The following is a 121,896-nucleotide window of genomic DNA, read 5'->3' on the forward strand; positions in this document are numbered from 1 at the left end:
GAAGTGGAACTTCCAGTACAGTAACAATAATAGCAAAAACATGATTTTTCCAAAGGCTTACTAAAGTGATTTAGTGTCAACAGTGGTTGTTCTGAAATAAATAAATATTTGCTGTAATAAATACTGCTTCATTTTTGTTAAATCAATGAGCTGAAATTTTTTAATCATATTTTCTGTAATGCTCAGTACCTGCTGCTATGTTCATGGTACTAATATTATGACAAAGTTAAATATGTCTCTCACAACATGCTGTCCACTGTCTAAATGCATCGGGGATGTGATTCTTTTAGTATTAATTTATCATTAATTCTTAATACAAAACTTGACATTTACCAAACTGAAGAGCTGGCAACTTGAGTCATGGATAATTTTATAGATATAATTCCCATATTTTAGAGGGATTAGTTTGTAAAATGAGAATTTCAGCAACTCCACAAACTAGAAATGTATCTTTTTATACTGATATAAAGCTAATAAAGTTAGCTATATATGCCCGTGTATGTTATCTAAAGTAATGTCATCAATTTGAACTCTCCAGTAGAGGCTAGAGAAATAATAATAATATTATCCACTTTGAGGTGAAGCAGTCTAAGTTTATGTAGTTTGGTATTAAAATTGCTTTAATAGTCACGTTTAGCATCTCGTTTCTATGCAAAGTCCCATTTAGATAGAACGGAGCGGATGTTGCGCCCATATTCATGGAAGGGTAGGAATAAGCTGGAAAGCCTACCTCAGGGGACTCTGAACACAGATATGAATATGACTCTGAACACAGATATGAATATGACTCTGAACACAGACATGAATGTGACTCTGAACACAGATATGAATGTGACTGAACACAGATATGAATGTGACTGAACACAGATATGAATGTGACTGAACACAGATATGAATGTGACTCTGAACACAGATATGAATGTGACTCTGAACACAGATATGAATGTGACTCTGAACACAGATATGAATGTGACTCTGAACACAGATATGAATATGACTCTGAAGGGGAAAAATCCTTCACCTTAGGTCGCTCTGAAGCATCAGTGCTGCGGCGGGACTCTCACTTTTTGGCTAGGGGACATCACGGTCCTCACGGTCACTCCCACCTCATCTGGAAAACTCCGTCCTTTTTCTTACCCTCTTCCCAGTGTTCCCAGTATCCAACCGCCCATTTTTTGTGCATTTTTCAAAAGTCTGAAGTGGGCGGAGTTAGCTCTGAGCTTGGGGTTCACTTATGGTCCCCAACACAGCAAGTGTTAAACGTTCTCCACGCTGAAATGACAGAAAAAAATACAAATCAAACAGCAATGTTGGCTGGTCTAGAACTGAAACAAAATGCCTCCTGACCCATTTAACTTCTACCTATAAACACGTGGTGTTACTGAATGAAAAGAACTCAAGAAATATTTGACACTACGACAAAAGAAGCTCTACATGCCTTACCAATAGCTCGTAGGCTGATGCTCCGGGTGACGTCGAATTAATACACGCCAATGTCCTGCTTTGTATTCCATCTTCGTTTGCAGCCCGTTCTACGAGCAGACAGCAACTCTATGAAATAGAGTCCACAGAACGAGACCACAGAAGACACGAAAGCGCTGTAGTGTACCAGGCAGCCGTTGGCGGTTTGATTTTCCAACGAACCACACACGCATGCGTATAAGGTCCTTCTTTCCCCGCGCCTGCGCGAAGCCGTATTCGCGCATGGCAATTGACTGCAACCACAGTGCGCAAACGTATTTCGAGAAAGCAGCACTGTTAGTGTACATGGAGGGAGGTGACTGAAAACTGTTCACTCTGTAGCTCGTTTCCTAATTGTTCCATTTTAAACACCCAAATCGCTGTTCTAGTACAGACAGAATAGAAAACGTTCCTGTGTAGACAGGGTTGAATGGCGACGGGAAACAGTTTTTCAAAATTATTTTTATATATTTATTTTTTATATTGATACAACTTTATTGAACAGATTCCAATAGTTAATACAGCATTGGCACATGAAACAAAACGTATTTTCTTGACATAAATAACCCCACATACAGGTAAAGAGAAGTTTAGATTAAATTACATAAGGTATGAGAAGTAAATTAAAATTTCAGAAACTAAACCATGGTTTCATATTGTTTTTTTTTAAAGAATTTTTTTCCCCTTAGAAATCAATTTGATAGACTATATGTACAGTTCACATTCATTTTTAAAACTGATTATGGAGGGTTTCTTGTCATTCTATTTGCATTCATGTTTAAGTTGTTTAACCAGTAAAAATAACTATTGTATTTATATAATGTATATACTATATATTCAACTGTATTATATACATATTATATATACAGTATGTATCTCTCTCTCTCTCTCTCTCTCTCTCTATGTATATATAAAATAGTTCTTTCCAATTACCTTGTTATATTTCCTATCAGTAATATGTGTCATCCAATTTTAGTTCTGGAAGATTGACTGAAACATTAAAGTACATCAATGTATTTTGTGTTAGATGCATTAAAGGAAGTGGAATGGCTTTACAAATGCAATGGCATTCTTTGTGAGAGCAATTAACATCATTCTTTTCCAATAAATCAGTTAAACTAAAATAATTGACCACTTTCATCCATCAAATTAAGAACAAACAAAATGATTTTTGGTACCATTCTTGTTTCAATAAGGTTTTCATATTAACTGTAACTGTCCGCTTATTTCACAAGGCAGCATCATGTGGTGTAGCACTGAGAAACAAATGTGAACATAACAACAAATTGGTGCTTGTTCACAGGTTTTGCAGGTTGACAGGTTTTTACTGTATTTTCTACAGAACTTTCCTGATCATGCAGTTTTTTTAACCTCTTGTCCCTGCTAAAATTACGGTATGTGATTGCAATTTTTTTCACAGATTTTTACTGTGAATTTAAATGTACATGAGAGAAAAGTCTGTAATTTTAACAAAATACTACTGTAATTTTTAGAGTAATTGCCCGTCTTGAAGATTACAGTATTTTTCCTTTATTTTCACAATCTTCTTTCGTTTAAACGGTACAATTTTGTAATTATTACGTACTTTAATTGTAAATATTTATGTTTCATACCGTTGCTTGATTTACAGCAATTCTGTGTATTTTATACAGTAATATATGTTTATTTGTTTTACGGTCTTTTACTGTTGCTATTTGACAGTCTTTTGCCGTATTTTCTACGGACATTTTTTACAGTGTAGAATAGCGGTAGTTTCATAAGAACTTGACTACTTTTTCTTTATACAAGTACTAAGAGTTACTCTGAAAGCTTGTCTTGGCAGAGAAGACATTTATGCACATCTCCTGACCATCCTTGGGATCAGTTTTGTTCATGGAGAATCTCCTCCATTTTTTCTCCCCCATTTTTGTCACTTTTCACCCAGTGTTTGGTCTTTTATGGTGATTTTGCCCCTTTTCAAAAGGGTGGGGTGGGGGGGTGGCCCAATTTTTGAAAAATGCGCTGAAGTGCCCTCTTGGGAGCCAAAACACATGCTAAAGTGCCGTCTGGTTGGCAAAACACACTAAACTGCCCCCTTGGCTGGTTCAAACATGATAAACTGCCCACTTGGGTGGCAACAAGGCATGTTTAAGTACCCTCCTCATTGGTAAAACACACTAAACTGCCCTCTTGGGTGAAAAAAAAACATTTAATTGCCCTCTTGGCTGGTTAAACCATGATAAACTGCCCTCTTGGGTGGTAAAAACGCATGCTAAAGTGCCTTCCCGGTTGGCAAAACACTACAGTTGCAATGACTTTTATGTTGGGCCCTTTTTTGATTTATATTGAGCCAGAACTATATCTCACAGAACCAGTTTGGATTATCTGGTGCTAATATGGTGTTAAAGTGCACTAGAATACAGGAAATGGCATCTACTTAATTGAAAATGTTCTGGGGGAAGACCCCCAGACCCCCTAGGGATTTATTTATTCATTTTGTGTGTTCTTCACAGTCCAACGTTGAATCTACACAGTTCTTGTGGATGCTGATCCTAACTACAAACTAACTTCAGTAGTCGTCTAGTTAGTCTGTTTCAAGGCTATATAATGTGCCATTTGTATAACATATAAACATGTCTAAAGTGCCCTCGACACACACAAATCTTATTGCCCTCTTCAGTGGTGAGAACGCGCTGTATGTGCCCTTTTTTTTCTTTTCGCCCCTGCCCTTGAAAAAATCTGTGCACGCCACTGACTTTGACCTAATTTTGCCACTTTAGATTGTTGCTTTTGCAAAAGTATTTTTCAATAATTTGGGTCTTTGAGCAGGGTTGAGTAATGCTGATCTATTTGATACAAATTTCAGTCTGTTGACCAATTCACTTTTGATTCAGTAATGACACTAAATGCTATGAAAAGTAAATAAAAATCACAATTTTCATTGTGGGCTTCTCTAGGGCCCCTTCCTACCGTGGGCCTGGGTAATAAGTACCCGTTTTCCCCCCGTGCTACAGCCCTGGTCCCAGACAGACCTTAAGAAAAGTCCTGCTCTTCCCAAACACTTTCCCAGATGATTGTGAAATTAAGTAATGCTGTAGACACATGTAACCATCTAACTGGCCTGTCAGATTAAAGTGTGGTCCTGAGCTGTCATGTTTCCAAACCAAACCAGAAGGCTCCCTGTGAGAATGCTCTCAATTGTTGATTTGTAGAAATTTATAAGAATTCTTTTAGACGTGCCATTTTTCCAGAGATACCTACGCACCATTTGTGGTAGCAGCCAGATAGTCCGTGATGAAGTCTGGGAGCAATGTAAGATGGCAGATATAACCATCAGAATTTGTTTTTCAAGACCAGTAAGCATGCACACTATGTGCTACCTCAGCCTCTCCATCACTTTAGTGCGACTGATTTGACTGTCAGACTACATGCTGCAGACTAGAATCAAGCTCAGTCCAGGCTTTTACCTCACATTCCTCTGGAGTAGCTTTAATTGTCTGTAACACTGCCATGCTTTGTTCCAGTATTTATCTGCCGGTTGTTTTTAAGACTGGCTGTCGTCTTGTGCTTAATGCGAGTTTTGCTGCTTGTATAGGTAGGCTCTTCTCTCTCTCTGTCTCTCTTCCCCCTCTCACACTCATGTACTCAGTGATCATGTATGTGCACATGGGAACCTAGAAGATAAGCATTAATAACATTTTCCCCAGTGTAGATGCTACTAACACCTTTTGTTATAATTCTTACTTGAAGATGTTGACATGGCCGCCATGATGTTTGGAGGTTTGATTCTTCCTTAAACAACGTCTGTAGTGACACTTACCTCTGACAGGACCACAAAGGTGTAGGCGTAGAACGGTCTGGAGTAGACAAACACGGGCAGCGTGAAGTCCGTCCTGGCGATGGATGCGATCCTCATGGCTTCTTTGACCCGATAGTGGACGAACCTGACCGTGTTGGGGGACGACTTGAGCTCATAGTCCAGGTAGATCGAGGGATAGAGGGCCGTGCTCTCCCTCCAAAGCCACATCAGGTGGTCGTTACGTACGTGCTCAATGTTGGGGCATTCCCCGGTGTACCGCTGCGGGTGCTGCTTGTACCCGTAGTTGTAGCAGTCAGGGAACAGGTAAAACCCCCACAATCCATCCGGCCTGCGTCCTTCAGCTAACGCCAACGTCAGATTCATGAACGCAAGCCCAGCCCTCTCGAAGCTTTCCTTCGCTTCGTTTTCGACTTTGCTCTCCGGCCAGTTCGGGTGAAGTTTCCGGATCTGTTCCTTGGATTTGTTGCGATAAATGTCCTTGGATCCCCAGTTTCGGACCCACTGAGGCCTCCAGTGCTCCCAGTCGATGACGCCCAAACCTCTGAAATCCTTATGGGGGATCAGCTTGTCGATGTCGGCTCGGGCTTTGCTCAGATGTTTGGAGACGCTCTGGTTCTGAGGTAGTCCTCCGTTGATAGGATCCCCTGTATTGGAGTAGTACGGGTAGTATCCCAAGTGGCTGTGGTAGAAAATGGTGACATTCGGTCCACTTAGGGTTTCATTTAGGTTAGCGACGATGTCAAAAACACTAAGGTCCAAGTCCACTTTGAACCGAAGGCGGCAGGACTCAGTGGGAGCGTTCCACACTACGACAAAAGGCCGGTGAGGGAGCAGAGGCGCCCGAGCTGGCTTCATCTGGTCACCCCGAACTTGGACCTCCAGTCCCACGCAAACCCACAAGGCCAGAGCCAGGAGGAGACGGAGCTCCATCACAGCCATGGCCCCCGCTTCCTCATGGAGCAATTAGTGGTCCTGCAGAGGCCAAGAGGAGAATCAACATGTAGGGAGAGAAAACAAACACGTTACGAGGATGAATGAGCAGAGATAATGTCAGGAGAGATGACTGATGAAGTGGACGCTCCAAATTCCACAACACAACAAAACACAAAGCTCCCCTGTTCTCGAACGGAGCTGGACTCAATGAAGAGGATTCCCAGTCCTGTCCTAGAGAAGCAGTGAAGGTCTGGACCAGGAGGATAAACTCTACTCTCTCAGAGGTTTAATAAAACCTATTTCAACTGTAACCAATGATTTTATTTAGTTCAAACACAGGAAAACACAGTTCTTAATACTGCATTTTTTACATGGTGGCAATGAAGGTTTCACCTGCAAGGATCAACAAGATGCTGTATGACAAATAAATATGCTTCTGAATAAAATAATACTTAATGTCTTACTGGCATCAGTCTGAGGAAGCTCCTTAGAGCTTAAGGGTGCAAGAGTACCTGGATGCATCCGCGGACCTCCACTTCATGGAAGAAGTCAGAAAATCGCCGCCATATCTTGTCTATATCAGAAGTCACTTGCAGTCATTCCAGGGACTGCAGGTGGAAACTAGCATTTTTGCTAAAACCTAGCACATAACATATTATCATTGTATGTGATTAATGTTTTTTTTGTGCATTGTCCCTGATCAAATAAATAAATTCAATTTAATTCAACTGAACAGCTTCCTTCTTCTTTTCTTTGTGCATCGCCGCCATATTGATATAAGCAAGTTCGTCATATGAGGAAATATAAGTAGATGAAAAATGTGCTAGTTTCAGGTTAACAAGCACAGTGATAACATTTACATTTATTTTAATGAATCGTTTTATGATCCAAATTTACGTATCACTGAGCCCAGACATAATATGCGACAGGAGACTGGCTGGGTGGCCAGACGTCACCGCCATGTTGCCAGAAGCAAGTCTACTGCGTCATTCAATACAGTAGACCAGGACTGTGCATGTTTTCAGAATAAAAAGCTCAAACAACGAGATTACATGGATTTTAATGAACCGTTGATTACAAATGATCCATGTCAAAAAAAATAACTGAAAGTGAAACATAAAAGCAGAATCTGCTTTCTTGTATTTTCTCAGTTAAATGAAAAGATGTACTCCATGATTTAAAATAAAATAATTTCATATAAAATACAGTTTCATATATGTTTAGATATTTTTTATTCCGAATTGATATTTACAAATTTATATATTAATCTGATCATTTGACCTATTTTTTCCAATAACTTGCACAACAGGGCCTTTTTCACGCGTATACGAAGTACTTCCTGTTTAGCATTTATTGTGCCGGGCCACTTCTGCCAAAATGGATCGTCTGCACAAAAAAACGATTTACGACTTATTTATATATACAGTGCTTAAAAAATTTATTAGACCACCTGTCATATTTGTCTCAGAGACCATCCAGCATCATCAAGTGCTTTAATGCGGACTCTTTCATTTTCTGTGAGCTCTCCACGTTTTACCATTTCGAACAGGAATGAGGAATTTCAAACTGAATTCACCCAAATTTGAGCTGGCTCACTGGGCTTCTTTGAGAAGTCAGAAATGAATCAAGCATAACATTCAATCATTAAAACTCATTTTTCTGTTCAAGAATGCAAGTAAATAACTATAATTTGACATATTAATCAAGAAATAATAATGTGCTTTACTATTTTTTCATTTTTTTTTTTTTTTGTAAATCAGTCAATTTGAAAATTCATGGATAACAATAATAATGATATTTTAGCATTAAAAATATCATTTGGGTTAAAGAGCTTCTACATATTGGTGTATTAACCATTGCAGAAACATAAGAAATGATTTTGGTAATTACCAGTGCTGTTAATTTAGGGCAGCTGTGTCATAAACCTTACTTTGGGTGGTGGTCTAATAAATTTGTTAAGCACTGTACTTGTATTTCACTATCAGTTATTATTTTTACTATGCATCGATTATTAAATGATTCTTTAAAATCCATGTAATCTCGTTGTTTGAGCTTTTTATTCCAAAAACGTGCACAGTCCTTATCTACTGTATTGAATGACGTAGTGGACTTACCTCGGACAACATGGCGGCGATGTCAGTGTCTGGCCAGCCAAACTCCTGTCGCATATTTTATCTGTGCTCAGTGATACATGAATTTGGATAATAATTCGATTAAATAAAATTAATGTGATGTAATTGCTGTTCTTGTTAGTCTGAAAACTAGCGTATTTTTTGTGTACTTGTATTTCCTTATGCGACGAACTTGTCTATATTCTTTTGCCGGCGATGCACGAAGAAAACATGAAGAAGCCGTTCAGTTCAAGTGACTTCCGTCATTGAGATATGCCGACGCCTACAGTGTTCTCATACATTAAGATGGACTAATTCATCAGTTAGATATTTTTATTTGACTGCAAGTTTACTGCAGACTGGCCTGAATTAGGTTCATAGATGCACTATATTTCCAAAAGTATTTGCCCACCTGCCTTGACTCGCATATGAAATTAAGTCACGTCCCATTCTTAATCCATAGGGTTTAATAGACGTCGGTCCACCCTTTGCAGCTAAAACAGCTTCAACTCTTCTGGGAAAGCTTTCCACAAGGTTTAGGAGTGTGTTTATGGAGATTTTTGACCATTCCTCCAGAAGCGCATTTGTGAGGTCACACACTGATGTTGGACGAGAAGGCCTGGCTCTCAGTCTCTGCTCTAGTTCATCCCAAAGGTGTTTTATGGGGTTGAGGTCAGGACTCTGTGCAGGCCAGTCAAGTGCATCCACACCAAACTCTCTCATCCATGTCTTTATGGACCTTGCTTTGTGCACTGGTGCACAGTCATGTTGGAGCAGGAAGGGGCCATCCCCAAACTGTTCCCACAAAGTTGGGAGCATGGAATTGTCCAAAATCTCTTGGTATGCTGAAGCATTCAGAGTTCCTTTCACTGGAACTAAGGGGCCAAGCCCAGCTCCTGAAAAACAAGCCCACACCATAATCCCCCTCCACCAAACTTTACACTTGGCACAATACAGTCAAGTACCGTTCTCCTGGCAACCACTAAACCCAGACTTGTCCATCAGATTGCCAGATGGAGAAGCACGATTCATGACTCCACAGAACGCATCTCCACTGCTCTAGAGTCCAGTGTGCTTTACACCACTGCATACGACACTTTGCCTACCACTTCATGGCTGAGTTGCTGTCGTTCCCAATCGCTTCCACTTTGTTATAATACCACTGACAGTTGACTGTGGAATATTTAGGAGCAAGGAAATTTCACTACTGGACTTGTTGCACAGGTGGCATCCTATCACAGTACCACGTTGGAATTCCCTGAGCTCCTGAGAGCGACCCATTCTTTTACAAATGTTTGTAGAAACAGTCATGCATGCCTAGGTGCTTGATTTTATACACCTGTGGACATGGAAGTGATTCGACCACCTGATTTCAATTATTTGGATGGGTGAGTGAATACTTTTGGCAATATAGTGTATTTTGAAGCTGCTTTTGAGTATTTGAATTTTGCAATGTAAAAAACAGTATTTAATTGGACATATTTGTATGAATAATTTCAGAATCATGTATTGGGTCTCAGAAAAATTTCAGCTCCATTTAAAAGGCTTTGGGCTTATATTGATTGAGTTATAAAATCAGGACATTTTCAGTCTCTTTGTAGCTCCAGCTTTTTATTTTCTTCCAACATTCCTCTGAAACTGCTCCCTCCAGCTCTTTATGTAAGAGCTCCCCAGATAATTGCCCTTGGCGCCCCCTCACATGCAACTAATTCATAATTCACTTTTTCCAAAGTCGGGGGAAAGATATTGTGACCCGGCTCTTGGGAAACATGGCCACTGAGGTTGCCTCCAAGGAAGCCACGGAAAATCTCCCATCATGCTCTTTGTGGGATTGTAAGTGGAGCAGCGGAGCAGGAAACCGCCGGTGGGCTGAGGCTTCACCAAGCGTTTCAACTCTTCATTCATCTGAGGAAGCGTCGGCACAGAGATGATCGCTGATGACTTTAATGGCACGAGAACTTTATGATGCAGCCAAGCTTGGACGTGCATCAGAGACCAGAGCCAACTCTCCATCCTGGAGGTTTTCAGGAGCAGGAAAAAGATGACTCTGAGCTAATAGTCACAAATAGTCAGAATCGCTCCTTCAAAACATCTTAAAAGGCAGTAATTTATCAGAAAGTTTCTTCATGTCCGGCTCAGTTTATGAAAGCGTTTCTCCGATAGTTTTCTCATTTTCCCAGCTGCATGGTTTCTCCACTCATCCAAGACAAACAAAGTGCGGTGAAGCCACTCAGGCTGTCCTCAAACCATCAAATCCCTGAAACACCGCAACAACAACCACAAGAAAGACCCCCCAAAATCCCAGTCTGGGTCCAAACTGACACAGGAGACTCAGTTTTAATGTTTTTGTGTCAGACAGACACTACAAGACGGGAAAACGCTGAACTCAGCTAATTGGATCCAGATGAGGACGGGAGGTTCACAAGCCAGATCTCCTGATTTGTTTTTTGCTGAGCCACTGGCACGGGATGGCAATGCCAGTTAGTGGACCAGTTAGTGGTCCAGACTGAAGTACCTCAACCACCATCAGCACGGGATGGACTCTTTTAAAATGTATTAAGGATGCTTAGAGTCTCGGCGGTGGTTTTCAGACTTTATTACCCGAGACAAGAATCTCAACAACATATTCATATCTGTGCCAAACAACCTCTGTAACCTGAGAGAGTCAGATCTTTTGTTGTCTATAGTTGTAGTGATAATATATGATTGTACAAATTCCCAGCGTGCACTCACACGAGACCACTGATCATCAACAGGTGGCCTGAGGGCCATGTCAGGCCCCCCCAAAGCTTCCTGTCCGGCCCCCAGAAGATCATTAAATTCAGAAAAGGAGGAAAAGAAGATTTTGTGGTTTTAAGGGTATCTTTTGGCTTTAAATGTCTGCAGCTGTTCAATCCACCCCAAAACAATTCACACGGAAGAAGTTCTAGAATGACTTAAAATTTGATCTGCTTTTACAAAAATTCAGCCATGATTAGTAAATTAGGAAAAAATGGGATAAGACTGGCAGAAATGTTGCAAAAATGGCAAGATAAAAAGAGGTTAAAACATGGCAAAACTTGGTAAGAGAGGAAAAAAGGGGCAAAAAGTATCAAAAATGGGTCAACAGTTCCAAAAATGGTGCATAATGGTAATGAAAAGTGGTTGGAAAGTTGCAAAAATTGATGAAAGTGGCACAAAATGGATCAAACATGCTGAAATAGTGGTTTAAATAGGTTAAAGAATGGCAAAAATTGGGTTAAAGAGGCATAAAGGGTCAAAATGTATCAAAAATGGGTGAAAGGTCACAAAAATGGTGCATGAAAGTAATGAAAATGGGTTAAAAGTGGCAACAATGGATGAAAAGTTGCTAATAAATTATAAAAAGCAGCATAAAGAAGATAAAGCATGCAGGAAAAGTGGCTTTAACGGTGCAGAAGGTTTAAAAAAGGGGTTAAAAGTTACAAATGAGTAGTAAAAACAGGGGCAATAATTGGCTGGGAAGTTCCAAAAGGGGGCTAAAGGGTGGCCAAATGGGCCAAAAGTGGCATGAACCAGTGTAAAAGTGGCAAAAATGATCAAAAAGGGGTTAAAAGTTGCAAAAATGGTGCATGAAAGTAACAAAAATGGGTTTAAAGTGGCAACAATAGATAAAAAGTTGCAAAAATTGATAAGAGTGTCACAAAGAAGATACAGCATGCAGGAAAAATGGCTTTAAAGGGGCTAAAGAATGGCTCAAATTGGGTAAAAGGGGCAGAAGATATCAAAAAAGGGTTAAAAGTAACAAAGAAGTGGTAAAAATAGCCTGGCAAAGTAGTTTAAAGGGCTTAAAGAGTGACACACAGGGGCAATAATTGGCTGGGAAGTTCCAAAAAGGGGCTAAAGAGAGGCCAAACGGGCCAAAAGTGGCAAAAATTGTTTTAAACGTGGCAAAAATGATCGAAATTTGTTAAGAGAGGCAAAAAATGTTGGAGAAATGGCAGAATGAAGGAGAGACAAGGGGTTAGACATGGTCAATAATGAGTATTGATGCTGAATCACAATAGTTGAGGGCCCATTCTCTGGGTTTATCAGGGGCCCAGCCACTACTGTGGGTGTGCCTGTCTCCTTGTGGCCTGCTGCATTATGGGTAACAGGGATAGATCTCACTGGTGATGCCTAAAAATGTCCTGCATTTTAGAAAATATACTAATACAATAATATGTTGTGGGGTTTTTTATTTATTTATTTTTGGGCTTTTTTAGTGCCTTTATTGGACAGAGGAGGACAGTGGATGGAGTCGGAAATGGGACGAGAGTGGGGAGAGACATGCTGCAACGGGCCACAGGCTGATTCACGGGTCAGATTTTGGAGATCAGTGGTTAAAGTCATTGAGCTTCAATTGAAATACAATTCCAAACCCCTCAAGTTGCTCTAAATAGTGCTCTATAAATGAACTTGCCTAGCCTTCATTATTATCGTATTTGCAAACTAGCTACAGAGCTAACTAGCACTTGAGTTACCTGTGAGGTAAGCTAGCCAGCTGGGTAACTCTGGCTTTAGACCTGGTTTTATTTCCTCAAAGCTGAAATCTGTCCCCCTTGGTAATTTTTCCCAGGGAAGTATTCGTTCTGGTCCTTTTTGTTATCAAGCTCTGTTTTAAGTGCTGATTAGCCTTGTTAGCATGCTAGGTTAACAAGATTCATGACCATGACTAAACAATTTAAATTCTTTATTCTATAATGGGCTCTATGCATGAACTGCTTCTGCATTTATTAGACCGCTCCCACACTTCCAGTCAGGAGAAGAGAAAGTCGTATGGTGGCACATTGGTTGCGGTTTACTCGCTGTTTGCATGAGTTACCTGAGCTGACTGTCAATGACGAGTTAAATTTAGCTGAAGATTTACACTGCAGCACGCAGCAACGATGTCCAGAAGTGCTTTTAACCTGTTTTTGAAACATAATTTTAGCATGTTTGAGCGATGATGGTAGAGTAAACACAAACAACAATGAAAACAAAACAAAAAACAACAAAACGGACAAATTAAGGCAGTATAGGACGGTTTAGATTCTGTTTTGGCTTAGCACGTATTGTTGGGCGGAAGTTGTGAAGCGGCCTTATTTTCCACCGGAAATACGCCAACCCCTGGCGTGCATAGAGCCCATTCAATTAGAAAGCAAGTTTTTAGACCTCTAACCCTGGGCAGTTTATTCCCTTGGCTTTCTGCATCTGGTGCCTCCATCATTTTCATGTATCTCGTGGTAATTTAGAGGGGAATCATTGGAGGTTATCGAGCTAGCGTTAGCGGGATTTTATCTGTGCGTTTTGGCAGAGCCGCCTGTACAGATGTGGTGATGCTGTGTTCGGGGGTCTCTGGATGCCCTGGAGGATTGTGTTTGATTCATGACCAGCTTTGTGGAAAATATGAAACCAGCCCTGAATTAGCAGTTAATGATCGAGCGTTAATGTCTAACGAGCAGAGACAGAGGGACCGTCGCTCTTTAGCAACACCACACAGCACTGACTCTGAGTGTGTGTGTGTGTGTGTGTGTGTGGGAGGGTTTGAAAACCACAGAAAGTCTGAGTCAGACGGCTGATTTCTCTCCCAGCGTGAACGTATACTGTAGATCATGCATGTGTGGATTTGTGAACGTGTCTACGACACAACTGGTTATGTTTTAATGGCTGTGCATGAAGGCTTTAATTAACAAATCCTCCAGACCACAAGACTTGACCTGGTTCATGATGGACTCTTGAAGAAAACAGACCAGATTTAACAGGACGGTCAGTGTAAAGAGATCCAAACTTTGATGCAGCATAACCAAACACTAGCAGGATGCCTTACCAGAAAACAAGAGCAATACCCTGAACTTATGCTGCAACATTCAGTCTTCTCTCTGCATTTGACTTTGTAAATTACATTCTTTTATTTCTCCGTACACGGCAGTCACGTCAGGAAGTATTGAGTTTTTCAAATGTCCATCAGTTCATCAGTGCTCTTCCTTTGAGTGTGATATCCCAGGGACAGTTTGCAGGATTTTCATTAAATCTTGCACAAATGTCCACTCTGACTCAAGGATGAACTGATTTGATTTTGTCCCCATGACTCTAAATACTGTTGGCACAATACTTCAAAAATGCATCAATGGATTTTATTTTTTTTCTTTTAATCTGGCACAAATTACACTTAGACCTGATTATGTTGATTACGTTTAGTAGGTCAGAGGTCACTAGAACTTTACATTTAAAGGTGTCAAAAGTAGGCGTAAAGCTTTGCCTCATTCCCAGAGGGGTCTCAAGATATATTCATTATAGGGACTCATAAGTCTTTTAGATACATCAGTCAATATTTCTAAAAACACTCCTGACTATTTCAACTAACTTTTCCCAAAGTCACCAGTGCATTTGTGCAATTTAGACAGTCATTTTCCTTAATATAGGTACATGTGGCATGTAAATATTAACATTATTATTGCACGAGACAAAAAAACTCAAAGCTTGAGACTTATTTAATGCAAACAGTGCTGTGCAGAACTTTTCAACATATTTGGGCCAAAAATGTAGGCTGAATAAATATGGTGAGTGCGCCTACCTGAGGGCACCATTGGATTGACACTAGGGCTGAGACATTAATAGCAAATTAGATTAAATCGCAATATGGCCTGCTACAATTTACAAATATTGCAATATTTCTTAAACATAAAATGTGTCAAAATAACAGTGTAGTACTTTTTTGCAGGCAATATTTAATGCACATCATGCAAACGTTCATTTTTTTTTTTAAGTTCCTGTTTTACTTATATGAAATGAGATGACAAAAATGATCATTGCTTTAACATAGCAACTGATATCAAATTTGCAATATGAGACAAAAAACATCTCAGTTATCTATTGGGTTGAAACTGTTTTGCTCTGGTATATTTTATATAATATTGTGAAGGTTATAATATGGAAATGTATTGCTTGCATTTATTGAAAAATATCTAAGATAAGGACCCTAAAAATAATCAGATATAAAATTGCAATATTGGGGAAAAAATTGCAATTACATTATTTTCACAAATTGTTCAGCCCTAGTTAACACAACCGTGGTTGTGCTCTGGATGTCCTTGCATATTACCAGGGGCATGAGTCCACACCTTTAGGGCAGAGTAAAGGCCTTCACACACTGAGTCTGTTTTCTCGTCCGACGTTTTTCCACCTTATAAAAAGAAAATCAAGCTCAAGTTGTTCTAAACATGTTTGCACACTGACCCTGAAACTTCCCTCTCACTTGCTCCCGTGTATTATGTGGAGATAAACCATGGAAATCTAACAGATAAAGGCCAAAGTTTGTCGCCTGCTCACAGGTCATAACAGAGACTGAATTCAAAAGTGTTGCTCCATCTCTACTATTTGGCTATGATGCATTAGCGTGTGCTGCATGAAGACCTCTGTCAGGATGGATGCTTTCAAAGTGATTCTGAAGGAGTGACAGAGCCACAGGCTTGCACAATGAAACAATTTACCACATTCTATGGAATCCAACAGTGAAGTGAGAGTAAGCAAGGCCTAGGGTATCCTCTAGGTCAGTGGTTCTCAACCTTTTCAGCCCGTGACCCCCAAAATAAAGGTGCCAGAGACCAGGGACCCCCACTGTACCTGGAGGTGGTTGAACACAGTCATGCATATTCTAGAATAGTCATGTGCAGACAAGGCCGCCCATTAGGGGGGAAATGGGAGAGCTTTCTGGGGCTCAGGCCAGTAAAATCATGCTCCATTGTAAAGTTAAGCTGTTATATTTTATATCTAACCTGAATAATAACCAATCTTATCAAAGAAACACTTTAATTCATTTGTTTAATAGGTAGCCCTCTTAAAATGTAAGTCATTTTGTTAAAAACAGAATTAAAATGTTAAAAAACAGCTAAAATTGGTTAACAATGACAAAAAGGTGGTGAATTAGATTTTGAAATTAGCAGAAATGGGTAAGAAATGCCAAAAATTAGATAAAAGTAGCAAAAAATAACCAAAAAAAATGTCAACTAGAATGGCCATCTGAGGCGGCGGACCCACGCCTAAGCAGCGCCACCAAGGAACTCATGCTCCCATTGATTACTATGGTGTTCAAAATTTCGAAGTCCGAGAAAAACCGAACGGGTGCGTAGATCATCACCAAAATCTAATCGATTCTTCCCTGTCACTATCCCAATATTCCCTGAAAGTTTGGTGAAGATCCGACTTTCCGTTCTCGAGTTATCTTGTACACATACAAACAAAGGAACAAACAAACAAAGATAGGGAACCCTTCACATAACCCTGCCAATTTCATCGGCGTGGATAAAAATGGGATTAAGTGGCCAAATAGTTATGAAGTGATAAAAGAGGATTCAAAAGTGGCTGAAATGGAGTTAACGTGGCAAAAATAGGTGGAAATTTGGTGAAATGGGATTGAAATTGATAAAAACTGGCAAAAACGGGTTAGCTGAGGCAGAAAAAGTCAGACACTGGCAAACATGGGCATATCAAATTCTGAAATATGGCTTAAAAAGCGGAAAAAGGGTTTAATAATGGCAAAATGTGTCAACAGAGCTAACAATAGGATGAGATTTGCAAGATTTGGTTTAAAAGTGGCAAAAACAGGCAGAAAAAAAGTGGTGGAAAGGTTTTCAAATGGACAAAAATGGGTTTTAAGTTCCAAAAATGTGTTCAAATCGGCAAAATTGGCGGGAAAAAAGTTATAGTAATGGGTTAAAATTAGGCAAAATTGGTGTAAAGTGGCAACAGTGTAATTTAAAAATGTTCTTGTTTTTTTTTTTTAAGGCATCTGGAGACCCCCTCTCAGTGTCTCGGGGTCACGACCCCAGCATTGAGAACCCCTGCTCTAGGTTGCCAGGAGGGTTGCCAAGAGCCCCTGCTAATGCTGTGGACGTCCAAAACGCCAGCAGTCTCCAGGTGTATCACCAGGGGTGGAATTAGGGCTGTATGTGTTATTGCCAACACATGCTAAGAGTTAATGTATAATTTTATATTTGCACCTCCACCAGAGTTTGAATACCATACTTTGATTGGAGACCTTGACTCAAACTAATTGATCGTTTAGTTGTCAGATCAATCTGAAGCTCAGGCCTTCATTCTCTCACATATGCTGATTCTGCGTGGTTCATTCCAGGTTTCAGAGGAGTCTTCATCATGTTCACGTGTGGTTTTAAGGCTGTGGTCTCTCTGCTGCAGTTTCCAGATGTGATTTTATGGTTTTATTAACACCAAGGCTCTCACATCTCACCGCAGTAAGTATGTGAAGCTGTTTTTGACATTTCACTTTCACAGATGGCTCATTAAATCTAGGAGTGAGAATTCATTTTGTAAGCTTTATTTCTGGTTGGATGGGTTGAAATTCGCTTTACATGTTGTCAACAATCAGAGCCTGAGATAGATTTCATCTCAGCAGCAATCAGATCTTATTTGTCCAAGTGGCTTTGATGTTTTTTTAATGGCATACTGTTTTCCTGCTGTTGCTTATTTTTCCAGATTTGCTGCCCTGGCTTTGTGCATGTTTACTTTAAATCAAGGGAGGAATTGTCCTGTAAACATGCTCAAAGGAGCAAAACATGCGAAGCAGGGAGTTGAAGAATAATTAGAATAATATTTGTAGATTTTCCAAGTTTTTCTTGTTTGCTGCAGCAGTTACAGCTCTTTAATTGCTTGCATTCATGTAGGTTACACTTGTCTTATTTGCAGCCCTTGGTTGCTAAAAAACAAAGTTATGAATGTGTATCTAACTACTTTTAGGCTCCTTATTTAGAGATCCTGTCAGCCATGCCATCCAGGGATTATGCTAAAATAACTAACAGTAATGCTGCATGATGCCAGCGTGACAGGAGGCTTAGGTTTGGTGTGTTTGGTGGTTCTGTCCACTGATTGGCAGCCTGTACAAATTACTGTAATGGAGAGTAGGCTGCAACATTTTTTAGAAAACAGTGAAGCTTCACATTGTTATGTTATATATTCAAGTTATTATTTGTTAATTATCGCTTTAACTTCATAAGTGAATTAGCAAGCAAACTGCGTTTCCATCCATCTATTATCGGTACTGTTTATCATCAGGGGTTGTGTTTTTGGCTTAAGCTACATCAATCATAGCAAGTGTAAAATCTACAAAACCTCAAAAAGTGTGAGTAATTCTATTAAAACTCCCCTAGAAAAGACTAAGAAGAGAGCCTAGACCCTAAATGCTCAGAATATCCAACTCTGCATGAAACAAAACAATAAACCAGGACTTCCAAAGAAATGGGGCTCAGGGTTGGTTCATACAGGACACTGTGGTCATACCCCGAGCTGTGATCAGCTGATCCCAATTATCACCTCCCATCTTCTACAGCCAATCACAGCTCTTTCTTTCTGAACAGCTGTGTGTTTGAGTATGATGTACTTTTAACTGCCACTGCTAGCAAAGCTTCTCCACACCAGCCTCCCCTTTATAGCATAAGCCCTAACTCCAAACCCTTACCCTGCTGCTTGCAAAGCTCAGACTGCTCCATCCCAGCCTCCTCCTTTATAGCATAAGCCCTAACTCCAAACCCTAATGCTGCTGCTGATAAAGCTTTACCTCCTCCACCCCAGCCTCCTCCTTTATAGCATAAGCCCTAACTCCAAACCCTAATGCTGCTGCTGATAAAGCTTTACCTCCTCCATCCCAGCCTCCTCCTTTATAGCATAAGCCCTAACTCCAAACCCTAATGCTGCTGCTGATAAAGCTTTACCTCCTCCACCCCAGCCTCCTCCTTTATAGCATAAGCCCTAACTCCAAACCCTAATGCTGCTGCTGATAAAGCCTAACCTCTTCCACCCCAGCCTCCTCCTTTATAGCATAAACCCTAACCCTAACCCTGCTACTGGCAAAGTTCAACCTCCTCCTTTATAGCATAAAGCTTATTGCACCCTCATATTGAAATTCATGCTATAAAGGACTAATTGCTTTTGAACCAATTTCATTGTGTACAGTACACATCGTCATTAATGCCTCCATCCATACGTGGGTTTCTAGACGTGTGTTCCTGGAAAGTCAAAGCGTGCTGCTTGACTAACCCAGGGAGAATCTTTTGAGCAGAGGCTTCTCCACCAAGTATCTCCATTTTGCAATCAAATAGTAAAATGTACGACAAGAGTATCCCTGACTGAACTCAAGATAATACTGACCTGTGTTGGCGCTGTAACAAAGAGTATGGCTTGTACTTTCATATGATTTGGAAATGCTCTGAAAAGCAAAGCATGTCTTGCTAATTCTGTCTATATCATGCTCACACCAGTTTAGATTCCAGTTCAATCCAGTAATAACCACATATCAAAGATACATCGATTTGGTCCCTACTAAAGTGGAGGTGAATAAGCCGATATTGGCAGTTAGCTGGCCGTAAGGCCTTATGGTAGGATTTAAGTTGGTCAGTTTAAGAGGCTGTTTTTGTTGGTTTAATTGTTAAAATAAACATCCCTGAAAGCATAAATTTGTGGAGCACATGTGGCCTTTATCTGGCTCCTTTGGTTGAGATGTGACATGGCAAAACATACAAGGGATAACACTTAACCACATACACTTTGCCAAACCTTAAAAAAATTCTCCTCTGGATCACTTAAGTAAGTGAAGCTCTTGGCCCAGATAATAGTTGGTATAATCTTGGCTTTGTAATGGTTCGGCTATGACTTTTTACTCATTTCCAAGCCAGACAAATTTCCTTTCAGACAGAAATATTCCAAAGTCTTTACACCCATGAAATACCTGAACCTCAGCACAAAGATCAGTGATGTCTTTGGACTATCATGACAATTGTTCTGTCAAAGATCACCCTGGAATTGGAGGATATTTAAAACAAAACAGATAAACACCAGAGTATTTGTTTGTACTGGAAACAAATTAGATTTTCAGTCATCTGCAGAACATTATTTTGTTTTGTCTGGCAATGGATAATTATAATGTTTAAAGAAGAGGTAAGATTTACAACGGAGAAGATCATTTCAAAACCAGTCATTATTGATCATAGGCTGTTTATTTTGGACTTCCATCCCGAGTAACAACATCATAGCAAAATTAAATGATTGTTTATTCATTTGCTTTTTCTTTTGGCAAAAATAACTAATTGCATTGTTATGAGAAAATGTCTGCAGACCAAGCCCTAGTCAGAGGATAAGGCGAAAGCTGTCAAGCCTTCCTTTAGATCAGATAATATACACTGCCCATTAAAAGTATTCCACCCCTTGGATGTTTTACCCTTTTACTGATTTTATAAATCAGCCATGGTCAATATAATTTAGCTTTTTGATGACTTGAGAAAACAAAAACAACTTTTTTTGACAAAGTGAAAACAGATTTCAACAAAGTAATGTCAATCGAATAAAAATATGCAATGTAAAATAAGTGACTGCATAAACACACCCCACCCCCAACACACACACACACACACACACACACACCCACCCCCCCACACACACACATCAAGTCAGTATTTAGTAGAGTCACCTTTGGCTGCAGTAACAGCTCTGTGTCTGTGTGGATTAGTCTCAATAAGGCTCAAATATCTAGCCACTGGATTGGTCATGAACAGCCCTATTCAAGTCCATTCATAAATTCTCTGTTGGACTGAGGTCTGGGCTTTGACTCGGCTACTCCAGAACATTCACCTTGTCGTCATTTAACCATTCCCGTGTAGCTTTCTCTGTATGCTTCAGGTCATTGTCTTGCTGGAAAATCAATCTTCTCCCAAGCTTTAGTTCTCTTGCAGACTAAATAAGTCCTCTGCTTACAATAGGCAGATTCAAACGGCTCTTGAAGCCAATCCGTGGAGGCTTCCATATTGAAATTGCGGTCTCAGACAAACTTTGGATCAACCTAACGGCCCACCCACTAAGCGCGACTTCCTGTCAGCCTGCTAGCTAGCATTCCGGTTAACAGAAACGGAGCCTCTGCCTGCTGAGCTATCTGTCAATCAAATGAGACGCACCGATCAGCTTTCATCCTAAATATAATCCAAACGATCGTGGTACAGAAGGATTCACCCCCGTACTGTGGGAGCACAATAAGACACTAGCTAACGAGACACGTTTGGTGTTTTGAGCCAGGCTGTAAACCAGTTTATTTCTAGTGTCAAATCCAGCTGTTTAACAGGTGTCCAGCCTGCAGCCAGCCTCAAGTGGACACTCGCAGTTTAGCAATTTTTTTGCACTTCCGCATTGGCTTCATTTTTCAGGACCGGATGTTGCCGCTTGGTTTTGCCACATTCATTTCCCCCTCTGTCTTGACAAGCCTTCCAGGACCGACTGTCGAGAAGCATCCCCACAGCATGATGCTGCCACCACCATGCTCCACAGTGGGGATGGTGTGTTTGTGGTGATGTTAGTATTTGACATCTTGTCTGATGGCCAAAAAGCTACGTTTTTATCTCATTAGACCAAAGAACTTTCTTCCATGACATTACTTTGTAGAAATCAGTTTTCACTTTGAAAAATTACGATGGTGTTTTTTTTTTGTTTGTTTGTTTGTTTTTTTGTTTTTTTTTTGCAATTTTTGGATAAAAAAATCCAAATTATATTGACTATGATTGATTTATAAAATCAATGGAAGGGTAAACATCCATGGGGTCGAATACTTTATATAGGTGCTGTACATATTAGAGCCTAAGCAGAAAATGTTAGAGCATATATGGATACTTTTATTGATAATTATAGAAATCTAAATTAACAGATGATCAAGAGACAGACTAATTTATGAGGACCATTTAGCTTCTGAACACATAGAACTGTATTTGTTCTTTAATTCAAGCTTTAACTGCCAGAATATACCAAGAATTCAAATCAAATCTGGAGATAATACATACAATTTAAATGCAATTATTGATTCAGAAAAGCTCTGCAGAGCCTTTAAAATAAACCACCTTTATCAGTTTATTTATGCTAACAAAAGTCTGGTTTATTAGTTTTAATTGTCACAGGAACATCAGACGTTGGATGTCGACCATGGTTATCGCTGCTGTGACACTGTTATTTCCCTACAGATTAATAAATAATCTATCAAATCAAGTAAAAAGCATTTCCTTACAACGACCACTTACCTTACTGACAGCGCTGAAGATCACGGCCACCTTTATATTATTTCTTCGTCTTTTGCGTGTTTTAAACCTCAGATATGAAATTTGTCCATCTAATTGTCATCTGAATCATCTCTCTGTGTCTCTGTCCCTCTCATTCAGGTCCCAGGACGCTCTCATGGGGCACAGATGCCCCCCTATTGTTTGTTTGGCCCCTCCTCATCAGTGCCCAACAGGCAATTCTTATTCACTGGACCAAATAACAGGACAGTAAACAGGCTGGAGAATATTCTAGTATATAAAAAACAACTTGGGCTAAGGTTATGTGAGGCATTTTACACCCACAATGAAAACAATGTGGTTTTTTTTTTTTTTTTTTTTGGCTAAATCGTGGCCAAACTCTCATATATAGTCCTAGTATCTGCATGTTTCTGTTCTGTGGATTGCCCTTTTAATGAAAGAATAATTGTTGACATTCCAGCCCTGCACAGAAAGTACCTCTGAGATCAGTAGGAATGTCAGTGACCCTGGGAAAGGCGTTGTCTGCAGGTACACTTCAGCTGAGAAAACACGATTAGAACACCGACACTTGGTAGGGCCCGACCTCTGCATCAGCACTTCAAAAATGTCCCGAATCATCACTTCACTGCTGCACAAACAGGCAGACTCTAAACCAGAGTTTACTTTATATCACACTTCCTAACAGCTGTAACATAATATCAGCTGAAGCCAGCTGTGGGGAGGCTAACATAAACTCTAGATGCAATCATGGTGCATTCCTTTAACCCAGGACCTTCACGGAGGGACAACAGTAGAATCTGCAGATGCTAAAGAAACACCTTTGAGCTTACTAATGTCTGCTCTGTGCCTTCTGTTCTTAAGAATGAAGCTGGGGAAGGGTCCAGAAAACTTGGGGTGCAGATGGCCCTGGTACGAGTCTGAGATGTGGCCCCTTTTCCACATGTCATTCTCTACTGTCTCCCTACTGAGCCTGATCTTTCATAGACATGCACAGTAATAATCGGTACCAATAAAATATCAACTGATATTGCAAATATTTTATCGAATTTTATTAGTCGGATAATAAAATATCACCAGACTAGAAAAGCACTCAAGAGCGCAGACCTCCGCCATTAGCCCTATCTCCCAATAGCGAAGAATTCGTTAAAAAATTCCTGGATCCGTCCTCATGTGCCCCCCGCCACGGCTTTCGCAGATTACTCACTCCCTGGTGGGGTGGAAACATGGTGAGGCAAAGCATTGGCTTCGCTATGGGTGCCAACAGATGCACCCATGGTCTCACCGGGCGACTGAAAGTCATGGCAGAGGGTGAATATTCCTCTATTCCTCCCAGTATTGTGAGTATTCTTGCTACAATTCGCTCTTTCTCTCTGTTACGCTCCGACCCGTCTTCTCGACTGGGCATGCGTCTTTCGAACTCTATAAACTGCAAAACTTTGAATAGAAACACACCCAAAAATGCTGCTGGGATTGAAGTTACTCATGTCCGCCATCTGCTGGTGTAAAGTGGTAACAGCGCAGACCTCTGCCTTTAGCCCTATCTCCCAATAGTACAGAATCCTTTAAAAAATTCCTGGATCCAGATGGTGATCTGGATCACTCCTAAAATCTAATCACTTCTTCCTAATGCCATTTCTGACATTTCCTGAAAATTTCATCAAAATCCGTCCATAACTTTTGGAGTTGTGTTGCTAACAAACAAACAAACAAATGAACAAACCCACCCGATCACATAACCTCCTTGGCGGAGGTAATAAATTCTACTGATACTAATGCAGTTTGTTGACTCTCTCACTCGACTACACATTCTGAAACAGTAGGTGGCGTCACGGTGTGTGTCCGATGATTAAGCCCCAGAGAAGAAGAAACCTCTGCTGTACTGCAACCACAGCACACGGGCGTTTTTGGCCCTCAACTTTGCCCTGAAGGCAATGGCTGCCTAGAGGGCATGTACAGTGCTTTACATCAAAAAACACAAGAAGCAGAAACAAACAGAACCAAAGATATGCAATAGTAAAAACAGTGACCAGAGCAATTACTGGTACAACAAAGTAAAAGTCATTTACAGTAAATTGACAAGGTGCAATTTACGGCCTTCTAATCAGGTGAAGTCATGAGCCTAACCCCTCATCCAATCAAGCAAGCTTGCTGCTTCCCTAGACAACTATGCTAGCTTGCTTGCTAGCGTCTATTTTAGGAACAAGTTTGTTACTATTAGCTACTTGAAGTCAAATCTGAATAATGCTAGAAAAAAACAAACTAGCAAACAAAATCAACCCTGTTGAATCTCCTTAGCAAATTAAGAGAAGCTTATTTATTTAGTAGGCATCTATGCTAGCTACTAGCTAGCATAGCTGTCTGTCTGTGTATCATCTGCTTAGTAGTGATAAGAAATGCCAAATGAGCAGATGATTGCACCAAGGGAGGTGGTGTATGGTGAAAAACAGAAGGGGACCAAGCACTGACCCTTGAGGCACCCCTGCTGATAAACCATATGGTTTGGACACTCTTCCCCTTCATGACACTCTGAAAGATCTCCCTGTGTGGTAGGACTTAAACCACTGGAGGGCAGACCCTGACAGACCCTGAGCTACCAAGTGCAGAGAGTTTGGAGAGTAGGATTTGTTAGTTTACTGTGTCAAAGGAGACAAAAGAAGTGAGGACTGACCAGCCGCTCTAGCAAAGGTTATGATTCCGTTACCAACAGTTTCAGTAGAGCCAGACTGATTTACTAGTAGATCTAGTAGGTCATTGTTGCTCATGTACTTACTCTCAGTTGTACGTCACTTTAGACAAAAGCATCTTATCTTCTGCTGACAATCTTTTTAAATAATCGTTGATGGTGTCCAAATGGTAGCATGGAGCAGTTCAGCTACCTTGGCAATGTAATCCATCCATCCACTGACTGTGCGGCTGAAGTCAACCACAGACTTGGACTTGTGTATGGGGCGATGGTTTCGCTGACCAAGACGGTGTGGTGCTCCTAGTATCTGAGCATGCAGACTAGAGTCAAAGTCTTTCAATCCCTGTTCCCTCCGGTCTTACTTTATTCTTGTGAGACCTGGTTGCTGACTGATTGCCAAAGGCACCGATTAGACTCCTCTGTGACAACCTCTCTTTGGGTAACATTGGCAATGCAGACACGCTCAGGAGAGGGAGGATGGGAAGGGGTCAGCTTCCTGATACAGGAAAAGCACCTGTACTTTTACGGCCACCTGGTGCGCTTTTCCTGTGCTTGATCCAGCTACCCATACTGGGTGCCAAGGACCCGGTGGGCTGGTTCAGACGCCGGGGACGACAACATACATCATGGAGGAGGTGGCTTTGAGGATACCTGGAGAGATGGGGCATGGGTTTGGACGATGGTCATCAGGAGACCAGATCAGTACAGGACCAAGGCTGATGCGGCAAAGTGTTGGACCTGATATGGTCTGCATTCAAAACCAAGGTTAGCCCTTTCTGATAAGTTTGCAGCAATTAGCCTAAACTTATCATGAAATTAGTGCAGCATAATTTTACAGGTATGTACATCCTTCCCTTGCCTACTCTTTCCATTTTACACCGTCTCAGTTTGTAGAGATTCCAAGGAATCTGTTTGTGAAACAGCCCCATGTGGACAGCTGTTTGGAGGATGATGGCTGATGTCTACATTTCTCTCTGCAGGAGTTTGAGGGTGGGAGTGATGAAGATAGAGACCCACAAACAGCCAACGCCAAGGTTTCTGCATAAACCTTCTGTGAGGCTATATTTATGCTGAATCATGGATTCTTTTGGTGCCTGGTAGCAAACTTTAAAATCATTTTATTATCAGTTATCCTGCTTCTCTGACCTGTTCTTCCTCTCAGCAACAGCCACTGATGGGTCATTATTCATTCAGATAAAACCTGAGCGTCCTGAGTGATGGATCTTAACCAGCAGTCAAATCTCCCACATGCTAACACAGACAGGCTGACTGCAGCAGAAGCAGAGCGTTGGACTCAGACGGCTACCAGCAGCTGCAGAAATAGAGGAAACGCTGAGCAGAGCAGGTGGATGTTAGTGTTGGAGACTCAGAGGAAGGGTGGTTTCCATGAAGCTTCGCCATCAGTACAGAGTGTTTATGTTGAACCAGAGAGCTCTCAGACTTCCTTCACACCTACATAAACACAGAGCATTTACAACGATCAGCACTGAGGCTGATTAAACTCTGGATCAAGAGTCCAGTCCAGATGCTGTGGCTCATGACCTGAAATGCTCACATGTGAGCTACACTAAAGCAGGGGTTCTCAACCTTTTCAGCCTGCGACTCCCAAAATAAAGGTGTCAGACACCGGGGACCCCCACTGTACCTGAAGGTGGCTGAACACAGCCATGCACAATTTGGAATAGTTGTGTGCAGACAAGGCCATCCATAAGGGGGGGGAAATGGTAGAGCTTTCTGGGGCCCAGCCAAACTGGGGACCCATGGGGGTTTGCAAAACCATAGTCCGTTGTAAAGTCAAGTTGTGATATCCAGATTTCATATTTAAAATGTGTTAAAAGTTGCTACAGTGGGTTAATAATGGCAAAAAAATGGTGGAAAAGGTGGTGAAATTGGATTTTAAAAGCAGCAGAAACGATTTCAAAGTGGCAAGAATGAGATAAAAACGGCAAAAAAGGACAAAAATGGGTTGAGGTGGCAAAAATGGGCGTAAATAGTGGTAGAAAGGAGTTTAAATGTGGCTAGAATTGGCAAAAATGGCTTAAATGAGAAAGAAAAAATAGACAGATACTGACAGAAACTGGTTAAACAAGCAAAAATGGGCATATCAAATGGTGAAACGGGGTTAAAATGGGTAAAACTGGGTGTAAAAAGTGATTTAAAGGGGTTAATAGTAGCAATAATGGGTCAAAAGAGCCAACATTAAGCTCTAGTGGCAAGAATTGATTTAGAAGTGGAAAAAACAGGCAGAAAAATAGTGGTGGAAAAAGGTTTAAAACTTACCAAAATAGGTATTAAATGGTAAAAATGTATTAAATTTGGAGGGAAAAATGGTGAAAAGGGGTAAAAATTTTGAAAAATTTGGTGTAAAGTGGCAACAGTGCAATTTGAAAAATATTCTTTGTTTTCTTAGGGCAGCTGGAGGCCCCCTCTCAGAGTCTCGTGACCCCAAAGGGGGTCCTGACCCCAAGGTTGCGAACCACTGCACTAGATGAACGCTTTATATGCATTGGTCAGTTTCTGTCCTAGACTGTTTTATATGAGCTTGCATGCACGTAAATGATTATCCAGTGTGCATTTAACCCCTAAGGGAACATGCATCAAGATTATTGTTCCAATGTCAGCAGTATAGTCCACTATAGACTGCTCTCTATAGGTAATAAGGTCTAGGGTACCAGTGTGTAATTCTGGACACAACTTTTTTCTACAATGCGCAAAAGCGTTGAGAACACATGCATAAACTAACAACTCCAATTCCAAAAAAGATGGGGCGCTGTGTTAAATGTAAATAAAAGCAGGAAGCAATGGTTTGCAAATCTCGTAAACTCATATTTTATTCGCAATAGAACATAAACGACTTATCAGATGTTGAAACTCAAACATTTTACTCATTTATGAAAAATATTAGCTCATTTTGAAAATGATTGTAGTGACACATCTCAAAAAAGTAGGGACAGGGGAACAAAAGGCTGGAGAAGTAAGTGGTACGACTGAAAACAGCTAGAGCAGTATTTTGCAACTAATTAGGTTCAGCATTTCAGAGAAGCAGAGTCTCTCAGAAGTAAAGATGAGCAGAGGACCATTAATTTGTGAAAAAATGTTTCTAAAAATGTTGGAACAATTTCACAAAAATCATCCTTAACATAAGATTGTGAAAGTCCCCCAACTACAGTCCACAATATCATCAAAAAAATTCAGGGAATCTGGAGAAATCAAGGGATAAGGCTGAAGGTCCTTATTGGATGGAGGTGATCTTGGGGCCGTCAGGGTTGTGCCATCCACAAATGACGGTAAAAAGCAGGATCGTGGAAAGGAGAAGCCATACAGTCATGGAAAAAATTATTAGACCACCCTTGTTTTCTTCAATTTCTTGTTCATTTTAATGCCTGATACCACTAAAGGTGTATTACCTGAAGAATGCAATGAACATGACAAAAATGCAGCTGATTCCATAATACTTTATGTCCTATTTGACATGCTTAAGCTTAATTGTATTCCCAGGGTATATAAGAGGCCATTTCATGTCATAAGCAGCACTGCACATGCAAAGGCCTAGTGTGGTTTACTGCTTACATTCATTACAGTCGTTCATTACACCAAGAAAAGCAAGCCGAACATGGTACTACCAAATTGCTAGCTGGTCGAGGCAGGAAACGTCTTTCTACCCCACGAGAGGACCGTGCACTCATCCGTTCCTGTGTCAGGAATCGTCGTCAGACCTCCAGGGACCTTAAAAATGAGTGGGCGCTGTTGAGAAATGTGACTTGTTTAGTAAGGACAGTTCAAAACCGCCTTCTTGAAGCTGGTCTGAAGTCACACAGGGCACGGAAGGAGCTCTTCATCAACGAAAGGCAGAGGAAGGCCCGGTTACTCTTTGCTAGGGATCACAAGGATTGGGCTGTTGATGATTGGGCTAAGGTTCTCTTCAGTGATGAATCCAATTTTGAGTTGATGCCCACTCCAGCCAACTTACTGGTTAGGAGGAGGCCTGGAGAAGCCAACAAACCAGACTGTCTTGCCCCCACAGTAAAACATGGGGGTGGATCGGTGATGATCTGGGGTTGTTTCAGTGTGGGTGGAACAGGGCAAAAGCAATTGTGTGAAGGGCGAATGAACCAGGTCATGTACAGGGCTACTCTTGAAAATAGTCTTCTTCCATCAGCTGATAAACTCTTTCCTGCCTCGAATGACTGGATTTTCCAGTAAGACAATGTCCCTTGCCACATGGCAAGGTCAGTTAAAGCCTGGATGGAGCCACAAGCCCAAAAACAAAGCAAATTGGTTGAATTTTTGCAACAGGAATGGGCAGCAGAACAATGTCAGAAGCTGGTGGAGAGCATGCCAAGACGCATGGCTGCAGTCATCAAAAACAATGGTTATGCAATCAAGTACTAACTCCTGTGTGTATCATGTGACTAACAGACAGAGAAAAAAACATGGAATGCCTAAAAGCACTGTTTTTGGCAGTACAATGCCATAGGTATTGATGCAAGAACTTAAGTGATTTTGGTTATTATCAAGAAAACCATGGAAAATGGCTAGATATCAGCTCTTAAATTAAACTCTTATGAGCTATTTTTGTTGTTATCATTATATTTGTCCAAACAAGTGTACCTTTAGTTGTACCAGGCATTAAAATGAACAAGAAATTGAAGAAAACAAGGGTGGTCTAATAATTTTTTCCATGACTCTATGTAAACAGGATCCAGAGACATCGCCATCTCCTCTGGGCCAAAGCTCATTTAAAATGGACTGAGGCAAATTGGAAAACTGTTTTGTGGTCACATAAGTCAAAATTGGAAATGTAATTTTCAGTTTTGGAAATCATGGGCACCATGTCCTGCAGACTAAAGAGGAGAGGGGCCATGCAGCTTAGCTCAGCTCTAAAGCATCTCTGTTGGTATGGGGTTGCATTTGTGCCTAGAGAGAGGTTTTAAAGCAACATAAGCTCCCTTCCAGACAACGTCACGACTATTTCAGCAAGACAACGCTAAACCACATACCATATCCATCACAACAGCATGGCTTCGCAGTCAAAGAGTCCAGGTCCTGGAGCCTGTCTGCAGTCCAGACCTTTCACCAATAGCAAACAGAAAACATTCAGAGCATCGTCGAAGAAAAAAATCCAGCGAAGAAGACCAAGGACTGTTGAGCTGCTTTAATCCTAATATATGTCTCAGCGTCAATATATTCAATATGTTCTTTGTGTTTTATTGTAAGTAAAATATTGGTTCATGAGATTTGTAAATCATTGCATTCTGGTTTTATTTGCATTTTTGCACAGTGCCCCAACCTTTTTGGAATTGTGGTTGTATTTACACTGTTTTACTCTAATTTCCTCTAATAATGAATGAATTTCCCTTGTTTTCTTTTATTTGGACTTATTTGCCTCCTGTTCTCAGGAAAAGAAGCTGCCTTTCCCATGAGAACGAGCTCAACTCCTTGAGAAAATGACCATAATTTCCACGGTCACAGTAAACAAAGTAAACTCAAATGCATGCATGCCTGTCCTCCAAGGGTTTCTGTGAAGATGCACTGTTTAAACGTGTTTGTTTGTCCTGTCTCAGTCATTTGTTTTGCTACATCTAAGGTCCAAATTTGCACATTTATCATTAAATTTAGTGAGTAATAGACAAATGTTTAGAAATCTGGGCTGTGATTTCTCATCAAGGAGGTGGTGGTGGCTCCTGAGGCAAGACCAGTTTACATCTGCTGGTCTTAAATGTTTGGACCAGCTCAGAGGCAAAGTGATAGCCAGAGTTTCACAGGAGGAAGGTCACACAGGGCCGTTTACACGAAGGGGATAAAGCAGCACATTTCCAGACTCTTTAGTGCGAACCATCAGAAACCGAGTATGTGAAGAATGAAAAAGAAGTCTGTAAAGAGAAGAAGAATCGCTGCTTTCTTTCTCTTCAGCCACAATCACTTCCAGTCACGGTAAAGTGGCCGTGGTTGTGAGATCGTTTGATCTGTTTGGATTGGCTGGTGAACAGGAAGCAGCGCAGACAGACATGATGACTCCCATCATGCCATTCTGCAGCAGTTTTGATTGAATTACACCGGCAGACTGAGAGAAAAGAGCCCAGGTTACGTCTGGGCCAAGGAGGATTCTGGGAAGCCGGTGTCATTACAGACTCTCCTCGTGTTTGTCTGAGGCTTTTTGTGTACGATGCAGAATAAAAATAAGCTCTTTATTGAACTTAAAATGTCAGCGTGAATGAAAAGTGCCATCACTTTTAGTTAAAATGTAAATATTCTGACATGCAGCAAAATATCGGAGTATTTTTCAGGCATTCTGAAGAGTTGAATGCATAATTTAACTCTGTTTAAAAGAAAAGAGAGAGACGCTGTCTACACAGCAAACTACCTACAAATATCCTCTCCTAAAATATACTGCAGGTCAAATTTACATTTCTACATCTGCGTGTCAAAACATTAATGTTCTTATGGCTCACAACAATAATCACGATGCAAAATTAAAATACACATGCAGTCATTAAATAAATTAGTGTCGACAATAACTGCAAAGTAAAAAATGCACCTTTCTGAGATGAGTATTGTCCTGGACAAGCATAGGTTAGTAACGCCATCTGGTGGTGCTAACAGGAACAAACACCATCATGTAGAAAAACCACTGACAGCAGAACCGGCTTTATTGGCCAGATATGTTTAAGCATACAAGAAACTTGATTGTGTTGAAGTCATCTTTACAAAAATGTTAAATGTTTGATATTAAATTAAAAAAGAACATTACTGCATCAATATCAGGTTTTCTTATCAGATCTTTTTGATCTTAATTGTCTTTGCTTTCAAATTGTAAGTCCTCAGTTTTCATGCATAATCTTTAGAGTTTTCATGTATTAGTATTATGATATTTATTGTTTCATTAATAATTTATCCGTCTTAATTCCAGTCTTAATTTCGTCAACTAACACTACGACTAAAACTGCACACGAAAACAGCCTTTTTTCCATGACAAACAGTGCAACACTTCAGAAAACCACTGTCAGTTACTACAAATCTAGGTTAAGACTTTTCCATGCACAGCGAATATCGACATCCAGAAGCCCCATCCTCTTCTCTTCATCTGAGGTCTGGGCTTTGACTCCAGAACATTCACCTTATTGGTAACCATTTCTGTGTAGCTTTTGCTCCTATATTTTAATGGCATTCATTTTACCCTCTACCTTTACAAGCCTTCCAGGGCCAGCTGCTGAGAAGCATCCCCACAGCATGATGCTGCTTCCACTGTGCTTCACAGTGGGAATGGTGCGTTTGTGGTATGATGTCTGATGGTCAAAAGCTCCATTTCTTTGTCATCAGACCAAAGAACTTTGTTCCTCTTGACCATGGAGTCTCCCACATGTTTTTTGGTGAACTCTAGTCCAGATTGAATCTGAGTTTTCTCCAACAGTGTCTTTCTCTTTGCCACTCTCCCATAAAGCTCTGACTGCTGAAGAACCCGGCCAACATTCAAATGTGTTAATACTGTTATAGGCACTGCATCCACACCTTTTGTTGGGTTGAAAATGATTTAAAATCAAACCTATATTCCACTCCAGCTCTCCACATGATGAACCCTTAAAGGCCTCTGACCTTTCTCTAGCACCACTTTAACTGTAATCTTTACATGCTTATCTTTACTACCGCTGAGGCTCTAAGAATGGACACATTTCCAGGATGCTGTTGTTGTCAGATCGAGTCACATTATGTAACAAACACTGAGGCCTCTATGGGACTCTAACAGGATGTCACTATTGTCACAGAGCATGTTCTGTGTTTGTCGTGAATGCTCCTTTAACTCCTCATGTGTGGCCGGCGCTCCGTGTCTCATACAGCAGAGCACAGAAGCAGCTGGTGTACAGATTAGTTTGGTGTTAATGCTTCTGACAGGCTTTAGCCCAGCAGCACGACCTGCAGGACATCGACCTGTGCCGACATCCATCCATATGCCACCACCGTATTCACACCCTCCCCCTGGTTGAATTTTAGATACCAAGAAGGGTTTTGACCTTTACGTAACAAGCTAATTGAAGTTAATGGGTCATGGCTTTTACTTTTTTAGAGCAGTGGTTTGTTGCATCTTTGCTCCAGGATGCTGAACACCAGCAAGGCATACAATCAGTTCAAACTACTCTTTTTGTTTACTTTATGAAAAATTCAGGGTTTCTTATCTGTCTTTAAGTAACTATTAACTATTAACTATTAACTATACTTAAAGTATAATGTCATGATCAAATCGATACCTACCACTTCAACTAAATATTTAAGAAATTTTTTGCCATTTTTTTTGTAGATTTCATATCCATGGTTTAAGCTTTTTTTAAATTCAAATTTTCTTTATTTGATTTTGCATCATTTTTTATGCCAGCTTTTAAATTCAACTGCAAAACATTTGCTAAATAGAGAAATAATCAAACATGTATTTATTTATTTATTTATTTATTTGAAGTGCATTGCAATTCATGAATTTACAATGCAAATGCATGTAAAAAAAAGTTTTTTTTTTTCCTCACTTTAACATGCTGTAACATAACCAAACCGAGAAAAGGGAACATGGTCTGAATACTTTTGAATTAATTTTATATAAACACACATTTTAAAATATGTCTGTTTTTCTTTTTTCACTTTATTGAGACTTTTCTGTAATACATGAAATATTACATTGTTTTCTTTAAGGGTTATTATATTAAATAATTTTGTGCATGATATTTTTTTCCTTTTTTTGCAAAACTTGTTAATTGTAAGAAAGGTTCTAGTATTACATTGCATGGTTTTGTACTTTTATTAAATGTTTTTGTATGTCATAGCATGCTTTTGTGTTTCTTTTTTTTTCTTTGTTAGGATTGAAAAAAAAAAAGTTTATACTTTTTAAAACTTCTGTTTTTAAATTCTACAAAACCTCTCTACCTTTCCAGATTTTTTTTTTTTCTGTTTCACGGAATTTTGTTTTTGCATTTGATGAAATATTTTTGTGTTTCTGCTTCACAAATCCTATTTTTCATTACATAATTTTGGATTCAATATAATGTTTTAGCTGTTGACCTTCGGGGCCTCCGTATTCAAATGTATGAGGTATTAAATATTTTATTATTTTATTGAAAAATGCCTCACATGAACGAAATATTCAAATAGTCAATAATTTATGACGGCATATATCTTATTTACATTTTATCTTCCCCCCTCCCCCTGCTACGTCACACTCCATCCCGTTCCACGCGCTAAACCCCCGCCCCTCCTTTTCCCTCCGCAGAGCTGCATTCCTGCTGCCACATCGGACCGAACCATTCTGTGATAGCATCGACCTTTTACCTCAAATAAGACAACAGAGACTCGTGGCAAACAGTTTTAAACAAAATTTGGTATTATATATGCTGTGTTTACTTATGTGTTTAGCATATTCACCGTATTATCCATAACAGGTTAAAGAATGATTTAGTTCGTCTGAACCGACACCCCCTGCCGTCTCGCTTTAAAGTGGTCTTCTCCGTCTTGCTGCCATGTTGGATGTACGCATCGATGCTGCAGCTGCTGGAGTTTCCGAATGAAACTTGAGCGTTATTCTCCGCCGAGAGACGCAGGGAGAGATAATATTCAAATTTAGCATCAAAGGGAGACGTTACGGTTCTTTCTCGACCAGGAGCACGCCTGGAAAACACCCCCTACCTCCTCCGCCCTCCACCTCGGAGTCGGACTCGGCGGAGATGATCCGGTTGCAGGCCACAGCAACCGGAGCCCGCATGGATTTTCTGTAATTAGAAGTGTTTGCTGACTCCTTCACAGGTCAACCGCATCGTTTCGGAGTAAAATAGAAGAATTCAGAGCCATGAACAGCCACCCGCCGCCTCGCAGGTCTGTCAACGTCGGCTCCATCCTCCTGACCCCGCAGGAGAACGAGTGCCTGTTCGGGTACCTGGGCAGGAAATGTGCCGTAAGTTTCCCAGTTTGTTTACCACCTGCAGGTTCAAAGAAGGGGCTCCTACATCACCCAGGCATCTTAATACATCACCAGCGTGTGCCTTTTTAACCCAGACATCTTCTTTGATGTGCTATGAAGCAGCGAAACGTGCCATGACACCGCTGTGGTCTGCAAACTAGGGGCAGGTGTTACAACGAAATTGGTGACCCTTCAAACTCCTTGACGTTTGTACTGTTTGCACAGTTTCTGATACGTGTTCAAAAATATGGCGACCCAATGTGTGCACAGTTTGCGCATTAGCATCTGTTATATAATCACACCTTTAAGCCAGGATCTGTAAAATAATAAATAATGATTAAGTGTTGTAAACTGCACCTACAGTTCACACAGTTAGGAGGCATTTATTGTCTTTTAATAGTTAAATTTTGATAAATTTATGTACTTAAATTGCTATAATTTGGAAAGATAATTAGTTGTTTGGATGCAATTTAGTGGAAATTAAAAATCAAGCAGAATTGAATTAATCGTTATGCTTGATTCAAAGCAACGTTATGAAATATGGGGTAGATAGAAAAAAAAATTAGATATCTCATCTTTGGGTTAAGGGAATTTAGATGACAATTCAAGAATATCTGTTGCACTAAACGGTATAAAAATAAATAAAAAAGGCAAATTATTTTTTTAATTGAAATTGCTGGTGGTATCTGTTCTGTCCTTGGTCCAAGAAAATGACCACTTAGATGGCATATACAGGCTAGTATTTATACATGGTTCCATGTTTTTATTGCTTTTAAAAAGTAGCGCAAGTCTTGAATTTTTAATGCCTACTTTTCCAGTGTTTGGATGTGCTGCTATCGTGTTACAGTTTAAACAGTTTCTTTTATTTTTATTGGCATTTTAATTGGCTATTTATAGAAACAACCTTGGTAAGGAAAACTCTAAAGGACCTGGAAATAAAATAAAAACTAAAAGCATCAATTTATCAGATTTATAACAGTTTAATCTTTAATCAGTTATTGGTAATGCAGACCTGCTCACAGAAATAGCAGGGCTCCTGCAAAGCCATCATGAAATGTGATTTGTTGATATACCTGCCTCTCAAAAAATAGAATATCATGTAAAATAATTTTTTCCCTGTCATTTACTTCAGAAAGTTAAAGTTCAGTATTCAAGATTCATATCATACAAGGAAAAGTTTCCTGAGTCTTCATTTATTCTCTAACGATAATTTGGTACATACAGCCAGAATCACCGGGAAGACTGCTGACTCAACAGATGTCCAGAGGACAAATATTGTCATCCTCTACAATGAGGGTAAGCCACAGAAGGTCACCGCTGAAAGGGCAGGCTGTTCTCAGAGGCAGTATCAAAGCAGATTCATGGAGAGTTGACTGAAGTGAAAGGTGTGGCAAGAAAAGGAGCACAAGCAACAGGGATGAGCTCAGCCTTTAGAGGATTGTCAAACAAAGGAGATTCAAGAACTTAGGGGAGCTTCACAAGCACCGGACTGAGGCTGGAGTCAGTGGATCAAGAGCCACCACACAGACGGGTCCAGGGGATGGGCCACAAGTGTGGTGTTCTTAGTGTGGAGCCAGTCCTAACCACAGACAACATTAGCCCTTAGCCCAGCTTTTCACCTGGGCTAAGGGGAAAAAGAACGGGACCAATGTTAGTGGTACAAAGTCCTGTTTTCAGATAAAAGTACATTTTGCGTTTCGTTTGGAAATCAAGGTCCCAGAGTCTGGAGGAAGATCTGAAAGACACAGAACATAAGGTGCTTGAAGTCCAGTGTTTTCAGTTTTCAGCGATGGTTTGGGGTCCATGTCATCTGCTGCTGTTGGTCCACTGGTCCTTATCAAGTCCAGAGTCAACGCTGTCAGATGCTACCAGGAGATTTTGGATCCTTCATGCTTCCATCTGCTGAGAAGCTTTATGGAGATTCCTTTTTATCTGCCCAGAGTGAAGCCAGAACTGCCAGAAACCGGTTTGCTGACCATGGTATAACTGTGTTTGATTCTGACCTGAACCCCATAGAGAATCTCTGAGAGACATCAGGCTCAACAATCCAGACGAGCTGAAGGCTGCTATCAGATCAACCTGGGCGTCATAACACCCCAGCAGTGCCACAGACTGATTGGCACCATGACGTGTCGCATGGATGCTGTAATTTGTGCAAAAGGAGCCCCAACTAATTATTGAGTGCATAAATGAGCAGAATTCTTCAAAAGGTCTAGGTTTCTGTATTATACATCCTTTTTTAGGTGGATGTTTTATGATAGTCTAATAGTTTGAGGATGTGGATTTTAGATTTTTGTGAGCTGTAAAACAACAGAAGTCTTGAAATAGTTCACTTTGTTTGAGATGAAGTAGAATAAAATGGAGGTTTCACTTCTTGATTTACATTACAGGAAAAAATTGAACAACGGCAAATTGTTTTAGTAAAGGATGCACAGTATTATCAGCGTATCTGTACCAGCAGATATGAAAATAATGGAACATTTCTGCAGATATTTACAGCCGATATATCGACCATACACATCAGCAGTATAAATCCCATCTCTGCCTTCAATATTGGCAAAATGTACGACTGTAGCATCAGGTAAAGGTGGTTTCTTGGGGTTTTTCTCACTCAAGGAGGAAGTTGTAAAACATAAAACAACCCCAGACTGTCTTCTTCCCTGCTCCCCTTCACTCAGCCTCTATTTGCACTGGAAACTCGGGATCTTTGTACCAATAAACAGTTTGTTTATGTCAGTAACGGTCAAAATGAGTTAGAAAATATCAGGAAAAATCCAGTATCGTGCACTCTTGTCATAGTTGTCACCAAAGTCCTCAAACTGGGTCTGATTCTTTAGGAGAGCACTCACACTAGGCTATCGTTTCTGTTCCCAAGCATGTTTGACCTCCTGAGTCCAGTTTGTTTGACTGGTGTGAGTGCACCATGTCATACTAAGGCTCAGATCATTTCCTTACACTTCCTTGACCCGGGCATGAATGGAGGAGGTGGGCTGTAACATGGTACGATTGCTCCTGCACAAACAGCGGTGCGCTCATGTGGATTTGGACTATAATCAACACCACTATTCCTCTTTCTGATTAATGGTGGTGTGTTGGAAAACTGTACTGGACCAGAACAACTCGAAATAAGCCACAAAGTTAGTCAAGTTACTGTCATGGTATCTGTCCATCCCTCTAATGCAGTGATACTCAACGTGTGGCTCTTCGGCCACATGTGGATCCTCTGTGATGATTTGTGGCTCTTTAAGGTCTTAATTTGAAATATAAAAAACGAAAACTTTGACCTCAGAAATTATCCATTGCAAGTCACATTAATCAGTTTGTTTCTCACACTGAAACAGTTGTCAACTCCTAAATTTGTCTGTATATTTCCATTGCCCTTGTCTGCAATTTTTTGCCACTATTAATCCATTTTTACTGCTTTGAGCCTGCTTTTGTCACTTCTTTTTGCCACTATAATCCAGTTTTTGCCCCTTTTTCCTCGGTTTTGGTTTTTATCCGGCTTTTAACTATTTGCAGTTTTCCCCATTTTTGCCACTTTTCGCCAGTTTAAGATGCCTTTTGCCATTAAATGCCACTTTTCTTCTCAGTTTTTGCCACTCTTAGCTGCTTTTCCCCATTCTCCCACCTTTTGCTGCCTCTTACCCATTGTAGTCACTTTCCACTCATTTTTTGTCATGTTTTTGCCAATTTTTGACCATTTTTTGCCACCTGTAACTCATTTTTGTCTCTTCTCACTTAAATTTTCCCACTTTCTGCCCTTTTTTTTGCCACTTTTTCCTCCACATTTTTGTCACTTTTCACCCAGGCATTTTACTTTGCCCCTTTTCACCCTTTTTGCCCTTTTGACCATTTTGCCCCCTTTTACTTATTTTTTTTGCCACTTAAACCAATTTTGCCACTTTTCACCACTAAGATTGAAGCTCTTGCAAAGGTATCGTTCAACAATTTGGCTCTTTGGTTGAGCAGGGTTGAGTAACGCAGCTCTAATGTCTTTGAGACCGCTTGTCTTGTAAACACTGTGTCGTATTACAACGTGAGCATTAGCATGGCATGGGGCAGCTGGACCATGTATGAAAGCACCCCAAAAATGTCCAGGCATCTTTTAACTTACTTATTTCTTACCTTGATATGTTCCACGCTGCTGTAGTAGGGTATTTTTGATTAGCCGCTCATCCTTCAGCTTCATCAAGGCTGGTTGTTTGTTTTCTCAACATATGCAGACGGGACAGAAAGCCTCCCATCCTTATCAGATATTTATCAGATTCTCCCAGCTGTCATCGTTGATCCCACTTGGTCACCATAGAGCCTTTCACTCATTTAATCAAAGAGAATAGTAAATATGAGAACCAACAACACCTGGATGTTGTTTTGCTTAACACAGCTGAACCGTCTCTACTAATAACAACATTAAATCATAGCATTATAATATGATTCTCAGGTAGGGATAAAATCTCCCATTTATGCCGTCTAGTGTGTTTTAGGGCGTTTTAGTGTGATGTGAATGTTTGTGGACAGCTCAGCAGGTTTTTAATGTCAGCTGCTCAGGCTCAGCCTGCAGTGAAGACTGCAGGACTTTGCTTCATACAGGGTGAAACACCAGAGCTTGGAGGTCAGAACAATCAGTTTAAAGTGACTTAGACTGGTCAGGAGTGGTACCCTCCTGCTTCTACTACTCCATCTTCTGCATACCTTAGTTGTAAGGAGTGACTGGTTGAGTTATTGCTTTCTATCTGCTCCAACCGGTCTGCTCATTCTCCTCTGACCTCTGCCATCAGCAAGGCGTTTTGGCCCTGAGACCTTGATATTTTATCCTTTTCTCACTATTCTCTGTAAACCCCAGAGAATGTGGTAAAAATCCCAGTAGATCAGCAGTTTGTGAAAGACTCAGACAGGATCATCAAGCACCAGCAACCATGACACATTCAAAGCCATTTAATCCATCTTTCTTCTCCTGACCATGTCTCTATGCCTCGATGCATTGGTTACAGCCATGTGATTGGCTGATTGATATTTGGATTCTTGTTTTCTTATTTCAACAAATGGCAATTTTATCGTAGTGACTTCTTAGAAGACACCGTGTTTCAACCAAAACTGTCTTGCTTTGTGGTTTGACTAATTTCTTCCGCATTAAAGGTCACATATTTTAACCTTTGAAGAGAAATTTATATTGTTTTCAGAGGTCCCCAAACATGCCTGTGAAGTATGTTGCTTAAAAAACACTCCAGTGTTGGATTTTTGCACGTCTAAAAACCCCTCTGTTTCAGCCCTGCTCAGAACGAGCTGTTTCTGTGTCTGTGGCTTTAAATGTTGCTAAGCTGTCTGACTCCACCCATGACTCCGCCCCTCTCAGGAAATGGATGTGGCTCTCCTGAGAGAGGAGGACCAGAAGAGGAGGGCAGAACTTTCATCCAAGAGGGCAGGGCTGACCAAACATGGGGGCGGGGCTAACTTCCCACATGACATCATGAGGGGAAAATCTGACAATGGCTTGTTTCAGCACACATTTTCTAAAAGGTGGAAAAAGGGGGGGGTTCTGATTCTTGGGTGGATTGTGGACAGGCCAGGGGTGCGTATTTTTGTTAGAAAAGCCTGAGAAAGTGATTTTTGCATGATATGTGACCTTTAATGGGGGGGTGAATCTGGCTGATTGAACTCACAACCAATGTCAGAGAATAATCGTGGTCCATCACAAGTTATAAGTGCAAAAACATGGAGATACAGCAACAGAACGGCAGCTTCCATCCATCAGTATGGGGCAGTCTTTCACACACATTCAACATTTTCTATAGCAATGGCAAACAGTGTTGTGTCTGTCAGAGTGGCATTAATTTTTATTGATAATGTAACTCTTATGAATATTTCCTATTGATCTGAGACCTTATTCAAACCACTGGTTGTCCCTTTGAAAAGACAACCAGCCATGACTCCTTTTGCTTGCAGCTATAACAGCCTCCACCTTTTTGGAAGGCTTTCCATGAGATGTTGGAGTGTTTCTGTAGGAATTAAAACCCTTTTATTCTGCAGAGCATTTATGCAGTTAGGCACTGATGTTGGACCAGAAGGCCTGGCTCACAATTTCCATTCCAGTTCATCTTAAAGGTGCTCAGTGGGGTTGAGGTCAGGGCTCTGTGTGGGCCAGTCGAGTTCTTCCACACCAAACCCATGTCTTTATAGTCCTTGTGCACTGAGGCGCTGTCATGTCGGAATAGAAAAGGGCCAAAGAGAGAAGTGTGATTGGTAACTTCACAGAACATATTTCCACTCCCCCACAGTTTAGAGTCAGTGTGCTTTACACAACTGCATCCAACACTTGGCATTGGACTTGGTGATGTGAGGCTTGCATGCAGCTGCTCGGCTATGGAAACCCATTCATGAAGCTCCTGCTGCACAGTTTCTGTGCTCAAATTAATGCCAGCTGAAGTTCAGAGCTATTAGTATAGACATTTCAGATCACATATTCTAGAAACAGGCTCACTGCTTCGGTATTCTACATTTATCTGATGTATCTCAGAGTTCAATTGAAGTTCCATGGATTCAGCATAGTGCCACTAATAGTGGGGTTTTAAACGTTTTTCATCTGTTTTTGTCACTGGAGCCGGTCTCAGTTAAAGCGCTTCATTTTGAATAAAGACTCCGTGTCTTCTTCTACAGATGCACAGATGGAGGGTTGTCCACGGGTGGGGGTATTTCACAAAGAAGGATTAGAAAGTTAGATGGTTATTTGTGACCACTGTAGGGTTAAATCTTGTGATGAAGATTTACATCTGAAAACAAGATGTAGGATATTTCATCCGGTGTTAGATTTCAGTTGAATCAGATTCTCTTAACAGAATAAAAACGCAACCTCTGAAATATGTCATTTAAGCTCCCTAAAGTTATGTGGCTAATTTCCTAATCCGGCTTTGGGGAGATTGAAGTGGATTTATCTAGAGGGAGATTACATGAAAAGATTTTGGGAAGCTCTGAATTAGGTGGTTTGGATGTGACTGGTGGATGTTTACAGCTGTACTTTTCAATCGTGAGCAACTGAAAAGATTTTAAAATGTTCTTTAACATGTAAACAGTTCATTTCTTTTTTAAATTTACGGGGAGATGGCAGCTGTGATGGGTCAAATATCAACTTCTTTTTGTCTCAGATTGCTGCAAAGGCATACGTGTCCAAGTTTGATTGACAGCAGCTGACAGGCCGAGCGCCGTCAGAGGAACCAGAGACGAAGCAGAGAAACTTTTGCTGTAACTTTAGCTGACTAGTAAGGGGTAGACTGTATCAGCATCTAACCAGGGCTCTACAATCAACTGGAATTTCATCATGATTGCAAGATGAGCAATTGCAAAATTTGTGAACAAATAATGAATAATTGGGCTGATTAAAAATTTGACTACTGGAGGAACAAATGGTTCATCAAGTAATGACTTAACTATAATTACTGAATGACAACCAGCTTAAACATCAGCACTGTCTGCTGATTTTTAGGTTTCCGGTTGCTTAAAAGCCACCGTGCCGTAACCCACAGAGTCCAGCGTGTTTATTGTTTCATACTTCTCTTCACTGAGAATTAACAGAGCTAGAAGAGGCTTTTAACAGTCCACCTTTGACCTTTTCTGCATGATGCAAAGTGGTGATTTCACGGTGAAAAGTGTTTCCTGCTCGTCCTCTGACCTGAAATCATAAATCACAGAGGAGGAAAACGGCCCTGTGGCATTTCCTCTTTCCCCCTGACTCGCTCTGTCCTGGCAGAGGATTTAACGCGCTGCGACTTCTGCAGAAAGCTCGAAACCACAAACCAGAACAGAGCCAGGACAGGACAGTGCTGAGGGCAGCAGCCGGGGTCTGTTTCCTGTCAGGCAGAAACGAAGGTTAAATTCTGGGGAGAAAATCCAAATGCATAGGATATTAAAAGAATGCTTAACATAAGGTTAGGAGATTATATTTGGTGCATCTGTATCAGCTGAACAAATGAGCTTATGTCGCACTTTTATGGCATAGCACCCCGATTTTTTACAACAACAGCAGGAAGGAGATCCAGAATATACAGACAGTGTTGATGGAGGTTTTCTAAGAGCCAGACAGCTGGAACAGAGCTAAATTTATCCAGCCTTTTGGGGAAATACTGCCCAAAATAAAAAGTGGTCTGCTGTTCCAGGTTAAAACTTGTCAAAAAGGAAGAGGCCAATTCCAGGTGTCTACATCCTTCTTTGAGACATTGCTTGAAAAAGACTATGTCAAAGACTCTGTGTAGTGCAGACAAAGTCAATTGCAATGACAGTTTGTACTTTTTTATCAATGGTTTGTGCAGTTCGATGCATTTTTGTCTGCAGAAAATGCTATGAAGTTGCACCAAGATCACACTGACCGAGCACTAATAAGGAGGTAGAAATTTCGGGAGATGACAGAGAAGAATCACCTCTACTTCTTGCTAGAAAAAATAAACAACCCAGGATCTGGCTTTGACTCCACAGATTACTGAACATCGCTGTCCAGGTGCCGACAGCTTCAAATCCCGCCTGTGTCTCCTCTCCTGCACGTCATTCCACACTTTTTCCTCTACTTAGTTTTGGTACCAGGCTCTTCTTTTTGTTACAATTTCCAAACCCAATGGCTATTATATAATGACAGTATTGTAAAAGTTTGACCAAGTGCTGGGCTGCTAGTGAGGTTTACAGCCTAACAGTGGTGATGTTGGGTTAGTATTTTATGAAAAAAATGGGCAGAGCTCTCTGCTGTAGCAGGCTGTTGTCTTTATTTACACAATCTTCTACTACAGTTGAATGAATGGAGGTCTGTCTTCAGGTTGATGTGTCTCTAGCAAACACACATGTGGGAGTTAGCCAAGAGTAGGGCTGGGCAATTAATTGCAAATTAGATTAAATTGCAATATGGCCTGCTGCAATTTATCAATTGCAGAAGGTGCAATATTTCTTTAACTTGAAATGTGTGGAAATACCAGTTTGATACTTTTTGCATCATCAGAGACTTAATGCACATTATGCAAACATTCAAGTATGACCTCTGAGTGACTGCTGACTTTTAGTGGCTTCCTGTGTGGCCGCCATGCTGCATATCCAAATGCAGTACTGGCTCAACTTGGCTTGAGTTTGCTCTGTTTGGTTCCAGGCACTCAGTTTTCCATTAAAGTTTATAGTTGGTTCAGTGTGGACAGGTTCGTCATAGTGTGCCTGATAAACCACCACCATGCCCAACACAACAACAACGGAGGAATCAAGGCGATGGTAGCTCTGGTTCTATCGCTTCTCACAGCAAGGAGATGAGTTTTGTTTCAGAGATGATTACAGGCAGCCAGACAAGTTACTATTGAAAAGGTTTGGGAAGCTGTAGAGCAGAGCAACACCAAGGATGAGAGGTTGGGTGTCTTTCCTGTGCCAGACATCCCACTCATGATGCCTCGAGTGATGGAACTTTCTTGACTATTTGGCTGTTGGCAGTTTCTCCACATCACATTTTAGTGTTGGCCTAGCTCGCCTGGAACTTCATCTAGGTATCGTCCTCTGGAGTAGATTTGAGACAAATGAAGCTGGTACCACAGAGTGGAATACAGCATTAATACTGTTAAAAGTGTTCTGGCCAGGATTCAGTTTTTTATTTGTTGCCAGCTTCAGTCAGATGAGCAAATTTGGAGGCAGAAATGGAGTTTGTTGTGAATCAGCATCTAAGAGGATTATTAGCCACACTTGCATGCACACATCTATTTATAGACATGAATTAAAGCTATAATGTTAAATGGGCTCTGAAGTTGCTTCACAGCAGATTGCATACCCTCCCTGTTTGCTGCATGCAGCTAATGCTTGATTTAAGCACTACTGCATGATGATCCTCTTATTTAAAATGTATAAAACTTCAAAATACCAAAATACTGTCTCATACCTGCAGTAAATAGAGATTTAGACTCAAGCAACCCTCACATTTTCTTGAATGTGCTTGCAGACCATCACTGCAGCTCATTACATTACATGCACTACCCCATGAGATCACATGAAATCATACTGAATCATGAGGCGGTGTGCTGCTATCCCTGGCCACAGCATGATTATAATAGGATGCTGTAATATGTGCTGATTGTTTTCATATCTTAAAGTGGGTGAGGAAATTAAGAATGCACAATGTGCATTAAGTTAGCACACATGCACTTGATAAGACTGTTTTTAAATCTATATGATGATTTTAAATCTGCTGCAGTCTTAACCAGGCCTGAGTTTCAATGAAGAAAAGTCTTCATATTAGAGAATTCATGTCATTTTGTACAAAAATTTAGAGACCAGCTGCCTCTAAAGCAGCACAAGTACTGATGCTTGCTGAAATCCAACGTCTTGAATCATCTGCCTATTTTCAGCCTCACTAGAGACGTGGCTCTCTGGATATCAGTGTTTTTCTGTACTTACTAAAATATCTCAACTACTCAGGGATAGATTGCTATGAACTTTTACATAAAAATTCATGAAGCCAAGAAAAATAAGCATACCAACTTTTGTTGGTTCACAGGTTTCTAGGGCTTTCTGTGGGCATTAGCTGTCTGCCAAACAGCTGGCTCATCTCTTAATTACAGCTGGCTACTTGACTTTGTAAAGACGTTTAACTCAAAAGGATTAGATTAGCCTTTCCTTTCCATCTCCCACACCACAGTATTAAAATTCTTTCCATCTATATCCATGGTTTTTCTGTCTTGTTTGTTTCCACATGGTCACAGCAGCTGATCTCGGACATGTTTTAGTGTGGCATCGCCCTTCTTGAGACTCAACCCTCTGTGGGCTTTGCCTGGGCTGGCACCAGGCTGGTACAGAAGCTGTTTAACAAATGGCTAAAGAAAAAAAAATGACAACTGGCAGAGTATTTGGGGTACATGAGAGGGGAGTTTTCCTGACCGTTAAAACTAGGAGCAGTGAAGCACTATTAAGTTGCATGTAATATCAGTTTCCCTAGCGATGCACGGCTGGTTGAAAATTGGTCAATTATGGAGTCTTTTAAATTACAATGTTAGAATTTCATTTAGCAGACGCTTTTATCCAAAGTGAATTACATCTGCGACAGGTGTTCCTGGCGTTAAGGACCTTGCCCAAGGCCCACTCTGGACACCTGTGCTCTTACTGAGCTTTTAACCCCCAATCTACCATAATTAAACCATAATATATAAACTATAATCTTGGAATTGTATTCCCACCACAAACAGTTGCTTAAATGCTCACCAAAGTCAGTTGATTTTTGCACAAATTTTTATTTTAGTCATAGTCAAATTCATTGCCCCAAGTGAAGGAGTGCAGGTACCCTGGGGTCTTGTTCACGAGTGAGGGTAGAAAGGACCGTGAGATTGACAGGCACAATGGTACAGCATCTGCAGAATTACAGGAAGGCAAAACTCTCGATTCACCGCTGGATCTTCATCCCAACCCTCACCCATGGTCATGAACTGACCAAAAGAATAAGATCGCAGGTTCAAGTGATCAAACTGAGATTCCTCGGGGGGGGGGGGGGCTCAGCCTTAGAGATAGGGCATGGGGCTCAGCCATCCAGAGAGATCTCAAAGTAGAGTCGCTGCTCTTTTGTGTCAAAAGGAGCCAGTCGAAAGGATGCCTCCTTGAGGAGGTCTTCCAGCCACATCCAACTGGAAGGAGACCCCGAGGTAGACCCATAACGCGCTGGAGGGATTATATATCTAGGGCCCATGATTTCCGTGTTGACGGAATCGTGGACAGAATTGGCCAATAAAAATGGAATCTACTATATAACGCAGAAATCCCGGAAAATGAATGAATTTGAAAGAGGAACGCATATCTGGGGAATATGTTCCAGGGGAATGACTAAAGCGGGGCACAACTTGTGCCTCACTTCTCCAACACTCACCCCGCCCCCTCCTAAACAAAGCATGTCAACGCAGCTGCACGAAACACCGGCAAACAGGACACTGTTTTTTTAATATAAATTAGTAGAAAGATTAAAAATGGAATTCCAACAAATTAAATGGATAAAAAGGAATCTGGCAATAAATAGAACAGATTTCATAGGGCCCTATATATCTTGTCTGGCCTTGGAACCCCCCAGGAGGAGTTGGAAAATGTTGCTAGGGAGAGATGTCTGGGTTTGACTTGCTTAGCCTGCAACCGGGCCCTGGATAAGCAGAAGAAAATGGATGGATGGAAGATCTTTAGATAAAATGTTCTTTAGTTTCAGTCTTTATAGCAAACTACAAAACATCTTAGTCCAGTTTTAGTCGATATAAACTCCTTATATTGTAGTTTTACCTTGAAGTCACGATATTTGTTCAGTTTAGCGAAATTATAAAATTAAGATCAATGTAAAAAAAAATCATAATGGTAATGTACTGTCAATACTTTAAAATACACTGACTGATTGAAATACTTGCATGCCTTACACACATAGGGGAGAAATGTCATGGACTCTGAATTAAATAGTCTAGCTCTTACCTTTTAGTCTCATTCAGGTCCCCTTTAGAGTTTTTATAAAGCAAACATCTGTTTTTAGCTAGTCTTAGTCTAGTCTTCCTCATGGAAAAGAAATGTTAGAAATTTAGTCTTAAGTTGACAATCTTAACTCTGACCTCATTATGAGAATTGAGTTTTGACCCCGTCATTTCTTATGCCTTACTTTATATGGTGAACCAAGAGGGGCAAGCTTTTTCTGCCTCCTTCGCTGGCTTCCCCACAGGCTGACAACTCCACATGTCTGTGGAAAACCCCAAACATCTCTGTAATAACTCTGTTTTTACATACAAAGTCAGACAAACAGACAGGACAACAATTCAAATAAACTACCTGTCCTGTTAGACTCAAATGCATCAACTTATGGAGGGCATTAGAGAATCCGCTGTGAAGGTATTTACATAAAGAACGTGTAATCTGATTTCAAAGACCTCACCGTTCCAACACTGACCTTTTTGTTTCTAAACCTGCTGAACAGGTGTAAACTGTGTGCATGTTTTGCATGCACATGTAGATTTCCTCTTCCTCGTTGGACACTTTGTGACATTTACAGCTTGTAGCAGTGCTTCAATGTGGCTGAAAAAAATGCACACGAAGTAAAAGAGTATAGCAGAGCAGTTAAAATTCTCCTGAATGAGCAGCTTAATTAAATTCAGCGCTCTATTTACCAGATTATTAAAAGTTTTCAGACGATTGAATGTCCTCATTATGAATGCAGATGACAATGTTGATCATCCTTTCTGTTGTTCTCCGTGCACAGACTCTGTGTTCAGCGGTGGTCCAGGTGTACGGAGCCGATCGGAGCTGCAGCTGGGTGAAGAGATGCTGTGGAGTTGCCTGTCTGGTCAAAGACAACCCACAGAGGTCTTACTTCATCAGAGTGTTTGACATCAAGGTGAGCAAGGCTGACTTCACTGTCCCGAACACCTGAGGATTATTTAAAAGCCTTAAAGTAACAGTGCAGCATAGTGGGGGGGTGGGAAACCAGTATCAGTACCAGTACTGACTATACAATCACTGATCAGGTTGGCTCAGCTCTCATTGGAGTGAATAAGAGAACAAAATTCTGCAGATGATCTGGAATTTGGAGCTGAAATCTGTGACTTGTGAACATCAACAAGAATGCTATTCCCCTAAGTGTAGGGTACTCTTTGATATCTTCATAGACCTAAAGTTAATCCACCATGAGCTCAATACGAAGGCAAAACATCCTTTAACAGACAGAATCCTTAGGCAGAAGCAGACACTTGATGAACAGTCATCTGCTGAAACTCTGTTGGGGTTAGAGGATGATGCAGAAAGAGAGAAGAGTGAAATTACAAAAAAGAAGATGGAGATGCAGAAAGAGAGGCAAAAGAGAGAAGAGGGGGATGCAGAAAATAGAGAACAGCAATGAGAGAGAGAGATGATTGACATGAAGAAAGAAAAGAGAAAGATGCAGGAAAAGAAAAGGGCAAGATGCAGAAAATGGAGGAGGCAGCAGGGCAGTAGAGTAAATGAGAAAAGCAGAAAGAGAGAGAAGGCAGGGTGCAGAAAACAGAGATAACTGATGCAAAGAGAGAGATTATGGAAATGCAGACACAGAAGAGAGAGAGAAGCAGAAAAGAGAAGAGGGAGATGCAGAAAGACAGAAGACAGTGGTGCATAATGTGAGATGAGGGTGATGCAGAAAGTGAAGAGGAAGATGAAGGAGGAGAGAAGAGGGTAATGCAGGAAGGAGAAAAAAGGTGTGGTGCAGGGAAGAGAAAAGTGCCGGAAGCAAGAAGAAGATGACGTAGAAACAAAGAAATGAAGGAAAAAGAGGGAGATGCAGAAAGAAGACAGAAATGTGGAAGTATATAAGACAGAAATGCAGTCAAAAAGAGAAGGAAGATGTGGAAAAAAACAGAAGAACGCGATGCATAATGGGAGATAACGGTGATGCAGAAAGAGAGAAAAGGGAGGAGGAGAGAAGAGGGTATTGCAGGAAATGGAGAAGGATATGGTGCAGAAAGAGAGATGATAGAGATAAAAAAGAGAAGGTGTAGATGAAGGAAGAGTGAAAAGGGAAATGCAGATAAAACAGGTAAGGGAGCTGCAGAAAGCAAGAAGAGGATGATATAGAAAAAAAGAAGAGGAAGATGCAAAAAAGAGAGAAGGGAGATGTAAAAAGAGATGATGAACATGAAGAAAAAAGAGGATGATGCAAAAACAGAAGGCAGTGAAGCAATAGAGTGAAAAGGGAGAAGCAGGAAGAGAGATATTCAGAAAAAACAAAACATAAGATGTACATGCAGAAAACAGAAGACAGCGATGCAAAAAGGAAGATGTGGAAAAAGAAGAGAGCAATGCATAAAGAGAAGAGGAAGATCCAGGAAAAAGAACAGAAGAATGATGCAAAACAGAAAGATGAGGGTGAGGAAGAAAGAAAAAAAGAGGGAGATGAAGAAAGAAAAGCAGAAGGCGCAGTGGGTGAGAAGGGTAAGATGCAGAAAATAGGGTAAGCAGCAAGGAAGAGAAAAGAGGGAGATGCAGAAAAACAGAAGAGTGATGCAGAAAGAGAGATGATGAAGATGCTAATATAGATGAGTAAAGAGAAGAGGAAAATGCAGAAACAGAGAGGGGGGTGCGGTCAGAGAAGACGACTGTAGGAGATGGAATGAGGAAGTAAAAAAAGAGAAGAAAAAGAAGGCACTGAAAGAGAGAAGAGGTGGATGCAGGAATAAAGAAAAAGGCGATGCAAAATCAGAAGAGGATGATGCAGACAGAGAAGAGGGAGATGAAGGAGAAGAGGATGATTAAAGAAGAGAGTGATGCAAAAGGAGGGATGATGGAGATGAAAAACAAGAAGTGGAGTGCAGAAAAGAGAGAAGAAAGCAATCCAATAAAGAGATGAAGAACGGGAAAACAAGCAGTTTACACCCGGCCATGTTGTTTCTTTGACATTCAGCCCATGATATTTGAAGATTTTGAACATCTATTTTTAAAAGGACAACCCTGACCCACACCTGACCCCAAAATCATTGATATTATAATCAAGCATTGAGATTTCTGTCTTCTGTATTCATCTTTTCCCTTCCTTTTATCTCCATACCATCTCTCTAGTCTGTGGGTTGCCAGACTGCATTAAGACTCATTGAAGTAATGGACAATATTAATATGATGCTTTAAATGTAATAGGGAATCAATTGGGCACATTTTAATGGCTCAAAGTGAATTACCAGTCTCTCTGTGTTAACTGTATGAAGCTCACACAGACCCTGAATCCATCTTGATATTAAACAGTCTCTAAAATCAAACAAAACCTGCAGAAGCTTAAACATTCAACAAATCCTTTTGTCTTTTATTGCGTGACTTTAGCTGAGGAGAGCAGGGATTATTTGATGGTGCGTTCAGGCTCACCTAACATGCAATAACTGAAACGTCAGTGTTTATGAGATCTGTTGTTTCTTGCATTTAAAGAAAAGGGCTGACTGTGTTTCTGTAGGAAGGTTGGTTTGCCTAGAACAACTTAAATGTGAGCAGCTTCAGTCTGGTAGGAGGGAAATCAATCTTCAAACTGGTGCTTTTTAAATGAGCAGTCCGACTTTCATGTGTGGGTGATTCAGTCGAGAAAATGTGCCGAGTCACAGATCTGTTCCCTGTAATCTTCAAAGGGAATCTTGCTCTGATGTTGCTCTCTCCATCATGTGTTTCTGCAGGAAGGAAAAACCATGTTTGAGCAGGAGCTTTACCACAACTTCTCCATCAGCAGCGCCAGATCTTACTTCATCTCATTCGCAGGAGATGTAAGTGTGTTTCTCTTCTTGTGAAGCATCCACAGCAGCTGCTCTCACTGATAAGGTCCCACTCGGTTTAACAAGGTGTGATAATCACGGCAGGTTTTACACGCAGACAGGAATGTGAAGCAGAGCGGCTTTCTGCCCTTTAAAAGGTTTCTGCTGTTTCTGACAGAGCACAAAGAAAAGATCAGCATTTGCAAAGTGCAAAGAACAAAGAGAGGGGCAGATGAAGCAAAGTTGTGTCATCAAATTAAGCTCTCCTGGCTGTATTTTATCTGCATATAAAGGTGTAACCATATGCTTTAACCATCTGCTTACAGATGTTTTTCTGCTGGTCTGAATCTTGAAGGTATTTTACCAAATAAACAAGTTAACTGTAAAAATGGGATCCCTCTACAAGTGCTGAAAAATAGAGATCTGTTAAGAATTATGCAGATTTAAATAGTCAGCTCTATGAAACTTCTGATTGAGTCCTTTTGCAGGTGAATGAATTTAGAATAAAACACAACATACTAGTGTCTTACTTAGACTTCTTAGTTGGCCCCAACACCTCAACTGTGCTGATGAGTGGGCAGCAAATCTCATCACCAAGATTGGCAAGCAGCAACGTCCCTTCACCAGGGTTTCGTTCAGTTAGTCCCACAATGCCTTAGAGAGTCTGGATTGTAAGATTTGGCTTCTGAGAGCCACCGTCCTCCATCCTAGCTCCCATGCCCCACCTCATCACTGCAGCCTGTCTTCAGCCCAGATCAGACCAAAAATTTGGGACAAGGGCTGAATGATTTTGGAAAATGATCTAATTACAATTTTTCCCCAATATTGCAATTTGATATGCGATTATTCCTTAACATTCTTTCATTCCTAAACAAGGGCTGAACAATTCTTTGAAAGAGTCTAATTCTGATAATTTTGACTCATATTGCTAATTGGATATGAATTATTGCTGTTAAGGTTTTTTTGTCATTCGTATATTTAATGAGAAAAGGTAAAAAACATAAAGAAGGTAGGATTTTTGTAGACTATTAAAAAAAAAGGCACCTGAATGGTTGCATGATATGTCATGCATAATATCTCTGCGAAAAAAAAAGTTTAAAACTGGTATTTTGACACAAAATTCAGGTCAAAGAAATATTGCACCTCTTGTGATTTGACAGTTGCAGCAGGTCATATTGCGATTTAATCTCATTTTCAATTTATTTTCCCAGCCCTAGAATAAGACTGTTTTAAAACATCGCCAGCGACAGTTGCAGCAGTCTGAAGCGAGCTGTTGCAGCATGAATCAAGCTGTCTGACGCAGTTGCAGACGGCTGAATGCAGGATGCTGCAAGCAGATAAATGTGAGACTAGTTTTAACTTTTGAGTTTTGACACTGAAAACTTCAGCCTGTTAACACTCTTGTCTCCATCGGCTGCACATCAAGCTTTAATGCACAGCTGAAGGAGGAGACAGACTTGTTAACGGGCTGTCATTGTGTGTGAAAAACAGAAGGATGCAATCATTTCAGAGAAGCAGAATGCAAAAAAACGAATATAGTAAATATAGAAATATAGTTTTGTAAAGGCTTGTTTTTCCAGCTGTGCTCACAACCAGGATACAAGGTGCTTTATGAGATAATATGTAAGAAATTTAAGGCTGTAGGAGCTACATTTGTCTTATTTAATTGTGGTTTTTGCATTATCATGCCAAAAAAAAACACATGAATGTAATTCAGGCTGGGCAATTAATCGAAAATTAGATTAAATCGCAATGTAGCCTGGTGTAATTTTCAAATCACAGAAGGTGCAATATTTCTTTAACTTGAACTTTGTGTCAAAATACCAGTTTTTAACTTTTTTTGCACCAGAGATGTTATGCATTACATATCATGCAATCATTCAGGTGCCATTTTTGCGGAATAGTCTGTAAAAAGAATCCTATTTTCTTCTTTTCTGTACAATCTTCTTATTAAATATGAGAGTTACATAGAAAATATCACTCCCTTTAATACAACAATTTCTTATTAAATTTGCAAATTTCTTTTTTATTGTTTAGCCCTCTTGTAATCTGGTATTGTGTTGGTTATAATATAGAAAGATTTATGGCTTGCGTTTTTTGGAAAATAAATGAGATAAGGAACTTAAGAAATAATCGCATATCAAAGCACAATATTGGGGAAAAGTTGCAATCAGAGTATTTTCCCGAATTGTTCAGGCCTAAACAAAATGTCACTTTGGAAATAAATATTAAAACTGAGTGACCGTGAGAGGCATTGCTATGAAAATGATGCATCATCTGTCACTGTGAACTGGCATTTCCTTAGAATATTGCAGAGTGGCCCGTTGCAATCATTTGTGGGCTCCAACTCATCTTTTTGTGAATCTTTGGTCTGAACTGGGCTTAAGCACTTCCAGTCTTTTTGCATGGTCTCATATTCAGAGATATCCAAACCTCAGCATGTGGAGTCAGAGTGGGTTGTTAAACCCTCCAACAGCAAACCTACACTGATGCTGATTTAGGGCCGTCCCAGACTGCACGTGTGAGATGCATGACTTGGCCACAACACGGCTTAATTTTCAGTTTGCTTGCATGCCTAAAAGCAAGGACTTTAAGACTGCCTGTGTCTCACACACCTTATATGCACGTTTCTCATGCATATCATTAAAGAATAAAGGTCTTTCCTATTATTTCCATGCAAAACTACACTTCAGATTTGTGCTTTTTAAAGTAAAAGCCCAGTGTAGCTTTTTTTTTTTTTTTTTGAGCAACTCCCTTTATTGTATAAAATGCAGTTCTTGTAGGGATTGAGGTAAAACTTCAGAAGTATGACAGAGCTTTGACAGCAGGAAGATAGGCCAACATACACCAATATGCACCTGGTATGAAAGCCACGATGGTGCGTGCTGGAGTGGACATGCATGGCAGCTGCAAGCAGTAAACATGCTGACAGTCAGAGATTTCTGTTAAACTGGCCACACACTTTACAGCTCAGCTAGACCAGGATACAGATAGATAGAAAGATTAGCAAAGGCATAAGAACTACAGGGGGTGGCATAATGAACACAAATGAGAGGTTAAAAATAATAATTTTCTTGCAATAATTGAAATCCTCCTGTCTTTAAGAGTTCCTAAAACTGAGAGCTTTTCAAACTTAGCTTGCTCAGTTGTAGTTTAAGCACTCCAGCATTACTTTTAGTTTACAGCAGGCATTTACATCATTTCAGATCTATCAGTCAAAACCCCATGAGCAGGAGACACTTATCATCTGTGTCTCTGTCTCTGTCATGTTAATTTCTCTAAAGCAGACAAGAATCAGCAGGAGAGATGACAACAGGCATCAGGAGATTGGCATTTCATTGGTTTAATTACACTCGTAGCATTTAATGTGCAGGGTTTTATTCCATCACAGCCTCTGAAGGGTCTTTTGAGTAATCCTGTCACAAGCTTGTTTGCTCCAAGTCAAGGTCAAAATGAATGATTTTAGCTTGTAGTTGCTGCAGTTTATTCAGTCTTAAAGGCTTTGTGCAGACATTGCTGACCTTGTTGTTCATGCTAGGACTATGAGCATGTGAAGCATCAATGAACAATCATGTTAGATGCAATAGCAGGGATGTTTTGTAAAACAATCTTCTCATTCTTGTGTTTACAGAACATTTAAAAGGGCATGCATCTTTGCTTAAATGCCCCCATCTCCCACCTTTCTCATGCATAACTAAAGGTATAAAAACAAATGGACAGAGAGGGACAGAGATCAGTGTAAATGCATGAGTATGTGCACCTTTTCCAGTTTAGCCCTACTCCTAAATTTTGCACAAGTGAAAGAGTATGAAAGAAATGTTTGGAGCTTTGTCCACATTTTCATTGTTGGATGCACAGTTTATCTCTGCTGTCTTGTTTGCAACTTGTTAGCAAGGTCAACAGAAAGATGCTCCATAGAGCTGTAACATCCAGGGTGTATTGCCATCTACTGTAGGTGGACAGACTCCTGTCAAGGAAGCTTTTCTCCCACTGTGCATGTACACGGGGACAAGGACAGTAGTCCATTTAAATATCCTAACTGAGCTTTAACTGTAGCTGAACTTACTCCTGCAGATAAATGAACTGAACAATTGAAAAGCATGGTAAGAAAGTTAATCAACTTAAAGACATGCCAACTTTTCTGGTATTTAATCTTTGTATTATCAGAGATCTAGCGCCCTGCTTTCCTCATGGAACAAATATTGCTTTGAACATTTTCAATCATATTTTTAGTCTATGAAGTGCCATGAAAATGTCCTGGTTTCTTCCTTTTCTCTCCTCAGACTTGCCAGATCGGTCTGAACTTTGCAAGTGAAGAGGAAGCCAAAAGATTCAGAGCCGCCATCAACGACCTGCTCAACCGACGACAACGCAAAACTGGTAAATCTATCTGCTGGCTCGCCATCTTTCTCTTCTTCTTCTAACCTTCATGACTCTTAACTTTTCACAGCTGAGTTCAGACTGAAAATAACTCGCCACCTCTTCTGCTAATAAGACCACAACCTTAATCCTGAACCTGCTTCTCTCACTTGTTTCCATCAGAGAAATGCTCGGAGCTTTTAAAATCAAACCAACCATGAAATAAACTCTTTGTGAAGCTAAAGTATGTGTCGGCGTCTCTAAATAAGTAAAAATGATTTGGTGGTGCTTCAAGTGTGGCATCTTTATAGGGAAAGTGATGGATTTAGGTTTGCTTTCTCTTGTCTGGGCTGCTGTAAGCTCTTTGAGTTTCTCTCTGCTGCAGTACACTCCTCTTTCTGCCTGTGTAGTAAACTTCTCCTCAGCATGCCGCCCTTTTTCAAGAGCCTCTCTCCAGCTGTGATAATGACTGAGGGTCTGAGGGCAGGGTTCTGTAGCTGGGTGGTGAGCTTTCAGCGCTTTTTCTCCTCTACTAACATGGAAGACTTCCTGAACTCTCATTCTCACTCCTCGCTGACTTCTTCTGAACTTCCAAACCTTCATCCCCTCTCTGACCAGAGTAAAATCACTTAAACTGAGCTTCTACTCCAACAGCTCACCCTCTTCTCTCGCTTCTTAAAAGCTGTAAATATCCTCTATTTATATGTTTCTAATTTGGTCCTGTTGATTTATTCTGAAACTGTAAATTTTTCTTTTTCAGAGAAGAGAGGTGACCCTAAAAATGGTACGTTACACTCATTTCTGATCACACAGATTCAGTTTTAATCTTTTCCTTCTTCTTCTTTGCAACGTTTTCTTGAAGGTTTGAGGGTTTTCTAATCATCAAATCATAAAAAAAATCTGCTTTTTTCACTTACAAATTACAATAACAAAAGAGTAATTAATAAGATACTTCAAAGAAAACAGGGAGTATACTGTTGAGTAATATGTCGTTTCAACCGAGTGGCCCAGTTCAGTTTCTTTGCATTTCCATGTAGCAGAAGTTAGAAAGGGTCGCAAAAAAACCCACCTGTAAGGTCCCACTTATTTGGCACCCTCCGTAGGGGTACCAGTCCTACCTCTGTCCCAAAGGGTGGCGCTACACACACAACAATAGGGGCAAACATTAATGAAACACATAAATGTGGCCCACCTCTAAAGCTGGAATGGCTTAAAAATGATTAATAATTTAATGTAATTTGGCTCTAGGTGTAAGGTACTGGGGACTTGAGTTGGACTCAAAGTATGGTCACTCGACTACAACACTGTTAAAAGTAGGGATGCACAATATAATCAGCCTGGCATTGGCAGATATCAAAATTCTGCACAAAACAAAATTTCATCAAAATACATCCAAAACTTTTTGAGTTATCTTGCTAACAAACTAACTAACAAACCCTGCCGATCACATACCCTCCTTGGCGGAGGTAAATACTGATAGCAGTTCCAGCTACAATGAATCTGTGAATATCGGCATATCAGATAACTAAAAGAGCAGCACAGCTGCAAAGAAACTGACCTTTGTGGATTTTGGTCGCACAGCGACAGGAAGATTGCAAAAAAAAAGGACGCTTGTATACCACATTTCATAAAAAAAAACATTGCAATACATATATTGCAGAAAGAAAAATAGTGAACAGGTTGCTGGTCAATCATAGAGTAGATATTCAGAAACCGCTGGTGGTCCTAATCACACCTGAAGCTAAGAGATTATTCACATCACAAAACATTATAAATAAATATGTTAAATCGTCTGCTCTGGAACAAAACAGAAAACAGTAACACAAGCATGGGACTCCAGCAAAGCCCTCTTTAGCTCAATGACTGCAGACTTTAAAGAATAAGAATCAAACTGGAGCAGATTATAGTTTTACAGAGCTGCTCGCTGAGTGAATGTAGAAGCCAGAACCTGATTTAAAACAGCACTGGAGCTTTTTTCAGTGTCTATTTTTTGCACTTCTTGATGAGAAATACCAGGAGTCTGGAGTTGTGACACGCTGGCGGCGGCGTTTCACAGACAGTGTGACTCACACACTGACACGGAGAAGAGTCTGCTCCAGGTTAATCTGGTCAGCAGGAAGTCCATCTGTGCCATATGTAGACCACATGCTCTCTGTTGTTGTGGTGCACTTTAGACCTAATCTGTAATCCCCATCGTTACCTCTACTCAGCTTGTTTTTGTTTATGTGAGTAGACTTTTATAGATGTGAATCGGAGCTTTTTAGAGTGAATCAGCAGTAACATTTTATATGCTTAGTGTTTTAGAAGCACCAAGGCATGTTTTGGGTTTGAAATACAAAGGAACATAAGGAAATTCAAGTAGACGAAAAATACGAGAGTTTTCAGGTTAACAAGCACAGCGGTAACGTTACATTGATTTGAATAAATCGATTGTGATCGAAATGCAAGTATCACTAAGCACAGACATACAATGCAACAGGAGATTGGCTGACTGGACGCTGATGTTGCCGCCATGTTGCCAGAGGCAAGTCTGCTATGTCATTAAATACAGTAGACAGGATTGTGCAAGTTTTTGGAATAAAAAGCTCAAATGATCAGATTAAGATGTATATATAAATATATAAGTACAAAATAAAAAATACCTTTACATAAATGAAACTGTATAATATATAAAAATATTTTATTTTAAATCACGGAGTACATCTTTTCATTTAAGAAAGCGGATTCTGCTTTTATGTTTCACCATCAGTTATTTTAACATGGATCATTTATTATAAATGATTCATTAAAACCCATGCAATCTCGTCGTTTGAGCTTTATATTCTGAAAACTTGCACAATCCTTGTCTACTGTACTGAATGATGTAGCGTGCCTCTGGCAACATGGCAGCGACAGCGACGTCTGGCCAGCCAGCCAATCTCCTGTCGCATATTATGTCTGTGCTCAGTGATACGTGAATTTGGATCATAAATAGATTAATTAAAACTAATGTAACGTTATCACTGTGCTTGTTAACCCGAAAACTCACTTTTTCTTCGTGCTACTTATATTTCCTTATGTGGCGGACTTGCCTCTCATAATATGGCAGCGACACACGGAGAAAACAACAAAGACGACGTTCAGTTTAAGTGACTCCCGGTATTAGAAGACGAGATATGGCAGCGATTTTCCGACTTTCAGTGTGAAGTGGAGGTCCTCGGCAGCATCCAGGTGCTCTTGCAAACTTGCAGCCAATCCCACATGGCCTGGCAGCATATTTCTCACCAGATCTCCATAATGGAAACAAAGAGATGCTTCGTACAGCAAACGGGGGCCACTTTTAAAGCCAGTATGCTTGTTCTCAGACTTGCAGATCTGTGCAGGAGCAGGCTGCAGATTTTTGCATGCACCGAGTTTGTTCTGTTAGATAAGAGGGATGCTGGGGTCTCAGGAGCCAAGACATGGCATTAAAAAGATGTTAAAGAAAGCCATTGCCACATTAAACAGCAATGAAGTGTTGAAGAGCATAGGCGACTTCATTGCCAGAGATCACACCTCTCACATTATCGAGTCGTTTCAGCCAAATGTTTCTGCTGCGTTCACTCATCGGCTAGATAGAAAACTAAAGCATGAATACAGAAGCATTGTTTTAAGACTCGACATCGTGCCCTGCGGATACTCCTGCTTCCTTTTCATTTAAAACAAAAGTGCTCCAACAGACATGCTGTTGAATCAGTGTTTTATCGTCTGATGAATCAAAAAGTTTGGAGAAAGCTCTCAGAGAGAGATTACGGAGAAAGACAGGGATGACACTGATCTTATTTGTCTTATATTGAAATGATTTATCATGAATTTGTTTTGAAAGGTAGGAGTAGAAAACGAGTAATTATGGCTGTCTGACGGGTTCTGGGGGTAAAAATAGAGTATGGAATCTTGTTTCTGCCTCTGCAAAAGTTTCCAAATTGCTATTTTTTACTTTGTTTACCTGCAATTCAACATTGCCAGGAACAAAGTGCCCCAAAGCTTTAATTTAGGTCTTCTCCTCTGCAGCTGAGTCTGCACGTCGTCCCAAAAGACTGTTTGCTTTCATCAAGCCGTCTGACTGTTGCCAAACACTGCGGCTGTAAGGAGCAGGATTAACATGAACTCAACAAATCCTCCAACTCTTCAGTCGACACCGCGGCTTTGTGCCGGAGATCGTTCTTTCATCGAAGTTCCTCTGCAGCGACACAGATTCATTTTGACATTTCACAAGTGAAACAAGAGACTGAGCAGTGGGACAGCGCTGCTCTGGATTTAAAGCTCAGTTAGGGAGACTTACGGCGTGTCTCAGTTTCATGTTTTGTTCCTGCCCTCATTGTGAGAGCATCAATAGAAACCCTGAAGGGGCTTCTTGTGTCGGTGCTTTAGGGATAACCTAGATTGTTTGGGAATCTTAAGGGATCGCCTCGGACTCTCTTGGTACCTGATGTGAACTTTTAAACCCAGATGAAGCTCCTTCACGTTAGCTGCACTGTCTAACTGCATTGTTCCTCGACTGGTTTGTTTTGGAAAGGAACCCTTTGGGTTCTTTACATGTGGTGGGACAATTATCAAGGATTGTGTGGCTTTTACGGCTGCTACTCTAAGAAAATTACACAAAAGCCCCTTCACATATACACCATGAAAAATTTGCAGAAAATTTGGAACAGCCAACACCTGAACAACATCATGTACACATCTCTAACAGTAGATTTTGCTTGTTGAATTTTGAGTATGTCTCAGGAGGCAGGATGCTAAAAGGACACTGCAGAAGTTACAGTATAATGTGTATTCGCTCCAGTACCAGCTTATTAAACCTCCACAGTATACTATTAAAAATAAAAAAAAATATCAATACCAGGCCAATAACTAATGACCTCTTTGACTCCCAAAACTGGATGTTTGAATTTCAATCTGCACAGAAAAAAGAGTCACCAAACAATTATTGCAATTTTGTACACGATTCATAGCAATGAAAGGCAAAAAAAGTTTGATTTTTCTTAAAAAAAAAAAAAAAAAAAAAACAGTCAAATTTAGTGGTTCTCTGAATTAGAGCTGAATGATTTGGGGAACTAATCTAATTGCGATTATTTTTTCCAATATTGCGATGGCGAATTAATGTGGGATTATTTTTTAAGTTCCACATGCTATGTATTTTCAACGAACACAAGCAGGAAATCCTTTTATATTTCAACCACCGCAACATTAAATCGATTACACCAGGGCTGAATAATTTTGAGAAAATATTTAATTGCAATTATTTTGACTCATATTGCAAATTCAGCATGAATTGTTGTATTGAAAGGAATGATCATTTTCATGTCATTCTCCTTTTTATTTTAGGAAAACTTAGAAATTTGCAGAAAGTAGGAGTTTTGCAAATTTGTAAGATGATGGGTGGATGGTGGAACATATCTATGCTGCAGAAAATTTGTATTAAACTGGTATTTAAACACATTTTTTCATTTCAAATAAATATTGCACCTTTTACGATTTGATATAAATTGATTTAATCTAAATTTCGATTTAATTGCCCAGCCCTAAGCGGAATTTTCTTTGATAAATCAAAAGACGTCAGCGTTATTTAGGACATTTTTGGGGCATTTGTGTTTCCACTAAGGCTGAGAAATTAGTGGTTTTGATAAAACTACAATATGTCCTAATACAAATTTCAAATCTCAGAAGGTGGAATGTCCTTAACCCCTAAATCTGTGTCAGAATGAGTGAAAATAATCCAACTGCAATTTTTTTTTCCCCCAATATTGCTATTGCGATTTTTTTATGCAATTGATTTTAGGTTCCTCATCTTAGATGCTTTTCAATAAATTAAAGGAATAAATTTCCATATTAGAAGCTTCACAATATTATATAAAAAATACTAGGACAAAACAATTTAAACAAAATAGCAAATTGTTTGGTTTTTTTTTTTTTTGTGGCTCATATTGCAAATTTGATATCAATTACTATATTGAAGGGATGATCGTTTTATGCCATCTCATTTTATTCTCATAAGTAAAACAGTAAGTTTTATTAAAAATAAACTTGAATGTTTGCATGATGTGCATAAAATATCTCCTGTCATGGCTATTCCACTGGTATTTTCACACATTTTAGGGTTAAGAAATATTGCGATTTGTAAATTGTAGCAGGCCATAATGTGATTTAATCTAATTTGCATTTGATTGCCCAGCCCTAGTCAGAATACAAGCATTTTTTCAGCCTTTAGCAGAGATATTATGCCCTGCACAACATGCAAAGATTCAAGTGCCATTTTTGGAATAATGTGCAAAAAATCCTTCTTTCCTTATTTCAAATTTATTTTTATTGATAAAAATGAGAATTCCCTTTGAAAAACATTCAATGTCAAATATGAGTGAATGAGTCAAAATAATCGCAATTAGATTTTTTTTTCAGTGTCATTCAGCATTGGATTTTATCTAATATTATGTTGGTGAAAGTAAAGAATTCTTTATTGCTTGTGTTTGTTGAAATAAAATTTAAATCATAAATTGAATCGCAGTTGCAATATTGGGAAAAAAATGCAATCAGATGATGCCCTCTTCAGAACCTTGAAGTTTAGTCAATTTCACCACAGCAAACGTGTGTGTTTAGTAAGTCTGGCTGCAGACCTCCACTCTCAGACCTCTTCTCCACTGTAAGGCCCCTTGTAAGCCTTGTATCTTTACACAAAAGTTGATGGGAAAAAACTTGTTTTACCTGATTACATCTGCTAATTAAGAAATGCTCTTTTAGGGGCAGGGTAAGGGTTAAGTAGGGCTGGTTGTAAACGTACAGGCAGTGAGCCGAGACAGCATAATTGAAAGGGTATGGGAGAGGAGAGGGTATGAGATGAGAGGCTATACCCTGTGGGGGGGGGGGGGGGGCTGACAGTGGAGAGGTGGCTTGTTACCGCCATCAGCTGTGGTATAACAACATAGGTTTCACTTCAGGCCTGGAGGGGGGCCTGACAGTCAAGAAAGGGCCTGACTTGGAGACCTGCAGCCAGACCAGTCATTTACCCATAATGTGGCACATGTGTGGCAAATTTGGCAAACTGACAGACCCATGTTTAATGCTAGGAATGCAATAAAGGCCTATATGTTAATATCAAAATGTGACACTTTTTCTCATATAAAAATGTTTTTAGCAGTATTATCAGGAGCAGTATGATGTGGCACAGCACTAATATGCACTCCTGAAAACTTCAAGGAAATTTCAGAACAGGCTGCCACTGAACTATTGTTATTTACACGCATCTCAGATTTTCCCTGTCAGATTTTGGGGATGTCTCAGTAAAAAGCACACTGCAGAAGTTACAGTAGAATCTATCCAAGTAGACATGCTGTGGTATCTTTCTGACTCTGATTTTAGTGATTGGTGTCATGTTTTTATGCAAGTTTATCTTAAATATAATGTGAGTTGTGTGCAGTAATTCTTTGGTCATTAAAGTCAATAAATGTCTAAATATTGGGTGAGTAGGACTTTGACTTTTGTAAATGTTGTGTTGAAGCAGGAAACATATTCTTTCATTTCAAAATTATCATACCGAACTGAAAATCTCGAGGTTCAGGAAGGTTCACCTCATTCAGATAGCAGGCAGATGCGTGGAGCCTGAGAAGAGCCATCATGACGGAGTCTAGAGTTATTCTATCTGAACAAGTTGCTCCTTCTGGATCACTCCAGGGAACAAGCTGTGTTATAAGTGGTGTCACTTTTATCACATCTGTCGAATATGTGCTTCACCACTAAGTGGAAAAAGATCTGCGTCAGCCAGAGAGTGAAGCTCTGGCTGCAACAGAGAGTGGAGGCGCTGACAGCTCCTCTCATTAATCAGAAGAGTAACAGCAAAGTGCACCATGCTGCAAACTTTATGGGCATGTTTTGCCGGAATATTACAAGAGCAATAATCTAATTGAGTATAACCTTGAGATAGGGAAGACAGCCGAAGCAAGGGATGCACAATTCATGGTGATATCAGCGGCTGTAATTCAGCCTCTTAAGTATCTGAGGGGTGTTTGTTCTCAGTTAAGACCCCTGCAAGAGTTATGTGAAGTTTCTGCTGACAGTGCACTCATGTTTTTGGCTTAAAGGGACAAGATCTTGAGTCAATAACAGCATTTTCAAACTAAACTTGATAACAGATAGATATGAGTGGAAAGCTGAAGTTTCTAGCTCTGGCATGTGCTCTTTTTACTACTACTCAAAGAAGAAGATTTAAACTTGTTTTTTTCCGACTTGAATTAAAGCCGATGTACAAGCTCAGTCATTAACATTCAGATTATTTGAAGACTGCCTTTATAACTACATGTTTTTGTCAGCTTTCATGTCCTGGTGATCAAAACTCATCCATTTGAATGCAGAAATGTTTCCGTACATGTTCATCGGCCCACACAGAATCATCTCACGCAGCTCTGATTTAAAGAGGGACGCAGCGCTGCTCATCGTGGTCCTCAGGAGACGGCAGATTTGAGACGATCATGTTGGTCTGTTCATAGACATCCAGCGTTGTGGGCAGTCCAGGGATTTGGACTGGGATTATCGGTGGATTAGCAGTTATGTCAGATGCTGCTGCGGTTTGTGGAGATTATGAGGAATTCGAGGAGTTTGGACCCACGGAGGGGATGGACTGCCGGTCGACATTTCTATTAGAAGAGATGAAAAGATGAGTGCAGAGGGATATGATTACTGTTGGTGAACATGGAACACAAAATATTGACCCCTGGGGTACTGAGGTTCACTGATGGCGCACTGGTGGCAGTGTGAAAGAGTCTGGGCCAGTCGGCTATATTCCTAAATACAGTAATAAGGCATCTCCTAAAGGGTGCAGATTTAATCACAGGGACTACATCAGGGTTTCTATAAGCCAGTGGCTCTCAACCTTGGGGTTAGGACCCACTTGGGGGTTGCAAGACACTGAGAGGGGGTCTTCAGATTCCCTAAAAAACTAAGAATATATTTTTTTAATTACACTGTTGCCACCTCACACCAATTTTGCCAAATTTTAACGTCGTTTCATCATTTTCCCCCACCTATTTTACCATTTAACACATACTTTTGTCCATTTTAAACCCTTTCCACCACTTTTTTTTCTGCCTGTTTTTGCCACTTCTAAACCAATTCTTGCCACTTAAGCCTAATTTTGCCTCTGTTGACCCATAATTGCCACTATTAATCCCTTTTTACCCATTTCAAAACCCAGTTCTTCTCATTTCAATCAGAATCCACTATCTGATATTCCCATTTTTGCCAATTTAACCAATTTCTGCCAATATCTACCTATTTTTTCTTTCTCAGTTAACCTTTTTTGCCAATTCATATCAATTTTCATCCTATTTCAACTCATTTCTACCCATTTTTGCCCATTTAAAGCAATTTCAGACACTTTTAACTCCTTTTACCACTATTTATGCCCATTTTGCCTTTTTTTTTTGTTTTTTGTTTTGCCAATTTTCTCTAATTTTTGCCACTTCTAACCCATTTCTGCTTCTTTTGAAATCCAATTTCACCACCTTTTCCACCATTTTTGCCATTATTAACATATTTTAGCAATTTCTAATCCATTATAATCAGTCTTTTAACAAAAGGGATTTACATTTTTAGGAAGGCTATTTACTACACAGATGATTAAAATGATATTTGTTTCTTTGATAAGAGTGGTTATTTTTTTCAGGTCAAACATAAAATATGGATATCACAGCTTAACTTCTCAGTGGACCTTGATTTTGCTGACCTCCATGGGCCCCCAGTTTGGCTGGGTGCAGGAAAGCTCTCCCATTTACCCCCCTTTATGGACGGCCTCTTCTGCACAATTCTTAACCGTGCAGGGCTGTCTCTAATCCCCTTCTGGTATAGTGGGGGTCCCTGGTCTCTGGTACCTTTATTTTGGGGGTCACAGGCTGAAAAGGTTGAGAACCTCTGCCATAAGTTGTGCACACTTCTCTATAATCTTGCTGCACCTCTCATACACTGAAAAACATATAAATATATTTTTATATTCCAGCATATCTCTTTTGCAATGCACAACACTGTCAGCAACTTTTCTGAATCAGATGAAAATTTCTGCAAATTAGGAAGACTGTTGTGCAGATTGAAGAGAGTTCAATCCTTTAGATTTGAGAAGAAAACAATGCAGACCCAGAATGCATTGCATAAATGGCAGCCTACATGAGAATCTGTTGTTTTTTTAATTTTATTTTGCCAAAATTTAGAAATGTAACGTGTTTATTTGTGCAACATGCACATTTCAGATGGTATCATTACCTCAGTAAGGCCAATATGTCTAAATATGCAGGGTCCTCTGTCAAACATGTATGTTGAGGGTATTGGAGAGTCTTAAATTTCATTCTCAAAGGTAATATGAAACAGTTAAAGTGTGGATTTTGTGGAAAACTTACGATAAAGCCTCCTCTAGGGTATTCTGCACCAGATAAAACAATATTAACTGCCTATAAAGAGTTTTCCCCCCTTTGATATCCTTTAATTGATTTTATAAATCAATCATGGCCAATTCAATTTGGCTTTTTTTGACCAAAAAACTCTTTAATGCCAAAATAAAAGCAGATTTCTACCAAGCAATTAAATAAACTTTTTAATGTAAAATAAGTGACTAGTCTCACAGTGAGTGCAGTGAATGTGTCTCAGGTGATTGTAGTCTAAAGACATCTGTGTCTGCAAGGTCCAGTCACCAGGTACGAGTGTTCTTGGCTACCATTACACCATGAAGACAAAAGAACACTCCAAGTAACTTAAAGAAAGGGTTATTGAAAAGTAGAAGTCAGGAGATGGATACAAAACATTTCCAAGGCTCTGAACATCCCGCAGAGTTCAGTTAAATCCATCAAGAAATGGGAGGACACGTGTGTAAATCTGCCTAGATCAGGCTGTCCTCACAAACTGAGTGAGCGTGTAAGAAGGAGACTAGTGAGAGAGGCCACCAAGACACTTATGACTACTCTGAAGGAGTTCCAGGCTTCAGCAGCTGAGATGGGAGAGACTCTGCAGACAGCAACTGTTGGCCGGGTTCTTCACCAGTCAGAGCTTTATGGGAGAGTGGCAAAGAGAAAGACACTGTTGAAGAAAACTCAGATTCAATCTGGACTAGAGTTCACCGAAAGGCATGTCAGACAAGATGACAAACACTGACATCACCACAAACACACCATCTCCACTGTGAAGCATGGTGGTGGCGGCAGCATCATGCTGTGGGGATGCTTCTCAGCATTTGGCTCCAGAAGGTTTATAAGAGAGGGTAAAATGAATGTGGCAAAATATAGGAAAACCCTGGAGGACAATGTATTTCAGTGTGCAAGAGAGGAGTGGTCGAGTCAGAGCCCAGACCTCGATCCAACAGAGAATTTGTGGCTGGACTTGGAAAGTGCTGTTCACATTTTTTAGGCAATGTAAGATTCGAATTGTAAGATGTGTTTGATAAAAATGGCACTCTTCAAAGTTATTTCTGTTTAAATTCTATTGAAGGGTATCTCCTGCAAAGGTATAAATGTTGCCTCACCTCTCCTAAGGTTTTCTGTCTGACCTTCCTCTCTTCCTCTCTGTGTTCAGGTCCAGCTCTGCACATGGCCACGGTGGACATCAAGAACCCGGAGATCAACAACGCCCGATTCCACAACTCCCACAGCCACCAGCAGCCGTACCACCTCAACAACATGCTGAGCCACAGCGGGTTGAACAGGAAGGACAAGAAGACCAAAGGAAAGAAGAAGAAGCTGACCAAGGCCGACATCGGCACGCCGAGCAACTTCCAGTGAGTTTGCAGTGAACTCTGAATATTTGGCATGGATTCAGATTGATGCAATGCAGCTGAAAATAGTATTTTCAGAAAATCCAGACAGTGACAACTGATACCCATTTACCTCCCACCACTAACATGACTTTTAATGCATTTAAGGTCATTTCTCATTACCGATTCACCTCCTTAGAGAAGAATAAAAGTGTTTTAAAACTCACATTGTTGTAAATGGCAATCAGTGGTGCACAATTTGCTGTTGGACTTTAGAAAAGGCCACAGCGCCAACCCTTGCAAATAGAGCATGTCTAAATAGCTAGTCCTTTTTAGACAGGTTCTTTATTTTACAAATGAGGCCATCATCATTAATCATCACTTTAACAGCATCTTGAAACACTGACAGTTACGCTGCTGCTGGTAAAAGACTCTCACTCTTTAAGGCATTTATTATAAATATGCACACATTACGTAACTTCTTTTTTCATGATTTCATCAAAGCAATACTATAGCTATTTTTTGAAAACCCTGGGATTACTACTCAACCCTTATAGGAATGTTCCAGGGCAGTTCTGGCATCTGAACTCCTTTTTTATCAGATATTGAGTGACGCAGGTTCACTGAAATGATGTCAGCTCCTTCAGAGACACAAAAGACTTTATGCAACTTATTGAAGGGTTAACAGTGGAGCCATTCATAGACTATAACTTGTATTTGATATCTTTTATTGTTAAAATTCTCCCTCTTAAATCAGCAGTTCTTAGAATGACGTTTGATTTCTTTTGTCAGAGGTGTACTAAAACTTTCAGAACTCAAAGTTCAATCTCTAAGGATTCAAGAGAGCTCTAAGAATCTTTTTGGAAGATCTGAACCTGTTGGAAATTGGTCTATTAATGCACATCCATCTGATCCTGCTGTTGAAGTTCACCACAGTTGCATCAGAGAGAGTCTGACATCGCTCAATGGCCGCTCTGTTTCTTTGTCTGATGTCTGAGTTTGAGTGTGGGCTCACTATTTAGCATGTGCACATGGCCGCCCACGTGCACATGCTAAACAGTTCCTCTACCTCTGTGCATTAATGTGTTTGCATGCAGACGTGTGTGATCTCACCATGAATCTGTCCCGTCTTCTACAGGCACATCGGTCATGTGGGCTGGGATCCGAACACAGGTTTTGATGTAAGTACCCCCTCTCTTCACACACACACACACACACACACACACACACACACACACACACACACACAGGAGCACAATAGTGACCTGTGTGGTGGCTGCATGATGAAATCACACAATAGGCTCTTTTTGCTTCCTGCTCATGTTCACAAACATCTCGCTGCGTCTCTGAAGCTGCACACAGACGTCAGCAGAAAGTTCCAGAGAGATGCGGGCTGCAGCTTTAATAAGTCATCAAAGAGCTGCATGAGAAAAACATTAATAAATCAACAGGTTTTGACAGAAAAGCGGTAAAAACACCCCTATTTTCTTTTTGCACATGTCACAAAACGGGCTGTGTCTGGTTAATATGGTCTTCTGTCATTGGTGAATATGTCATGGCAGACTGTTGTCATATCAGGAGTTTTGAACCCTCTGAAACCCTGGCTATGAGCTTTGAATCTGACAAATGAACTATTAAAGACAAATCTGATTTTATTCATGTCATCCCAAAGGCCAGAGATTGAGTTCAGGAGAAAAAAGTCAGTAGAAGATATCTATTTTTCTCTGCGACAAAAAATCCAGAAATAAACAATAAACGAGCATGTAAAATAATCTTACATAGAAGTAGATTACTGACAGATTGAGTGGTAAGTAAGTCCATAATTGATTTCTGCATTAGTTCTGATGTCAGGGTCAGTTTCAGAGGGGTTTTTAGGGTGAAGAATTATCACAAATTCACAGTCTGTTTTGGTTGTTTGGATACTAATCGACTGCACTTTAATGCATATGTCCAAACTATACATTAACAATACTTCTTTAGTGAATATCTGATATCAGAACTTAATTGCCGCCCTCTTACCTCCAATTTCCACATACAGCAACTGCGTTGCGAATCGTACCGCGGAGCAAAGCCTTCCTTCTGCTCTATCAGAACATTTCCACAGCCGGCGCCACTCTGCTTTGTTCAAGATACGCTGACCACTGCCAAACCGCATCAATACCTGTCAATCACAAAGCTCCAAAAAGGAAGTCACAAGCGTAGAATATCCGGTTCTTTCAAAATAAGACACAATGCACAGATCATAATTCATCACTATATCAATATTACGTCTCATCCTGCAGCGAGAGCAAAGGGTCACCGACAGGTCAGTTGGTCACAGAGCTACAATGGCGACATTTATGTGGAAAAGTTAACTTTTGAGGACATTTAGCCAAAGAATTTTTAATAAAACCACACATCCTTCAAGAAAACATTAACCTTTTAACTTCCTAATGTACTCACCCAATGGAAGCAATAATATCATGGAATTATACCAGAAAGGATGATAAATTAACCCCAAAAGGTAAAATAGTTCGCTGTTCACATACTATTCCTGTGTGAACTCGCAGTTGTCCCGTGATCTCTGCCCTCTGATCAGGGCTTCGGGCACAGTGCTCTGGACACTCTTCAAGTGGGCAAAGTTGCTCGCCTTCGTTCGAAGCACACCTTTAGCGCTTCGGTGCGCAGCTCTGTCGTCCTGTGTGGAAATTACCACACACACAAACAACAGCCCATAAATCATTTCATCATTTTTTTATTACTTTCTTCAAAGCCAGAAGTTCACATACACTAAGATTACCATGTCTTTGAATAATTTGGGAAAGACCAGATGATGATGTCATCGCTTTTGAAGCTTCTGATAGGTCAGTTGACAACATTTGAGTTAATTGAAGGCACACCTCAAACACACTGCTTCCTTGTGTGACACCATGGGAAAATCCAAAGAAATCAGCCAAGGTATCAGGAAGGGAATATCGGATCTCCATGAGTCTGGTTTCCAGATGCCTGAAGATTCCATGTTCAACAATTATACACAAGTATAAACACCATGGGATTATCTGGCCATCACAGCGCTCAGGAAGGAGATGGTTCTGTGTCCCAGAGATGAGCGTGCCTTTGTGTGAAGCGTGCATATCAACCCTAGAACAAAAGCTTGTGAAGATGCTGCTGAAGCTGTCATTATCCACAGTGAAACGAGTCCTGGACCTACATGGACTGAAAGGCCACTCAGCCAGGAAGAAGCCATTACTCCAAAAGCAACATACAAAAAAACAGATTGCAGTTTGCATATGCACACAGGGACAAAGAGCTTAACTTCTAGAGACATGTCCTGTGGTTTGATGAAACTAAAATTGAATCGTTTGGCCAGAATGACCATCGTTACATTTGGAGGAAAAGCCTGAGAACACCATCCTAACTGGGAAGTACAGGGGTGGCAGCATCATGTTATGGGGGTGTTTTGCTGCAGGTGAGACTCGTCACTTCACAAAATAGATGGCTTCATGAGGAAAGAACATTATGTAATAATACTGAAGCAAATCTCAGGAAGGTAAAGCTTCAGTGCAAATGGGTCTTCAAATGTACAATGACCCTAAGCTTACTGCCAAAGTCTTAAGGACAACAGAGTCAATATTTGGGAGTTGCATCACAAAGCCCTGATGTCAATCCTAGAGAAAATTTGCTGGCAGAGCTGAAGAGGCGTGTGCGAGCAAGGTGGCCTACAAACCAGACTCAGTTACACCAGTTCTGTCAGGAGGAATGGGATAGCATTTCAGCAAACTCTTGTCAGAAGCTTGTCTGAGCTGCGATGCATCATGGAAATGATTTTTGTCACCACTAATCCACACAAAGCATTACTTCCAAATGCCCAAAACAGATATGAATCCCTGTTAGAGCATGGCATGAATGTGGTTGAAGAGGCAAAAAGAAATCTTGAACAGATGAATGTGGGGGTGGCTTCAAAAATCTTTAAAACGTAAAATCAGTAAAATCACCCTAGGTTGGCTTTTTAACAAGCTCCATCATTTCTGTTCTCATTTAAGGTTTGACAAGTATCTGTTGTGATAAAGATGGAGCCTGTTTGTGAACCCTGACTGGTTTCTCATAGCAACCAGAGCTGCTGATGTGTGTCATTGTTGCTAACGAACGTGTTCTGACTGACGAGCTTAACGAGCAGAAGGCTGGTCGCTCTCCATTCACTGCCTCTTAATTGTCTCTGTTAACTCAACTGACCAAGCACGCTAAAAGGACCTTGAAAACACGGGATCTCACATGTCAGTCACTCAGAACAACATTCCCAGAATGCACTGCAGCGTGATAGATTCAGAGGTGTATTTCCTCAAAGGAGCTGCAGGTTTATGTGTGATTGAAAAGAAGGGAGAGTGGTTTGTTTCTGTGGTGTGGCTGCTTTTAAGAAGCCTGTAATTCTGTGTGTTAGCCACTAGGGGTCACACTGGCACTGTAGTTCATGCTCTCTGCAGAGGAAATGGAATCTCACTGATTTTCAATGTTTAAAAATGAATGCGTATTAAACAGAGCTCATCCTGAACTCTTAAGGCTTGAGTTAATAAGGCTTATTTAACACGAGTCATATTTCTGAGAGGAGTCTGAGGGTGGATCTGATCAGATGAAGGAGGCTGAAAGATTCTCCATGAGTGCTGGACTAATAACAACAAAACATACTGATTAATTATGACAGATCTACATAGAATATATGATATATTAAGAAAGAAAAACACTTAAAATCCAAGAAAATAACTCAAATCAATTGTATTCTTTTGTATTCCCTTCTCCTCTCGTTGGTGTTTGACATGAATGTGGGTAAAGTGAGTAGAAGTTATAAGCCAGAGGAGAAGTTGACAACTGGATTAAAGAACGAGTATTAAGATGACAGCTGGAAAATGTGAGACAGTGCAGAAAAGAAAGTGAAGAGATGAGGCATGATTAGAGGTGATCCAGCTCTTTACCTTTCACCACTTACTCAGATACAGTATCTATAAAAATCATTCACCCCCTTGGACGTTTCACCCTTTTATTTATTTTATAAATCAATCATTGTTGATATAATTTGGCTTTTCTGAATAAAAAAAAAAATACAAACAAAAACCTATTTAATGTCAAAAGTGAAAACCGATTTCTACAAAGTAATGCTGATTGAATACAGGTCAGTATTTAGTAGAGTCACCTTTGGCTGCAATCACAGCTCTGAGTCCGTGTGGAGGCTTGCACATCTGCTCAAGATCTGTCAGCTTGCGCGGGGATCAGACATGAACAGCCCTCTTCAAGTCCAGCCAAAAATTCTCTTTTGGATTCAAGTCTGGTTTTTGACTCGGCCACTCTTGAACATTCCCCTTTTTGTCTTTAAACCATTTCTGTGTAGGTTTTGCTGTATGCTTCAGGTCATTGTCTTACTGGAAAATAAGTCTTCTCCCAAGCTGTAGTTCTCTTGCAGACTGATTAAGATTGTCTTCCAGGATTTTCCTGTTTTTTTGCCCTCCAGGGCGGGTTGCTGAGAAGCATCCCCACTGCATGATGCTGCCACCACTGTGCTTCAAAGTGGGGATGGTGTGTTTCTGGTGATTTGTAGTGTTCTTCCTCTTGACCATGGAGTCTCCCACATGCCTTTTAGTGAACTCTAGTCCAGATTGAATCTGAGTTTTCTTCAACAGTGTCTTTCTCTTTGCCACTCTCCCATAAAGCTCTGACTGGTGAAGAACCCGGCCAACAGTTGTTGTCTGCAGAGTCTCTCCCATCTGAGCTGCTGAAGCTTGGAACTCCTTCAGAGTAGTCATAGGGGTCTTGGTGGCCTCTCTTTCTAGTGTCCTTCTTGCACGCTCTCTCACTTTGTGAGGACAGCCTGATCTAGGCAGATTTACACATGTTCCAACTCCAGGGGATGTTCAGAGCCGTGGAAATGTTTTTGCATCCATCCCCTGACTTGTACTTTTCAAAAACCTTTTCTCTGAGTTGCTTGGAGTGTTCTTTTGTCTTCATGGTGTAATGATTGCCAGGAATACTGATTAACCAGTGACTGGACCTTCCTGACACAGGTGTCTTTATACTACAATCACTTGGGACACATTCACTTCATTCAGGTGATCCCCATTTCACTAATTGTGAAACTTCTAGCACCAGTTGGCTGCATTTTAAAGGAGGGGGGGGTTGTTGAATACTTTTACTGGTGCTGCACCCCCCCCATACTTTGAAACCTCCTGGTGTAGGGTGTCTATAGAATATACAGACATACTTTGACATACTCCCATCAATGAATGGATTCTCCTTCTGTGTGTGCACAAGGACAGTAGTCTATTTAAATTCCCTAATTCAACTATAACTGTGTCTCTTTTACTTTGCATGTAAATGTGCTGAGTGTCAGTCCATCAGTCCCGGTGCTACTCTTTGATCCAGACTGAAAATATCTTGACACTTCTTTGATGGATTGCTGGGACTTCGGTGCAGACAGTCAGATGACACTTTTGAAATTACTCAACAGCTCTCAGATGGATTGTTCTGGATATTAAAGCTCACCAGAGGGGTAGAGAGGGTTTGATTATAATGACTGCAGTAGTCTTCTGACCTGCTGTTGAGGGTTTGAAGTCATACTTCGTCTTTGAAAAAGGCTGAATCATACCAGCTGGAACGAAATAATGCATAAGAAAGGATCAGCTCTTTTTTGGTGCTTTTTTCAGCAGCTTTAACTATGTTTAAAGGCGCTTAAGCATCTTTTAGAGCAGTGGTTCTCAACCTTGTCAGCCCGTGACCCCCAAAATAAAGGTGCCAGAGACCGGGGACCCCCACTGGAATGGTTCAGAAGTGGCAAAAACGGGCAGAAATAAAGTGGTGGAAAGAATTTAGACATGACAAAAATATGTTTTAAATGACAAAAATTTGTTAAAATTGGTGGGGGAAAAAATTAAAATAGGTCAAAATTTGACAAAATTGGTGTAAAGTGGCAACAGTGTCATTTAAAAAATATTCTTAATTTTTTAGGGCATCTGGAGACCCCCTCTCAGTGTCTCGCCACCCCCAAGGGGATCCTGACCCCAAGGTTGAGAACCACTGTTTTAGAGCACTGTTATACTTAAGCAATTGGCCACCGTCATTAGTCAACAGCAGTTGAAAAATGTTTTTTCTAAATGAGTTCCCAGATGTCTTGTTCCCTAAATGCTCTTTGCTTTGTCAAATTTGCAGCTGAACAACCTGGACCCAGAGCTGAAGAACCTCTTCGACATGTGCGGCATCTCCGAGGCTCAGCTGAAGGACCGAGAGACGTCTAAGGTCATCTACGACTTCATCGAGAAGAAGGGAGGCGTGGAGGCGGTCAAGAACGAGCTCAGGAGGCAGGGTGAGAAAATATTGAAAGTAAAATCCTGCAGCAGGGTTTAAAGACTGAATCTCCTTGGCGTTGATGGGGATTTTACTGCACAATGATTGTTTTTTGCATTAATGTGAATGGTTCTTTCAGGAAGGAGAAAAAGGCAAAGTGCATGTAAGTTGGTGAAAAGTACCCTGCAGTATTTGTAGCTCCAGGCTCTCCCTGATTAACATTTACATATCAGTGCATTTTGCAGGTGGTTTTTCTTGTCTACATTTTATCAAATCGTAGCGCAGCCTGTCCAACTTGGCTTTCCTGGGAGTTTACTTTTCCTTCAAGCTAAAATGATGTGACTTTTTTATGAACTCATTTGAAGTCGTCTCACAGTTTCTCCTGAGCTATCATTTCCTTTTTCTCTGCTGTATTTTTCTATCAGACAGCAGGTTTGAGGTGCACACATTAAACAGAATCTTCTGTCAGAGTCTTTTATTCTACGTGACAGACTCCTCTTCTTCTGTCCCGAGTTTCTCTCCATGTTTTATTCATGTTAAACTGCTCCGTTTGAAAGCAGGAGTGACGAGAGGACTGTGACAGGAATCTGAATTTAGGATGACAGAGGTGTGTGTGTCTGACTGTGTGTGAACCTGAATCTCAGACATCAATGGTTGGCTTTAAAAGAATCAAAGAAAAACAGAAGATTTTTTTCATGCTTCGTTAATTCAGAGTTTTCTAATGTCATTCCCTGGAGTTTACAGATCATCAGTTGTTGATTAGCGTTGGCATTGGCCTGAACTTAAATGAACCCAGGTTAATGCATTGTTGTTTTTTTAACTAATATTTCAATAACCAGAAACATAAAATCTGGTCTCATACAAAGTTAGAAAGAGCATTGAATCCTGACTTTTTAGGTGTTTTAATTGGAAAGTTTTAAAAATGTAATGTCATTCCATAAACTTTTTCCATCTTTTGTCCTTAAAACCCTTCGCTATTAAATCAACTCCAAAACTGATCGTTGAAACATTTTATTAGAAACGTTTGACCTGGTTTTATAGAAATCCATCTGTCAGCCTTTATTAGTAAATATAATGCATAATAAACATACTTATCAGTCCGTTGGATGATTAATTCTGCAGTTTTGTGTCAGCTTTTCACTTCAGATGCTTTGAGTGTAGTTTAGTGAACCTAAAGCAGTGACACTCGGCGCATGGCTCCATGTGGCTCTTTTGTGATGGTTTGTGGCTCTTTTATGTCTTAATTTGAAATATTAATGTCCCATAAAACCTTAAAAAAGGTCAAATTTGACCCCAGAAATGATCCATTGCTAGTCACATTAATCTTTTTCCATTTTTTGCCACTTTTAATCTATATTTTACTGATTTTGGCCCATTTTTCCACTTCTTTTTGCCCATTTTTGACACTTTGATCCCGTTTTTACCTACTTTTATCCTGCTTTTTGCTGTTGCTTTCTGCAACATTTTTTGCCAGTTTTCACCTATTTAAGCCACTTTTTGGTACTTTTTGTCAGTTTTCCCACCTTTTTGCTGATTTTTTTTCCATCTAGGTCAGTGTCACTCATTTTTTGCAACATTTTTTGCTGTTTTTTGACCATTTCACCACCTGTAACTCATTTTTCTTGCAATTTCTGATACATTTTTTGATATTTTATTCCTATTTTGGCCTTTTTCTTAACATTTTTGCCCCTTTTTGCTAATTTTACCCACCTTTTTGCTGATTCTTCTCCATTTTTAGTCACTTCTCATCCTTTTTTTTTTTTTTTTACCACTTTTTGACCATTTTTGCCACCTGTAACTTATTTTTCTTGTCAAGTTTCTTGTCTCACCCATTTATTGGCACTTCAGTCCAATTTTGGCCCTTTCCACCATTTTTTCCACCCTTTTTCCCACTTTTTGACCATTTTGTCCATTTTGACTTATTTTTATTGCCACTTTAACCCATTTTTGCCACTTTTAACCACTTAGATTGTGGCTCTTGCAAAGGTATTTTTCAACAAGTCCCGACTCTTGGGTTCAGTATGGTTGAGTAACACTGATCTAAAAACCTGTTGCCAGCATGTGTTTTGCACCAGTCACGACCCAGTATATTAGTGTCAAACCCAGAGGGCTGCAGTGATGGTTGTTCTTCCAAAACTTTGTCCTATCTCCACTCAGGATCTCTGGAGCTCAGAGTGACCGTCAGGTTCACGGTCACCAGGATTTACTGTTATATAAGAACTTTAAGATGTAGCAGTACCCTCAGGTGTGGAGTCGTGGTGACATTTAAATGATGTCATCTTCAGGCGTGCTGATGCTTCATGGATTTTTTGTCTGTCTCCTGCAGCTCCCCCTCCGCCTCCGTCTCGTGGTGGTGCCCCTCCTCCTCCACCACCTCCCCACAGCACAGCTCCACCTCCTCCTCCACCCCCTTCCAGAGGAGGCCGTGGAGCTCCTCCTCCCCCTCCTCCATCCAGAGCTCCCACCTCAGCTCCTCCCCCTCCTCCTCCAACCAGACCAGGAACTCTAGGAGCCCCGCCGCCTCCTCCTCCTCCAAACAGAGGAGGTCACCAGCCTCCTCCTCCTCCCCACCATCACCACCACCAGCCTCCCCCTCCTCCTCCTCCATCCTCCCACTCTACCGTCGCTCCTCAAGCCCCGCCTCCCCCACCTCCTCTACCAGCACACCAGTCTCCCATCAACAGTGGTGCTCCTGCTCCACCTCCCCCACCCCCTCCTCCACCTCCCCCTCCCGGCCCTCCTCCTCCTCCAGAGCTGGATGGCATCGGAGGAGGCGGAGACTCTCCTCACTCGCCGAGCCCCGGCGGGAAGTCGGCGCTGCTGGAGCAGATCAGAGGAGGAACACAGCTGAAGAAGGTGGAGCAGAACCACCGAGCGCCAGCCTCTGGGACGGGACGGGACGCCCTGCTGGACCAGATCAGACAGGGGATCCAGCTCAAGACCGTAAGACCCGAACAGAGCCTGATATTTCAAAACCACCCTCCTCCTTAGGTTAAAATTTAACGTGTTCTCACAGACATGATGCTACTCATACATTGAGCGTGCCATAACCGTACAGGGTAGACTTAAAACAAGCTACCTGAGAGTAAAACCAAGAGTATGCTCCTGTAGAAGGCACATTCTGATATTATTTTAACCTTGGTAAAGAAAAGCATGATTTATTTGCACTCTTTGTGAAAAAACTGTGCTGCCCACAATCCTAGAGGGTCATAGAGCCTCTAGTTAACAGGGATATGCTGCCTCTGCTGCTTTTTGTTGGCTGTTACTGCAAAAGTTACTAAAGTAAGTCACAGAAACAAATGAACTTTACTTAGTTACTCTTTAAACTCAATTAAATGTCAGATAATGCCTCATGAGCATCTTTTTTAAGCAAAAAGGAGAGATGTACTGTGTGCTCTGGACAGACACAGGTGAGGTTCATTTAAAAGAATCGTGATCTGAAGGCTGAACCAACACCAGCTTGAAGGTACAATGCTAAAGAGATTCTCAGAATGAATATATAGCCCCTAAATAATTTGTGGGAGCAAAGATGATGATAATACCAATGGAGAGTTTTAAGAGAGAGTGTCAAAAAACGAAATATGCTACATATGTAAGATGTCTACAGATGAAAAATATAATAAATAAACAAAGATAAGATGCATTTTTTTTTTTTTTTTACTTTGCCAACAAATAAGGCAGAGTGTTAATATTTTGTATGCATGAAGACATAATGAAGAAGAATTTGTGACAGTGACTATTTTAAACTTTTTATGTCACATTTGTATCTACTCACATGCAGAATAATGGCACTTCCACTGAATGGCATTTCTGGATTCAATAAACTTTCTAGAAATAAATGCATACATTCCTGGCTAGGTAATGCTTTCACTTTTAATAAAGGAAGTGCTAAAAAAATTTTTTTGACGATAACTCATTTATTTATTCATATGTTTTGTAAAGATTCATTTTCAGGCTTTTTATGCCTTTATTGATAGAGGAGGACTGTGGACAGAATCAGGAAATCGTGATGAGAGATCTGGGGAGAGACATGCGGGAAAGTGCCACAGGCACTATTTTTCCTATAACCTGATCAAAAGAAAACAGAATTTAAAATTCATTAGTCAGTAGTAATATTACATGAATTTTATTTGATGAATAAACATCTGATTTTACCTGAACTGGGTCCGTTTGTGTTTCTCCAGGTGTCAGATCATCCAGAGTCTGGCCCTCCAACGCCGGCACCCGCATCGGGTATCGTTGGCGCCCTCATGGAGGTGATGCAGAAGAGGAGCAAAGCCATCCATTCTTCAGGTACTGATACTCAAATACATTGAGGAAAAGATACTTTATGGTAACGAGGGAGTGTTTTTAAACCCCCTCACAGCTATTAAAGCAAACCCCAGAACAGTTGGTACAGGAGCAGTTTTGTTAGTAATGCCATGATGTTTTATTTTCCATAAATCCATGCGTCAGCCATTGTAAGTGAATATGATAATAATAATAATAATTTATTTTATTTGGAGGTGCCTTTCAAGTCACCCAAGGTCACCTTACATAAAGCATAATAAAACATCATTAAAACATCAACATAAAAGATAAGTGAAGTGCACAGTGTCCAGTTAGAGGAAATATGCCAGTTTGAACAGGTGGGTTTTGAATTGGGATTTGAATGAAGTGATGGAGTCTGACTGTCTTACGTGTGGGGGGAGGGAGTTCCAGAGTCTGGGTGCTGAGCAGCTGAAGGCTTGGGCACCCATGGTACTGAGGCGTGACATGGGGATGGTTAGTAGTCTAGTAGAGGTTGAGCGGAGGGTGCGGGAGAGAGTGTATTCATGAAGGAGGTCGCAGAGGTAAGTGGGGGCTAGGTTGTGGAGAGCTTTATAGGTGAGGAGAAGGTTTTTATAGCGGATGCGGTATTGTACAGAGAGCCAGTGAAGCTGGATGAGAACAGGGGTGATGTGGTCAGAGGATTTGGTGCGGGTAATGATCCGGGCGGCCGAGTTCTGAATGATTTGCAGTCTGTTGATGAGTTTGGCGGGGAGTCCAGTGAGGAGCGCGTTGCAGTAATCGAGGCAGGATGTGACAAGTGAGTGAACCAGTATTTCGGTGCTGGATTGGGATAGTGATGGGCGGAGTCTCGAGATGTTGTAGAGGTGGAAGAAAGCAGTTCGGGTGATGTTTCGGATATGAGGTGCAAATGAGAGGGTGCTGTCCAAAATGACGCCAAGGCTCCTGACTTGGGGGAGAAGGGTACAGGGAATCCGTCAATGATGAGTGGAGCTGAGGTGTGATGCATAATAAACATCAATTTTCTTGATTAAAACTGCAGATCTCAACATTAACTTGCTGCTTCAGGCTCTTTGAGAGTGCATTTTCCCTGCCTGAGAATCAGAACTTAAGTCCTGTTTCCTGCACAGACTTTTCCCCAGTCACAGCACATCATGTTTGCATCAAACCCAGTGATTGGCAACAGGACAGCCCTGAAAATTGCTTAGATATTTCTCCTCTTTCAGCTGGCTGCAGTGTACGCCATAGGGACAGAACTCACTGGTTAGGTGGAAGAAGATTCAAAATGTAAACTATAGTATGTCAGCCAGAGTAAAATGTTGATTTATTTTAGTTTGTGTCAAAGACCGGCCCCCATAGCATCCATCATGAAAAAGATGGCCCTTGTAAAAATGTAGCTGACCCCTGATGTAATGCATTATTACTAACTGGGCTTCACAGAGACTTGTTCATTTAATCATGGGTGATTAGAGGTGTGGATTAGTGAGCTTTGAGGTGCTTTTGCTGGGGGACTACATTACTTTTAGACAGAATCAGGTTATCTGCTACTCCCACAGATGAAGAACTTTTCTCATCTATCTCAGCAGGATGCAGATTAATATTTTCCAAAATCTGTCTCCTTCCCTTTAACAGACATCTCATATTCTTCTCTCTTGGAATCTTTCACACCTTTAAATGTCTTCTGTGTTCTTCTTTCCCAGACGAAGACGAGGATGACGAGGAGGACGAGGACTTTGAGGACGACGACGAGTGGGATGACTAGTGAAGACCCGTCTCCTCAGCTCTCGGTTCCTCCTCGTGCACCGTCGACACTAAAATATCTCCTAAAAATCTTCCAGCATCTGACTAAAACTGTAATGTAAATGTTGTATGAATTGGCTGTATATTTATTTTTGCCTTTATTTTTTGCTCTCTGTTTTTTTTATGATAATTAATCTGTGCAATACCTCATCTGTTCGTCACACCTTCATCGTTAGAGACTCGACACTTTCCTTCTGGGACGTCCTGTTAGAAGCACTTACCACCCTCATCAGCACAAGGCAGAGACGCACTCGGCTTCATTTCACTATAACTAATCAATACTTTCAAACACTAGCTTCTCCACTGAGAATTGGAGCCTTCATGAGCTCCTTGGGAAGTTTTTCATGCTCATTTCTTTGTGTTTTCATTCCTTGTCTAAGAAAAGGGAGACATACGTGCGACCAAACAGGCAGGATCCTCTTTGTGTTTGACCGGGGTTAGTTTAAACCCACATAACACTATTTTCCTGAGTTTCTACTAAAATGTAGTTTAGTCATGTTATTTTTTTCATGAATCCTTTTGACCAAAATGCGGCTGCTCAGCCGCCTCGTGTTGGGTTTCAACTTTTCGTTTTTTATGAAATTAAAGCCGTTTATTTGCACACATTTATATGATAGTTTGTGTCGTTTCAGGTGTGCGTTTTTCACATTTTTATTTTATTTCAAAGCAGGTCAAGGTGCAGCTTTTTAAAGAGTTGTTACATCCTGACCTTTAAGTTGGACTTTAAACATGACTGAGGTTTCAGTTCGTGACTTTCTTTGTTTATTACAAAAACTGAACGTTAGCTCACAAAAACTGTGGCATTTGTGAAATGATGGACGTTTCGTTCTTAATGTCTGGTTGGTTGTTTCTGTTGTGACTTCATTCTGTTATTTCCTGCAGGAGGGAACATCCGTGGTCGGTATTTCAAACAAAAATCATGTCATGCATAAAAAGACACACTTCCATCTTTAATTTAACAAACTATAATTTTATGCAACGCGACTGTAAATGCCTCCTAATGGAGAATAAATAAAAAAGCAAATAATAATGAACCAAATGTGGCATTTGCAAGCAGCTTGTGGGTCTGGCGACGCTTGTGATCCTCCGTGTGCAAAAGAAGTAACCCACGCTCGTTTTAACTGTTCGTCTAAGAGTTTTTACCGTCCTCCAGCGAGGCTTAATGCTGCATCGACAAGCCGAGATACTGACAGCGAAAACCTGTGAAAAGGGTTGGGAGGGGAGGGGGGGCAATGAGAATACTAAATTGTATACTTAAATAAATGTTAATATTTACTGAAAAATGTGTCTCAGGTTTTTTTTTGTACTTCTATTGCAGAGAAATTTCTCAGTTTCAGATGAAATTGGAGCTTTTGTCCAAATGGGGTGCAGGCTTTGACAGTTTCGCCATATTTCTTGCATTATGTCCCTTCTACAACTAAAAAGTATATTTAACCATACAAATTTAATTAGTTTTTACAAACTTCCTGTGGAGTTTGAAGAAAAGAAATGCTACAGCATGCAGACAGCTACAGCATCACCATGTCGATTTATTCAGATTGCTGCTCCAGGTAGGTGTGAAGACAGCTCTTTCCCTAGTGATGTTTTACTGCTCCTCTTGTGGCATTCCCAGACCAGGCAGGGGTAAATAATCCCTCTGTCTCCTCCCAGTTGGATGTGCCCAGTAGGCATCCTGATCAAACACCTGAAGCATCTCAACTTTCCTCCTTCTGGTGTGAAGAAGCAGCAGCTCTACTCCAAGCTGAGCCCAGCCACCGACCTCAGGAATCTCATTTAGGCTGCTTTTATCCATGATCTTTTTCTTCCGGTCTTTACCCAAAGCTAGTGACCATAGTTTGGGACGTAGCTCAACCAGTAAATCTAAAGCTTTGCCTTTCAACGTGTCTCCCTTTTCATCACAGTGGTCTGATGCAAACACCTGCAATACTGCTGAACCTGCCCCAATCTGCCTATCAGTGCCATGCTCCATTTTAAATTCACTCGTGACCAAGACCCTGAGATACTCCTTCACCTGAGGCAGAGATTCACTCCCCACCTGGAGGGAGCAATCCTCTGTTTTCCAGCAGAGAACCACTGCCTCAGCCTTGAAGTTTCCGACTGCTTGGCCTTTGGCTGCAAACGACTCCAGTGCCTCACACATGCATCCAAAAATCATCAACATGAAGACCTAAAGAAAACTGCAGTTTTACTAAGTATTCTCATAGTAATAACTTTAGATAAATTGTCATTTCCATGCAAGAAATTGGGCATCTAATTGGCTGTAATTGTGTCTATAAAACTTATGAAGCATTACTAACTGCACTGTGAATAAATATATTGCTAATTTGTATTCTGTTCATTCCACTGAAAAAGTAGCTTAAATTGTCTTTAAATCTATCTTAAGCAGATTATATTAATATTTTTTCTTTTGTTAAATAATTGTACAAACACAATCGTCTATGCAAGAGTACCCATCATTTTTATTAATATTACAATTTGTCCCTTTGTGAGTGAGAATAAAATCTTAATAGGCAAAGTTGCAAGGTCCTGATCCAGACAATAACCATATCTCTTCAAAGCTTCCACATGTTCATTTCAACTCTGCTGTTCTGCACAGGTTGCAGGGTACAAAATGTCAGGCTACATTTTTTTTTTTGCATAAATATACTTTTTCTTAAACACAAAATGTGAAACAGCTACAGTATATTTAGGCCTCAGCAGAATAAGAGCTTGGTTTGGGGAAAGAATAATTTTAAATATTGTACAAAATAACCGAAATACGATGAAGATCACTTTTAGAAATACTTCTTTCATACATAAAGTCACAGTCTAACCCTTGATGAGTGTGAAAATTACAGAAGCAGCAAGGGGACATGCATCCAAATATTCTTTCCAGTGTTGATGTTAACAAGTATTTTGAATTTAGTCCTTATTTTGAAATGACTTTAAGCTTTGAACTTTTTAAAATTTCAATATCTATAGTTTGATTTTAGTCCATGGAAGCTCAAACATTTTGCTCAGTTTTAGTCATTAAAAGTCCTTAAACTGAGTCTTTCCTTTTAGTCACATTTATATTCTTGTACTTCTTTAATAAGCCATATTGCAGAGTTAATATTAAATGTAAAACACTCATTTATATACACTATCAATACTTTAATTACTTTGAAATGTACTCATGAAAATACTGACATACTTAAAATGCAACGTGAAAAAAATACAGATTTGAAATGTCCATCAAAAAACGAAATAACATTTTAGTTTTCTTTAAGTCTCTTTGCTGAAAATTTAACCTAAATTTCATCAATTTTAGCCATCGAAGATCTATTTTTGCTAAGTCTTGGTCTCGGCTCTCCCATGGAAGAAAAGGTAGCCGACAAACTTTTTTTTTTTGGTCATAGTTTTTAGTCAACACAATTATCCTAGATTCTTCTTTTCCTGTGATAACAAGTGATCCTACATTTCGCTCATTTTCTCTTCATCTCTTCTTTATGTCTTCGTCTATCAGGTTCTATCGATGTTTTTTTTTTCAGTGATAACATTTTAGTTGTTTACGTGGGATCTCAACACATGGTCTCACTGTAAAGGAAAACCATGTTGGGATAAGATAAATGCTAAAATCTCAAGAAAACAACTGAAATTACTAGATACTGTGGGAACACTACATTTAAAAAGGTTTAAATATTTGTCCTCTTTGGGCTTCTGTAGAATAACTAGATTGCTTATGGACTACTAAAGTAAATTTGCGCCCATATACCTTTTTTTTTTTTTTTTTTTTTTTTTTGCTGTTTTCCCTTGATGACTAAATTTTGGATGTTTATTATTTCATTATCTCTACAGAACAACTGTTGTCCTTTGATAAAGGATTTATTTCTAGAGAAAAAAACTGACTAGCAGCAATATCATGTAATAAGTTAACCAATTTTCTTAAACTGATCTTTTATTACTGGAAAGAAAACTGAAATATAATTGATGTCATGTTATTTTTGACTTCCGTAGTTACAAATTTGTTTTTCCTGTGAATAAAATATGCTTGTTCTTCCCAGCATTGACATTTCACTGTAACTCTACAATGACTTAACCACTTTTTTGTCAACTTAAAACCTATAATTTATATATTTTCTGCTCTAGCATAATGTGGTTATTAACTGTGAAGTTACAACTGAATTTTAAATTTCTCTTTTGCTGGTAGTGCGATACATGACCTGGTCCTCATGTGAGTATTCTCCTGTTTTCTTACTGAAATTGAATATAATAGTCTCAAAAGTTAACTGTAGGTAATCTCACGGTCATTTATTTTCAGATTAAATCATAGTAAAGTCATAGATTATCTAATATTTTAAACAAAGCTAAAAACATTCTCATTAGTCCCTCCATGCTAATCTCTGGAGCTATGCAAAAACGTTAGACCCCTAATTTGAAATAAATATTACATGTCAGACATTGTAATAAAGATTAATGTTTCTGTGGGAATATTTGCCACCAAAAGGTATAAAAACAAGTAATATCTTAAGCTCAGAGATCATTTAAATAGTGAATGTGAGTTTATGAAGACGTTAGCATTTAGCTTGAAGCAGGAGCTGCTAGCATGACTCAGCATGTTTGCCATTTTGGGAGAAAATTGGTTTCCTGACAACTAAAGCTCACGCTGTGGTTAAATTTGGGACAGATATGGCTTTCTGTGGCTTTTTCCAAGTAAATATAACTTTGATAAAAATAAAAAGCCTTTCATTTCATTGCTGACAGTGAGAGTATTGTGAAAGGGCAGCAGTAAAGTCCTTAGACAGATAGCTTACTGCGTCTCTCTTCAGTCCAAGTGAAGGATTTAATGTTCCTCCAATTAAACTTCAGTGTAACATTTAAAGGGCATTTTATGAACGATGTGATGTTGTAATGAGGGGTCACTCACTGAGACTTAAATCCCCTCTGTGTCTCCCTGCAGGGGTCCATATTTACTCTGAACAGCTGTGTAATGAACCTCAGTGACTGTGTGTAAGCAGGCTGGATTAGAGAGTGATTCATATTCACAAGATAGATCTGCTCTGCTGTTTATCTGCCCGATGTCATCACATCAAATCCATTTTATTTTTATAACTGTTGGATATTAAACTTCACTTTCCCTTCACTGAAAACATTTTATAAACCTGAGACTTCATCTCCATTTCCACTACTGTGAAAAAAGGGATGTCACAATGTTAAATCTTAGGTCTTTTATTTAACCATTCATGTCATTACAACTGCAGATTAGGACTACGTGAAAAAAGGATTTGTTAATTATAAAGAAAAAACTCAAAATTACTGGGATTATAAAGTCAAATTTTTTGGAGAAATCATTCTCAGAACTTTTCACGTAAAAAGGTCATACAGTTTTTAATTTTTAGTTTTTATTATTTTAAAGATTCTTAACTCAGGGAAGAGCCATGGAAAAAATCATGGCCCTTTTTTTCACTAATTCTGAAAAAAAAGTCTGTTCTGAGAGTAAAAATATGATTTATGAGCCGTAAGTGAGATTTCTGAGAAAAAAGCCTAAATTTGACATTTTCTCAGCATTCTGTGTTTTTTCTCATCCATTGTTTTACAGCCCTATCTTCATAGGTTTACAATCTCTTAAACCTAAGAAAAAGATGCTTTTTTCTCTCATTTATTTATAACTTTTAAACTCAAAAATTCAGAGTCTGGTTCCTCTAAAATTTTGGCTTTATAATCTCAAAAATATATAGTTTTTGTTTAATTCAAAATAAAAAGATTCTCAATGTTTTCTTAAAGTGGCCTTTATATGCAATGGTGTAAAAACGAGGAGACCTAAAATTGAACCTTGTGGGATATATTTTGTCACAGTAACAGAATTAAAAAGAAAGGTTCAAGTTTATAAAATGCAAACTATGATGAAATTTAATATCCACTTCTGAGACTAAAGTCAGGATTCTAATATTTTTAGTACTTGACAGCCTAATCAAACAGGGTAAGTGTAGCCATTAAGCCCACCAACATCTAAGTTCACGAATTTTTCATAGATTCTAAGATGGTTTATAAACATGATCGTTTGTTAAAATGAAGGATTCATATCTCATTTGAAAGTATATTTATTTACTGATGCATATTTTAAAGAACAAATTAAAGAATTTTAAGAATAAAGTCAAAAGTCTGGCATAAACCCGTCTGTGTTCCAAATAAGCCCACAACCACGTTTATTGACAGAAATATAAAAATGTATTATATTTTTCAGGTAGTAAACACATATTAATTCAGTAACATGTAATACATGTTAAACACAATTTAGCTTTTTTTTTTTTTCTGGGACCGAGGAATAAGAAATCTTTGTTATTATTAGCCCATAATCATCCTATTTTATTAGCATCTAACCTTTAATTAGAAATTGTTGTAATATACCGCTAATCAGAAGAAAACAGCACAACGACAGCCTTTAGGAGACCACACTGAGTTCTGTTTCATGTAAAAAAGAATAATTACGACATTGTAAAGTAATACATTTACAACTTTATAAACTTGAATCTATCAAGAAAGTCAAAATTTACAACTGAGTAACTCTGACTTTTTTCTCATAATGTCTTTCACCTTGAGTAAAATTGAGCTTGGTTTCTTGTGAATTACAATCTAATAAATTTGAAAATAATGATTTTTTTTCCTGAAAATTAACAGATGCTTTCACCATTTTAGAGTTGACCTAATAAGTAAGGCTGGACAATTAATCACAAGATAAAATCACAGTACGGCCTGCTGCAGTATTAAAATATTGCAATTTTTTTTTATCCTGCAATGTGCCAAATTACCAATTTGATTTAAAAAAAAAAAAAGCAGATGAGATTTCATGCTCTACACATTATGCATACATACAAGTTTCTTTTTTTTTAGAATAGTTTACTAAAATCCTACTTTTCTTGTTTGTGTATATGAGAATAACATTAAAAAATATATATTATCCTTCAGTATAGCAATCAACATCAAATTTGCTATATAATCCAATCTTTTTTTCTAATATTGTGTTAGTTATAATATAAAAATGATGTATGCTTATGTTAATTGAGTAATACACAAGATGAGTAACCTAAAAATAATTGCATATCAAGTCAGAATCGCAATGTTGGGGGAAAAAATTGCAATAACATCATTTTCCCAAATCGTTCAGCCCTAATAATAAGCCTGTAATAACTGTCATGCACATTTGTGTGCTAATGACAATGATGGACATCCAGGAGTTAGCGCGTTACCACAATCTTTGATCAATCAAGAAATGACACAAAATATTTTTATAATGTCAGACTAGTACTTACAGCTGATACTCCTCAAATGATATCAATAGCCTACAATAACTACAGATGAATCAGAATTGAGACACAACTGAAAAAAATAAATATTTAAGTCCATAGATTAATGAGAAATTGACATTTGATTTTACAATAAGTAAAACTCCTGCTGATTAAAAGATAAAAAAATGTATCTATTGAGCAGTTATTTTGTTATTTATCATTGGTAGTTAGGTATGTCTTATGCCATTGTCAGTGAGATATAAAGCATGATTTTAGAAAGCAGGTGTGGCCCAAATCTGCCAGTTATGTAATCCCCATTATGTTATTCATACATGGGATTAATTGTGATTGATTAAGTAGATACAGTTTTAGTTAATTGACTGCACTATTTTAAGACTAATAGCCATCAATATGATGTTTCCAAAAAAACATCAGATTTTGATTGTTAGCCGTGGTGATTTAACAACAAAAACACCAATTCCCATGAGCCCATGCTACTTCATGATGTCACCCAGCTATGTATTCTGCTGAGTAATGTAGAAACCCCTAATGTAACACGATGACTTGTAGTGTACACAGTGCAGAACTAATGATCTGTCATCCTGAGCATAGTGCAAACCTGTTTGGATCTGAGTGTATTTAACTGTTTGTGTTGATAGACAGGAAAGCAGCAGCTGCAGTCAGCTCATGGAACATCTCTGTGTTTGTGGCAAGGTTGAGTCTTTCCCAGGGCTGACTTTAACAACAGGGAGTTTACTCTCCTCTCAGGTGTCAACGCATGAACATATTTACAAAATATATTTAAGCTTTAAGGGGTGTGTTTTGTGATGTCACGTAATGCTGAGTTGCTTTACATTGGGCTGGGTTGTGCTATAGTTTTTGCAATCTTGGTTGCATTATACTTAGTTGTTTATTTTTTATTCTAAATCAAATTAAAAGTTAAATGAATAATGTCAAGGTGAAACCTAACAGAACATACTGCTCTTCATAGCTGTCTAAATTCATCTGTAAAACATCCTAAAGAATATTTAAATATCGTTGTCCTCAATAAAAGGAAGTCTGAACCCTACAGGACAGACGGTAGCAAACTGCTGTTGGCGTCAGTAGTAAGAGCTGTTAGAAAACCCTTTAAACACTGGTTTTGAAAAAACTTAAACTGGATCAAAACATAAATTTTATTGTTGCATATCAGATTTCACAGAAAGGTTTCACACAGTAACAAAAAGCAACAGTGACTCCTGGAACTTCAAAAAAATCCAGTATTTTTAGCATTCTGTGAAAAGGTTAACAAGATAATAATATTAAAAAGTGACGTTAAGTGAGAATTAGAAATAAAATATGTTAATACAAAGTGAAACAGGTCAGGTGAGATCAGCAGGTGAGTTCAGGCCAGGGTTGGATCCACCTGAAACGACAATCATTGCACACGTGTTAAGTTTAAACAGTAATAACTTTAACGGTTATTGAAAAGTGGCTTCTATGCTTTATCTATTCATCAAAAGAAAGACACCACACTCTGCATTAGATGCCGTTAGCATCTAGGGGAATGTCCACAAAATATCACATCAACTTCCATGATCAAGCTCCATGATAAACAGCCTAGAGTCAAAAGTTTATGATAACAACAAACTCAAAAACAAACATGGCGACTGTGGAGGAGGTATTGATAATGTACCTCTTGCATAAAAGAGAAACCGAGGCAGCGTTTCGAACCAATTTGCAAAACTTTTTCTCAAAAAGTTCCACCATTGTTATTTCATCTTCGCGTCTCACTCGAGCTATGTATCGGGTAGTGACAGCAACACTGCCCCCACGGTTTACGGAGGTACTGCTCTGTTTGGCCCGTATCCATAAGCTTTGGGGAAATGTGCAGAAATGCGGATGAAATGAACGCGGAGCACGGACAAAAGGTCCGTCCGTATCCCCATTCGTATTTAATGTTGAGCATAAATTTGCCTTAAGGCGCATGGTGCATGAAAGTCGCCAAAGCTCTCCTGATTTCAAGAGTTCTGAACTTCCACTGGCATTAATGTAATCACAAAACTGTGCCGTGTGAGCTCTATGGAATTGGTTTCCGTGGCCGTGCAGATGCTCACAATGCCAAGTCCAATACCTGACTGCACTGTGCCAACTGTGAAGTTTGGTGGAGGAGGGATAAGGGTATGCAGCTAATTTCAGGGTTAAGGCTTAGGCCTCTAACCAAATGTTAGCTCATTAGGTTAATTGGTGACTCTAAATTGCCCGTAGGTGTGAATGTGAGTGTGCCTGGTTGTCTGTCTCTACATGTCAGCCCTGCGATTGACTGGCGACCAGTCCAGGGTGTACCCCGCCTCTCGCCCGATGACAGCTGGGATAGGCTCCAGCCCCCCCGCAACCCGGATTGGAATAAGCGATATAGAAAATGGATGGATGGATGGATGGCTAGGCCTCTTATCTCCAGTGAAGGCCAATCTTAGTGGTCAGGCGGCAGAATACTTTTGTCCATAAAGTGTATATCCCATGACATGGATAAGGAAAAAGACCATCTGAATATCACATAGGGGCATAGATCAAAAACAGCTGAACTGTTACCTCTTACTGCTACAGCCTTTAACCCTCTTCAGAGTTCATGGAAATCTGAACAACACTTTTTCTACTATCCAGCCCTTTTTCCATCAGCTCTCTAAGCCATCAGCCTTATCAACCAGCAGTGAAGAGGTCAAGATATTTATAAAGTGACAGAGAGCGGAGGAATTCACAAAGTGGCAGAGGCTGTCGTCTAATGACAGCAGCCGGTTACACTCAGACAGGGGCGGGGGGGGGGTCTAATGACTTTTGGAGGCTCAATTATTTATGTGATGCTTCACTCAAGCTCAACAAAATTCCTTCCAACCTCAAACATAGATCTGTCAGCGACACACTCAGAGGGGCTCTTACCCTTTTTAAGGACATGATGCTGCTCCCACGGATTGCTGCCATCAGGTCGTCCCGGCTTGATCTCTGTGGTGGTGGCAGGCGTGATGGCTCATCTCGTCTCTTCTGGATCGATGGCTTCAATGAGTTCTTCAGGTCTTTGAGAATATCAGCACTCTCCTTTTCATTTGCGCCATTCTTGAGCCTCTTTGACTTTGTTTTCTTTAAGTTTGACTGACTCTTTGCGATGTTGGAGACTTCATGTTGTTTGACCATTTCAGCAATCTTTCTTGTGGGAGGGTCTGTGGATGGAGGATTTTTGTTCTGATTTTCAACCTTATTAGAAAACTGTAAAGGCTTCTTTGGGGTTTTGTTTTCTGCTGATGATCCCGGTCCTTGTCCTGTCACCTCTGGAGGACTCTGGTCCTTCTTCTGTTGCAGCCTCTTCTGTCGCTGTTGGTCCTGGTTGCGTGTCAGGATACTTGTTGCCGTCATCCTTGGGCCAGGAAGATCAAACTGGTACCCAAGCTTGAGCAGAGTGGTGTTTTCTCTCAGCAGCTGCACCATCTCCATCTCCACCTTCCCGCCACAGATGTGCCTTTGGTTGTGGAAGCGAAGCTCCACCAGTGTCCTGTTGTTCTGTAGCGCCGCCAGCAGAGCCAGGATGCCCTGACCAGTCACAAAGTTGGACTCAATGTTCAGGTTTTTGATGCATCCGTTCTCTCTGAGCATCTTGGAGATCGCAAAGGCAACCCGGTCGTCTGCATGGGTGTTGGCGAGGCTGAAGACGAGGACGTTTGTGTTTGTGCAGAGGGCTTCTGCAAAACGAAGCAAGGTTTCCTGGGAGATGTCTTCGATGTTGTTGAGGTTGACTTCCTTCACTGTGGGATCATCACACAGGATCTGCTCCAGAGTTTTGTCAATGATTGTCGGGTTCCCGCTCAGTCTGTCAGAATCTGAGTTCGGGCTTTGGTTTGTGGTTTCAGTCCTCTTCGATTCGTTCTGAGAGGCTTTTGACAGACTATTCCTCGGGGGACATTTACTCCTGATTGGAGCTTCTTTTTTACACTCATCTTTCTTTTCGTCTTCCTTTGCATCATTGGTGCTAAAGACATCCTGCGTCTTCTTCCCCTTGGAAATCTTCTTCCTGTCACTGTCAAGAGTCTTACTCTTGATGCTAGTGGAAACTTTCACCCGTTCCTCGATGATCTTATCTGGACGTCCCTCCTGCATATGATAAGAGGACAGAAAATTAGGTCGAACGCTGACATTCTCCAGCCTTTGACTTTTAATTAAGCGTCCTCTGTGCCGTTGGCAGATGGTCATTAAAGCTGGCATTTCTCACAGGCTCTATTTTTAGATGTTTTTTTCCCGGCCACATTTAAGTACACTAGATACATGTGACACTTTTACATCATTAAAGGGTACTTACAACAAACGGTTCAAGAATGTTGGCCGAACATTTAATGTAACTTAATATTGTAAAAAAAAAATCCTATTCCAAAAAAGTTGGGGCACTTTATATAATGTAAATGAAAACCAGCATGCAATGATTAACAAATTTCACACCCATATTTATTCGCAATAGAACATAAACAACATATCAGATCTTGAAACTGAGACATGAAAAATGTAAGCTTTGTGTGAATTTGATTGCAGCAACATATCTAAAATAAAGTGGGGACAGGGCAGCAAAAGGCGTGAAAAGTGAGTGGTACTATTGAAAGACAGCTGGAGCTTTTTTGTAGGTTAACTGGCAATAGGTCAATAACATGATTGGGTATAAAAGTGCCTTTTTGAGAGGCAGAGTCTCACAGAAGAGAAGATGGGCAGAGGTTCACCACTTCTTAAAAATCTGCATCTAAAAATTGCAGAACAATTTCAGAAAAATGTTCCTTAATGTAAAATTGCGAAGACTTTGAATTTACCCCCCCCCCCCCACAGTGAAGGTGCTAAAAAAAACAGTTTACATCAAAATTGCAAATATTAATGTCTACAAGTCTGAATCAATTACAATTTCCAGGAATCAATACTTTAAAGCATACTTTATGACTCCCTGAGTGCATTTTCAACTTCAGACCCACTGTGAGTATTTTTCTATGGGTTGTGCTGTGCTGTTAGCATTAGCAGCGCTAGCTCTTTGTGTCGCTAATGTGTACAGTGCTGTATTTTACACACTGACGTACTGCTTTCACTGTCTATGGAGTCCTTAATCATTCAGCCCATCCTGTTTTCCCAATACAAAAGTTTTGAGACTCACTGTGGGTTCTGCAGTTTCAGGTATGAAGACGCCTGACCCAGCATATCTGCTCACTGTAATAGACTAAAGCAGTGGTTTTCAAAGTGTGAGGCGGACCTCTCCTGGGGGGGCGCCACAGAGCTTCAGGGAGGCGTGGAACCATAAACCAGAAAAAAAGGTGATTGGCTTTGCTAACCTCTGCTGTGCATGGAGCAAAATGGACAGACTTCTAGTTACTATAGGGACTATGCTATAGAGCAGTGTTACTCAACCAAAGAGCCAAATTATTACCTCCGCCAAGAAGGTTATGTTTGTTAGTTTGTTAGTTCGTTTTTTTGTTAGTTTGTTACCAACATAACTCAAAAAGTCATGAACGGATTTTGATGAAATTTTCAGGAAATGTCAGAAGTGGCATAAGGAAGAACTGATTAGATTTTGGGAGTGATCCAGATCACTGTCTGGATCCAGGAATTTTTTTTTTTTTTTTAAGGTTTATTTTGGGCATTTTTGTGCCTTTATTTGCTAGAGGAGGATAGTGGACAGAGTCGGAAACAGGGATGGGAGCAGGGGAGAGACATGTGGTAAAGGGCCTCAGGCCAGATTCAAACCCGGGCCATCTGCGTGAATGGGGCACGCGCCTTAACCACTCAGCCACCTGCGCTTTTTTAAAGGATTCTGTACAATTGGGAGATAGGGCTAATGGTGGAGGTCTGCGCTCTCCGAGTGCTTTTCTAGTTGAAAATATCTTTGCAAGAGCCACAGTCTAAGAGGTAAAAAGAGGCAAAAACAGCTTGAAGTAGCAATAAAAATAGGTTAAAGGTGGCAAAAATGGTCAAAAAGCAGCAAAAATGGGTGCAAAGGGGTGAAAATGTGGAGAAGAAGTGGAAAAATGGTCAGAAAGTAGCAAAAATTTGTGAGAAGTGACAAAAAAAATGAGCGGAAAGTGACTTAAATGGGAAAAAAAAGCAGTCAAGGGTGGCAAAAATGGGAAAAAAGAGGAAACAAGTGGTATGTAATGGCAAAGGGTAGTTTAAATGGACAAAAAGTGGGAAAAAGTGGCAAAAAGACGTCGCAAAAATTAGCAATAATAAGCACCAGTAATCAGTCCTACAGCGTCATCAACATTAAAGACTTTAGATTTATGATACTTTTTTCTGCTTTTGCCCACACATTTTATACATTATAAATTATTTATTATTTTACATTTGAAACAAATTACTGTTTTCTTCACTATAATTGTAATTAGCTGATGTAAAAACCCTACAAATTTGCTTTAAACATATTATTTTGAGCACATTTTATTCAGCTTTTTAATGTCAAATAATAGCATACAGCCTCTTAATGCACAGCAGTCTGCAGCAGATGCTGAAATTATCACCTCTTTGTCTGAAACAGTGAATTTGTTGTGAATCAGGAATCTTATGGATGCTTGGGATCTTTGGGCTCTCAGACAGCACTGCATTACAAACAGGCATGATTATGTACTGGAAATCCCTGCATGGGCTCAGGAACACTTCCAGAAATCACTGTCTGTCAACACAGTTCTCTGTGCCATCCACAAATAATCATCTAAATGAGAAGCCATATGTGCTGTCTTCTCTGAGCCAAAGCTCAGTTACAATAGACTGAGGTTAAATGGAAAACTGTTCTGACATTCTTTTTGGAAACCACAGACATCATGTCCTATGGACTAAAGTGGAGAGGGAGCATCCAGATTGTTTTCCTGGCTCAGTTCTAAAGCCTGCATCTCTGATGGTATGGGGTTGCATTAGTGCCTATGGCGTGGGCAGCTTACACATCAGGAAAGGGACTATCAATGCTGAAAAGCTGAGAGAGGTTTTAGAGCAACATATCCAAGAAATTGGATTACACTTAGATTTACAACTTGTGTTGAAAAAACAAAGTTTTTGTCACTAAGTCAAGTAAAACATCTTACAGACCTATATTTTTGACATTATTTTTGTACATTGCATGGAGGCAACGACTGATTTAAGAATATATCCATTCAAGAACAATGTGATGTTCAGGTCTGTTGTCCCTGAGCACAACATCTTTCCCTTTCTTGTTTATGGGATATCACTGAAAAGCCTCAACCATTGTTCTAATTTGACACAAAGGGATAAGGAGTAGTTTGTATCGATGTCTTGACTTAAATGTAGACCTTCTATATCAGTGATAATATGTGGCTTTTTTGTGATGATTTGTGGGTTTTTATGTCTTAATTTGAAATATTATTCTGTTTAACTTTGATCTCAGAAATTATCCATTGCAAGTCACATTAATCCGTTTGTTTCACACACTTACACAGTAGGATTTAATGGTCAAACTTGATTGTCAAGCTTTTTTTTTTCTCTGTTTATTTCCATTAATGCCCTTAATAGCAGTTTTTTTGTCCCTTTTTCTTACATTTTTTCCACTTTTATCCCATTTTGCCCTTTTTCATGATTTTTAGCCACTTTTATCCTGCTTCTTTGCCATTTTTTGCCTGTTTCAGCATATTTTTGCCATTAAATGCCACATTTACCCCACTTTCCCTCCTGCAGCTTTTTTGCCCATTTTAGTCAGTTTTCTCTAAATTTTTTTGTCTCTTTTTGACCACCCCTAACTCAATTTTTTTTATTTTGCACCCATTTTTGACACTTTTTCCCCAGTTTTTTCTTATTCTTTGCTTATTTTGCCCAATTTCCCTCCATTTTGCCACTTTTAATCAATCTCTGCTATTTTGGATTTTTTTGACCACTTCTTTAACCACTTTTGACCATTTTTGCATTACACTTTTGCCATTTTTCATGAGTTTTAGCCACTTTAATCCTGCTTCTTTGCAATTTTTCACCCATTTCAACTGCCCTTTACCATAAATGCCTTTTTTTACCCCATTTTCCCACCTTTTTACAGCTTTTTTTCCCACTTTAGTCACTTTCACCATTTAGATTGTGGCTCTTGCGATTGCATTTTTCAACAATTTGGCTCTTTGGTTGTGCAGGGTTGAGTAACACTGTTCTATATCATTGTTTTGTTGGGTTAGCATTTAAATTCTTTCAAATATATACAAATCTAATCTGTACACTTTCATTAGTAGTGTAGTCAGTAGTAGTAGAGTGCATTCAGCGTATCAAAGGCATATTACTGCAGCCCAGTTAATGTAGTTTCTATGGGTTTTCTTTGGATATTGAAGTGTCCTTTTAGGCATCAGAAATTAGTTTTTTTTTTATCTTTAATAAGTATGGCACCCCTCATTTCAACAAACCAAACAGCCACTTGAACATTTGCCAGCAAAGATGTGACTCTTGATACTTCATATGCAAAGTTATCTTCCTTTGAGCGTGGACAGCACTTGCCGAGTATCATTGTGACCTCTTACCTGCCCTGCAGACTCGATGCTGTCGTCCTTTAGCAGAGTCTTGTTTTCTTCCTCCCAGTATTTCAGCAGAGCGTCTCGGTCAAAGGTCCCTGTTGGTGTTTTGGTGGTCTGGTCTTTCTGCCTTAGGCCGATTGGGATGTTGTCATCGAGCACAGCCAGCTCTCTCTCCAGCTCCTGCAGCTCCTCATGAGACAGAGAGGCCAACAGCTCGTCTTCGTCCACCTCCTCGTTTCTCTTCATCTCTCTGCGGTACCCTGAGGTACTCATGGTTCTGGACTTGTCTTATATCTCTAGGAATACTCAAATTTCTTCCTTTTTCTACTTTACTTCCTTGTGTGCTTGATTAGATATTCATTAGTTGTTCCGGCTTTCCTGCTTGAATCCTCTTTTACTCTTTGGCTTGTCCTCCATCAAATTCCTTCAGACCAGGGATGCTGTAGGACTACTGGAGACGGATCAGAGAGTCCTTGTTCATCTACTGTTCCCAGCTGCCGGAGGAGACTGGCAGTGAGAAAGGGGAGTGTCATCCTGATGGTCCTGTCTTTTTTTAGGGTGTTGAATGGGGGGTCATTGAGATAGGCTTACTGCGGGAATGTGAGCCCTCTGAGTGACTTGTGCTGAGAGCTTATCAAAGACTTGTGCCTCTAAAGACACGGAGGGAATAAAACGCCGTGGGGAAACATCAGAGATGAAGCTCTGTAACATTATGCAACCTGTCAGGATGTAGAGGCACAATGTGGTCGTGGTTGTTGCCTGGGAAACACTTGTTTTCCCTGAGGATTGTGGGATTGGTACAGAACAGCTCCAGCTGGCACTGAGGAAAAGTGATGGACTGATGATGATGTTTACAACAGAAAATACCAACTTAATGTCACATCAGACTTAGTTGTAAGTCTTTCAGCAACACTCCAAATCTTTGCTGGTTTTAAATCTGAAATATGACATCTATGTTTGATAAAAAATTGAGAAAGATTAGCCGTCTCTCTAAAGGAATTTGGCATAGAGCATACAAACTGAGACACATCCTGCAGTTGCTTAAAAACTTTACATCATATACAAATAAACAAAACTAGAGACCAACTGATTCTGATTTTTCAGGGCCATTACAGATACTGATATTAGTAGTTTATGAGATCAATAAACGATATTTAGAGCTGATATGAATTTTTAAAAAAGAATATCAGTAAAATAGAATGGCCATAATGCCAAATATCAGCCTCAATAATCAGTCAGGCCAATAATCTGCCTATCCCTAAACAAAGCAACACATGCAAAAAACAAAGGACACATTCGTCTTTAGCCTAGCGCCGCAGCGACTCGTATTACAAAGCCTTAAACAAATGTTTAAAGTTGTGATTAAACTGATGAGTCGCTTGTTTGAAGTTACTGATGATTGAAAGAAGTGGGCTGTGGTGATAAATGAGGTCAGAGAAGCAGCTGCAGACTCTGTGGTAGCGTAAATACACTGATAAACACTGCTAAAGCTATAATAAATCAATGCTAAACATGTTACCACTGCCAGATCCTTCACAGTAGAAGGCCTAGCTCACGTAGGCTCACATCGGGAAATGTTGTGTTTTCAGTAGCAGCCTCAGAAAACGAGGAGTTAAACTTGCAGTCATGGGTTCAATACTAAAGAAGTGAACACACAGAGACTTAAAAAGACATTTTTCTGTGATTTTAATATCAGACCTGACTTTTATTAGCATAGATCTTAAGTTGCAGTGTAAGGTTTCATGTCTTGTGTTTTGTAATACTCAGTACATTTTCAATAGGAAACAGGTCTTGGCTTCATGCTGGCCCATCTAGACCCCACCCTCCTTTACTGTGAAGCCACGCCGTTGTAACTCGTTCAGACTGTGTCTTTGCATTGTCTCGCTGAAATAAGCAGGGACATCCCTGGAAAAGATGTCTGGATGGAGGAATATGTTCCTCTAAAACCTGCATGAACCTCTCTGTATTAATGGTACCTTCACAGATGTGCAAGTTACCCATGCCATGGGCACCAATACACCCCTGCACCATCACAGATTAGCATTAGAACTTTGCATTGATTTTACGGTTGCAGAGGTTTCTCCAGATTCACGGGATCTTGTGATGATGTTAAAGAATGTAGACAGTGAAATCTCTAAATTTCCATCTACTTCTCATTGATTATTGTTGTACATGAATTGCTGGACTATTTGTCACAGTCTTATAGAAAACTTTAAAATAGGTGTGATAAAACGTCTTCAGTGTTCTCAGACCTGTTATTGACTGCAGGGCTGCTGGGGTGAATCTTAACCATGTAGCGTTGTTGTTTCCCTTTCTGTGTACACTCTGTACTTGTCACATAAATAACAAGAAGTATGGATGTGTGGGACTGACAGCCAGTCATTTGGGTTTTGGAGAGGTTTGTTGTTTGGTTGCCAGGACCACCAATAGAACTCAATAACAACACCCATCCATCACTGAGCATGTCTAACAAGATGCTTTGCAGTCATATCATGTTACATGTCTGTAGTGAAAAGGCTCTGAGTGACATAACACCACACTCATCCCAGATCTGCTGTAAATTTGACCTTTGACCTGCATTATTGCAGATAAGCATCAGTCATCGAGTCTTGGAGTCCAGACTTAGAATGGAAACAAGGTCCAGTTACAAAACAAAGGGTAAAACTTTGGGTTCTGCACTTCTAACCTCGTTTATTAGGACACTGGAAATACTTTCCTGCAGACTATTTTCCAAATCATACATCAGTTTTAGATTAATTTTCCTTCCTTCCAGGCAGACGTTGCTTCAGTTCATTCGTACAATATCAGCCAGTGGGGAGATATCCATCAGAGTCAGCATGAAGATAACTTTTTAATTTATCATAAATCCCTGCGAGCCTTTCTGAAAAGTATTTCTTAAAGCTGCACCAAAAAGAGAACCACCAGAAGTAAGAACAAATGTTGTTTTATCAGGCTGAAACTATAGTTCAATGGATCAAGACTAGCATGATCTGTTGCTGTGTAGATTCTGCGTAGTCAATATTTTATGCCTACCCACTATGTTTTTAGATTGTCACCTCATCTATTTGGGCTCATTGCTGTGAATGTGATCACTCAAGATTCTTTGACATTTTCATCAAACTTTGCACAAATGTTTGCCCTGACTCAAGCATGAACTTGCTTGTTCTGGTGCTTAAATGCAGTATCTCAAGAACTCTTTTTGAAGGAGATTCTTCAAACCGTGCACAAATGATTCTGCAGGTAAAGGTAAAGGTCATTTGGCCTCATGGTCAGCCCTTTTTTAGACAGACCACAGAAAACACCACAGCCCTTCTTCTTCGCCCAGGCTTTGTTCTGTGGAAGCGTATGTCCCCCAGGCGGTAGTTCTAGTAATGCCCTAGATTAAGGATCCTTTGTAGGATGTCTGTCTTCTCCATTGGTCCAGTCTTTTAAAGGAAATATCTAAAAAACAAAAACAAATGGAGGAAGTAGTCATAAACTTGGTACAACCCCCACTTGGACTGGGCTTGGACTTAGAGCAGTGTTACTCAACTCTGCTCAACCAAAGAGCCAAATTGTCGAAAACTGCCTTTGAGAGAGACACAATCTAAATGGTGAAAGTGGCAAAAATGGTTTAAAGTGGCAATAAAAATAAGTAAAAGCTGGCAAAAATTGTCAAAAACCAGCAAAAAAGTGGCAAAAACTGGATGAAAAAGGGGAAAAATAGGCATGCAATGGACAAAACTAGGTGAAAAGTAAAAAAATGGGTACCAAGTCACAAAAAATTGAATTACAGGTGGTCAAAAAGCATCAAAAAATGAGTGAAAAGTGACTAACTTGGTCAAAAAAAGGTGGGAAAATGGTTAAAAAGTTACAAAAAAAGGGGGAAAATGCAAAAAAGCAGGATATTAGTGGCTAACACAGATGAAAAAGGGCAAAAACTGGTTAGAAGTGGCTAAAAGAACTGGAAAATTGGGCTAAAAGCAGCAGAAATGGATTAAAAGTGGCAAACATAAAATATGGGCAAATAAGCGCAATGGAAATTTACAGAGAAAAAATAAAGACTGACAATTAAGTGTAACCATTTAAATGTCCTGCATAATTGTGGGAATGAAACTGATTAATGTGTCTTGCAATTCATAATTTCTAAGGTCTAAGTTTTTATTTTTAAGGTTTTCTGGGGAATAATATTTTAAATTTAGACATAAAAGAGCCTCAAATCATCACAAAAGAGCCGCATGCTGAATATCCCTGACAGAGGATAAACTGGTTAGATGTGGTTGGTTAATGACCACTGTTGGTTAACTAACCTTATAGTTGGCTGTAATGCCCTGATGTCAAATAGAACGAAACTCTGGTAGCTTCAACGTTTTATATACTGTATCAAAGGTTAGCTTTACTAGATTAAGGGAGAGAGACTGCAACAAAACATTCCCAACACTAACACATTTTAGCCACAGTCAAACTTATTGTACATTTATTTCCATTCATATGAACTATCATCACGAAGCAGAGTAGGTCCACACAGCAGGAATCCTGCTCTACTACAGGATTTTTTTTTAGCAACTTCAAATGATTGAGGGAATCCCTTCTAGTAGTCTCACAATTAGTGAAATGGGGATCATCTGACTGCAGTCAATATGTCTCAAATGATTGTAGCGTAAAGATATCTGTGTCTGGAAGTTCCAGTCACTAGTTAATCACTATTCCTGGCTACCATGTCTCCATGAAGACAAAAGAACACTCCAAGTGACTCAGAGAAAAGGTTATTGAAAAGTTTAAGTCAGGGGATGGATGCAAAAACATTTCCAAGGCTCTGAACATCTCCTGGAGTTTGAACATGTGTAAATCTGCCTAGATCAGACCGTCCTCACAAACTGAGTGACCATGCAAGAAGGAGACTAGTGAGAGAGGCCACCAAGACACCTATGACTACTCTGAATGAGTTCCAAGCTTCAGCAGCTGAGATGGGAGAAGTTCTTCACCAGTCAAAGCTTTATGGGAGAGTGGCAGAGAGAAAGACACTGTTGAAGAAAACTCAGATTCAATCTGGACTAGAGTTCACCAGAAGGCATGTGGGAGACTCCATGGTCGAGAGGAAGAAACTTCTTTGGTCTGATGAGACCAAAATAGAGCTTTTTGGACATCAGACAAGGTGCCAAGTACTGCATATCACCACAAACACACCATCCCCACTGTGGAGCACGGTGATGGCAGCATCATGCTGTAGGGATGCTTCTCAGCAGCCGGCCCTGGAAGGCTTGCAAAGACAGAGGATTAAATGAACACAGAAAAATATAAGAAAATCGTAGAGGGCAATCTTATTCAGTCTGGTGTACTCGGATACAGACCTCAGTCTCTGATGTTTAACCACTCTAGTATTTGGATTACATGTTAGCTTCTACCAATCAACAGGGTTATATATCAGTTAAAGATAGTGATCGTTAATGGAGAGCCAAAATTTAAATAAATGCTGCATTAACTCATGCTCTACATAATCTAAGCACACCTTAACAAAATTAGCTGATCACGGAGCAGCTGTCTCTAACATAGCCACTGCATGTAGCGTTATGTCACCTGAAAATCTGTGATGTGTTATACACTCCCTGTTTTATTGTTCCCTTTAATCCCTGTGTGTTTTACTTTCTTTTAGCACATTAACACACCTGCTGTTACAGCTGCCTCCGATCTGACCCCAGGTTCAGCTGACGTCTCCAGTCTGGAGGTCGTTTAAAACAATGTGACCTCCTTTTGTTATCAGGTCCTCGGGGAGCTGGCAGAATGTGAGGCCGTGCCACTGCAGGTCAGGAGGTTAAATTTAGAGTCGATCTGTTTTCACCGTCTGTCAGCCAGAGGAAGCAGCTCTCACCCTCTCACCGAAAGTGTGCTGTTATTCTTCAGAGCTATTTGAAACTGCTAAAGCTGAGTGTTACAGTCAGAAGTATTTTTAGTTTCAGCCACTAGATGGAGAGGAAAACCAACCCACTCCATTACTTTGATTCACACTGCCATCTAGAAGAAGACGCTAAATAATGAAAGGAACTGATTTAGAATGATCCATTAGGGTTGCATGACTGCAAAATCTGGTGACAGTGGGTGATTCTTCATCATAGAACTGTAATTGATAGAAAGACCAACACAATTCAAACATTGAAATAGTTAATAGGCTGGTACCATGACATGTCTGCCACATCATGTTTGAGGGTAAACGTGTCTTATCCTGGTTCCTTTTAAGGCAAATATTCAGTGGTGCCATCAAGTAAAGAAGAAACTTTTTGCTGGGAAATATGGGTTTACTTTGTACCAGTTGGATTTTTTGGGATGTTGAGGGACAGTGGCAAAAGTAGTTTGGATGAAGTCCTGTTGTACACTCTGTGGACTATCATGAATGGAGTATAGCAAATATGGTACGCTGCACAGAAAGACCCTTTGGAAATTGCAAAAGGTCCTTTTCTAACTTGTAGAGTCATCCCCCTTCTGGCCATTAAAGAAAATGCAGGTTTAAGTCTGCACTTTAAACTGAGAGGCTTTACCCACCTCTTCAACACAGTCTGTGTAGATTGGGTACCAATCACAAACAATGACTTTCAGACATTTTACCACAATAAGTAATTTGTTTATTAAAATTCAGTACAAATACATTTACAAATACTCTAAATATGACGGCATTTTTCCTAATCTGAAGATTCAGCCAGGACCTTGACTGTAGGAGAACCAGGTCTTTATTTGAGGTTGGCTATTATTAAAAACGCTTTAATTTCTAGTTTAACTATGGCTGTGGTTATGTTTGTATCCGGAATGAAGAAGGACAGTGATTATTGTATTTAATGCCCCTTAATCAACTGAAAACATTGACGTTAAGGCCAGTATGTGAATGCAATCCTACTGTAAAGGTCCCAGTTTAGGGATTTCAAAGTGGTCTCCTTGGCAGGATAGTCATGAGAACAAGACAACAAAACAAATATTTGTGCATCGAAGAATGTCTTAATTTATCTGTGTAGTTAGCGACATTTTAGCATCATTCTACATGCAGAACTTTTGTTATAATAAAATATTGATATTATTCTACTCTGTTTTTACCTGTACAGAAGGAAAAGTTACTGAAAACCTGCTAATAGTTTTTGTGTAGTTTGGAGTCCTGAAACTGAGTTTGTCTCTCTATTTATCTTCACGGTAATTTTCTTGATTTAAATGTTTATTATTGCGCTCAAGTTTTAATAACTAAAATCTAAGTCAATAATATTTGATAAACAGGCCCTGAAATCACAAGAGGACAAAACAAAAACATGTTTTCATTGCTGATACTTAAGACCCAGAAGATAACATAAAAACGTGGCTAAGCTCAGTCCTCCCTGCAGATGATTTTGGCGTACAGGTCGTTGTCTTTGAACAGCAGGTAGTCCTTCAGCCTGTTGGGAAGATGAGCCGACATCAGACGGCTGCAGCTCAGGTGTTTCCTGATCACCACTCGACTCAGGTGAGACAGAGAGCGAGGGTTACCTGTGTGGTAAAGATAATTAGTGTGTGATTATGACAGCAGCTCTTTATCTTTCTATTTTTACCCCACAGATGACTCACGTATGGTCCCGTGGATGTGAGGCCACTCTTTGTGACGCTCCAGGATCTTTGTCAGTTTGCTGCAGAAAGAAACTTGGCCCACGTACTCTAGGAGGATCGAGACGACTCGGCCAGCCAGGTTTACCATCCAGGAGACGCTGATGAAGTCACAAAACTGGAGGAAACAAACTCGCTGTTAGCCACAGGTAGTTTGGTATACTTTTGTTTTAAGTACGATCAATTTCAGACACCCATTAATTTGAAAGGATTTAATCATCTCTGCTTTGAAAATCATTAACTTCTTTAGTAGGAAATCAACTCACAGGGATTTTTTCCTCCTGGTGTTGCTCGTAGCCAAACTCGCTGAGGTCCTCCCAGTCGTCGTCGTCATGGTTACAACAGAAACACTTCTTAGCGTCGTACCCGTTGTTGAGCAGCAGCCTCATCATCACCTCGTCCTTCAGGCAGTACTGCAGCGCTGTGGGAAACACTGTGTCATTCACCATTGTGAAATAACAATTCACGTCCGCTTTAGCCGCCAGCAGCAGCTTCACGATCTCGTATCGCCCCGACCTGACCGCCACCAGGAGGCAGCAGAGGGGGTCCAGGTCAGGTTTGGCCCCTGATCTCAGCAGAATCTCAGTGCAGGTTGCGTCCCCGTTAGAGACGGCAAAGTAGAGCGGGCTTTTTCTCATGTCTCCGTAATTTTCAGAGAGGTGAGAAGCTAGTAAGGCGTTGACGTCAAAGCCGTTCTCCAGCAGGAGCTCCAGGCAGTGGGCGTGGCCTCCATCTGCAGCAGAGTGGACCGGGCTGTGGCCGGACAGTCTCAGGGCTCTTCTGGTGGTGATCGGGATCAGAATCCTTAACGCTCTAAAGGGGTAAAGGAAATAATGATTATTGTGGAATTTCCAAAAACATCTGAAGATGGTGTATGGATCAAACTCAAGGCCTGATTGACCTGGAATAGATTGCAGTCAATCATAGCACAAAACATTGTGCATTTTTTTCTCTCACTGTCTACTCTGTCTAAAGGTCTTATTTACAAAACATACAACTCTAGTGATGTTGGGGCACAAGCCTGCCCATAAAGTTGTCCTCCTCCGTGTTTGCTCTTATTTTATGCCTGAATGTGGTGAGAAACGATCTGCTCCTTTACTCTGCATGGGGCTGAGCTCTCATACTGACAGAGATCAGGTCTGTCCACAAAGATGATGAGCTAGGGGAGGGGAAACTTTGTTTTTAACTCTAACTGGAGCATGATAGAATAACTCCAAGAAAAAAATAAACTGAGTCCTTGTCATTCTGTTAGCCCCAGACGGATTTATGTGTGGTTATAGTGATAATCATAATATAATCATAATGCCAAAGTCATATTTACTGACTTAATTTACAGATAATTTATAAATTTAGTCATACCAAGGTGGAAGGAAAGTCTGAATAAATATTGCAGTGCAGTTGTCACCAGCTTCAGTAGCAAGTAATATTTTCACTCCAACTCCATAGGTCTGTTAGCCCTCATACACTATATTGCCAAAAGTATTTGCTCACCTGCCTGACTCGCACATGAATTTAAGTGACATCCCATTCTTAATCCATAGGGTTTAATATGATGCCAGTCCACCCTCTTCAGCTATAACAGCTTCAACTCTTCTGGGAAGGCTTTCCACAAGGTTTAGGAGTGTGTTTATGGGAATTTTTGGCCATTCTTCCAGAAGCGCATTTGTGAGGTCACACACTGATGTTGGACAAGAAGGCCTGGCTCTCAGTCTCCACTCTAATTCATCCCAAAGGTGGCAAAGGTTTAACTTTTGTAAGGACAGTTTTTCCAGTGCTTCTCTGTAACACCCAGTTTTCCTTTATTTACTACAATCTGGAGCATTTATCCAACCAATCAAAGATGATTAACCCTTTAAACGTGGTGCTACTCACAGGTAGTGTCCCTCATATGCTGCGCGGTGGATGGGTAGCTGGGAGCTCAGGTTGCAGATGTTGGGATTTGCTCCATGCTGCAGCAGGATGTCGATGCAGTCTGGATTTCCTGAACCTGCAGCGTCATACAGGACGCTGTCGCCATTTGGTGCCTGGGCGTTAACAGCAGCACCTGCATGAGAGACAGAAGCATCAAACAAGAAGCTTAAGATGGTGAGCTAAAATATGTATGTTCATTGACAGTTTCCCCCTTTGGGGATTGTTGTGGTTTAAGCCAGTGTGTTTACAAATAGTTTCTAAGTTTCTATACCATACTTGAGGTCATTCCCTACATTTTACTGACGATATCTTTACTTTCCAGTCCTGCTTGAAACACTAACAGAAAGTGTGCTGTTAAACAAAACCTTAATGCTAATTTTATTTTGAAGTGAATGATAACTGGTTTACCATGTTTAATGAGGAGCTCCAGGACTTCAGGGTGGCTATACTCTGCAGCAATGCCTAGAGGAGTCACTCCATGCTGGTCTGTCTCTGAAACCTGACCTCCATTCTGCAAAAGAAGCTCCACCACATCAGCGTAGCCGGCCCTGGAGGCCTCGTGCATGGCCGTCCACTTCTTCAGACACACCTGCTCCACCTGAGCTCCTCCAACTATCAGAGTGGAAGCCATCTGATAAGATCCAGATCTGACTGCTGCAGAGAGGTTGCCAGAGGAGGGGAAATTAGGGTGAGAATGGTCAAATAGAGAGGTTTTATCTTTGGGATTTGCACTTGGAGGTAGGTTCTGACCTAAAATGAGAGGGGATTCGTTGATGTTGTTGGTGGTGTGAGGAGAAGCTCCATGTTTCAGTAACGTCTTTACGTTTCCAACCAAACCGTCTCTCACAGCTAGAGTCAGGAAGGTCTCTCCTTCTGAGGTCTTTTCCTCCAGAGTCAGACTGAAAGATGCTTAAGAGTACAACGAAAGTTCACATTATTACACTGAATTCTACTCCAACAACTAGCTAAGGTAATTATTTGTCTATTTGATACAGAAGTTGAATATTTAGTCTGTGGCCTAGATCCAGAAACCTCCCAACCCTCCTCAAGCCTGGCCAAGACACACACAGAGCAGCAGAACTTGTTTTGCCCTCAATTTTTGAGTCTTTTTTTCCCTGTCATAACATCAGAATGACTTCTGAAGGTGCTGTCCTGCTCTGCTATCTTGAATTAAAGTCCTTTTAGTAAAAACTGAACTGCAATCAGTTTATAACCGTTTTCATTCAATGTTTTGTGTAATGAGTAAGAAAAGCTGTTAAAAAGTGGCACAGTCAGCCTGGTCCACCCTGCAAGCACACAGTGATATAGAACAGCAAAAAACAGGCCATAATATGACACACAGTTACAAGAATTGCAGTCTCACTGAGTTTGCACAATGGATAAATACACAGACATGTATTTATTGGCAACATTGCACTAACTTTACTTAAGTTTATTTTGAGTCGTTAAGTCGGATATGGTGCTTCAATATTCCGCCATTTTTATAACAGTCATATTAGCATTTCACGTGCATGTTGCAGACCTGTGCTTGTGCAAAGGGCCAAGGAAGTGTACTGTTCATGACGGTGATAAGAAGCACTCAGGCTAGTCAAACAAGCTGGACTTTGGTGCTTGAGTGACACAGATTACTTAGTGTGAGTGCTCCCTCGGTTTAGCAATGAAGTGTGTGAACAACAGTGCAGGCTGTAGTCTCTGTTAACAGGAAAAAGCTCAAATGTGCCCGTCTGCTCCTAATCCTCACAGCTTTGTTTATTGTAAAAGAATAAATAGGCCATGTCTGTAACACATGCTTCTGTGTGGTACTCACATCTCACCTGAACAGATTTCTGTTTTACAGCCAGCTCTGAGTTGTAGCTTCAAACTTTAACTGCAGCATCAAACTTATTAAAAATATCAAGCTTAAATAAGAAAAAGTTGGTGGGACAGGCTTGGAGAGAACATGGGTAGGGTTTGGCTGGAGCTTTTTAACCCCGATCTAACCTCCAGTTCCCAGTACAAATAATAAAACATCATCATTGGAGCTCATTTCAAGGCTGCAGTGATATAGAATTTAGGACTTCTTACCCACCGTACAGCACCATCTCCAGGACTTGGACCAGAGGTTGGACCGCAGCCCAGTGCAGAGGATACCAGCCACGGTCATCCACCTGAGTGGAGGCTGCTGGGAAATCACACAGCTCCTGCAGTGCCAATAAGTCACCTACAAGGACAGTTTCTGTGAGTATGTTTTACTTTTTTAGAAAGATTAATACTTAATTGTCATTGCATGGTTGATTAATTTTGTTTGGGAGCATAAAAATATTTATGAACCTGTCCACCAACAAAAGTTCAGTTTCACGCTTTAAGAAATAAAAGTGGCTACACTAAAAATTAGTTTCTTAACTACTAAACACTGTCTAAATAAATCAGTGTGAAATGAAGGTAGGGGGATAGTAGAGGAATGTTAACACCTGGATTAGCGATGCACAATATTATCGGCCTGATATCGGTATTGGCAGATATTAGCTAAATAAAGGCAAGTATCAGTATCGGCACACATCAAAATTCTGCCGATATTTACATTCGATATTTGGCCGTTGATATCAGCATATATTGACTGTCAAATTTGGTGATATATACTAATGAATTAGTGGAGTTTTAGGCTGGACCAATAGAGCTTAGTTAGTGGGATCTTTCTCTTTATTTATCCATATTGTTTAAACTTTTAAGTGTGTTTTAAGAAAAAAATTGTTTCTTTTTTCATCCTCAAACCTTAAATTGTGTTCAAAGGACTAAATTTAGTTCTATAAAACAGATATAGGTATCGATATCAGCTAAACTGAATCTGTAAATATCAGCATATCAGCAAAAATCCGATATCGTGCATCTCTATCCTGGATAGTCACTAGGAGTTTGTGTTTCTGCGTCACCTTGAATCCAGTCTTATTAACCACGGTTGTATGAAGTTTTAAAATGAACTTTATTTATATACCGTTTAAAACATATCAGATAGTTTAGAGGCAAAAATCGTGAGAATTTGATATTTTTACCTCGTTTAATGGCCCCGACAAGCTTCAAATATTCACCCCTAAAAACACAGAGAAAATTGAGGGTTAAACTTAAATCAGAAAATCATCAAGAATTATTTCAAACTAAATCTGTTAAGGTTGGGTAACGTTGTTTAACCTTCCTGATCCTGTTAGATTGTTGCTACAACACGACTCGTGTATGCTCATCTGAACGTTGAAGTCGAGGAGTTCATCTTCATCCATGTCGTCTGCTGCTTCCATCCTTCTGATGTCAAACAGGTAAAGACACAAAGTCAAGACTTCAGACCCTCTGTTACTAAACATTAAATCCTGCCGTGATTTACTCATCTGTACTAGCTTAAACAATCACGCTTATCAATCTGCTGTTACCAAAGTTTGTTAAACTTGTTTTACAATCTGGTTTATTCAGATTTTTTTTCAAGTCAGTTTAATTATAGGTCTTGTTTGAGCGATTGAGACTCCATGTGTTGATTTGAAATCCTGCAGTTTGAAACACTAGAGTGCCAAAAGATATTGTAAGACGTTACAGGTTGTTTTAAAAGTAGAAATGCATGGCAAGCACATGCTTAGTGTATCAAACCAAACTGAAGCAGGCTGCCTGATGACAAGGCACTGATTGATTCTTGAAGTTTGCTGATTTTCTTTGTCTTTGAAGCCAGCCTTTGTGCAATAGTGGGATATCTTGGTTGCTACATCTCTATTTTAAATTATGGGAAGCAATGCAGGGCTGCACAGCGGTGCACGGGATAGCACTGTGGCCTCACAGCAAGAAAGTCTCTGGTTCTTGCTTGGGTTCTCTCCGGGTACTCCGGCTCCTCCCACCACCAAAGGCATGCTCGTTAGGTTAATTGGTCACTCTAAATTGGCTGTAAGTGTGAGCGTGCCTGGTTGTCTGTCTCTGTATGTCAGCCCTGGCAACCAGTCCAGTGTGTACCACACCTCTCGCCAGCTGGGATAGTCCCCCACTAACCCCAGTGGGATAAGTGGTATCGAAAATGGATGGATGGGAAGCAATTTGAGTTTGCTCTACTTTGTTAATTTTTTTTTGGCTTAAACTGATCATATTTTAAAAAGTTAACATGATGAAGTGGGGAAGATCTGTAACCAACAAATAGAAAATTAAAATGTCATTAAAGAAATGAATCAGGTGATAAATCAAGGACACATAGACTCATTTTAGTCATTGAATTTCTTTTGTTTTTGCTAACATCCATTCATCCTCAGTTGTGATGGGAAATATGTCTCTCTTTAGAGATCTGGATGATTTGGCTCAGCTCAGGTAATAAGAGCTGTCTTTTGGCTCCCAAACAGCTCTTCATTTGGCTTTTAAAGTGTGTATTAAATTATGCTAAAAACGGAGCTAGCTCCTGTAATAGAATTAGCTCAGTCACAAACAGTGCATCACGACTTTGTCACTAACCCCACAAGGTTTATTTGCTTACTAGTGTATCAGCGTTTTAATTCAAGCATGTTTATTTCAAAACGAGAATGAAAAAGCTGTTTAAGGGGCTCGGCTAGCCTCTTAGCTCAGTACGAGACTCTCCCAAGACACCCGTCTCCCTTCATCTTCAGGTTCGGTTATGCTTTCCGCGCTGACGGACGCACGGACAAAAACTAACGCAGAATCATGATGCGGAAATGCTGATGCATTTATACCTAGCGCTGGCTTCCTCTTCGCTGATGTTCTCCAAAAAGCTAGGGGGCAGTGTCTTTAAGAATCATGTCTGTAGCGTGTTTAATGTCCGCGTCTATAAGAATTTCGGGGATGTGCGCGTCCAGATGAAAATTGGCCGCACGCGACCCCCGCGAAGGGGCGGGTCTTAATATTTGATGTCACGTTCGACGCGCAGACACTTGCAACCTTGCAGATGCGTCAAGCATAAAACAGGCTTCACATGTAGTGGGCAGTGATAATCAGCTGGGTCACATTGGGTCTCCCACACCTTCTCATTCGGCCCCCAGAAGATTTATCATACAGAGAAAATATATGTTGTGGTATTTGGTGTATCTTTAATCTTTACATCCATACAGCAATTAACCTGACACATCAGATGGATTTGTTTCACACATCCATGTGGTAAACCTTCCATAGACAGTGTTTGAGGAAAGGCTGGGCCTTTGAAATAAGAACTCGGGGTGATTGGATGAATGTTCTGTCTGTCACATCTTTACGGTCCAATCAGAGCAACAAAACATGTGACATCGCCGTAGCTCCATAGTGCGCTGTAAACTCCATAGAGAGCTGCATAACGCGAACCATGGTGAATGTAGACATGTCAGTACACGACTTTGGTCATTTTTGAAAAGAAAACAATTCACTGCTGTTCTATGTTCTTCTTTTAATGAAGAAATGTCAAGTTCTGATAAAACTGGCGCTTTAGCAGCATCCACGCTAAGCTCTTTCACCATAATTGCTGCACCCGAAAGTACTGCCCCTCGCCGCTGATTGGTCCTGTCACTTTCTAACCGGACCCAAACTGTTCAGACGGGAGCTCTGCAAGATGGATTCGCTAGTGAAAACATGGAAACAGGAGAATGCATCTGCTTTGCAAGGTTAAACAGCAATTGAAACAACCCCAAAACTGCTGTGATTGAAACCATTTTTATTAAAACTTTACTAAAATCCCTGTTAGCCAACCATAAGCAAATATGACACATGATAAGCTGCTGTTTTATGCATTGACTTCCTGATTTAGGACCACTCAGAGTGCAATCTTTTCTTACCTAACAATCAAAATAAAAGGTCAGTTTCCTGCACGTGTTTCTCACTAATCAAAACTCAGAATATCGGCATCAAACCCAGTGATCGCCAACATGATAGTCCCAGAAATATGTAGCCAAAATATCTGAAATCACCACCTCAGATAGTCTGGCTGATCTCACTGCTAAAAGATCATTAATGTACACTTGGAGGGAAGGGCAGATATTTAAACATAAATATGTTAAAGAGACTAAAATGTTTTAGTTTATTCTAAGTCCGGCCCCTTGTACAAATGTAGTTGATGACCCCTGTAGTAGGAGGTCTGCAGGACTAAGTCATCTGGGATATTGATCACCTCCATACCAGATAAATGGGTCAACCTGTAAGAAAAATCCCTTTTTGTAATGTGTAGGATCACATCCAGTGTACACTATATGGACAAAAGTATTCAGCCACCAGAATACTTCACTCAAATGGATGAATCGTGACCCATTCAGTTTTTAGTGTGAATGTGGGTCAAAGTTCTCAAGTGTCAGTGAGTAAACTGTTGTTGGATCATAGAGACATTCAGCAGGCTTAAAATCAGTCACACTTTGGTTAAAGTTTTACATCCTTTCTCTTCATTAGCTCTTAAGTGTCTTGCAATATAAACTTTATTTAGGACAAATTAACAGGTGACCTCCTTTCTGTTTCTGACCTCCACGTACGATCACATTAGCTTGCCACATCAATCACCATCGGTTTTTGATGCATTCTCTACAAGAAAACCTGCAGATTACAGCTGAAACAGAACATAACCTTTATATTTTGACTCTCACCTGGTAAATGTGTGAGTGAAGAAGTCATAGGACGACGCGACAGCAGCAGCAGCAGACTGTTTGTGTCATGGTCGACCCCCCACCCACCCTCCCCTTCGCTGGCGTCTCACACAAACTGCAGCGCACTATTTATAGCCGTCACCTGTTGCAGTGTATTTAACATGCAGACGACTCCACAGAATCAAGTGGAGTGCAATGTCACATTTCACACAGATAATGAAAAATAATAATGAGTTTGTCTGTATGAATATTAATTGTGCTATTACAATGCATCAGGCATAGACTTGTTTTAACAGATGCATCTGCCGTGTCCTTGAATACTGTGAGACTCAGAGATAATGACCTGTTGAAATAATGAAGACACATGAAGAGTGGAAGGACCGACACCTTTTTGACCTTTTCTCCATCTGCTGCAGATTTACAGCTCTGACTTTTCCTCTTTACTTTTGTTACCTCTTTTACAGTCAAAATGTGACAATCCCTTTTTGTTTTTTTGGCACCCTGTTGTTGTTTATGCATAAAACAGTGCTCAATAATAGCATGCTGTTTATTTAAGGATTTGCTTTTGATGCAGTCGGTTAAGAAACAAACATGCTTTTAATATTTAATGTCACAGCATCACAAGCCAATGAAAGTTGGCTTAATAAATGAAATCTGTTGTTTTAACAGAGAAAAAGTGCAACAACACTGTGAATTTGGCTCTGGTTCCTCCCATGTCTCTTGATTATTGCTAAGATGTTTCTACACCTTAATTAGAGTCCACCTGTGGTAAATTAAATTGATTGAAAAGGCACACCTCTCTAAAGATGGCCTCACAGCTGACAGTGATATCAGCTGCAGAGACAGGATTGCTGACAGGCACAGATCTGGGGAAAACTAGCAAAAAGTTCCATTGCACTGAAGGTTCCCAAGAGCACAGTGGCCTCCAGAATTATCACATGGAAGAAGTTTGGCACAACCAGGACTCTTCCAAGAGCTGGTCGCCCGGCCAAACTGAGCAATCAGGGAAGAACGTCCTCAGTAAGAGAGGAGACCAAGAACCTGATGGTTACACTGACTCAGCTCCAGAGATCCTGAAGCATGGTGGTGGCAGCATCATGCTGTGGGGGTGTTTTTCAGCAGCAGGGACTGGGAGACTGGTTGAGGGGAAGCTGAATGGAGCTAAGGAGATATCCTCACTGAAAACCTGTTCCACAGCCCTCAGGACCTCAGACTGGGCTGACAGTTCTCCTACCACCTTTGACAGTGACCCTGAGACTTGGCTATTCAGGGACCTGAGATCTGAAAATGTCTGTCCACCAACGGGCACCATCCAACCTGACTGAGCTTGAGAGGATTTGCAAAGAAGAATGGCTCAATCCCTCAATCCAGGTGTGCAAGGCTTGTTGGTCATATTTATCAGTCCCCAGCAAAGACGTTTAACATGTTGATAGAGATCTAAATATAAAATAAAAACCAAAAATAAAGGGATGTGTTATTTTAAAAAATGGCTGTAAAAAGTAAATTTGATTCACAGAAAATGTGATATGTGCATCATACATTTATTCAGAGACAGAATAGAGTAAAAAGTACTTTAAGGTAGAAATAAGAAGGTAGATAAATAGTTAGTAGGTCAAATCTTCACATGAGTCGTTCAGGGTCCTGACTGTAGAGGTCCAACTCCTGGTACAAAATGAAGCTCTTCAGTCTTGGAGGGAAAACATGTGAGTTCATGATTTCAGGCTTGTTGAGTCTCTTCAGAGTAAGATGCCTCCTGATCTCCAGTCTGCAGAGGTGTCTGAGGGAGCGAGGACTGCCTGGAGAGCAAGGTTCGGAAAATTATTAATTCAACTAAATTCAAATTTGTATATATAGCACATTTGATACAATTGTAAACTCTGTGTGCTTTACAGAAGATAAAAACAGACACTCCTTGCAACAATCTGTACAACATTTTGCAGATATACATAAAATGTTGGGGTCTCCTAAAAGGAGCTTATGTAAATCCAAGTACAATTCTTTCAGCCATGGGCTTGAGAGAAAATCAATGTTTTAAGGCCACTTTTGAAGGAACTAAGGCCGGCCACACACTACAGGATTTTAACCCCGATTTTAGGCAAGATTTGATTCCCCCGACGATTGTGGGGGCGTATACGGACTGGAGCCTTGTCACAAACGATTATTTGTCTTAGTAGTCTGCATGTGTGTGGTGTCAACACAGTTCATTTACTGCTCCAAATTGTGTTGTAGCCTCCCAGACCCTGAATCATAAATATCAATCAGGTTTGATATAGCATCACCAGACGGATCATAGGTGCTTTCACTGCTCACAACCATAAACACAACTGTACCTTAATTCCAGCCAGGATTTCATCCTGAGTCTTTCCCTTGTTTTATGATTGTTGCTGCATCTGTAACGCATGCCAGGACAGCCTGTTGTGGAGAGACAGCAAGACGGTATCGACACACATCTGTGTTTTTTTTTTGTTTTCTAAAGTCACGTGATTACGCGAGGTCGTAGGCAGGTCAGCAGGTGTGTGGTCTCCAGTGATCTGACAATCTGGCTGAGTCGTCTAGTGTGTGTGTTCAGAGGATTAAAGATGAAAAATCTTTGGAAATTGTCCTGAAGTCTGTGGTCTCCCACAGTTTTAAAATCATTTCAGATTAAAAGATTGTCTAGTGTGTGGCCGGCTTTAGTGTTCCAGCAGATCTCAGGTCAGCAGGCAGTTTGTTCCAGAGGACAGCACCATAGTGACTAAATGCACCACTGCCAGGTTTAGTTTTAATTTTAGGCACATTGAGGAGACACATGCCTGATAATTGGAGAGGTCTGATGGGATTGTAGTCAGTGAGAGGGTCAGAAAGATATTGGGGTGCCATAGCATTTAGAGATTTATAGACTGGAAGTGATATTTGAAATCAATTCTGTACTGAACAGGAATCCAGTAAAGATTTTTCAGTACAGATGTAATTTGTTCTGTTTTCCTTGTCCTTGTAAACACTCTTTCTTTGGACAATAGAATCATAGAAATAGAATAAATTCATTCTCTAGGGATGATGAATGTGATGAGGACACTTGAACTAAAGCTTTGTTTCACTATACATGACCTGAATTGCTCAAATAGCAGACAGAAAAAGTGTACAAAACTGGAGAACACAGTAGAGGGGTTAGCAGCTTTAGGGCCAGATATTTCCCTCAGGACAATTGGTTGTGAACATATATCTCAAGTAAAGCCATAAACCTGCCTCCGGTCTGGTTAATGGGATATAAAGTGTTGTGTAAACTCACTGAGGATGTCACATATCTCAGTCCACTCTGCCTGTTTCTCCAGGAGGACTCTGAGTTTGGAACAGATGTGGACGTGGCTCATGTAGTCCAGAAGAGTCCGAACAACCCTGCCTGACAGATGCATGACGCAGCAGAGGTTTATGAACTCACAGAACTGGAGAGAAAGGACATAAAGGAGGTAAGTGTTCATGTTAGCTGTTATTACTGTTCAAGTCTTTAGACAATTCATGATGGATGTGTAGAAAACTGCTGTTCCCTGAAAGTCCATTCGAAGCTGTCGGTCAAAGCCAAGAAATCTACGTCAGATCCTTTTTTAAAATTTTGAGATTTGTAGCGTCCCATCTTTTTTGGAATTGGAGTTGTATAACCTGGTCTTACAAAAATAAACCTGTCTTTATCTTCTCTTCCAGCATTCTGTCAGAAACCTTATAAAAAATACTGGGATGAACATCAACACCTCACTCACTGGAATTTTCCGCTCCCCCTCATCCACAGCATCAAATTCGTTGTCATGGTGACAGTGAAAACACCTCTCCACCTTGTACCCATTGTTTAGCAGCAGCCTCATCATCACCTCGTCCTTCAGGCAGTACTGCAGTGCCGTAGGAAACACCGTGTCGCTCACCACTGTGAAGTAACAGTTCACGTCTGCTTTAGCTCCCAGCAGCAGCTTTACGATCTCATATCGCCCCGACCTGACCGCCACCAGGAGGCAGCAGAGGGGGTCCAGGTCTGTCTTTGCCCCGGCAGCCAGAAGGATTTTGGTGCATTTAATGTCCCCGTTGGACACGGCAAAGTACAAAGCGCTCCTCCTCATGTCTCTGTAGTTTTCAGAGTTTCTGGTGCTCATGCGGTAGTTAACGTCATAGCCATAGGCCAGGAGGAGTTCCAGACAGCGGCTCTGACCTCCCTCTGCTGCAGAGTGGACTGGGCTCTGACCTGCCTCTTTGATGGCCTTCTTAGTGGTCAGAGGAATCAGCATCTTCAGAGCGCTATGATAGGAGAAAACAAAGTCCAATTAACTATGAAGACAAGTCCAGCACACCAGGATCTTCTATGTATGATTGGCTAGGAAGCCTATAAGGCGCATGTATGTCTTCATTTCTTTAATACATTTTCAGTTTTGTATTTCACTTTACTTTCACCCTTAGCCCAGTAGTATTGACAAAGAAAGAGCTCACTCATAGTGTCCAGCGTATGCAGCCTTGTGGATCGGCAGGTGTCCAGTCATGCTGGGAAGGTTGGGGTTAGCTCTGTTGTCCAGCAGCAGCTGAATGCAGGCAGTGTTTCCTGATCCTGCAGCGTCCAGCAGGACACTTTCCCCATTACAGGCCTGAGAGTTTACTTTGCTACCTGGAGAAGAGAACAAGAGCAAACATAACCAATATTTAAAGAACTGGCTGTTAGAAATGGTCCAATGTTTTAGTAAAGTAACCAAGGCCGGGGGATAAAAGGGGACGCTTTCTGGGGTCCAGCCAAACTGGGGGCCCATGGAGGTCAGCAAAATCATGATCCATTGTTAAGTTAAGCTGTGATGACCATAATTTATTTTTAACCTGAATGATAACCACTTGTATCAAAGCAACAAGACATGAATTTCATTTATTTATGCTGTAGTACAATAGTCTTTTTCAAAATGTAAACCACTTTATTTAAAACAGAATTGCCTTTTTATCAGTGATTTTAACGATGTGGATGGATGTGATGAACTGTTAGGAAAGTAATGTCAAACTTTATAGCTAGGCCATGATGTGCACAAATGTGAGATTGACAGAAAATAAAATAGAAGAAACTGAGAACTTTTTTAAACAGTGCATAATTGAAAAACTGTGAAAAGAGACAAGAATTGGGTGAAAAGTGGCAAGAATGGGTTAAAATAGTAAAAAAGGCGTAAATGGGTTAAAAGTGGCAAAAATGGGAAAATGTTGGCTGAAAGTTTCCAAAATGGGCAAAAATTGGAAAACAAAATGACAAAAAAGTGACAGAATGGGTGAAAAAAGCAAGATTTCCTAAAAGATGTGCAGAAACGGACAAAAAGGGGGCAAAATTTGGTTTAAAAGCAGGGAAAGAAAAGAGGAAAAAATGGCAGAAACAGGAGGAAATGGCAACAAAGTTGACAAAAAGTGGCAAAAATGGGAGAAAAGTATCAAAAATGGGGTAAGATGGGAAAAAGAAGTGGCAAAATGGGTTAAAAGTTGGAAAAATTTTAAAAAGTAACATAAATGGGAAAACACTGGCCCAAAGTTTTTTAAATGGGTAAAAATTGGCAAAAAAATGACAAAAAGTGGCAAAAAAATGGTAAAAGTTGCAAAAAGCAGCTAAAGTAGGCAAAAGTTGCAAAAAAAAGATGTGCAGAAATAGGCAAAAAAAAGGTCAAAATTGGTTTAAAAACAGTGACAGAGAAAGGTAAAAAAAAATGGCAAAACAGGACAAAAATGGTAAAAAAGTTTACAAAAAAACTTTAAAGGCTTTAAAAGTGGGCTCAGTAACTTTTTTAGTTGCACAAGATGTTGCAGAAATGGGCAAACAATTGATTTAAAGTGGCAAAAATGGGCAAATAACAGCAAAATTTGGTAAAAATAACAAGAATTGGCAAAAAGTTGCAAATAGATTGTGCAGAATTGGGCAAAAAAAAAAAAAAAAACACAGGCAAAAAATGTAAATATGGACAAAAAGTGTTTAAAAATGTGGCAGAAATGTGTTTAAAAGGGCAAAAGTAAGATAAAAATGGCAAAGAATCAGCCAAAAATGGCAAAAAGGTTGAAATAATGGATGGAAAAGTGGTGAAAAGGTACCACTAATAAATATTTCTGCTATTAAAACCTCAAAACACCTTTACACACTTTTCAGCTCCAAAATGAGGGAACTGTTAGCCAGGATGCTAGCATCAATGCTACTGATCCAACATGCACTGATTTAGTCAGTAATTCAGAACTGGGGCCCATTCTCTGGGTTTTTCTGGGGCCCAGCTAAATCTCAAAGAAGTGACTATTGTCTGTAAATGAACCACTTTAAATGTTACATATGCATCTCCTCTTTTTGCATTGTAAAATCTATAACAATTTTCCCACTCCTTGCTCTAATTCCCTCTGTTCTTTCCACTGTGTTTAAACCTACAGTTCATCTCAGACTGACCACAGTTCAGCAGAATCTCAGCGATGTGAAAATGCCCGTGCTCTGCAGCTACAGCGAGCGGCGTCACTCCTGCCACATCTTTGTGGTTTACCCGACCGCCATTCCTCAGCAGCAGCATCAGGATTTCTGCGTTTCCGGTCTTCGCCGCCTCATGTGTTGCCGTCCACTTCTTCCGGCAAATCTGCTCCACCCAGGCGCCGCTAGCGACTAGTGTGTATGCTATCTGGTAAGAGCCAGCCCTCACTGCTGCAAGGCAAAGCAAAGGTGAGGCTTAGCTGGGAATTCATTTTGCATTTATGTATCAAAAACCATCTGTGAGGCTAATATGGTCTAGCCGTTAGGTCGTCCCCCATGTGCACGGCTGGTAGGGTTCAAGTCCAGCCTGTGGTCTTTTTCCTTCATGTTAGTCCCCAACTCCCATCCCTGTTTCTGACTCAGTCTACTACCATCTTCTTTTAAGAATTGGCACAAAAAGCCCAGAGATAAAACTTTAAAAAACACTTTAAGAAAAATGTAGCTTTTCTCCTCAAGCAGGAAGTTTTTTTTATTGTCTTTCTCTACAGTTCTTAGCATTATAAATCATAATAAGCGCTCTTCTATCCTCAGCTTAACCCTGTTAATACATCCTTATTCTCATCAACTTCTGTTTACAGCAAGTGAAGTCCCCCCCTACTGGCCATTAAACCAATTGCAGGATTAAACATGGAGTTTGCTCTTTGAACCACATTAATTTTTTTCTTTCTTTATTGGTGCTTAAGGATTGGGTTGCCTTTACCGTGTTTACAAGAAGAGATCTTATACAGTGCATTTAGAGAGTATTCAGACCTCCTTTGCTTTTTTCAAATTTGTTGATTTGCAGCCTGTTGCTACAATGAAAAATAGTATTTAAATGTTTGTCCCTAAACTTTATATCTGGAGGAAACCAGGCACCGCTCATCACCTGCAGAATACCATCCCAACAGTGAAGCATGGTGGTGGCAGCATCATGCTGTAGGGGTGTTTTTCAGCAGCATTGACTAGGAGACTGGTCAGGGTTGAGGGGAAGCTGGATGGAGCTAAGGACAGAGATATCCTCAATGAAAACCTGTTCTGCAGTGCTCAGGACTTCAGACTGTGCCGAAGGTTCACCTTGACTTGAACCCTTTCAAAAGACCTAAGATCTGAAAATGTCTGTCCACCGACGGCCACCATCCAACCTGACTGAGCGTGAGAGGATTCACAAGGAAGAATGGCAGAAATGTCCCAGTCCAGGCGTGCAAAGCTTCTTGGTCATATTGAAAAAACTTGAGGCTAGGTACTGAGTGCAGATTAATGAAAGAAAACATGGATTTAAAGGATTGTAACATCAGACAACATAACATAAATGACAAGCTGAGGGGAGTCTGAATTCTTCATGAATGCTCTGTATTTCAATTACACACACATGTAAGGTCTGCTGCCAGGTCTCTCTCTTTGAAGGAGGCATATGATATGGTGTTTGGTCTTACAGAAATTTCTTCTTAGGTGATAACATGACCTGACCTTGGAGAAAATAAGTCTGCAGAAACACGTCTTAGGTTTGGATCCACCCACGTTCCTTTTCATAGTTACCGAGCAGCAGCGGCGTCTCATTCTTGCTGTTGGTGTTGTGAGGTGAAGCTCCGTGCACCAGCAGACTCTTCACATTCTGCACCAGCCCCGCTTTAACAGCCAGAGTCAGCGGCGTCTCTCCTTCCACCGCTGTCTTCTCCTCCAGACTGAGCCCCTGAGCTGTCACTGACAAAAACACACACAGGTAAACATTCCTGCTCTGGACATCAAACTGTCAGCTGTGCTAGCCAGGCAGGTGAGACAGGGAGACCCTCCCTGTCTGCTGACCTGCTGGCTGAATGAAAGGAGGATGATATCAGAGGTTATTTTAGACGGAGAGGATTGTTGACATCAGCTGAAAAGCTGTGGCATTACTACGTGAAGTTATCTGTGGGTTATTTTAGGCAGCCATTGTTTTGATGATGCCACTGCAGCATGATCCGCTACCCACAATAACACTGTGTGTTTTATTCCATTATTTAACGTCTTTGTTGGTGTTTCTTCCACAATTAAGAAGTATTTAATAGATTCTGTTAGTCTAAATCTGTTGGCAATTGTGCGTTGGAAGTCAGCCATGTGCATTTTTGAGCATTAACCATCATCTTTTAATAATGTATTAAAAATAAAAGTGATAAAAATAACCAGACTTACACCTCAGAACAGTCACCAGAACTTCTAGCACCGGCTGACATGCAGCTCGGTGTAAGGGAAGCCAACCTCGACTGTCCGGCTCCTCGAAAGCGAAGGTGTGTCTCAGCATCTCTCTGAGCACCCACACATCACCTGCACACCACAGGGACGAGGAAACAAGTAAGAATAATAAATGTCTATGGGAATCCTCATTAGAATCATTCAAAACTTTCTAGAGCAGTGAAACTGGTTTGTGGATTCTCATTTTTCTGCAAGTATATCCTCAAGTTGTCTTCATCTTTCTCTCAGCAGACTAACACAAAGACAATCTCATAGTGAGGATATTTCCAGGGTGATGATGTCCTACCTACCTTGCTCGATGGCAGCCAGGACTCTCAGGTTTTCCTCCGTCACTGCAGTTAAACTAACAGAGAGAAGCAGACGGCAGTAAGTTGGTTTGATGTTATCATCTAATGATTCTTGAGTGAAGAAAAGTTTTGAGTGTGGAGTCAGGACCTTGCAGCAGATTTCAGGAAGGCTTCTTGGCAGGAGTCTTGAATACTGAGCTGGATGATGTACTCGTTGAGCTCATCTTCACCATATTCTTCATACGTGTTCATTTCTCTGCAGGGAGAAGTTAACACCTGATGAACAAGTTTGTATTTAAGACACATGTGAGGCTCTGTGCCTTGCTTTTATTTTTCATTTTTACAAAAGTCATAAGAAGAAAAGAGGTCTCTAGTAGCTATATCCTCCAGGGATCTGTTATTCTAAAGCAGAGGTTTTCAAAGTGTGTGAAAGTGAGCCTTCCCTAAGAGAAGATTAATCATTCAGTGGACCCCCACCCACATAAAGATTCAGATGTAAAAAAAAC

At 40.3% G+C, this 121,896-nt stretch overlaps 5 protein-coding genes across 7 annotated transcripts in view; 1 reads left to right on the forward strand and 4 right to left on the reverse strand.

Moving 5' to 3' along the window:
* hyal6 (hyaluronoglucosaminidase 6) overlaps positions 1-6,199 on the reverse strand; it is a 12,970-nt gene extending 6,771 nt beyond the window's left edge. The window contains exon 1 of the mRNA XM_041796583.1: positions 5,261-6,199. Coding sequence (XP_041652517.1) covers positions 5,261-6,199 — 939 coding nt within the window. The remainder of the gene's footprint in view (positions 1-5,260) is intronic.
* A 28,134-nt stretch (positions 6,200-34,333) lies between these two features.
* Positions 34,334-81,247, forward strand: wasla (WASP like actin nucleation promoting factor a). Its single transcript, XM_041796402.1, has 11 exons — positions 34,334-34,954; positions 48,174-48,308; positions 51,094-51,180; positions 55,452-55,548; positions 56,288-56,311; positions 67,087-67,288; positions 68,403-68,445; positions 74,435-74,588; positions 76,896-77,512; positions 78,754-78,862; positions 80,539-81,247. Exons 1-11 carry the CDS (start codon positions 34,850-34,852, stop codon positions 80,598-80,600), a joined length of 1,635 nt encoding a protein of 544 aa, XP_041652336.1. The 5' UTR covers positions 34,334-34,849; the 3' UTR covers positions 80,601-81,247.
* Positions 81,248-89,266: 8,019 nt separating this feature from the next.
* lmod2a (leiomodin 2 (cardiac) a) lies at positions 89,267-96,641 on the reverse strand. Its single transcript, XM_041796584.1, has 3 exons — positions 96,375-96,641; positions 90,799-92,001; positions 89,267-89,287 (listed from the first exon to the last, which is right to left on the reverse strand). The coding sequence occupies exons 1-3, from the start codon at positions 96,639-96,641 to the stop codon at positions 89,267-89,269; spliced, it is 1,491 nt and encodes a 496-aa protein (XP_041652518.1).
* A 6,375-nt stretch (positions 96,642-103,016) lies between these two features.
* LOC121515384 (ankyrin repeat and SOCS box protein 15-like) lies at positions 103,017-112,464 on the reverse strand. 3 transcript variants are annotated; one of them, XM_041796123.1, is made up of 10 exons: positions 112,421-112,464; positions 109,038-109,142; positions 108,902-108,939; positions 107,941-108,072; positions 106,623-106,781; positions 106,281-106,526; positions 105,834-106,005; positions 104,228-104,774; positions 103,926-104,079; positions 103,017-103,847 (listed from the first exon to the last, which is right to left on the reverse strand). In XM_041796123.1, exons 2-10 carry the CDS (start codon positions 109,139-109,141, stop codon positions 103,690-103,692), a joined length of 1,710 nt encoding a protein of 569 aa, XP_041652057.1. In that variant the 5' UTR covers position 109,142; positions 112,421-112,464; the 3' UTR covers positions 103,017-103,689. The 3 variants fall into 3 exon arrangements, with proteins under 3 accessions (XP_041652057.1, XP_041652056.1, XP_041652058.1); XM_041796122.1 differs by having other exon boundaries at positions 109,038-109,145; XM_041796124.1 differs by lacking the exon at positions 112,421-112,464 and having other exon boundaries at positions 107,937-108,072; positions 109,038-109,134.
* A 1,576-nt stretch (positions 112,465-114,040) lies between these two features.
* Positions 114,041-121,642, reverse strand: LOC121515605 (ankyrin repeat and SOCS box protein 15-like). The gene is made up of 9 exons (XM_041796460.1): positions 121,539-121,642; positions 121,394-121,446; positions 121,044-121,175; positions 120,414-120,578; positions 118,824-119,069; positions 116,870-117,041; positions 116,155-116,680; positions 115,689-115,842; positions 114,041-114,216 (listed from the first exon to the last, which is right to left on the reverse strand). Exons 1-9 carry the CDS (start codon positions 121,640-121,642, stop codon positions 114,041-114,043), a joined length of 1,728 nt encoding a protein of 575 aa, XP_041652394.1.
* Between the last annotated feature and the right edge of the window lie 254 nt (positions 121,643-121,896).

Source organism: Cheilinus undulatus, linkage group 9 (genome assembly GCF_018320785.1).
Source record: "Cheilinus undulatus linkage group 9, ASM1832078v1, whole genome shotgun sequence".
In the NCBI taxonomy this organism is placed as follows: Eukaryota; Metazoa; Chordata; class Actinopteri; order Labriformes; family Labridae; genus Cheilinus; species Cheilinus undulatus.

Bases quoted from the DNA above. Each gene is read 5' to 3' on its own strand.
- wasla (XM_041796402.1), top strand. From the start codon at position 34,850: ATGAACAGCCACCCGCCGCCTCGCAGGTCTGTCAACGTCGGCTCCATC. The intron at 56,312-67,086 runs GTACGTTACACT...CTCTGTGTTCAG, and splicing joins GAGAGGTGACCCTAAAAATG to GTCCAGCTCTGCACATGGCC. The intron at 67,289-68,402 runs GTGAGTTTGCAG...CGTCTTCTACAG, and splicing joins GGCACGCCGAGCAACTTCCA to GCACATCGGTCATGTGGGCT.
- lmod2a (XM_041796584.1), bottom strand. From the start codon at position 96,641: ATGAGTACCTCAGGGTACCGCAGAGAGATGAAGAGAAACGAGGAGGTG. The intron at 92,002-96,374 runs GTAAGAGGTCAC...TATCATATGCAG, and splicing joins GCATCGAGTCTGCAGGGCAG to GAGGGACGTCCAGATAAGAT. The intron at 89,288-90,798 runs GTAAGAGCCCCT...TTGTCGTTTCAG, and splicing joins GCATCATGTCCTTAAAAAGG to GTGGATCCAACCCTGGCCTG.
- LOC121515384 (XM_041796123.1), bottom strand. From the start codon at position 109,141: ATGGAAGCAGCAGACGACATGGATGAAGATGAACTCCTCGACTTCAAC. The intron at 106,006-106,280 runs GTAAACCAGTTA...TCTCTCATGCAG, and splicing joins GGAGCTCCTCATTAAACATG to GTGCTGCTGTTAACGCCCAG. The intron at 104,080-104,227 runs GTGAGTTGATTT...TGTTTCCTCCAG, and splicing joins ACCAGGAGGAAAAAATCCCT to TTTTGTGACTTCATCAGCGT.
- LOC121515605 (XM_041796460.1), bottom strand. From the start codon at position 121,642: ATGAACACGTATGAAGAATATGGTGAAGATGAGCTCAACGAGTACATC. The intron at 121,447-121,538 runs GTCCTGACTCCA...TCTCTCTGTTAG, and splicing joins TTCCTGAAATCTGCTGCAAG to TTTAACTGCAGTGACGGAGG. The intron at 117,042-118,823 runs GTCAGTCTGAGA...TCTCTTCTCCAG, and splicing joins TGAGATTCTGCTGAACTGTG to GTAGCAAAGTAAACTCTCAG.